We start from the raw sequence: 144,179 nt of genomic DNA, 5'->3' as shown, positions 1-144,179 counted from the left end.
AATGGATATATAACTTTAATTTTAAAAATCATACTACAAAAATTATAAAGGAAACATGTTTAATTAAACATGAAGTAGAGACAATAAAAAAGATAAAAGACATAACTTTGATTACTTGAAACTTAAAAAAAAAAATTCTGTACAGAAATAGTCATTCCCCAATAGATAAGTGGACAAAAGATGTGAATAAATAGCTCTCAAAAGAACTTCAAATTCTTTGCAAGCATATGAAAGAATGCTCCAAATTATAACAATAAGAGAAATATAAACAAAAACAATCCTGTAGTTTTATCTCATACTCTGAAGATTAGCAAAAAAAAAAAAAAAAAGGAAAATGGAAAGATTGATATGAAGTGATGCAGAATAAAGTAAGCAGAATCAAAAAATAATAATATATAGGTCACAACAACAGTAAGAATGGAAAGAACAACTTTACACCAAAATTCCAAAAGCAAATATAACAAAATTATAAAGATCAAGTAGGACTTGAATGAAGAGATATGAGAAGACATCATCAACTTTCTCCTTTTTGGAAGTTGGAAGTTTACAGGTATTACACATTGCACATATTTTTAGACTTTTTTCAATGCATTGATCAATTATGCTGTTTTTTTTTCTCTCTTTTTGTTATTTTTTTGGAGCTAACTACAGCAGTAGATAGGACTCTTGAGAATGACGTCAGGAAATTTGAGTTCAAATATGGCCATGGACTATCTGACTCTGAACATGTCACTTAATCCCCATTTGCCTCAATTTTCTCATCTGTAAAATAGAGATAATAATAGCACTTACTCATGGAATTGTTTTGAGGATCAAATGAAATCATTATAAAGGGCTTTGTAAATATCAGTTCTTATAATAATTATTTTCATTAATTATAATAATTATTTTTCCTAATTGTTGTTATATAAGATGGGTTTTTTGGAAGGGGGAAAGAAAGGTATAATTGAGACAACTTGAGACATTGAGACAACAAATAATTAACTGATATTTAATTAAGTTGATAATGTAAGAAATAGATATTAATATTTTAATATTTACTATGAAGTATTTATTAAACATCATTTAAGTATTTATTATTAATATAAGGCATTTAATATTTTAATAAAACTTTTTTTTAAAAGATTATGCAGGGGCAATTAGATGATGCAGGGGACAGTACACCAGCGCTGAAGTCAGGAGGACCTCAGTTCAAATTTGGCCTCAGACACTTACCACTTTCTAGCTGTGTGACTCTGGGCAAGTCACAACCCCAATTGCCTCTGCAAAAATAAATAAATAAATGAAATAAAAATAAAAAAGGCCATTCAATATAGTGAAATAATACTGGGTATGGAGTTGAGGAGACATGAGTTCATATTCAATTATTGACACTTTCTATGGGATCCCTGGGGGAGTCATTTAACTTTTTTGTTACTCAAGATAATTTTTTAGTATTTATCTTTTAAGTCATATAGATGTTTCTATCTGTTTTGGTAGAAGGAGTTTACCCACTGGAGATGTATTGGGAGGGAGGGAAATAAATCATAGATTTAGAACTTAAAGATATCTTCAGTGTTATCTAGTCAAAATCATTTATTTTATAGAAGAAGAAATTAAGACCCAGAGAGATTAAATAATTTGCTTAAGATCATACAAATATTAAGTGACAGACCCAGGATTTGAACCCAGATCCAATATTCTTTCTACAACATCACTACAGATCATTTGTATATTTACATATTGAACAAAGCAGAAGAATGTTTTTCTGATATTTGATTTCCTGGTGCATGGGACAAGTATTGTTAAATATAAAAGGAAAGCAGAAGGATCATTTAATTATGTTGATGATTATTTCTATATTATATTTATATCTGAATTCTATTAAATATAATAAGAAGGATTTTCTAACTAATACTAACAAAAATAATAACAGACTATTACAACCTGCAAAGACTTAACAAGAACTTTGAAATGCTGATAAATTGAAGTCTACGAATAGTACTTACTAGATTAACATCATAGCCAAGATTTGACTTCTCTAAGAATCAAATAAACAGGTAGGGTAAGCATAAGATTACTGAAACTACAATAATGATCATCTTGCCCTGGAGAAAAATGGAAGGATTGCTGCTTCTTTATGTTGCATGAACACAAGAAAACAAGATGCACTAGAACAAATCACAGATATTAATATCCCATTTGGGAGTTGTAAGCTAGTTCAACCTTTCTGAAAAAATAGTTTAAAAGTAGTTTTTAAGGTTATAAAGGGTTATAAAACTGTGCGTATGCTTTGATCCATATCAAGCTCATGATCATGCTGCTAATTCAATTCTCAACTGATTCCACTTGTCTCAGCCTTTTCTCTCCCGTTTAAAGAGTGAGAGAGTAGAGTATCAAACTCCTCCCAACACCTTCTTTTATAGAGGACAGAAATTGGACTCTTAGATCACTCTGCTTTGTATTTACTTCCTTGCCTGATTTCAACTCCATAGAACAAGATGTTTTGGTCTCTATTCCTCCTGCTCATCCTGCTTTCCTATAAGCTTGTTGTTCTTTTTATTAATTGTATCCCTGACACTTAGTCTGGAACATGAGAGGTGCTTAATAAATGTTTATTGGATTGGATTGATTCAGCAATACCACTACTAGGTCTATACCCCAATAATATCAAATCCTGTTATAAGATTGGGCCTGGTGGTCCTGAGACCACCATGATAATTTCTCCTTAAGGAAGGCTGTTAATTTATCAAACATTCTCATGGAAAAATACTGATAATAACATTTTGAACGTTGTTATAGTTGTACCTTAATATTTTAAATAATACTTAAATAATAATGTTTTATCTACCATCAGAGCACTTTGGAGCATGTCCTTCTTCTGTTAAGGATGCAAGTAGAATGATGAGAGTAAAGGATGTTACACGAAATCAAAGAATTAATTTATCTATGAACCAGCTGTCACTCTAGATCTCAGACCTACTAATCCTGACTCAGACTAGGCTTAACTAATTGAGAATCAATCAGATTCCTATTTCTGCTCTATGTCAATGGTACAGGGAGATCAAGAGACTCATCAATGAAATGTGCACTTCAGAGTACACAGTATATTTATTTCCAGACAATGACACCTTCCTAATAAACAATAGAACAAGAGAACTCATAACACTACAAAGGAAAAACATTACTAAACAGTGTGGTGGCAAAGTTCCTTAGAAAAACTGAATCCTGGAATAAAGTGCCCTCAGGTTTGTAAGTGATGTTATGAATCTCAGAATATTGAGGGTTAAAAACAGAAAATCAATCTTATTGTGTAAGAAAATACTATGCTATGTCCCAGAAAAGCAGGTGCTAAATCAACCCCTTGTAATTACAGACAGCCTTTTCCTTTAAACACTGCACAATTATTCAAGTTTCCCTAAGACCGACTTTGTCAGAACCATGGACAGCGCTCAGCTTTAAAGCTTAGAGGTTCAGGGTTTTCATAATAATAGTAACATTTCTGTTTTCATAGAGACATTTTGCTTAAAACCTGAACAAAGGCCAGGTTTTCCTTGTCTTGAGATCGACTTATATCTTCCTTTTGCATATTTGTGTGTATCTCACATGACTATTTTAGCCCTTAAAAAGTGGTTTTCTGAGGTCAAGATGCAATAAAGCATGGATCTGTTCTCAGATGCTTGTGCTGATTTTGGCTTAACAACAAACACTTAGAAAACACAGGATCTCCACTAGCTACTGCAGCGACCATACCTAGAACATCAATTACGGCAAGAGAAATTTTGAATGCTGTAAGTTCATCTACCTTGGCTAACCTTGACAGTTTACCAACACCATGCTAGGAAACTGAGTCACTTCATATGAATTGTCTTAGGAAGATTTTGAGGCTCACCTGGCAAGATAAGGTACCAGATAGAGTACTTTTCTTGAACTGAATTGCCAAACATTCAAACTGTTGCAGAGTGCATTCCAATGGACTAGCCACATTGTTCAAATGCTAAATGTACATTTGTCTAAAAGACTATTTTATGAGTAATTTTCACAAGGCAAGCCCTCATGTCAGGTTCAGAAGAAGGCATATGAGGACTGTCTCAAAATCTCACTGAAGAACTTTGGAATTGATTGTGAGACATTGGAGACACAGGCAAAGAACTATTGATTATGGTGCTCCCACATCAAAGAAGGTGCTACGCTCTATGAACAAATTGGAATTGCAGTAGTTCAAAAGAATGTGGGATGTGCAAATTTAGAGACATCTCCATTTTAAATATTCATGTGGCTTATTTGTGCCCAACCTGTGGAAGAGCCTTTCTAGCTCATAAAGGGCTGAGCAGCTATAATTGGGCACATTGCAAGCTGACTCCGACATAAGAATGTCATTTTAGTAATTTTCAAGAACAAGGGACAATAACCAACCATGTAACATTCATATATATTGCTTTGTATATTTTTGGTTGCATGTTGTCTCCCCTTTTAGAGTATAAATTTCTGGAAAGTGAAGACTGCATTTTTGCCTCTTTTGTATTCTTCAGTGCTGTGTCTGGCACATCATGTAATAAATATTTTAGATTGATTGATAAATTCTGTTTATTGATTTAATAATCAAGACCTGATTCTTGACTTTAGTCAGACACTGATTCAAGGTCCTATAATTGAATTCTGCTTCTTCCTTACTATCCTTCCTTGCTTGGATCTCTGAATGTTTACTTCCATTCTTTCTATGCTTTTACTTATGCTTGTACCATCTACTCTGCTTTGACCTCTGGACACTAAGCTTAGCATACTTGCTCTGACTCTGGACTTTTAAATCTTTTATTCTAGTAATTCCTGACATTAAAGCGGGATTTCTTAAACTTTTCCTATTTGCAACCCCTTTTTTGCTATGAATTTTTATGTTGCCTTGTAGCTGAACCAAGGTATTTCTGGAAATATTTGTGCAAGCACAATGCAAAGTTCACATGTTGTATGTTCAGAGCCAAGGCTGCAGTGAAAATGTACAGTGCAACACGGGAAAGCACTGCCAGAAACACCTTGAAATCATTATGTTTGATTTTGAATTAATTCTTGGTTATTGTGTTCAGAAACTTTTTACTATTGTCAAATTTTTCATGACCCCCCCATTCAATTATGTGACTCTATATGAGGTCATAACATCCAGTTTAAGAAACTTCATATTATTATCTTTGTTTTGTCTTAGGACTTATGATAAGTATACAACTTTGCTATATAAGTAATTTTTCTGACTTAACTCCTAATTTTGCCTACTTTATCCTAAAATTCTCCATAATCTACTATTAATAATGACTATCAAAGATATTAATTTTAAGTTCAGAAGCATCTCCAACTTTATGGGCAGATTCTGTAGTAGGGAACTGCAACAGTTTCCTGACTTTCTTAAACAAGACTAAAGAAATAATAAATTTGAGTACAATTTTAAAATCCAGAGCTATAAACAGGATGGGATGAGCTGGGCTTTGCCCCCAGGATACTAGAATTTAGAGAGCACTGGTAACATTTACTCTTTTTCAATAGGTAGGAAAAAAGTAGCTCAGTACTTACTTAGCAAGAAAAAAGCTAAGAATTTGTCTTTTTTACTACACTAAGTGATGTCCATAGTAGATATATTTTGGAAAGTAGAATATCTCAATGATTAAGAATGTGGAGGGCAACAATGACCTGACATCTATAGGTTTACATAATTTCTTCCTCCTGAAATTTAAAATAAAAATATAAAAAGGAAGAAACTAAATAAACATGGCAAATAAAATTTTCTTTCTTATTTCATCAGTGGAGATGGTAATGGCTACTGGGGGGGGAGTAGATGTTATGTCTAAGATGGGAATAACTCTGACTAAATACATCATTTATTTTGAATGTATACATAATTCATTCATTAAGTTAAGACTACAAACCTTCAAGCAGTGAAACCTAAAAAGGACCCATCTTTCTGCATCGTTTAGACTAATAAATTCTCAGAGACTAGAATTTAGTAATAGAATATGCACTATTCATTTGTTTTTGGATCAAAGATAGGCAAAAATGTGGGCTAATTAGGTCACATAATCACTAACCTTGGTGTCAGGACTCCCCAGATCTGATGCATAAATAGCAACACAAATTGTTAGTATTTAGTAAAACTGGCAGAGCTCTTAGAGATCATTTAGTTCAACTCCTCATTTTATAGATGAGGAACCTGATACCCAAAAAGGTTAAGTGCACTGAGTCCTTCAGCTGAGGTGGCCTGTGGTAGCATGTACCTGTGAACTTCTTATACAATAAACCATATGAATCAACACAAATGCATCAATCAGATCACACAATAAGGAACAGGATGGTATAGTAGGGATCATGCATTGTGTTATAGTTACATAGTAAAGCCTGATTTAATCATAAAAGAGGAATCAAGTATTTTAACACCTAGGCTGTGTAAATAGAGAGAAAAGCAATCCCAGGAACATAAAATCGGGCAAAGTATAGAATAAAGTAATGCAACAAAGATTTTCTATTATAATTACAAATATTTCACATTGATCTCCAAAGCCTCTGCTCCATCCTTTGGACCACAACACCTTTCTCTTATGGATGAATGTTTTAGAGCCATAGAAATAAACTTATATCAGGTTTTATTATTCTTCTTTTGTAATAGTCTTAGGTGTAGTCTATGTGACACTTTCATTAAACCAACCCAGTTCTAATTGATACACAAAAGTTTGATATGCCCATTGCTGGGACTCAGAAGCACAAATGTTACAAAGTACTTTAAAGCATTTTTTCTTTATCTTTTCTTATAGATCTTAGTTTTGACTTACCATACATCAGAGCAATTACATAATGATTCTTGTGGCTTCATTTTGACTTACTTTTATACTGTTAATACTCATTTTATTGCATTTCTATTTGTTTATTTTATTAAATATTTCCCAATTACATTTTAATCTGATCCCAGCATAAATCAAAGTTGTGGACTACATCTCATCTCTCCCATGGAACTCCCAGGTGGGGAAATTCCTCCTACCCATTCAGGTCAACATCTCTGCAACTTATAATCTTAGTGAATTTCTTAGAACATGGAAAAGTTAAATGTCCAGAGTCAGAAGGCTAATATGTGCCAAAAACAGGACTTGAACCCCTGAGTCTTTTTGGCTTTGAAAACAGCTATTTACTATGTCATTCTGCCCTTCATTTTATAATTAATAATATTTTATAAAAAAAAGTATGATGTTCTATAGTCTTGATGAACATTGTATCTTATTAATATGATATGACTCACTTTCTATTAGAATTATACTGTGCATCAGGATATTTCAGTCAATGAAACAAACTTCCAGCATCAAATCTCTAGTAATTCTTTCAATGGAGGCAGCATATAGTGGAAAGAACACCATATTAAATGATTAGAGACTTAAGTTCTTTTATTGGCTCTGCAACCAACTAGGTATGTGATCTTGGATAAACAATTTCTTGTCTATGGATGCCAATTTTTCATCTTTTAGATGAAGAGCACTCAGTTTTTTTCTTATTTTCCAGGGTTGCTGTGAGACTCAGATGAGATCATGTTTATGAAATTATTTCAGAACTTGAAGGATTTCTGAATTTGTGGTGAGGATACTCTGCTTATACAGATCACAATCTCTCTACAATCTTATAGGAATTCTTTGAGAGTTCATAGGATCATCAATGTGGAAATGGATAGACAAAGCTCATCGTCCTGCCGTCAGTATGGTGATGGGTCTAGACTAACTTAGTTAGGCTGGTCCTTCAACTTTGAATCTATCAATGAATTCTTTGTAGCTTAGTAACATCTATCAGAACATTCATTAGGCTGGAATAAATCTTTGACAACTTAGAGATACGTCCATGTTGCTGCACTGAAATAGATACTTTTAGAAGAGATATGTGAAAATATTTTGTAAAATATAAGAGATTATACATATGTAAAGTACTATTAATGGAAGATATGTTTCTATTACTTTGCTATTCTTAAAGAATTTTGTAAATGTCATCTTTGATTTATTGTAATCAGCTCATCCCTTATATGACATTTAATTCTTTTAGCACAAATAGACTAGTACCTGTTTAAACAGACTGGAGTATGGGATATGTGTGGGACAGAGAAAGTCAGAGATGACTGTATGCCTCACAGTATTGACTAGATGGGAAAAGATAGAAGTAATTGCTTTCATAATTCTTAAGTTAAGAGATCTTGGGTTTTCATGTGATGGCAATGAGTATCAGGTGAAAAAAGGCTTCTGGAAATGTGTTTTGACAATATCATAACTTTAGCAAATTTTAAATATGGATTCCAGTATCTCTTCCTATTCTTCCTTCCTACTTTCTTTGACATTGCCAGCTCAAGAACTATAGAACTCAAGAAAAACTGATTTATCACAAGGCATCAGTAATCTCTTCTGATTTTGTAGTTGCCTTGGCGATTCAACATATAGGGTACCTTCTGTAAATACTTTATCTAATACAAGTAAACTCTGGCATGATTAAAACGAGTTCCTTTCTAAAGGGGGAAAATGATTCTTAATGTTGAAATAAAAAAATTCAATCAAACTGATCAAATATGCAATTATAAAAACTGACATAAAATGTATTTCAGAGATGTAAGGCAATAATACCAAGTCTATTATCAAATAAGAATGTGGATGATTAGAGAAACAACATCCACTAACAACAATAGAAAATATAAGAAGCTGTCATGGAAAGGCACTATGATATAATGAGAAAAGCACTGTCTCTGGAACTAGAAGGTATCAGTTCACAACCTACCTCTGATGTTTATGATCTGTCAGATGATTCATCCATCTTTTATGCCAGGTTGTCAACAATTTTCTGCCCCTCAAATATGAGTGCCCTTAAAAGCTTTGTTCTGGACAATTGTCTCTTATCTCTTTACAGTCTCACTCTTTATCCTACTCTCAACAGCTTCTTTGGGTTCACTTATCAAATCTACACTGATGATTTCATGATTTATCTATAAAACTATCACTGATCCCTTTCCTCTGATTCATTGACTGCTTACTGAATTCCCTACCTGGATCAGCATCAGCTCAAACTTTGACTCTTCAGAGTAGAATCCATTGTCTTCTCCTCTAAACTTGTTTCTTCTCTGTACATTGTTATTTCTATTGAGAGGTACTCCCATACTCCTAGATCTGCAACCTTTGAGTCATCTTTGACCCTTACTTTTCCCTCACCCTAATAGCTAGTTACCAAATCTTGTTGATTCTAAAACCTACATTTTTTCACATCTGTACTATTCTGTCTATTACACTAATTCACATTACTTCTCTTTCTATTCTATTATAATAGATAACCTAATTGGTTATTCAGCTTCTGTTCACTCTTCTCTATTTCCTCCTTCAACCATACAAACATAATTTTCTTAAACTATTCGTCTGATCATGTCATTCCTGTGTTGCTGCTAGAATAAAATATAAATTCATTTTGACATTTAAATCTATCTACAATTTGACTCTGCATTGTCTTTTCAAAATTTCATATTGTTCTCTTTCATTCACTCTGTATTTTGGTAAAATTGGTCTCCTACTTGTTCTTTAAATCCAGCATTCTATCTTTTATTTCTATGTCTTCAGAGAGATGACTGTTCTCCATGCCTAGAATGTTCTCTTTTCACCTCAATCTTTTATAACATTTATCTCCATTCAAGGCTCATCTCTGACACCCCCTTCTCTGTGAAACCTTCCCTAATCTCCTCAATTGCTAATCCATTCTCCCTTCTCAAATTACCTTGACTTTACTTATCTGAATACATGCTGCATTTTTCTAACAGCATGTAAGTTCTTTAAGAAAAAGGAATGCCATTATTCCTAGCACCTCATGTGATAGCTTGCATACTTAATTGGATTGAATTGGTAAATGAAGTTTGTCTCAGAGTTGACAGCACAGGATCACAGATTTAGAACTGAATGGGATCATTGTGTTCATCTAATCTATTTATTTATTTTTTTACAGAAGAAGATGATATCACCTAATGTCCACAAAAAGAAAGAATGTTTTGGTTGTCTCAGAAAAATGTGGTTCAGACATAATATAGAAGCTTAACAGATGAAACTACACATACATACTGGTACACACATATATGGTATACAAAGGGGCTTGCTTCTCTATCTGTGTAGAAAATACCTTGAGAGTTATTAAAGTAATATGCTTTCAAATACTTTTGAAGAGGGTGAGGGTCAGGGTAAAAAGAGAGAGTAGAATAAATGAGGAGAAATATAATTAGCAATACTACTTGGGGAAAGAATTTTGAAGCAAGTTTCTCTGAGGAAGGTCTCAGTTTTCAAATGTTTAGGGAACTGAGTCAAATTAAAAAAAAAAAAAGAGCCATTCCCCAATGGATAAATGGTCAAAAGATATGAACTATGCCCAAAGAGCTATAAAATCATGCATATCCTTTGACCTAACAATACCACTACTAGGCATGAATCCAGAAAACGTTTTAAAAAGTGGAAAAGGATCTATATATACAAAAATATTTATAGCAGCTCTCTTCTCAGGGTAAAGTATTAGAAGTTCAGGGGATGCTCATCAAATGGGGAATGAATGAATTGTGAAATGTGATTATAAAGGAATATTATTGTTCTATGGAAAATGATGAATAGGATGCTCTCAGAAAAACATGGAAAGTCCTCCATGAACTCAAGCAAAGTGAAATGTGCTACATACAAAGTAATAGCAATATTGAGGGGTGATCATCCGTGAATGATTTTGCTATTCTCAGCAATAAAATGATCTATGACAACTCTGAAGGAGTTTTATCATGAAAAATGCTATCCATACCCAAAGAAAGAACTTATTGTGTCTGAATACAGCATACTTTTTAACTTTATTATTATTGAAGGTTTTTTTGGGGGAGAAGATATATGATTCCTTTAACTATGACTTTTATGGAAGTGTTTTGTATAATTTCATAAGTGCCTTGTTAATGGGGGGGTGGGGAAGAAGGGGAAGAATCTGGAATTCAAAGTTTTAAAAACAAATGTAAAAATTGTTTTATATGTAACTAGAGAAAATAAAAATATTAACTGTTTCAAAAATAAGCAAAAATAAAAAACCAAAATAATGTGCCTTTGACCCCAGTTCCATTCTGTTCCTTACTATAGTCCCCTTGGGATATATACAGAGGTAATCTGAATGCAAGGAACATACTTAACACATTAGCTGTGCAAGTGTGTAATTAAGCCCTGCCTTTTCATGCTGAATGACATATTGTTGTATCAGGCTTCAACCTATATATATAGGTTGAACTGAAAATGATCTTTCTGACAACTAAACACTCCTAGAATTTTGTGTATATAAATAATTGTTCCTAATAAAGAAGACCCAAGTTCAAATAATGGGCATCTATATATTTTATGATTCAATGAGTTAATATTATTACAAAGGACTATTTCTCATCTTACTACACTTCTGCCTGGAGCTCATCCAAAAACATAGTATTTAAGGAGAAACTTCAAAAGATACTATATGCTTAAATCAGTTTCAAATAAGTAATAGACCATAAATACTTTTTATAAGATTTTTAAGATTAGTAAAAACCTCTTATATTGAAAAAGCATGTAGCATTTGTTACTTTACGAATAAGTCCTTTCTCTAATATACACTGTCTACTAAATATATGCAATTTTGTCCAAAAGCTTTATTTAAGGTTGTTTGTAAAGCATGAGTCCAAAGTGGGTGCTCTGGGGTATACACAGATGAATGAATCACAATTACAACATCACAGGATTTAAAGGAAGAAGAAATGTTAGAAGTCATCAAGAAGAAGACTTTCCCTTATTTTGTGATCTAGTAGAGCCAGATGAGCCATTGCAAAACAAAAATAATTTCAATACAAAACAATATGTGCTCAGTTCCTCAAAAAAGTAAACAAAATTCTAGGAGTGTTTAGTGGTCAGAGAAATCATTTTCAGTTCATGGAGAAGGAGAATTTGAATTAACTTTTGATAATTGGAGATGAATGGAAGAAGGTAGGAAAGGTAAGGAAAAATGGGCTATTAGATTATAAACGCCTTGAAAGTAGGGACTGATTCTCTTTTCCTATACTTCATATTCCTAGTATGTAGCACAATGCCAGGCATATACTAGGCACTTAATAAATGCTTATTGCCTGAGTGACAGGTGTTTTTATGAATCTATTCAAGAAAATTTTCTGTAGATTTACACTTTTGAGAAGAATGTCTTCATTATGAATAAGAACATGATAATATCAGTGTATTCTATACAATGTGACATAGCATAGTGGAAAGCGTACTGATCAAGAAATCAAGAAGATTTGGGTTCAAATTCTACCTTTAAGATTTATAACCTGTTTTACTTTGGGCAAGTCATATGTGGACTTCAGTTTTATTTTCTATATAATGAATACAACTGGACTAGATGGCTTTGGATGACTCTTATATCTTTAAGCCTATGATCTATACAAGTCTATAATATATTTCCTGAAAATCTAAGCATGTCATCCAAAAAAGGGGGTGGGGGTGGGATGAAGACAGGCAGAAAGAATAAGATTAGTAATCTACTATCTACTCTCATTTATGGGGAGAAAATCTCATTGTCAAGAGTTCCTAATTCAGGCTTTTAAAGGCACTACAATAAAATTGTGGTTTTATGTTTTAGGCAACCAAATGAAGAGATAATCATTTGGAGCTAATCGATAAGTGATTTTTTTCCATGATTTACTAAGGATAGTTTTAGTCAGTTTTTTTAAAAGCTCCTCATCCAATTCCAATAGATTTGTCATGGAAAGAGCCATCTGAGTCTAGAAAGAGAATTGGCAGGATTGAATGTGGATCACAACATAGTATTTTCACCTTTTTTATTGTTGTTTGTTTTGTTTTTTGCTTGCTTTCTCATTTTCTTTCTTTTTGATCTGATTTTTTTTTGTGCTGCAAGATAAATGTGGAAATATATATAGAAGAATTATACATGTTTAACATATATTGGATTACTTGCTGTCTAAGGGAAGGGATGGGAGGGAGGGAGAAAAATTTGAAACAGGAGATTTTGCAAGGGCAAATTTTTTTTCTAAAGTATTTTTGAGTTTTTTCTTTTAATCAACTAGGGATAGTAGAAACACCATATTTTAACTCAAATAATATCATACCAGATGTGCTTTTAGAAAAAGTGGAAATGGCACTGAATAAAGTAAAGATGGGAAAATCAGCTGAAGGAATGTGGTAACCTCAACTACATATGGAAAGGTCTGTTCTGGAGCTAACACAATGTTATGGTATTGAGGGATCTCTATTTTCATGGAATGTAAAGAAGGGAAATATAACAAAAGTTTGAAAAAACTCAGAAGAAAATATTTTCTAAAGTATTTGTTTATCCATGATTCCTCGATCCTGTTCTCTGATATCAAAAAAAAAAAAAAAACTTGTGTAGAATTTTTTAACCTTCCCTGTTGTTTCATCTTTAATATTCAAACTATCTTTCTGGGTTAGTAGGCTGATGTTTTTGAATCCTGATTTTGGGAGTTGTTCAATACTGTATGAGGATGCATTCTGATGGAAGTCCATTTGGATATCTTCGAGAAAGAAAAGATCTAACTCAGTTCCAATTGATCAATGATGGAGAGAAGCAGCTACATACACCAAAAGAAGGAACACTGGGAAATGAGTATAAACTGTTCGCATTATTGTTTTTCTCCTGGGGTTATTTTTACCTTCTGAATCCAATTCTTCCTGTGCAACAAGAGAACTGTTTGGTTCTGCACACATATATTGTATCTAGGATATACTGTGACATATTTAACATGTGTAAGACTGCTTGCCATCTGGGGGAGGGGGTGAAGAGAGGGAAGGGAGAAGTCAGAACAGAAGTGAGTGCAAGGGATAATGTGGTAAAAAAATTACTCAGGCATAGGTTCCGTCAATAAAAAGTTATAATTATGAAAAATAAAAAAAAGTTTTTGCAAAAAGGAAAAAAAAATTAAAGTGGGAGTTGTTACTTTCAGTTTTGTGTAGTTTGTAAATCTGATAAACATGCATTCTTCTTACTTGTTAGTAAACTTTTTAAATGGAACAAAGCCAAGAACATACCCTTGAGGCAATCTCAAAGAAATCTTTCTTCCTTACACGATCATTTTAATGACTACTCCTGGAAATATGGACAATTATTCTTCTTAGATGAATGAGTATAATTCAAAAGAAATATTTTATGTATTATATATTTTATTTTTAGTTCACTAATGATTACATATTCATGTTCAGTAATTTTTCAATTGTGTCTAACTGTTCATGAGCCTTATTTGAGGTTTTCTTGGCAAAGATACTAGAGTGGTTCATTCTCTGTCTCCTTTTACAGATGAAGAACTGAGGCAAACAAGGTTAAGTCACTTGGCTAGGGTTACACAGTAAATATCTGAGACCAGATTTGAATTCAGGAAGATGTGTCCTCAAGTATAGCACTATTAGCCACTGTGCCACCTAACTGCCACTGATTACATACTTTGCCTTTTGCATAATATGTTTTATGTATATATACATATAAAAGTAGTTATGTTTTCATGAAAGCATGTGTGTCTGTATGTATAGAAAGCTGAGATGACATGATAGGTCATAGAACACCACTATTCAGGGTTTATCATATTTTTAAAAAAGAAGTTTAGTTCAATTTTATGGGAACATAGGGACAGGAGTTTGAGATGCAATTTTATTGACACAAGGAACTGTAATATGGGAAAACTCTCTTGATTAATGCAGGTCAGTGCTATATTTGCATTAGTTAGTCTTAGAGAACTATTGATAATTTAAATGACTTGCTCAGGGTCACAGTAACAGTTTATATCAGGGGTGAAACTTAAACCCAGATCTTCCTAACTGGCTCTGTATCCACTACATCAGTGGTTCTCAAGTATGGTCAAGAGAATTATGGGGATCTCTGAAATCCTTTTAAAGGGTCTACAAATTCAAAAATAGTTTTTATTTCCAATATGGTAAATGTCTATAAATATAATCCAGATAAACAAAAATGCTTTGGAGAGATCCTCAATAATTTTTAAAGATACTGAAAGCAAAAGTTTGAGAATCACTGCACTATATCATGTGACTTCTTAGTTGAATTGCATGACAGCTAAAATTGAAGTTAAAGCTAAACACATATGGCACCGTTTTAAATGTGTGCTATGCAGTTTGATAGCAACATAAATAGCACACTTAATTCAAATAATAGTTAAAGATTTTTCATCTACAAATTAACTATTCAAGCTATATTTTACCTCTTAAAAAAGCAGCAAGAAAAGTAAAATGAAAAGCACATGGAATAAAGAATCTTTTGCCACAATTACCTGTAAGAATCCTGTGGATTCAGAACCAAGAATTCAACATAGAATTAAGATTTTATGTTACATTGTTTTTTTTAAAAAAACAAATCATTCCCTTTAAAGGCAATAGTAAGACTGGCTTATTGTAATTCCAAAGAAGAAATTATCCAGATAGAAGTTTGAGGTCAGATGGAGGGACAGAGAAGGAAAGAGAAACATGAAAAGAATGAGAAATCATACTAGTTCCACAAAATATAATTGGCAAATCTAATTGTGCTAGATGATTAAATAGTCTGCTGCTGTGTTAGGGTCTCTTGTAGGCCTGGGAATAGATGTGGAACATGGACCTTTCAGCTCCATTTTCTCTGAGAGCCAAATCTGTTCATTCTTCTAATCTTCCTCCCACCCCTGCCTCATCCTCGATTCTCTGATGCCCTTAAAGGGTTAAGGTTTTTTGTTTGTTTGTTTTTTCCAATAATTCGAACTTTTCCTGGCTGTTCATTTTTAGGAGTGGGTGATTAGGATTTTAAGCAACTTGCTGGCACGTGGATAGAGTGCCAGCCCTGGAATCAAGAGGAACTAAGTTCAAATATGACCTGAGTCACCAGCTCTGTGACCCTAAGCAAATCATTTAACTTTGGCTCAGTTTATTCCTCTGTAAAATGAGCTGGAATAGGAAATGGCAAACCATTCCACTATCTTTGCCAAAACAAAATAAAACAAAACAAAAAAACACATATGGGGTCATGAAGAGTGGGACATAAGTAAAAAATGACTGAATAACAATTAGCATTTCAGTTCTATTTACCTACCTAACATCAAATTAGCTCTTTCAAAGAGATATTAATTTTTTTTTATTATTCCTTTTTATTTACAAGATATATACATGGGTAAATTTTCAATATTGACAGTTGCAAAACCTTTTGTCCCAATTTTTCCCCTTCTTCCCCTTACCCCTTCTCCCAGATGGCAGGTAGACGAAGACATGTTAAATATGTTAAAGTATATGTTAAATACAATATATGTATGTATATCCATACAGTTATTTTGCTGTACAAAAAAAATTGGACTTTGAAATAGTGTACAATTAACCTGCGAAGGAAATAAAAAATGCAGGCGGACAAAAATAAAGGGATTGGGAATTCTATGTAGTGGTTCATACTCATTTCCCTGAGTAGAAATATTAATTTCAAAAGACACAAGAAGAACAGGTTACTAACAGTAATGTTACTGCCCTCCTTTCCCTCATTCTTTAGAGAGCAAAGAAATTTAAAGCTTATAACTTAAATCATGTTTTACACAGCATTAATCCTATGAAGTTCAAGTCTTAAACATTGGTGGGCTAGTTTCCTGAGTCTCACTCTCAGACTCCCTAATGGATTCCTGGTACCCTGTGGCTTGAGCCTAGAGATCCTGTTCTCTGCCCTTATAATTGAAAAGGACAAAGGAATAGGCCAAAAGGCCAGGCCTATTTCTCAGGACCTTATTCATCATTTTGATAATGTTTGAGAGTTTTAATTTTGTTTCTGTTCTTCAATCTTCAGAATTTCTATTTTTTGTGGTTTGGGGAATTATTAATTTTTTTACTTCAGTTTTTTGTTTGATTTTTGTTTGCTTTTAATTGCTGTCTCAACAAGTTCTTAGCTGAAAATAAAAGACAATCAGATCAGGTGCAAAAGTAAATACTTTAAAGTGGGCTTTCCAAGGAGGAATGATTTTAAGACTAATCTAAAAAGAATAAATGTATGAAGATATTAAAAAAAAAACTTTGAGGCATATAGGAGAAGAGTTGAGAGAACCTTTACTGAATCTCTTTTCTCAAAGACGTATGAGGTGAGGTCACCTGCTATCAGAATGTGGGGAAAGTAGAGGTATAGTTGGGGGTTTGAGGAGAAAAATGAAGGTTCGAAATAGTAACTGGGACTAAGAGGATTGGAAATTACTGTCTCATAAATTCAAAGATTGCTGAGCAGTAGTGAGGGTTCTAGGTAGGGTTTTTATCTAAATAATTAGAAAACTGAGGCACAAATATTAAATGGCATAATCAGTTAGTGGCATAACTAGGATTAGAACTCAGTTTTCTTGATTTGCATTCCAATGTTCTTTTTTCTTTTGAGTTTAAAGTATTCAATATATAACATATAAATTGCCAGTAAAAATTATTGTGCACAATTTTAATGGAGAAAAGAAACTGGCCAATATCCTTTTAGTTTAAATGACAGGAAGGGAAGGTAAAGAAGACAAACAAAAAAAGACAAAGATTAAAGTGTTGGAAGATTATCTGAAAACCGATAATGTATTATCTCCTTCTATGAATATAAAAGTTATTGAAAATAAATTTAAATTTTTTTTTCGAGTGATTTGTATGATAGTAATCAACATGGTCACTATAATACTGGAGAAACTGAGGCAAGAGGAGATAAGAATTTTTAATAACTTATTTGAAAGGGAGAAATTGTGCTGGGGGCGTGCTGCCCCCAGGGCTGATGTCCAAAGCATCCAGCAACAAATGTGTGCTTTCCATGAAGTATGTATACACATGTGGCTCAGCTACCAGGGGGTAGACTGAGGCAGAGGCAGAGTGAGGGCACTGAGAGCAGAATGGACTATCAATCCGGTTCTGACAGGGTGGACACTCTGATAAGATGAGATCAAGAAGAACAATGACAGGATAGGAGGTAGGACCATAAATTCTAACAAACTGGGAGTTAAAGAGGAGTCCAGCATAGAGCCAGGAAGTCTGGACTTCTCCTTATCTTGAGTTTACATGTTGACAATTTATAACCTTAGAGTAAGTAGCCCTGAGTTATATCAGTCTTAATGAACCAGAGTGGGGGAGGGGAGGAGTTGGAACTAAGGGGATTGAGGCAGAACAATTAAGGAAACTGAGGCAGAACAATTTAGGGAGACTGAGGATGGACAATTAGGGAAACTGAGGCAGGACAATAAAAGGGAACTGTGACACAACAGTCACAACTCAAACTAAAAAAAATTCAGACAATATCACATCAATATTACTTAAGAATAATCCTGTTTCCATGATAAAACAACCCATTATTTAAAAGATGTTGAACTCAAATGTATTCAATTCATTTGAATTCTAATATGAAAAAGTAGAAAAGACACTAAAGTTTTCTTTTATCAAAGGTAGATCAAGCCAATTATATAAAGAGCTCATTATGGTCAGCAGTATAATATTGAGAGCATTGAAAGATTAATTCTTATGTTATCTGAAAAAGCAAAAAATAGCAAATTCTTCAAAAACATAGATATACATTTATAAAAAGGTGATAAAGCAATCATCAATAACGACTAACCCATATGCCTATTTCTCCACCTTTTCAAAATTATCAACTTCTTACTGATTATCTTGATCTACATGCTCCATATTTATCTAAAAGTCATTATGATTCTACATCCAAACAAATTCATTTCCTTCTTCTCAACCCCAACAAAACAAAACAAAATGATCTACTTCTTCAGACTTCTCTATTTTTGTCAAAAAATACTGTTATCCAGCTTTGAAACTTTTAGGAATCATCTTTGATTTTACCCTCTGTATCCACTCAGTCATCAAAACCTTTTGAATCTATCTATATAACTCTTCTAACCACTGTTTTCTCTCAATTCACTTGAACATCATATTTTCTGTCCAGTTTGATTAACTGGATTCTAAGATAGAAGGAAAGAAAGACACTTGTATTGAGGGGAAATATTGATCATAAGAATTGAGTGGTAAGAGAGCATCATAGAGGGTCTGCAAGGCTCCCTCAGTGGAATTGGGTACTTCAAACCCCAAAAGTCTGGTTAGTCTTTATAGGATTCTTATCCATGTTAATCTAGTGTTAGAAGAAGGGAGACAGGGATAATGGACCAGTGTGGATTCATGCTGGTAGGAGGATGAAACTTTAAGGAAATTGGTAGCTAGATGATTCATAAATTTCTCACTGTCAGGAAAGAGGGCTTTTCCTATTACCATTAAAATAGATCTTATTTTTGAGATTACTCAGGGAATTTGAGCCTCCCTTACAGAGTTTTTGTTTAGCAGGTGGTAAGCTAGTTAATAGCCTATTGATGCTTATACTTCATCCTGCTTAAGGTTCTAATATCTCTTCTCTTGACTATTGAAATAGTCTGCTAATTGGTCTTATGATCAACTTTTTTCAAAAGTTTAAGAGACATAGTTCCTGGGTAATTAATAATTTTATTAACAATCCTAGAATTTTATTAATTAAAGAGATCAGTGTCAATATTGACTGCCAATATCCTTTATAGAAGTGGGCTCACAGTTTATATGCACCTGGAAGAGTGGATGCTCCTGAGAATAGCAATGAACCCTATTTGGTTAACAAGTGTTGTTGTTGTTGTTTGTTCTTCATTCTTAAAGAGAATCGTGACATCAGGGAGGCAATTGACAACCATGACATACAATTGAGTTGGATTTAAGTGAGGGAAAAACTGTGCAAGGTTACCTGTCTCACTTTCCCCTCCAGAGCCATCTAGGTCCAGTAGCCAGATATAGATCGAGACAACTGGAGATGGCCCTGGATAAGGTAGACGTTACAAAGTGAAGAAGGCTCACTCTTACAGGACTGGGAGAGTGACATCATGTCACTCTTGGACAAAGACTCTCTTCTGTACCCAGATCACTACCATTCTTGGACAATCTAGATAAAGAATCTATCTCCACTCAAATTTTCTTGAGGGGAACACAATGGGCAGGAGTTCATCCAGTAAGATGATCTATATGAGGTAAGTTTTTGGCAAAGGCCAGTAATGTCCTTGAAAGACTGGACTTCGAATAATAAAATAAGGACTTTAGAAAAAAGGGGAACTCTGGATCTCCCCAAATCAATGGTTACTAGTAATAATTTCTCTCAGCCTCCACATATCTCATCTTTTCCTCTCTAATCTTCCTCCATACAGTTGAAAAATTAATATTCCTTAAGAACAAGGCCGGCTGTCCCTAGCTCAATATACTTCAGCAGTTCCCGATTCCCTCTAGAATAAATTACAAATTCTGATCTCTAAAATTTAAAGTCTGACACAATCTAACTCCAACCTATCAGACATTTTACTTCTCCTCCTTTAGTCTATATGTCAGCCAATTAAACCTACTTACTATTCTCTTTCTTCAATATTTTTTCTCTCACTTGTGCATGTGTCATTGAAATATGTTTCTACCTTACTTCTGCCTGGTAGTATTCCTAGCATTTTCCAAGTACAGCTTAAATTTCATCTTTTTTAGGAAAGACTTTTCTGAGTCTTCTCTTCCCTTCAAAAGAAATTAACTTATATTTTTCTCTCTGCATGTTTTATATATACTTTTTTGTGATCATGTTTCCTCTCTCACCTCGCCCAACCCCATGAAATATAAATTCCTTGATGATAGGGGCTGTTTTGTTTTTGTCTTTATATCCCCATGATGATTGGTAGGTTTATTTTAGCTATAGTAAGTTGATAGCCAAAATGCTTACTGAGCTGATTTGAAATGAAATTTTTTTATTTTTATTTTTTTTGAAATGAATTTTTATGAGAATAAACTCCATATTGAGGTAATTATAGTCAACCATGTCTTTACAGTTAAATAACTTATTCATTCCCACTATGCTAATTTTTGATTATAAACAGGCACTGGGTACTGGTAGAGCAAAAATTCTATCTTAAGGTTTTTTCTCAAATAAGCTTTCTGTAATTGTACATTAGGCCTGCTGGATGATACAGTGGATAGATCACCAGGCTTGGAGTCAGAATGATCTAAGTTCTAATATCAGACATTTATTTACAAGCTGTATGACCTTGGGCAAGTCTTTTTACTCAATTTGCCTCAATTTCCTCATCTGTCAAATGAGCTTGAGAGGGAAATGGTAAACCACTTCAGTATCTTTGTCTAAATAAACCCTGAACAGGGTCACAAAGAGTCAGACATTACTGAAATGACTGAACAACAAATACATATATTAAAAATCAAATTAAGATTCTTTGAAAGATATGACAACCATGATTACTTTGATGATTCTCTGATAAAGAATATCACGGAGATATATACTCACCAAATATGTGAGTCACTGTCAAAGAAGATGTCCATCTCAGAATCCATATGGAAGAGACATTCCTTATACCTTTTTGATGTACCTGTTTGTGGATGTCCTATCAATGATTTCAACATGTCTGTAAAACATTCCAGAATTTCTTCAGTAAAATCCAGAATCACTCAGGAATTCAATCTATATACCGAAAAAAAAAAAAAAAAACAAGTGGAAGAGTACTTCTTGACCAGAGGGTGATGTATTATAGAATAAAGATTATATTGAATTTATCTATCAATTCATAGACTTTGGACAGATGAACAGTTCAATTTAGTTTGGACTTGAAAAGGAAGAGATAAAGTATTGTTTGAAAAATTGTGTGCTTTTTTTAAAAAGTCCAAACTTTTCAAACAAAAAGACCATATTTTTGACATTAATATTCTTATTTTGAGAAGAATCCCATATGTCCACAAAATATGGAATATAACAATCTCTGAAGAATTAAGCTGTATGTCACCCAACTGGTGATAGATCCATGGCCTGTTTGAACAGTGTGCTGCATATTATTCATAAAGTATTATACAGGAAAAACAACATAACTTGGTAGGAAAACATTCCTAATAATTTAAATCGAATGGGATGTCCTGAGAAATCATGAATTCCCCTTATTTTGAGGTTGTTAAGGAGAAGTTGAATGAATACTTGTCTGGTGTGTTATTGAGGGGACTTTTATTGTGTATGAGCTGGACTAATTGACATTTCAGGTCTTTTCCAATTCTCTGACTCTGTGAAAAGAATAAAAGATGTTTTCAGAAAGTGTTCCTAGATAGGGTAGTGGGCCAATCAAGTATGAAAAAAGAGATAACTGAGAGCCAGCATCCTCAACTGTAACCACAAAATGTCAAATTATACAGATATCTCACAAATTAGGTGGATCTCCTAGGGAAGATTTGGGGAAGGATATGCATGAGAAAATATGAAAGCACTGTGATATCCACTTGTGGAAGGAATACCCAGATCATCATAAAGGAGCAGATTCATAGAAATACTGAAAAAGTAATCAAATTCTTTTTCAAAAACCTAGTCAAACCTGTTAAAAGTCAATTTGCTTTCAATCTTTTTAATGATATAGAAGCAGTATGATTTAGTGGAAAGAAAACTGGCCTCTGAAAAAGGAAGATATGAACTCATGTTCCATTTATGACATATGCTGACATAAACAAATCCCATAACTTCTCAGTTCTTTGAGTAAATCTCCAAGACTATGAATTGCAAAGAAGATAGCAATCTATATTGATAAAGGGAATTTCCTTAATAATGAAATCACAAATCCAGTCCCTAACTCTATTCCCTTATTTTTGTAAGTATAACAAAATCCTCTGTTCTTTCCATTCCACTAAAAGAACAAGCCTTAGTTAAGATCATCAGTAATTATCCAATTCCCCTCCCTGTCTTAGGGAAATTTGAATATCAATGAGTTACAAATTTTCCAGGAAAAACTTCTGCTCTCCCTCTAACTCCAATATAGCACGAATCAACACCAGTTCCCAAGTCCAGAATTCTCCCTTCCTTCCCCTAATGTCTGGTCCTGCTAATCCAAGAGAGCAAACCTATATACATACACCATTTTATTGACTCCATTGTTCCTAGGGTCCAGCAGTATTCATCTAATTCCACCTAAAATTGATCTTTTCACCACTATTTCCCCCAATTATCTTCCATCTTATAAGCATGTCCCCTCAATAAATCTAGTTTACTATGTTAAAGTGTGCTCCACATTTCTTTATATTGTACCCTATACAAGAATTAGAATTAAAAATTTTAGAATCCCAAATCTCCCTCGCTTCATTAAGACCACATGACCTTTAAAAGTCAGTACAAGGAGGCCAGAAGATTCTTGTAGACGATCTTGACTCCTGAATTGTGAAAGATGCTTAAAACTGGAGAGAATTAAATTATGTGGAATTGAGAGAACAGACGCTTCTTCTGAGAAAGAAAGTTGTTTTGAATAAGAGAGGACTTTTGTCAACTAAGGAAAAGAAAATAATGTAGTTGACTATGATGAATATAACATATCAGAGACTGAATTTGGCAAGGAAAAATTTTGTGCATTTTTTTGGGAAATAGGATTCGCAGGCCCAGATTCTGGTCTAGATCTTCAAATTTTAAGAGAAGCAAAATCAAGGACAAATAAGGAGTAAAGAATTTAGGAATGTTAAAAAGAATCATAGAGGATTTGGAAGAAGAACTAGCAGAGCTAGAATCAAAATTGATAAGGAAAAGCTTGTTTGCAAGATAAAACTAGGAAAGGTAAGCATGGAATGGTTAGTATAACATTAATAGATTAAGCAAATTGATAGAGTGAATGGATAGGTAAGCAAATTGATGAAACAGCAAATTGAATGAAGAGTAAAGGGAAAATAGGAAAGGCTGTAGATTTTCAAAGGAAAGAAGTTAAATGAGGTAGCCAAGTTATTAAGGATGTGATAATTGGCTGTAAAAAGTCTTAACTAGCTGCTTAAGGTTGAGAGTAAACATCTACTGCTGTGTGGTTTCAAGAAACAAGGCTATAAATCTCAACAATTATTTGAATGCACCGAGTGTGTGATATTTGTGTTTCTGCAAGATCTTGTTATCTGTGTTCCAAATATAAGCTGATCTCCTGCTTAGAAGACAAAATGGAGAGATTTTAAAAATATCTCTCTATATTCCAAATTGTTAGGAAGAATGGAGTATTCCTAAAGAAAACAGATAAAAGGCTTTAATGGAGGAGTTAAAAGGAATTTTATGTGGAGGAGTAAAGATAACTCTTATTAGGATGATGGAGATTGGAAGAATGTTAAATAAAGAAGAAAGGATGGAAAAGAAGAGATGTGCAATTTGAAATTTGAGACTTTTTCTGAAGTGGAAAGAACTGGATGTTCCTTTTTTTTTTTTTTTAAACCAATAATATTATAAGAAGCTCTCAGGTGAGAGATTATCCACCAAAAGTCAGAGAAAGAAAAGACAGTTATGATTTGTGATTTTCTGTTCAGAGGGTACTGAGTAGCTTTTTGTCAACTTGATAACAACAGGGAAGAGTTCTGTTGTCTTTTTTAGGAGTAATTATGAAAATATAACAGGGAACTTCCCAAGACTTATCAAGACAGATTTCAGCTATCAACTTTTGGTTATGGATGTGGGTATAAATTCTAAAAAATATAGTGTATTATCTTTGGGCAAGAAACTGAAGAAAACAGAATATATTTGTTTTCCTAACCACTGAAGGAAATGGATATTGAAGATAAAAATTAATTTTACAAGTAAACAGTAGGCTAAGAAGATAGTGTCTAAGAATGAGAATTGGATAGTTGAATCATGGCTTGCAGGATATGGTTCTCAGATTTCTGGCCAGAGAAAGAATATACCTAAAAAAGATTGGTAAGAATGTATTTTCCAGTTGTCTTGAAATTCTAATTCAAAGTGTTTTAAGCCAAAAAAATTAAGGAAGGAGATTGCCTTTGTATAAATCCCCAAGGATAAAGACCATAGGGAGTAGCTTTAAAGAAGGAAGAATAGCAGCTGAGACAATGAGAAATTTATGAGGAAACCCAAAAAAGGAGATAATAGTAAAATTTACTGAAAATTTAGGCAGTAAAAAGAGGAACTAAAGGTCCTAATTCAAAGTGTCAAATTTGACTTGAAAAATATAATTGATATTTGGTGGAATGAAACTTTTGATGAGACCAGGGATAAGTACATTTATGATGTGACCAACCTATTGGAGCTGTATTTTCTGTGATAAAATTTGAATATTTGACAGTTCACCTAGAGAAAGGACCTCAGTCTCTGGAACCTTATCTTGCCATGTCGTCTTCGGAATCTTCCTAAAACAATCCAACTGGAAGTGATTCCAAATGGAGTTGTTACACTGTCCAGGTTTCATAGATGTACAATAAGGAGGCTGGCTCTATAGATATTCAGTTTGGTAGGCTGTTTAATACCTCTTCCTCTCCCATACTTTCCTTCAGAACTTCTTTAATGCTTAGCTAGCTCTAGCAATATATGTCAACCTCATCATCTATATGGACATTCCTGAAAAGTATGCTGTCAGAGTGGATAAGTGAACTTATCCATAGCATTCAAAATTTCTCTTACCATAACTGATGTTCTATGTATAGGTGGATGTGTTGCTAGCTGGTGTTTTCTTGGTGTTCATTGTCAAAAATTAGCGTAAACAACAGAGAATATATCCATACTTTATTACATCTCAACTTGGGAAGCTGCAATGAATTTAATTATTGAGAAGGAGACTAAAACAGTATATTTTGTCTCACTAGATTTTGTGAAAGTAGATTTTAGTACATTCGGTAAAAAGATGAGTAAGATTCCATGGACAAAAATGTTTCAGGGAAATAAACCCAGAAGTTATAGGATATACTTTAGAATGAAAATTTCAAGGCACAAAAGAAAACAATTCCAATAAGGAGGAAAAAAGGAAAGAAAAAAAGAATCTACTTAAAAAGGCTGATATGGATGCATAGGGAACTCACTAATTGACTGATTTGAAAAATATATAGAAAACCGAAGCAAGGTCAGTTAATGGAAGATAACCATGACTGTAATAAGGTCCTGAAAAAAATATGTGAGGAATGTTTAAACTTATAAGGAATTGAAGCTGGTGAGGGAAACTAGCTAAGAATTAATGTATTAATCAACAGGTATTTATTAAAGATCTACTATGTGCCAGGTAATGTAAGAGGCACTGGGGATAAAAGTGCAAAGAATTAAACAATTCTTTTTCATTTGGAGCTTACATTCTGAAAGGGGAGACAAGAAGTAGATAAATAGGTAGATGTACAGTTTAAATATAAAATAATTAAATGCAAAAATATAGATACTAATTAGATTAGGTCAGCTAAGAAGAATATTAATAGGGAGAAATTGGAAAAGACTTTATAAAGAAGAGGGTGCTTGAGTTGCATCTTTAAAAAGAGAGGAACTCTAACAGGAGGAAATAAAGGAGAGTACTTTTCATTCAAGGGGGAAAGCCAATGTGCAGTTTTTAGAGATGGGAGATGAGTCTGTTGTATTGAGAAAGAAAGAGAAGACCATTATGGCTGGTTCAAAGAGTGTGGGAAGAATAATTTTCAATGATTTGGAATGATAGTTTAAGGCAAGGACATATTGGGCTTTAAGAGCTAAACAGAAAAGTTTATATTTGATCCTAGAGAGAAGAGGAAGCCACTGGAGTTGTTTGACTCAACTTGACTTGCATATACAAAAACTTTTTTTGTTAGTTGGAGAAGTTATAGCCTGCTGGGTATGGCTCTGCCTTAGGTAAACACACATTGTTTTACAGGCTTGAAAGAAAGTACCATGGCTACTCAGTATTTAATAACTAATTCTTGTATTAAGACCAAAGTTTTTTTCCCCCCATTTTCTACTTCTTCATCCAGAAACCTGTCAAAGTAGGAAATCTCTTAGAGATTTACCCAGACCAAATGTAATCAGACAATAAAAAAAAAAAAATTCTAAGGTTGGACTAATATATGTATTCCTGCTCTATGTGTTTTCCAAGTCTGGAAAAAAATGTTGATTCTTCCTATTATTAAGACAAATGATGTGGAAATCAATGACTCATTGACTATATTTGAATGACGTTAGTGGAGTGCCCCAAGATAGCTTCTCTCTCATTGTGTTAAAAAAAATGATCGGATTATCCAGAAACTATGTTTCTTAAACCTTTTTAATCTTCAAACTGGATATACCTCCTCTGCCATTGGCATAATTATCTTTATCATCATCATTATTAAAAATAATTGTACTTTAAGTTTTCAAGGCATTTTATATTCATTATCTTATTTGATTCTCTTAGTGATCCTTTGACTTACTAAGATATTATTGGTTAACTACTAATTATTGTTAGCATTTTTTTTTTTTAGCATTTTAATCTTCATAAGGAGTTTTACATGTTATCTGATTTTCATAAAAAATCCTGGGAGGGAAATACAACAGAAGCTAAATGACTTACCCAGGATCACACAACTAATTAAATACCTCAGGGAAGATTTGAATTTGGTTTTTCCTAATTCCAAGTGCCCTACTATAATCACTATGCATTTAACTATCAAATAATAACTGTTAGAACTTTTAGGAAATTGTGCTCCTCTGCATAGAGTCCTTCCTTGATATTTACATTATTATTCTGTTTAATTTAATACTTTTTGCTCTGAATAAATTTGTGATCTGAATTGCTCTGGTAAACTGGAACATTGAATGGGAGCTTGTGAGCTGTATCTTTGAGCAGATACTAGTCCAAAGAACACTCTGAACTAGCTTTTTGTAGCCATTATGGACTTTGGTTATATAAGTTTAAGCTATAATTTTTAGCTCAGTGACTGATTTCTGACAAGATGAATGAAACTGGGCACAAGATCATTATCAAAAGAGAAATGGGTACGGGAAGGTAGATGGAAGAATGTCAAAGGTAGATGACAGCTATCTAAAAGATTGCCTAAGGCAAGTGCTGCTTGTTCCCAGGAAGGATGTGGTAACTTCAGTTCTCTTCTGTTCTATACTTCATGAACCATCTGTTCCCAGGTCCCATAAGTAAGGCTAATATTTTTAGTACTATCCTTCAGATATGTAAGAGATTAAATAAATATTTATGGGTTAGCTTTGGAAACTAGAAACCATTTACAATATTTTTTTCATATAGGTTTTGATTTGAAATAAAGTTAGAATGGATAAAAAACTGCAATTGGAACAGAGAACTAAATTGGTATGTTGTCTCCTATACTGACTAGTATGGGATTCTGAGCTAGTGGCTTTATCTCTCTGTGTTCCAGTGTCTCCAAAACTATTCTAAAATAGGATTAATAGTAGAATCTATTTCACCAGGTTGTTTTGAGGGTGTCATAAAAGCTAATACATGTGTAATTAGGACCATTCAAAGTTCTTCCTGATTCTGGATAGCTAAGCCAGAGCTTTAAACCCATCCATGACTCAGAGCTGAAGGACTTGTACTTTCAAATGTTGAACTAGAAGATCTGCTGACTCAGTGGATAATTAAAAGGGAGTGTCCTAATTTTACATTTCTTTTCCTTTTCAGCTAGTAATCACATTAGTGTTGTTTTCAACAGATTTTCATAAGGGTTTGGTGGAAAGTTTGGCATCTAAGGAAGGCACATATCTTGCTTAGGTTAACTTGAATCAGGGTTTGAGCTGCCTTTCCATGTTTGTTCTTTTCTTGATTTTAGACAAATTAATATCTATCCCTGGATGGATGTTTTAAGGTTTGCATAGGCTAGGTTAGAGAGGCTGGAAGTTCCTGAGTGTCATTGGTTTGCTATTGATTGACTGCAAGATTTTCAATTCCCTTCTAGGATTTTTGATAAAACAACTACCAATAAGAAGATTGACCCAAATCTGACTCATTTTACCATAAGAACTGTGGTTTTTTTTTTTTTTTTTTTTTTTGATGGAGCAGAGCTGAGATATAATAGAAAATGCCTAATCAGCAGTCCTGCAAGCTACTTTACATTTTGATGAAGTTTGAGCAGCTCTACTATTACTTTTACTACTACTATTACTAAATTAAATTGTTAACTTTAAATTAAAATTACTAAGTTAAATTGATCCAGTTTTAAGTTGCTTTGTCAAGTTCTATCTTTTGTGTCTATTAGCATTTGTGTCTACTAGCAATGTGTCTATTAGCATAAGCTATACCTGATTTATGCTGCACATTGAGAGTAAAACAATTACCCCAACATAAACTTTAGGTGAATTGTCCCCAGAAAGTAGGGGTTCAAAGCAGAGTCAGTCAGTCAAACTAATAAATATTCATTAAGTGCCTTCTGTGTGCCAGGTATAATGCTAACACTGGGGACACAAAAAGGACAAACTGTGTAGTCCCTGTCCTGTAGAGATTACAATCTGATGGAGGAGATAGTAAATAAACAAATATATATAAACAAACTACATACAAGCATAAATAGGATATAAAAATAGGAAGACTAGAATTAAGAGAGTTTGGGAAAGGCTTTCTGCAGAATATATACTTTTAATTGGGACTTGAAGAAAGTCAGGAAGCAGAGGTGAAGAGGAAGAATATTCCAGGCATGGGGGATAGCCAGGGAACATAGTCAAACGAGAGATGAAATTATTTTGTTCATGAAACAGGAGATAAATGCTACTGAATTGAAGCACAAGTAGGTATAAAATGAAAGAAGACAGGAAAATTTTGAAGGAAGAGTTTATGAAGGACTTTGAAGGCCTGACAGAGGATTTTATGATTTTGTATTCTTTCCTTCCTTCTGATGGAATCTTAGCTGTTGCCCCAATTCAATAATCTTCTCTGTTTCTCTGTCTTTCTCTCTCTCTCCCTCTTTCTTTACTAGAACCAGAGGAATTTTCCCTATGCTTATCAGAGATATATCCTACCACAGGGATTTTCCCCATACTATCAAATCTGAGATTGTCCAAATGTATGCAAAAATCTCATCCGAGATTATCCAATTTTTCAGGCTTGCCCAATGCTTCTGGGTTGTTTTTTTTTTTTTTTTTTCCCTCTTCTCTATATAAATCTTCACTTTATTTTGTTGGGCTGCTGCTCCTTCCCTTAGGATGAGAGCCCACTTAGATGCATTACCCTCAAGAGAGGCAGCACTATGACAAAGGCACAGTATCTCAACATTTTTAGTGTTTTGATTTTTTTTTATTTATGTCAAAATTCTTTTTTTTTTTTTTGATATAACAGGTGTTCTTAAACTATATTATTATATTTGTCCCTTAAAACTTTCAGCATACACATGGCTTGAAAGCTTTTAAGAGTGTATGGCAAAATTCTATAATCAGAGCAAGTGTTCAGCAGAAGACATAAGCACAATGCAAGTATGTAAAATCTGGCTGTTTTCATTGAAAATATGCAATCATAATATTCTAAACAATCAGATTAATGAATATTTGACCTAGTCATCTGCCTGTTACTATATTTCTATCTCTATTAATCTATTTATATGTATGAAATAAGGTCCTTAAGTGGTTTAAAATTATGTAAGAATAATTGGTTATTGATACAACTCTTTATAGGATCTAGCTTTTATTCTATTGTAACTAAATCAGAAATATCTTTAGTGTAGTTAGGAGAAGAGAATTTTAGTGGAATCAATTTTCTTAAAGACGATAACATGGAATATTTTGTGTTACATCAATGGAAAAGTCAGTTTTATTCAAACTTAATACTAATGTAGAAAAACATATTTTTATGTGTCCTGTGGTACAAACATGTTTTCTTATAAACAACTTATTTGATATGCACTACTGGAAATGTATTCTCAGACATCTTCACCTTGATATTGTTGTGCCACAGTTCCCTTTTATTGTCCTGCCTCAGTTTTCCTAATTGTTCTGCCTCATTTTCCCTAATGGTCCTGTTTCAGTTTCCCTAAATTGTTCTGCCTCAATTTCCCTGAATTGTTCTGCCTCAGTTCCTTGAATTGTTCTGTCTCAATCCCCTGGTTGCAATTCCCCTTTCTTGACCATTAGGACTGAGATAATTAGGGCTGTGGAGAACTGACATTCCAAAAAATAAAACTCCAGATGTCTTATCTCAGATACCTAATTGGCATCCTCTATTTCTAAGTTTCAGACTTCCTGGCTCTAGTTGGACACCTTCTAAGTCCTCCCAGTTTGTAAGAATTTATGGTCCTACCTCCAATCTGTCAGAACCAGATTTATGGTCCCTTTTTTGGAAATTCCCACTCACCAGAGTTTGGACTAAACCCCTGCTGCCTTTGTCTACCCAAGCTTAGAGCCACATGTATATATATATATATTTCATGGGAGCCTCACATTGGCTGTTGGATTCTCTGAGACAAAAGTCTGATTCAGTCCCGAAACTAAAAATGGATCCTTTTGGTCCCAGAAAATCTCTCTCTCTCTCAGAAATCCAAATAAAATATTAAAAACTCTCTAATCTCCATCTTGCCTTACTTTCTCTGGCATTACAATATAATTTCTTCTTAACCCTGCTCCCACTTGTGGTTCAAGCAATGACTCTTTGAAAATACCCCACCTTTCCTTAAAGGACTTTCAGTTTTCCTTGCTTCTCTTGTGGCAAGTACTTGCTAATATTAGCCAGATGGTCAAGAATCTGGTCAATGAGACTTCTTTGTCAGTCCTTGAGCTACAGAAATTTTTTAATTTAGGTTTATCTTTTGGCCTCCAAGAAGGGGTCTGTGTTGTCACCAGTACTCTAGTTGCCTATACATTAATAACTCCTCTCAGGTTGAACTCAAGGCTGAATATATTCCTGAGAAAGCAGAGAGAATGAAAGATTTGCATCATGACGTAATGTCCAGTGATAATGCCTGGAGTTCTTGGTAACTTTTTGTTCTAACCCATCCTAACTCCATCCTTTTCATTAGTTTCCTCCTTTTAATATTTTCCCCTTGTCTATTGAATCTCATAACTTGATTTGTCTTTTCTATAATGGCCTATTAAACTCCAGACAACCTTACAGGATGGGTATTAATCAATACCCAGGTCTCTGGGTGTGGCCTTCATTTTTTTTTTTTTTTTATTTTTTATTTTCAATCTGCATCCATCTCCACCCTCTCATGACTAGCCCCAAATGAATTTTGGTCCCAGTTTTTTGAGGGTGGGAATGATGAAATCTTAGCTGTTGCCTCAGCCCTGATAATTCATTCTCTCTCTCTCTCTCTCTCTCTCTCTCTCCTTTTTGGACAAAAGGAACTTTTCCCATGCATATCTTATCTGAGATACCCCCCAAATAAAATGCCTTTGCATGATTTGGAAAAGATCTGAGCCTGAATTCTTTCAGAGAGGACACATATGATACATGCCTAGTACCTCAACACTTCATCTACTGCCTTCCCACCTTCAGTGGAATCCCAGATTAAATCCTTTTTTTTTTTTTTAACTGGAAGTTTTGCCAAAATGTCATCTCTTTATTAATAATGTTCTATTAATCCTAGATATAGCTTGATTTGTTATATATTGATTTGCAGGTTGTCTGAAAGACCCGAGTTCAAGCCTTAAAGACACTTACTAATTGTGTATGATCCAGGGCAAATCACTTAAATTCTCTTTACCTTAATCTACTGCAGAAGAAAATGGCAAACAAAAATTTTAGCTAAGAAAGGAACTGTGGACAGTATGGTCCTAGGAGTCAGGAAGAGTCTGACAAGACTAAACAACAAAAAAGGTTTAAGGGGAAAGATAATTAGTTTGGTTTTGAATATGTTGAGTTTAAGATATCTACTAGATATAGTTTGAGGTGACTGAAAGGCATGTGGAGATTTAAGATTTGCATTAGCAGAGAAGTTAGGGCAAGATATCACCAGCAAGGTGATAGTAAGAACAAATGAAGTAGTATAGAAGGAACCCGTAGAATTAGACGGCATAGATTGATTGAGAATTCATCAAAGGAGACTGAGAAAGAGCAGGCAGTGGAGACCTCTGTGAAATGGCTGAAGGTTAAGTGCCTCAGGAGCACTCACTATGTAATTAATAATAGATTAATAATTAGATATGTAATTGTAGATTAATAATACATATGTAAAAGACTTTGCAGACCTTAAAGAGAATGGGAAGGATGTTTTTAAAAAAGGAATAAGATTAATTTCTTGTTTGCGATTTATTATTCAAACACAAACAGAAATTTTGAACTACATATTATTAATGTTTTTAATTATTAATGGTAATTATCATTAAGATTTCATTTACAATGAAAAGCATACAAGGATACTGTGGTCCGGGGGCTGATCGTCATGTAGATTTTTTATTGCAACAGTTTAGAATAAATTTAACTAGGGCGCTACCACAATCAATTAAAATTATTCCAATCCCAAATTTAGGAAGTTTAAGGAGAGGCAAGGAACGCCCCGGATCTCCTAGGATTAAAAGGAAGAGCACTTTGAGTAGCTGCCTCCTCCCATTTGGGGGTGGGGCGAAAGGGGTCCAAGGACAGGGCTCGTCTTTGGAATTTACAAGAGAACTACAATTCCCAGAAGGCAGTGCGAACACGGGAGGAAGGGAGACAGGAAGCGGCGCCAGACGCGGGCGCTTGTAGCTGACCCAGCCAACTACCCCCTCCGTTGTCAATAATCATAGCCGATCCCGGATCCCGGGTTCCGGCGCTGGCGGAGAGAAGGAGGTAGTTGCGGCCCTCCATGTCCTCGGGAACTCCTAGTCTTTCTGGACCGCCATGGACTTCGCTGGGGATGTAGGGAGCTAGGCTCCGAGGTCGGGCCCTGGCGGCGGAGAGGGAGCGGGGCGCGGCGCCCCGAGGATGGAGAGGGCGATGGAGCAGCTCAACCGCCTGACTCGCTCGCTGCGCCGCGCCCGCACCGTGGAGCTGCCCGAAGGTAGGGAAGAAGGAGAAAGAGGGCGAGGAGGAGGAGGAGACCGGTTCAGGGTTGTTGGAGAACCGATGAAGAACCCCAAAGTTATGCTTCTTCTTATCTAAAAAGTGGCCTTCCGCGCCCCCCTCCCTCCTCCCCGGTCACCTCTCCTTTTGCTCCTCGTGAGCCGTGTGAAGTTGTGAGCTGGGGTGAGGGCCGGGTCAGTGGGACCCCTCCTGGCTCTCCAGCTGCCGGGGTTCCGGAGATGATGAGGGATGTGAAGGGGAGGAGTAAGGGTGAGGTGTGATAGAACCAATTTTCTTTTAAAGTCAGTGTATATTCAGGGATTCTTAGCTCTAGGTCCATGAATTTAAAAAAAAAAAAATACTATTTGGATGTAGTAGAGTTAGTTATTTTAATCCTATGCTTTTTATTTTAGTTATTTATTCTGAGAAGTGATCCATAGGTTGCACCTGACTACCTCAGGGATTCTATGACACATAAAGAGGTTAAGAATCCCCTAAGTAGAAGCTTGATGGAAGATGAAAGGATATGTGTTATTGGGGTCCAAGTCCCTGTTTTGAGCAATGCCTCCCTCCTGTTGCAGTCAAAGGCCCAAGTTGCAGGCGTACCGTTTTTTTTTTTTTTTTTTTTTTTTTTTTTTTTGTGTAGAATTTGATCTGGTTTTACTTCTCCAGTTGCTAGTAGTAGGCGGTTGTTTATTTTAGTTACTTTGCCATTTTGGAAATGCTGAGAGGGTGGTGTTGAGGCTACTGGTGATCCCAAGTCACATTAACTTGAAGAATCAGCTTTTGATGAGTCTTTAACCACCTTAGCTTACGACAGAGTTTGAAGTAGCATTTTTGCTACATAAGAGCAAAAAATATAGGTGTTTGAATTTTTGGATTGTGTTTTGGAATCCATTCTTCTTTGATCTCGCAAAGACCAAAATTATTGTTTCTGGAGGGCAGGATTGTTAAGTTGTCCTTGGCACGAATATCATAAGAACAGCTCTTTGGAAAAAAAAAAAAAAATTCGGGAAAAAAGGAAGAAAAACATTAAAAAAAAATTTATGGAGAACTTTAAAAAAGTACTTCACATTCTTAATTTTTTTTTTTTTTTTTTTTTTTTAGGAAAACAGCCCAGTGACTTGGTTCATTCAAGGATATTGTAGAATTTAAAATTGCTACTAAAATGTTTTAGATGACCATTTATAATACTAGTTTGTAAAAAGTAGAATTGTTTCATTAGCTTATATAAATATAATGCCAAAGGGAATATGTTTGCATAAGGAGGGATTATCTCATTGTTCACTGATGATTTACTATTTGGTTGTCAATGTTTTTGAAATTTTCCCTGGTACACATAACAAAAATTTAAGTAGCTTCTCATAAAAGCAGACACTTTTCTTTTCTCTTACTAGTTTCTCTGTTACTTTTGGAAAAATTGCTCCGAGGATTTAAGAAATCATTTTTAATTATAAAGAAAAGTCAGTCTCTGATCATATCATGATGATTCATCCTCTAAATTTTAAAAATATTTTTCTTAGACACTTTAGCATTTACTCTATAACAGAGGTTTTGATTAGAGCTATAGCAATTATAATGGCCCAGGTCCGGGTTTGCTGTTTTCTTTTTCCTTGTAATTCACTTTGCACAGTACTTGTGCTGTTCTCTGAACACAAAAGACATTCAGTAAATGTTGATTAAATTGCTTTCAGTTCTTTTTAAGTGAGTTTTTGAAAATACCTAGGTATTGCAGTTTCCTTTACACATTTGATCTGAATGAGCACAGATGTCATGAATAAAACATGTTACCACTGGGAACTTTAGTATTCATTTCTCTTTTAGTTAGGGAGAATAGTACTGTATTTATTTCTAATTCTTTAAATCCATAATTTGTGTAGAATGATGGGCATTTTGTTGATATTTGTTTACCAAGATGTGATCTAGTTGAATTGAGAAGAATTTAAAAATTCAACTTTTCTTTTGGAGTATGCAAATGAAACAGAGTACTGTCACAGTATCTTTACATTGAAGATTTTTTTTTTTAAACACCCTATGTTTATTGCACTATTTTGATTAGGCTCATAAATACCAATTATATTTTGACTTTTAAAAGTTTTTTTTTTTTCTTTTATAAGCATTAGGAGACATTTTTTGTTAATACTGAGTTTTTTTTTTTTAAGCTGAAGGCAAAATAAAAATTAATTAGTTATATAACAGGGAGGTTTTTAGAAATGTGTAACCCCTCCCCCCCAATAAAACTTGTTAAATTATACTTACTTTCATACATTTGTGATTTAATTGAAGTACTTCCTCCAGTGATGCAAATGGTAACCCATCCCTAGCTTCCCATATTATCTAATGCTTGTCCATGACTTCCCAAAAATATTTTAGTAGGGTCTTCCTTTAAATCTTTTGACATTGTGTAAAAACCAGTGGATTTTAGATAGCCCTTGCTCATCTTGCCTCTTGACTAACCAGCCTGCATTTCCAATTATGAATCTCTCTGATGATCCCCTTTATTCCATTTCTTGTGAGCTCTTTGTTGGTAATATGCTGTGGCTTGTTTATGCTCACTATACTCCTTTTATGTCCTTTTGGGTAAACTGCAATTCGAATTCTTTGGCAACTCTGGTATCCTAAGATTTGGCTTTACTAGAAGAATATTGCTCTTAAAAGATGTCCATTTGTTTCAGGGGGAAGATATTTTAAAAAAAATACAATTGCATTGTTTATCAAAATAAATTCAGTTTCTTCTCCTAATATTCTATTCTGGGTGTAATTCATTTATTATCCAACTCTGTTCAAGATATATGTGCTGGTGGATAAGTTCTTAAGGAATTGTTTGCCCATTTGCTCAATATAATCTGAATAGTAAATATTCTTTATCCACTTAAATTTTTCAGTGTGTTAAATTTGAATTATCTTGAGTCATTTGTCATTTTGTTTAGGAAATTCTACACTGTTCTAGGATTTGGTACAAAATATTAGTCTGATATTGTTCACAGGCATTATCTTCATTACTTCCTATTTTATGAGTATCCCTCTTTCATTTGCACTTTGGAATGGAGAATCTTAAATGGCAGAAGAATATAGTTAGTATGTACCTCTAATTTTTTTTTCCCCCTTGCTTAATACTTCTCATAAGAGTGTCATAGGACAAAGCTATTCCTATTACTTCTTTCAGGGAATCTTATGTGATTGTGATATTTGCATGAGAGATACCTTTTTGGAGGAGACTCTTCAAAGAGTGTTTTGTGCTACTGGATCCAAAGTTTTTAGCCTAACTATGCTTTCTATACACTTCCCTTGAGGTGGGGAAGGCTCTTTTCTAATCATTTGTCCCATTTCAGCTGAAACACTAGTTTAGCCCTTTACAAAATTTCCTTTTTGACTATTTTTGTAACTCACCCTATTTCTGGGTCACTGATGTATGTAGGTCCTTAGTCCACCAAAATGTAATGTTCTGGTTAGCTTTCTGGATGTCTTGGGACTAGCTTTCGTTTTAGCATATATGTGTGTGTGAGTGTATATATATATATATATATATATATAATTTTCCTCAAGCATGGTATCATCTCAGATATCTTGAGAATCAATTCCTCACTAACTACAAGTTTGTTTTGTTTTAGTTAAAGTTAGGCTTTGAATACCATTTTTGGAAATGTTGCTTTTTGAAGAGAAGTCTAGACTTCATGGTAACTCATGAAACAAAAGAAATACAAAGCTTTGTGGACCTTACTACTTTTACGGTGGTAGAGTATTAGTAAAAGGAGAAAGTGGGCTTTGTGCATTAAAAACATTGTTTTTAGACTATTTCTTGTGGAAAAACTGAATCAATATGAATCTTGATATTCTCAATGTAACTGAAAGCAGAAGACAAAGGTTCATTTAAAAAATAACTAACTCACAAATTTTCCTTGGAAAGGCACAGAAAAAGGCTTGGTCTAATTGATTTTATTATTTGTCCAAAGGCAACAAGAAACATCATTCCATAGAACTTGATCATCTTGTTTGTGTTATGTATGCATTCATGAAAAGACTTCCATGAAAATAATTGGAGCTTATGTGCCAATATCTATTGCAGGATAAGGAGGTTGAAAAATTCTATGAAGAACTTAGTAAGACTCTTCAAATTAAATCGATATATTCTTTAATATCTTATGATTTAAATGTAACTCAGTGGTCATGTAGAGGAGGAGAGTAAACAAAGTTGGAAAAATAACTTAAGAAGGAAACAGGAAACACTGAAGGTTTATAAACTCTTAAGCTTCACGTTTATGTATCATACATACTTTTTTTTTCTGGTAAAGAATTGGGAAGTGTTGGAGATATTGAGCATAAAGTAATATCAGAAAAAATGAAATTGATATTTTAAAAAATCAATTAAAATTATTTTATTTGACAAAACAGAGTTTAAAAAAAAAGAAAAACAAAAAAGAAATACAAAACAAAATAGAACATTGTCACATGCCAGGCAGAACATCAGGGAGGATTCAAAATATATAACAACAAATTATCATATCAAGGAAGCATATATATTAGTAGAAGAAATTATATTTATGAATGTCCATTCCCTCTTTATATATATATGATATATATATATATATATATCTATACTCTTCCTGATAGAAATACATAGATAGAAATTTATAGATATCTCTATCAAGAAGAGTATAGAATCCTCCAAAATTTTATATATAATTTATTTTATTATATATTTACATATATTATTATATTTGTATTTATATATTATATATTTACATATATATAAATACTAAACACATCTATATCTATACATATAAATATAATAAATAAATATATATATAGAGAGAGAGAGAGAGTGTGTGTGTGTGTGTGTGTGTGTATTTGTGTGAGAGTGTGTGAGTGTGTGAGTGTGTAAAAGTATTGCATATTGAAAACATTCCGGATATGAAGTTTTCACAACTACTAGTCCTCCTCCCCGCTGTGATGCCCCAGTGTCTGTTCTGTGCACCTCATTTGTATAACCTGATTAATATTTTTGTCTCGACTGTGTCATTCTTTGGAGCTATCTTATTGTTGATGTGAATCTTAAACATATAATATACATTTTCCCATGTAAAAAAAACCATTAACAATTTGTCCGTATTTAAACTGTTTGTCCATGTTAAGTTCCTTAAAATTAATCTTCCATATTGAATCTTATATGTTACATTTTCCATTAAGTTTGGGTTTGGTTGAATTTTTAAGCAACCAAAAAAAATTTCTTTTCACCCTCCCCCCAAGATTAAAAAGAAAAAAAAAGTTAAAATGTTTTTATAAATGAATTGAAAGTGCTAGGGGGACCATTTGCTGAGGAAGAAAGAAAAAATCTCTGTTGCAAATAGGTATAGTCAAGGAACATAAATATCCTAATTATCCATGTTCAAAAACAAGTCTATTTCATTCTTCAGTGAGACCTATGTACCTTTATCTAGTATGTTTTATTGTGAATCCGTTGGAATTGTCATTGCTTGTTAACTCTGATTAGTTTATAAGTTCTAAAGTTGTTTGTTGTTTATAATGTGAGAAAATTTGTTCTCCTCATTCATTTCATTCTATTAATTCATACAAGTTTCCCAGGTTTTTCTGAAACTATCATCTTTGTTTCCTGTAGCACGATAGTGTTCCATCACATTTACCATAAATTGTTTAGCCATTCCCCAGTTGATGGGTTCCCACTCAGTTTCCAATTCTTTGTATTGACAAAAAGAGCTACAAATATTTTTTGTGAATTTTTAGAGGTTTTTTGCTTAGGATAATCCCATCCTTAATCTATCTTCTCTTTTCCTTTAACTTTTTACTTCCATATCTCTCGAGTGAAATATATTTTTGTACTTGAATCTGCATGTATTTGTTCTTCCTTTGACTGGGTAAGATGAGAGTGAGGAAGTGTTAGCGGCTCCCTCATCCCCATTTCTCCTCTTTTTGTAGATCTCAGGGGAAGTAGTGCTATCATCTCTCCTTATTAAAACATAAATAGTACATACTCTTTTGTACCTTATGCTTGTTTATTTATGTTTATCTTTTTCTTTCTTCTAACTCCTGTGTTTACACTTCAAAGTCTACATAACTCAACCTTTCACCAGGAATGCTTGGAAGTCCTTTATTTCATTAAAATTTTCTTTTGCTCCCATAGAATTATATTCATTTTTTCTGTTTGGGTTATTCTGACTTGTAAGTTTAGATCTTTTTGCCTTCTCGAATATTGTATTCCAAGCTCTCTACTCTGGTAGATCACATGTGAACCTTACTAAGGCTCCTGAATACAACTTCTTTTTTTCTGATTGCTTGTGATATTTCATTTTAGATATGGAAGTTCTAGAATTTGATTATAATATTTTGCAATGTTTTGATTTCATATCTTTTAGGAAGTTAATTTACTCTTTATTTTACTATCTGTTCTTAAGAAATCTGGGCAATTTTCTTTTGTGATTTCTTGAAATATAATTTCATGACTTTTTAGTCATGGTTTTCAGGTAGTCTGATCAATTTTCCTAATCATTTATTTTTGCCATGACATACTTTACATTTTCTCTTTTTTGGTCTTTTGACTTTGTTTTAACATTTCTTATTTTATTATGAAATTATTAGTTTCTATTTCATCCATTTCTAATTTTCAGGGAGTTTGTTGTTTGGCAAGTTGTTAATTCCCATTCCAATTCTTTCTTCCATAGCCTCTATTTCTCTTCCATTTTTTTTTCCCTAGCACTCTTCAATTTCACTTATAGCAGCATTTTTACTCCCCTTTTCCTTCTTGTTTCACCTTTTCTAGGTATTCTAGTTGAATTTATGTCTCAACTGTTTTTCTTTGAGATTTTGCTTATTGATTTGGAGTCATTCTTTTCTTAAGGATTTGTGTCTTGAGGATCCCTAATACCATAATAACTTTTTAATGGTGTTATACCCTTTTTATTTTTCATTTTTGTTCTTCCAGACTACTTTCTGAGTTTAGCTAAGGACATCTAAGTTTTCAGTACTCTAAAAGTAAATGAAGTCAGATCATTGTCTCCAATGCAAATTACTGACCTAGTTTTGATTCTGAGCATTTGAAATATCAGAAGACTGCTCATTTACTTAACTGTTACTGGCTAGCTTCTCTTTAGTCTGGAATTCCTTCCCTGGTTATTCCTTTCCTGTCTTCAGAATCAGAATTGAGTGTACTTTTGGGGTCTGAGCCATAGAGTGCTAATTGCCTCTGAATTTGTTCCTCACTCAGGGCATAGTCTAGGGCCTTCAGCTATTTTTCACCTTGAAATTATACTCAGAGGCACAAGTCTTGTCCTCAGTTCTCCCAGGATCTGTGACTTGGAACTGCCTAGTGAGAAACAGAGATACTATTTGACACCTATTTTTGCATTTTACATAAGTTTAGACTGTTGGCTTTTGTGCATAGTTTCTACCTGCCTGGAATTAGATCTCTCTGTCTTCTTGTTCTAATTGGGTTGAAAAATGGCTTACTTTGATTTTTTTTTTCCTTGAATTTTTCTAACAACAGTTAGTCTGGTATAGTTTCTAATTAATTCTATTTTAACTAGTTACAGAAAGTCTTCGAACTCACTGTTCTTCCTTTTACTCTACTGTGACAACTGTATTAGAACCCAGGATACCTCAGAATCAGTCCGAGTCAGGATAAGCAAAAGTCCTTAATCTTTATTCTTGGTCTTTAGGGGTAGAAGTGAATGGGATGGAAGCAAGATCCCTGCAACCTCCTACTTCCTCATCCACTGCCAAAGTGAGACTGTCTCGTCTTACTTCACCTCCTAGTCCCTCCTACAATTCTCAGTATATACCAATTATCGAGCCAGCACAGGATAGTGGGAAGGGCCATTCCCCAAGCACATGCCCATAGAGTATTGTCCAATCGGTTAGCCTCAAGTGCTTGAACCGACTTCAGTTCAAGGACTCAAGAGTTTCAGCCCTCTGCACTCTACCATCTTGGCTCTTTCCAGGTTGATTGTTTTAAAAAGGAAATGACTAGTTATTAATGTTAGTATCATTTCAGAGTCATCTGTGTTTAGTCCTACCACTAGCTTAGAAGAGCAAAGATCGTATCAGTACCAAATTAGAAAAATACAAATAAGAAGATATCATATACAACTGAGGCATCTCCTACTCTTCTTATTTATACAAGTTGTCAAAATAAATTATTAAAAATGTACAATGACATTGACTGATACCTTTTCTAGGAGAAGTTTACTATATATTAATTTGTCATAATGAAAAGATTAAAAGAATCTAGAAACTATCTCACTCAGAAAACAGTCCATCTCCTTTAGAAGGAGGTAATCATGCATTAGAACAAAATACATCACTGGAAGATAAACTTCAGGATGATGGAAAGTGGAAACGTTTTGGAAAAATTTTTGTTAACACTCTTCACCAACAATAATGCTAAACTATCACTATATTTGGACTCAATACAATTCTTGTGCTGCAGAGAGAAATAAAAAGATAGCCAAAATTATAAGAAAGAAATTTTAGAAAAATATCTGAAGTTCAGTTAGTAATATGGTATGGTATTATATTTCTTTTTTTAAATGTCCTACTATTGTTCTTGTTCACAATTTTTGGTAGCTGATTCTTTTTCAGATAACAGGTGGGGGAAAGTATTTTGACAAATATTGTTACACAGGTATGATTCTTAGTAGTTTTTATAAAGCATTTTAAACTATTTTTATCATAATGTATTCATAAAGAAAATTTACTATGTATTTGTTTTGGATTTTTAAAAACCTTTAATTTCTGTAGTTTTGATACCGTGCATTATAAAAGATAAAACATTAGTGTAGCCAGACTTGTAAAACTATTAACTTTATAAATAAAACTCAATTTTGAAAGTAAAGTTTAAAGTAAATTTATCAGGTTATTTTTCCATCAACTCCCTAAGAAAATCATTTTCAAGATGTTTATTTGAAAACAGATTTAGTGCTGGTATCTTAATCTGACACTTTTCCCTCTCTTCTTATCTTGAGTAGTTAGGATCATGCTAAAGTCATCTTAATTCTTTCCCTTTAGGAGAACTAATTAGTAGATCTAGCAGATGTCCATAGTTACACTGTTACTAGATTATACCTAGCCACAACCTCACATTCCCTTTCTAAAGTCCCTTAGCTGTTCATGCATAGGCAAGGTAAACTAATTTTTTTCTTATTATTTTCTGCCTAGATAATGAAACTGCTGTTTATACATTAATGCCAATGGTTATGGCTGACCAGCATAGGTGAGTATTTTTTTTTAAAGACTTAACAAAAAGACTTAGAATTTTAGAACTATAAGTGAACTTGGAATCAGTCTAATTCAGTGTTTTATTTAACACATATGAAAAATAGCGATAAGGAAGGTTCATACTTGTCCAGGATGAAATTGCTAACATTTGTTAAAGATTTTCTTTCATTATGTATCTTTTTCTTTACAAAACATTCACTGTTAAGTATACCAACTAAGTGGAATGACCTTAGTCAAATCATTTATCCTAATTTTACAGATAAGGGTAATGGCAATAGTAGTTAACATTTATATAGTGGTAATAAGATGTTTTTGTTTAAATTAAAAAATTGTCTGTTTTGTGTAAAACATGATGCTGTATACAAAAATAAAACAATCTGCCCTTAAGAAGCATAGGTCCTACTAGAAGAATGGGAGTGGGAATGCAGTAGATATTTAATTTTCTTTTTTTCTTTCTTTCTTTTTTTTTTTTTTTGCTGAGGCAATTGGGATTAAATGACTTCTCCAGGTCACACAACTAGGAAGTGTTGAGTGTCTGAAGTCAGATTTGAACTCAGATCCTTCTGACTTCAAGGCTGGCCCTCTATCCACTGTGCCACCTGGCTGCCCCCAGATATTTTAATTTTGAAAGAGGAAAAATGTATAGTTCTGAATTTTTTTTTCTGAAAGTATAATGAATTATATAAATGATATCCTAAAAGTCTTTAGTGCAATTTTAAGTTTTAACAGCTTCCAATAGCTTTCATCACTTAAAATTATATCAAGACTTTTGGAACACCCTGTAAATAACTCATTCCTGGAAATAATGATTTGATTTATGGGATCTACAAACATAAGCTTGAGATAGAATGGTCATAGTGGGTGAGTAGATTCAGAATTCATAATTTAGAGAGAGACAGAGAGAGCATGAGAGCATGAAGGAGAGGGAAGGAGAGAGAGAAAAAGAAAGAGGGAAATAGTGAGAGAGAACCTTGAATTTTTCAGTAACTTTAGAACTTATTTAGGCAAAATTTAAATATGGTCTTACAAATCTCAAACCCGTCATGTATTATATGTATGCAGTTTCATCAAAATATATATCTCCCTTTCATCGAAGAATTCATTGGCAATAGAAACCAGTTTATGTGGCATTGAAATAGGGAATATGCCAATGCCTTTATGGTCATGACTGGAACCTCCTGGTCCCTAGTTTAATTGACTTATGTCAGGTACTTTTTGGGCATTAATACTGCTTTGGATAAATTGCTGCACTTCAGAGAATAACTTTTCCCCGGGGTCTATGGCTTATCCCATTTATGAAGATTTGAAAACAAGATTTAATAGGCTGTGCACTGTGCTTTAGTCTTGATTTTGTTTCTGTGTAGATCTGTTTCAGAATTATTATCCAATTCAAAGTTTGATGTCAATTATGCATTTGGACGAGTGAAAAGAAGCTTACTTCACATTGCTGCAAAGTAAGACATATTTGGTTTGGGCAAATACATGTGGCTTCTGTTGTTTCTTTACTTTTTCTTGATTGCCTGCATTCTGGTTTTGCTTTATTTTGCTTTTCTGGATTGTGACTAGTGATATAACCATGAATTACTGCCACGTATTCTAGGTTGGGCCTGAACCAAGACTGGAGTACTGGGTGGAATGAGATTCCTTTTGTGATGGACTAAATAAGAATTGTACAACTGAATTTACTATTTTTCTTTTTGAAAAAGAAACTATTCAGATTATTTAAAACTTAGAATTTGCTTTTAAAAATTAAATAAAAAAAATTTGTTTTTAGTTTTCAGCATTTACTTTTATACGATTTTGATTTCCTTTTTTTTCTCCTTCCCTTCTTTTGTACCCTTTTCCCTAAAACAGCAAGCAGTCTGTTGTGTCATGTTGTTTTTGTACCCTTTTCCCCAAGACAGCAAGCAGTCATGTTGTGAAAGAAGAATAAGAATAAAAGGGAAAAACTATGAGAAAGAAAAAAAAATTACAAAAAAGGAAAATTCAGGCTTCATAGTTATTTCTGGATATAGATAGCATTTTCCAATATGAGTCTTTTGTAATTGTTGTAGATCATTGTGTTGCTGAGAACAGCTAAGTCTATCAAAGTTGATCATCGCACAATGTTTCTTCTATTGTGTACAATGTAAAATTAATTTTAAATTACTTGTCTTCTGGAAATAGGCTAGTTATAATTTGAAGTCATTAGCTTTCATCATCTTTGACTAAGACTTTTCTTAGGCTATATGGAGAATGCTGTTTAGTTAGATTGTCCCATTGCTTATTACTAATAAAAAATTAGACTTTTGAAAAGTATTTTTTGACATTTACAATTCATGAAGTAATAATGAATGTAATTCATGAGGTAATCATTGCAATAGTGTTATGTATGTATTTTCCAGAGTTAAGAACCTTGACTAAAACAAGCTACTACTTAATTGATATCCTAGTAGAAATAAAAAATATTATATTCATGGCATTAAGGTATAGGATGTTTTAATAGTGACTACAGAAATATACTTAATTTTTGACCTTTGCTAATTGAATTAATCAATATATTTCTGATGTAGTTATTGAAAAGAATTTGAACTCTTAATTTTGTTTCAGTTGTGGATCAGTCGAATGCTTGGTTCTGCTGTTAAAAAAAGGAGCAAATCCTAACTATCAAGATATTTCAGGGTGTACACCCCTTCATCTGGCAGCTAGAAATGGGTAAAATGATTTTTCCAAATAACTTTCTTTCCTCATAATGTGTTCAGTGATTTTCATTTATCTTTTATATAGTGATTTTTGATATTTAGCTTGTGGAAGTCATGTAAACATGTAAGTATTACCAGTTTTTATGTAGAAGTTTTCTTAAAGATGTAAGGTAGAATTTTTCATATCAGGGAAGAAAGAAAAAATTATTAATTGCTTATTGTGAACCAGGTACTGTGGTAAGGGCTTTACAAATATTATTTCATTTGCTCCCCACAAATTCTGAGGCCAGACTTAGACTCATGTCTTCCTCACTCCAGCCTTGGAATGAATAGCACTAATTCATATAGTTATTTAGACTTTTTAGTTGTAGGTATGATTAAACGTTACATTTGTTGGTCTTTTTCTGTTGTTTTCCTTTTTATGAGAGACAGTGTGTTGCGATGGAGAGAAAAATGGCCTTAAAACAGGAAAATCTAGGTTGAAATCCTACCTTATGCACATATTAGCTAAATGACTCTGAGCCAGCTGCTTAACCTCTCAGTGTGTTCTAGACAACTCTCCTAATAGTGGAGTTCTTGATTAAAAAAAAAAATCATTTACTTCTTCAGCATCTAGTGAAATCTATGGATCCCTTAACAAAATTATGTTTTTTAAGTGCATAGGATTACAAAGAAAACTGACTAAATTGATAAGTGTACAAGTTCATTGAGGACAGGTGAAGAACCTTTCTCTGCAACTTAGAGCATATGGTTAATAATATAGCAGGTAGATAGCTGTTTTAGGAAAATGTCTGAATATGAACAATTATTTCATTTAACTATTCATAGTCTAATTAGAAGATAAAGAACAGATTGCATCACAGTATGGATAAAAACAAATTCAATCCTTTTGTCACTATAACAGGAGATTCAGACAGGTGAAAAATATGAACATGATCCCAGTTTTGAAAAGCTAGATATTTTCTGAAATTGTCTGCCAGAAAGAATCCTTATAAATTATTCTTTAGAAACAAAAAGCACATAAAAATAAATAATTTTGATCATTAGATCTCTCAATAGTAGACCATCTCTGTTGGAGAAGGTCTTCATTACAATGAAGATTAATTAATTTGGAAGGTAAAGAAATATAGTAGAGAGATTAAATGATTTACCAGCTAGTCAGTGGAAGAAAATGAATTAGAATTGGTTTATGACACTTAGTGTTGTTGTAAGTCTCTTAATATTTAATTAAATTTAAAAATCAATAGATAAAATTTAGGATTTAGAGATTTTGAGAAAATTATTTATAGTTTAGGTTGTGGACAGTATCAGGCCCTTAACGCTAGCAGACAGTTTGAAGAATGGGTATAATAATATTGTTAATACTTAAATTAATTCAGACGACTCATTGGAAGGACAAATACTAAAGCTTAAATACTTGGTCTGGGTATTGAGGATACCAGATTGATTGGAAGAGACCCTATTGGGAAAGATTGAAGGCAAAAAGAAAAGAGGAGGGCAGAGTTTGAGATGGATAGATAGTGTCATGAATGCAATGAACATGACCTTGGATAAACTTGAGACAGCGAAAGACAGAAGGATCTGACTTGCTTTGGTCTATAGGCTTAAGAAGAGTTGGATATGACTAAATAATAACAAATGGTGAAATTGATAAAGTGAAGCACAAGAGGGAAGTTCAGCATTTTCTAGCACCTATCCTTGGTTCTATTTTTAGTGTATTTTGAAGGTGGTACTATTGTGTTGCTTTTTCTCATCCTCCTTTCTTTGTTTTCATACTTATATTTCCTGGATCCACTTAGTTTTGTAAACAGGTAACCAGCTAGCTATCTCTTTGTCAGAGTCTATGTTGATAGTCAGATATTCAGTAAACATTAAGTACCTGTTACATACCAGGCACTGTGCTAAGCCCTAATGATACAAAGAAAGGCAAAAAAAAAAAAAAATTCCCTGCTCCAAAAAAAATTCACGGTCTAGTGAAGGGACACAATATACAGATAACTTTGTACAAATAAGGTATATATAGGTGAAATTGGAGGTAATCGATTGAGGGAAGTCACTAGAATTAAAATACCCAAGGAAAGGTGCTTGGACTTGAGGGAAGCCAGAAAACTAAGGAGGGCAGTCAGTGAAAATAACTTGAAGCCAAGAGTTGTGTCTTATTAGAGGAATAGAAAGGGAGCTAATGTTAAATTGTTGTTTGATTGCTTAGAATGTTGATTTCTGGGTGGGGAGTATAAAGTATAAGTCCAGAAAGGTGGAAATGGGAGAGGGGAACAGGTTATGAATGGCTTCAAAGGCCAAAGAGGCTTTTATCCTTCTTATTTGATCTGGGTGATGATAGGGAACCCCTAGAGTTTATTGAGTAGGGGCCATGACACAGTTAGATATTCAATCTAGGGCAAACCATATGTTAGCTGAATAGAGAATAGACTGGAGATAGTAGACTTATGGCAGGAAGACCAATCAGCAGCCTATTGTAGGCCTCCCAAATTTTGCTTGAGGACAGTATTTCATACCACTACCATGAGGTAGCATGATGTATTGGAAACATGCTGAATTTATTTAGCCAGTTTGACCAAGGTCTAGATTATTGCTCTGATGCCTACTAGCTGAGTTGTATGACCTGTGGCAAGCCATCTAACCTCTTTGAGGCCCACTTCTCTTATTTGTATGAGTTTTGTACTAGATCTCTGCTCTAAATCTATGATTTTTATGTCCTCTTTAATTTTTTTTCTCTCAATTTTCATGGTTATAATCCTAGTTCAAGTTCTTATCACTCTTGCCTGTGCGACTATAATAGTCTCCTAATTGGTTTCTCATTTTCCATTTCCTTAAATCCTACTTTCATATAGTTGCCAAAATAACCTTGCTAAGGCTTTGGGACCTTGTGGTCCTATACCTTTGAGGTAAAACAACTTAGTTTGGCTTTAAAAATCCTCCATAATTTGTCCCTAGACTACATTTCCATACTATTTACTATAAATCACCTTCAGTTTTTCATTGTAGCCCATTTTTGTCTTTTCTTTTGGTCTTCTTGCTCCAAATTATTAGTATTTTCTCCCTCTTTAGATTACCTTGTAAATACAAGGAGTACTTGCGTGCCTTGAAATACAGTCATAGAATGCTGGACTTTGATTCATGATGACCTGTCTTCCATCCCTGATGGCTTGATCCTAGTGACGTCTCTTTACTTCTCAGGGCTTCATTTCACTGATTTGTAAAATGGGGTGCATAGTATTTTGATTTTCTCTTGTCTGAAATTGTTATGTGAGACTGAACAGAGATCCTGTGTGGGATGTGCTTTGCAGGTTTTTAATCACTATATAGATGCCCGTATTTGTTGTATCCTTGAATAAAAGGAAATGGCCTTATTCTTAAATACCTGTCATAATACTTTGTTTATAGAACTAGACATTTAATTACTGTTTGAATTGTAATGATTTATATATTAGATGTAGGAAATGTAGGAAATCTCTGATTTTTCATATCTGTTTTGTGGTAATGCTTTTTGTTTCATCCTAGTCCTGTCTTTTAAATATTTTGCAATTAAGAACATGTTGATGCATTATTGTAATCTTTCAACGAATTGAAATTTGAGTGTATTATTTCAAGGAAGATTTGACTGCCCTTTCCTGAATCAAGTGAAAACTTAATTTTTACCAAGTATATACATGTAGCACATACATCCTGGTTTTGGGGAGATTAAGCCTGGCAGGTTGCTTGAATTTGGGAATTTGTAGAGTCTCTAAAGCAAATTAAGTATTCACACTAAATTTAGACCCTGGTGTGAGGGATGACCATATTGCCTCTGAAGGGGTGAACCTAGTCAGCTTTGAAAAATGGAGCATGTTTAAAGAAAAACACCTGTGCCCTTTAGGAATAGATTAGGACCCATAAGTGGTCACTAATAGCCTGTAATCTAGTGGAGCAATCAGTAGGTAAAGAGCCATCCAATCTCAAAGCAATTTTTTGTTGTATTTTTGCTGAGGTAATTGAGGTTAAGTGACTTGCCCAGGGTTACATAGCTAGGACGTGAACCAGATTTGAACTCAGGTCCTCCTGACTTCAGGGCTGCTGCCTTATCTACTGCGCCACCTAACTGTCCCATCTCAAAGCAATTCTAAACAAACCAAAAAATTTCCAAAACTACATTAAAAACAAACAAAAAAAAAAAACCTGATTACACATTTTCCCCGCAGTTATCTGAGATCAGACCTAATGTTTGATTATGCTCAAATCTTAGAAACATTTTACATTTCATTTTAAATGATATTACTCGAGTTTACTTATCAAGTAGAGTATATATTATTATCAGATATTGGACCTGAATTGATTTCTTTCTAAAATATCTCTCTTATTCTATTCTTATTAGTGTATTTTAATGCCATTGCTTATGATATTTGTTAATGTTTCTTTTCTTTTTTTCAGTCAGAAGAAATGCATGAGTAAATTATTAGAATACAGTGCAGATGTCAACATTTGTAATAATGAAGGACTGACTGCAGTAAGTGTTTTAAATTTTATTGAAGTGACTTGACTTACTTTAAAAAGGATAAAATTTAACATGGCATATGAGTTTTAAAATAGTTATTTTTTGTTTTTGTTTAAATATTTAATAATATCTTTGCAATAACTAAATGGACCACAAATATTTGGAAACATTTTTCTTTTAGATATTTTGATTAATTTTTCCCAGAGAAACTATGAATCTATCACATTTTTTATTTTGTTTGCTTGCTTATTTCTTTTTGATTCTGTCATCCTTTAGTTTCTTTCTTTAGCTTCTGTTTACTGGCCTTCAAGGATGTTTCAAGGCTTTCAGATACATTCTTCATAGGCATTCTGAGAAGTTAGGCTATGGGTGTGGTTTTTTCCTCTTTGTTTCTCACTTTGCTCAGGAGTAGAATATTTTCTTTACTGCTTCTCCTTGCTTTTGCAAAATTAAGTCAGAGTAACATATATTCTTTGTGCTTGTCTTCATTGAAGTCCTACTTTAATAACTTGTGCTATCGAAGTGATCCTATGGTCTTGAAAACTATGCCAGCTTTAGCTTATATTGCCAAACTAGATAGCCTTTGAATATAGATCTGGCATCCTATAGAAACTTAAGTTTAGAAAAGTTTACAATTATTGTGGCTGCATGACTGTAAATTTACATGACTGTTTCAGTAACAGTCTCTTGTAGATATTTGAGTCATTCTCTTCTGCATTTGTATCTTTAATCTCCCTGCCTCCATGATAGAGTTGGGATTGGGTTCTCTTTTTGTTGTTATTTTCCCATTCTTTCAACCTGTTTCTTGATTTCAAACTTGAGGTCTAGACTGGTTCTGTTGTTTCTTTCTTGGGGACATTGAATGTTAGATTATTCCAGGACCTCAGAAACAGGCTGGGCACCAGCAAGATTTCAGTACTCCCAAATTGGTCTGATTCAGGACAGAGTTTAAGCCACATTATTGCTGCTGGCTTCTAGACTTCCTCCTTTTTTTGTAACAGTGCCTAGGTATCCCACTGGGTTTCCTTCTTATGCTACCCTGGATCTTCTTAAGTAGGACTGGGTAATAGATGACAAAGTGACCAGTAGATACCTGCCCTTGTCACAGTATTTGGAATATGACTATTGTGGATGTGAGACCTTCTTTTGCTCTGGTGAACAATTTTCCCCTGGGTGCTGGAGTGTTCTTTGTCTAGTGTGCTTCTGGCTAACTCTTCAGTCCACAGAACTTCTCGTCTCCTTGTCTGTTTACTTATGCCAAGCTGGGTTGGACAAAGGCCTTACTCTGACCTTTCCTGGATTTCTTTATTGGGATTTGTTCTGGTGCATTTTCTAGATTTGTCATTAGGAGTTTGTCCACAGTAGCTTTCAAAGACCATTTTCTTTTCTTTTCTTTTTTCTTTCTTATTTTTTTTTTTTTATTGTAGCTTTTTATTGATAAAACGTATGCATGGGTAATTTTTCAACATTGACCCTTGCAAAAACTTCTATTCCAAGTTTTCCCCTCCTTCTTCTCACCCCCTCCGTAGATGGCAAGAAGTCCCATACATGTTAAATATGTTAAAGTATATGCTAAATACAATATATGTATACATATTTATACAGTTGGCTTGCTACACAAGAAAAATCGGATTTACAATGAAGATAAAAATAACCTGGGAAGAAAACAAAAATGCAAGCAAACAATAACAGAAAGAGTCTAAATGCTATATTCTGGTCCACACTCATTTCCCAGTGTTCTTTCACTCAGTGTAGCTGTTCTGTTCTTAACTGATCAATTGGAACTGATTTGGATCCTCTCATTGTTGGAGAGCCACTTCCATCAGAATTGATCCTTATATAGTATTGTTGTTGAAGTGTATAATGATCTCCTTGTTCTGCTCATTTCACTTAGCATTAGTTTATGTCAGTCTCTCCAAGCCTCTCTGTATTCATCCTGCTGATCATTTCTTACAGAACAATAATATTCCATAACATTCATATACCACAATTTACTCAGTCATTCTCCAGTTGATGGGCACAAAAACCATTTTCTAAGTTTGAATGGCTTGTAGTCTATTTCAGTATAGTGAGTTTCAGTACTGGCGAAATTATAGATCCCTGAAATAAGTATATAAACTGAATGGAATAGATTATAGGAATCTCACTCTAAAGTAGTCACAGTTTTGAAGTATTTTTTTCTAGAAGTAGAGAAACTAATGTCTCTTGAAAGAGATTTTGAAACAGAGAAACAGGCTCTTAAAGTAGTTTAAATGAAATAAATAAGACATGACATTTCATCTAGTTTTGTTGTTTAACTTTTAAATTTTTTTCTCCTGCTTCTAAATAGTATTTTATTTTTCCAATTACAGGTAAAGATAGTTTTCAACATTGATTTTTGTAAGGGTTTGAGTTGCAAATTATTTGTCCTTTCTTCCTTTACCTCCTTCCTCCCTAAGACAGCAGGCAATATGATAGGTTATACATGTAGAAAAATTATAAACATATTTTCAAGTTAGTCATGTTGTGAAAGAAAAATCAGAACAAAAGGGAAAAATCATGAGAAAGAAAAAGCAAACCCAAAAAAAGGTGAAAATAGTTTGCTTTGATCTACCTTCATTTTCCATAGTTTTCTCTCTGGATGCAAATGACATTTTCCATCCAAAGTCTATTAGAATTGTCTTAGATTGCTGAGAAGAACTAAGACTACCATAGTTGATCATCACAAAAATCTTGCTGTTATTGTGTACAATGTATTATGTACAATGTTCCTGATTCTGCTCACTTCAGTAAGTATCAGTTCATCTAAGTCCCATGCTTTTCTGAAATCAGCTTGTTCATTGTTTCTTACAAAACAGTAATATTTTATTACATTCATATAATATAATTTATTCAGCCATTTCCCAGTCAATGAGTTTTCATTCAATTTCCAATTCCTTGCCACCACAAAAAGAGCTATAAATATTTTTGCAAATATTTGCAAATATTTTTGCACAATATTTTTTCCCTTTTTTATGATGTTTTTGGGATACAGACCCAGTAGACACAATGCTGGATCAGAGGGTATAATTTGAAAGTCCTTTGAGGTTAGTTCCAAATTACTTTCCAGAATGTTTGGATCAATTCACAATTTTGCCAACAATGTATTAATGGCTTAGTTTTCCCACATCCCCTTCAACATTTATCATTGACTTCTCCTATCATCTTAGCCAGTCTGATAGGTGTGATGTGGTACCTCAGAGTTGATTTAATTTGCATTTTTCTAAACAATAATTTTTTAGAACTTTTTTCTTCATATGATTATGGATGGCTTTAATTTCTTCATCTGAAAATTGTTCTTATCCTTTGATCATTTATCAATTGGGGAATGACTTATATTCTTATAAATTTGGTTCAGTTCTCTATATATTTTAGAAATGAGGCCTTTGACAGAAACACTGTAAAAATTGTTTCCCAGATTTCTGCTTCTCTGCTAATCTTGGTTGTATTGTTTTTGTTTGTTCAAGATCTTTTTGATTTAATGTAATCAAAACTATCCATTTTTCATTTCATAATACTCTCTATTTCTTGTTTGGTCATAAATTCTCCCCTTTAGAGATTTGGCAAGTAAACTGTCCCTGTGTAGCTCTTCTTTAAATATGGAGAATAATTTTGAGTATTATCTGTTGTATACCTACTTATAAACAAAGGTCTCTGAGATGAATACAGGAAGTGTCAGTTCTTGCTAGGACAAGAAAGACTTTAGAGGAAATAACATTTAATCTCTTTTATGTAGGTTGTACAGAATGTCTACAAGTAAATGTAATAGGGAGAGAATAACACAAACATAACTAGTTAGACCAAAAACATGTTGGAAGATGGACCACAATTTAACTTCATTGACTAGAAGTAAAAAACATAAGCTGAGTTGAAATAAAGTGTGAAATAAAGAAAGATAGGTTGGATCTAAATTGTTAAGAATCTTAAAGCAAGGCTAAAAAATGCCTTTATGTGGTAGCTACTGAGCCCTAGAAGGTTTTTAATCTGAAGAATAATGTCATCCTTTTAGTTGCTCTGGAAAAGACTTAGGAAAAAAAATGACTCAGGGCTCCATGTTAGGAAGTTTCCTTAATATTTGTGGCAAGACTTTTAGAGGGCAGCATGAAGGAGCACTTGACTCTTGAGTTAATCTTTTTGATTTGATTTGATTTGTTATGATACTTAGTAATTCTGTGACTTTGGGGAAGTAATTCATTGAACCTTTCTGGGCCTCACCCTGTAAAATGAGAGGTTTAGATTGAATGGTCCGGAAGATCCTTTCAACTCTAAATTTATGATGATGTTCTTCTTTAATAAGGATGTAAATAATCTGTTGATGATAGGAAGAATGATAAGGGATAAATTTGAGCAATAGTGAGATTGAGCCAATAAGTTTGGCAGTTGATGATGTGGGATAGAAAGAGGAAGAATCAAAGATCATTTTGAGGCTTTGGTCATAAGTGATTGGAGAATAGTGATGCCATTAAAAGAGCTAGAGAAGTTGGGAGTAGATGTATTTAGAGTAAAACTGATGTCTAGTTTTATGTTCAGCTTGAGGTGCCTGTGGGATATCCAACTGGATATATTCAGTAGACAGTAGGAAATATGAGTAAATGTGATATACTTTAGTATTTGAATATCCATAGAATATCTGATAATGTAATCAAGATATTGGTTCATCTTCATGGTATTGCTTATCCAGTATAGGCATATAGATAAATATATTATTTAACGATTTCTCCCACTAATTAATTTTGACAAACTTTGAAAGGATATAAAAAAACATATTTTAGAAACATTTTTATTAGCTTCTTCTGTTTTTTCTTCTTGATTTTGTTTGTATCTACTGGGAATAGCAGCTTCTTCTGTGAAACACATTTCTAATAAAAGTTATTTTTATACTTATTTCCTAACTTTCTTTCTGTTACTTTCCTGTTAATATTACTTGATGTTTAAATTTAATTTAATTTTATTTTGCTAGCAGAGGGAAAGATTGGGTAATGAATGGCAGTGAGGGGAGTATGAATGTACTATGCTAAGAATATTTAGTACCAAGATTTGGAGTTGGGGAAAAAAATTTAGTCCCTCTATTTTCTAAGTCAGAATTACCTTTTGGGAAATATAATTGCATACTTTGAAAGCCCCAGGTTATGTATAAAGGAAGATAATCTTGTACTTGCCTTTTATTTTATGTTAGGAAAAGAAAAGATTAATTTTGAAACATAACTTTGGGGTTGTTCAAATTTTATTAGAAATAGTTGATCATTAAAAACTAAGAAAAACGCATAGGCTTAAAGTGTCACTAGTTGTATATTAGATTTACAATTGAAAAATTACTTTATTATAATGTTCGAATGAAAATTTTTTTTGTAAAACTATTAATTTGCCCAAATTATTCTACAGATTCACTGGTTGGCTGTCAATGGAAGAACAGAATTACTTCATGATCTTGTGCAGCATGTCAGTAACGTGGATGTTGAAGATGCAATGGGACAGACAGCATTGCATGTTGCATGCCAGAATGGTCATAAGACAGTAGGTTAAATTTAGTTGAAATTTCATGTATTTTGTAAATTTTTGTAAACTTAGAATTTATAAAAAAAAGGTTTTCAGTAGGAATATTTGTGAACTTTATCTTGAAAGGTCTTATTTTTAAAGTCTTTTCTACTAATGACTAGATTGCTGATTTATTTTGGTGAAAGGAGAAGAAATAAGTACTTTTTAATACTAAAATATTTCATGTAAGTAACTTCATTTAGATTATAATTGATTTAGACATTGTCCATGAGTCCTTATGACTGAAAAAAAAATATTGTTAGTCAACGTTCTGGTGATTAGCTTAGGTAAACTAGTACTTGGAAAAATAGATATACAGGTTCATACTTGAAACTTTTGTGCTTTGATGGCTTAGCTTTAAGAGTCCAAGACTGTCTCTGATAAGGCATTCCAAGAAATTTAGAATACAGTGTAGGAGTTGCAATATCAGGACTTTTTGAGTTTGGGACTTGAAAGTTGCTCTTCTGGTATCCTTATGTGTTCATTAAATGGGGATGTATTCATTAAATGGGGAAAAAAGATTTCTTTGGATCATAATATCTGCTTAGATTTTATTCCTTTTAAAGTCTAGAAATTACATTAGTTCAGTGTCTTTAAGGAATAGTCAAAATAGCTATTGTTTCTTCAAAGATTACCATCTTTAAGGTTCTGAAAGTGCTTTTTGTTTTAAAGCTTACACTAGAAATATTTTGACATAACTGAGCCCATTCTTCAGTATTTTTGAAAAGCATAATTATGGATGACTTTTCGGAATTCTTTTGTAAAATTATTTTAGTTTTTGATGTGAGTCCTGTTGATAGTATTCCAAGGAAAAAAGTTGTTTGATTTTCAAATTGAAAGACTTCAAGCTGTATCTATATCATGTAATATAATGAAAAAAACATAACAGTTGTTCAACAACTATATCCTCTCTCTGCTTTTATGAAGTTTAGCTAGTAAGTGTATTACAATAGTTAATATCAATTGCTTTCAGTTAGGATATAAGTTAGTAGACCATTAAGAAAGCCTTGGCCCAAACCACATGTGCTTTATAGAATGCACTGTTATTTATATATATATATATATATATAATTATTATTATTAATATGTAATATTATAAAATACATTATGCTCTGAAGTCACATTGCACAAGTATAATGTATTCCAAATGGTATACAATTTAAAGCAGGTGTGGCAAAGCAATGACGTAGACTTTACAGTTGAGAAATTCTGTCTCTGAAGAATTGTCTTCTAAGAAAACTGATACTCTGACTTTACTATGATGATGTTTTCTGTCTCAGATTTTGCAGAGATAGTAGAGCTAGAAGGGAAAAAATAGTGACTTTCCAAATAACATTACACAGAGTTCTGTGTTCCTATGTTGGTTTTGTGTAGGGGAGTAAGACTGCTACTAAATTTCCATCCTGGTCACTGAAATGCCACAGGGATTTTTGAGCATTATACAGAAGAAAAGTCATTTGAAAAGTCATTTAGTCTAAAGATCCTTGTCTTTAGGTAGAATTATATTGATAGCAATCTCTTAGTAGAGTTGTACTTATTCTAATATGTATTAGAATTGATCATTTTCTATGATGTATTAGAATGTTATTAGGCAGGAGTCTGCATTTAACTGGACTGAATTATCTACTGAAGGTAAATTTTTCAAGGGTAGGGATTATCAATTATTATTATTATTATTATTATTATTTTTACTAATTCCCAGTCATCCCTTAATTTACTAATGAAGATAGTCTAAAAGGCTTTATTGTGTGTTAGTGATTTAGTTGGATGTGGAATTAAGAGCCTGTCATATCATTTTACTAGAATTGGATGTTCCTTTTACTCAAGGTAGTTACTTTAATTATATTCATTAAGGAAATGGTAGGGCAACTAGGTGATACATTGTATAGAGTACTAGGCCTGAAGATAGGAAGACTCATCTTCCTGAGCCCTAATCTGGTCTCAGATAACTTACTAGCTGTGTGACCCTGGTCAAGTCACTTAACCCTATAACCCTATATGCCTCAGATTCCTCATCTGTAAAATGAACTGAGGAAGGAAATGGCAAACTTCTCTATTGTATTTGCCAAGAAAATTCCAAATTGGGTCATGAAGAATGAGGTATGACTGAAAAACAACTATATGAAGACATGTTCAGTGTTATTTGTACATTAAAAATTTTTATTAAAATTTTAAAAAAGCTTGAAATTTTATTCCTTTTATAAAAATCAAATGTAAAAATCTTCAGGGGAAAACAAACCTTCAAGCTCTAAAAAAATTAATGTAGAGACATAAGAGGTAAAAGTCTGTGAAGTTTTACTTTTAACCTCAGTTGTAGATAAAATTTCAGGAAGACATGAAAAAAAAGTTTGAATAAATGGGAATGAGAAAGAGGAAATATCATTTCCAAGTATTGGGCAACTCTGTCACATTCCTTATTGCTGTCACATTGTTGTTTGATGATGAGAAATGCTTTAAAGATTGTGAGGATGCTTATTTAATTAATAATTTATTTTGAATTTACATAGAAGATTAAATTTAAATCCACTTTGCAGAGCATATATCTATTCTATCAAAGATAATAAAGATGAAAAAAATCCTGTTACTACTTTGTTGTTCATTGAAAGCTTTGCAACATGGACATTCAAATTTTGTTTGCTGATTCTCTAATGTTGTCTTAATATATTAGGATTTTGAAAGTTGTCTTTTTCTTCTTGAGAGAGAATGTGACACAGTGGAGAGAGAACAGTCTCAAGAATTGGGCCCAAGTCTTGCCTCTCTGACATATACTGGTTATTTGAGTTTAGGTTAAAGACTACTTCTAGGAACTACAACAACTTTTAAAGATGAAAGATTGTATAATACTTAGTATTCTGCTAGGTTGAAGGAATTTCCTTTACCAGTGTTACATAGGCCTGGGCAAAATAAAAGTAATACTTATAATAGATTGAAAAATATGAATATAACTTCTAAATCTTCTGTTTTCCAATGATATTACTAGCAACTTTTATTTGAGCTATACCTTTTGTTTTATGTCACCAGAATCATAATATAGTTTTAGATTATATTATCAAGGGCACATTATAGTCTAGAGAAGGTCTTCTTAAACTTTTTTTTTTACTTTACAAACCCTTTTTGCCTGAGAAATTGTTGTGCGACCTCAGACATACAAGTATGTAAAATAGATATACAAATCAGATATTTTACTGAGTGATAAATGTTAATTTCATGACCCCCACATTCGGTTTTGAGATTCCATATGGGATCATGAATCACTATTTAAGAAGCTGGGGTCTTTGAAAATCTTGGTTCCTCTTGGTCTGGAAGGTACCATAGAGATCAGGCTTAACTCATTCATTGGGTAAATATTTATGCTTAGGATAATATATATTTTTTTATCTCAAACTTACCCTTGTGGTATATGCAGAATATTAGTGACTTAGTGGGTGAAAGTACTCTGAACTCTGAGGGTTTTGAAAAAAACAATACATGTATCTGAGAATATAGTTCTTACTTTTCCAGCAACAGAAAGATACAGAGCAATTTGCAGACCCTATATATTATGATTGGATTTTAAAACACTGTAGCAATTTAGTCAGCAAATTGGATTTTATCTAGCTATCTAAAATGCCGAATTTGAAATTAACCTTTTATAGTTTTTATTCCTGTTGTCATCAATTGTCTAAAAGACTTATGTGAACTCTTGGTGCATATGAATAACTTTCTTAGCTTTCTGGGACAATTTGGAACCATAAACTTAGAGCATCATATTGTTAAATGATTTAACCTAAACTTAAATACTGTGAGTACATTTAGCTAGAAATTAATTCAGAATTAAATTTAAAGAAAGTATCTTATACTTAAGTAATTTGATATCTTAAATTTATGTATCTTAGTTTGAAGCTTCACAAATTTAATATGAAAAAGCAATTGGAATCTTGTTAGTGTAGATGTAAGATATAAAACTTAAAAACAGTTGCTAATTTGACAAATGGCATTATAGATTGTTATTTTCAAGAGAATTATTACTGACTGCGTTTCTCATTGAAATTGCAGGCTTGTTAAGGAACAATAAGGTTATTCCACTACATTCAGTCAGCTATATTGGTATCCATAACCATCCTCCAAACTTTTCATCCAGAGACTTACAGGGCAGTCATGTACACTTATTTGAATGCTTTTTCCAAAGCATTGCTTCGATTCAGCTTTGAGGCATAAAGGTAGGTTTGATTACTATATTTCAGAATTTAATTTTAGGTTTAGAGAAAGTTCAGTATTTCTGATTTTAGACTTCTGTGTTGGCTGGTCTGCAGTGATGGCAGTTTTTCCAGTTACTGTTATTTATTAGGATAAGTGAATACTGCTGTCAGTTGCTGGATAATTAAAGAAATATACATTAGTTTTAGGTAGTTAAGTCTTCCAGCCAATTGAACTTTTTTATGTAGTAGATTGGTTTTAGAGAATATACAAGCATACTGTCAGAAGCTCTGCATCATTATGTCATGCATTATTTTTCTTAAATTATTAGACTAAGTTCTGGGGTCATTATATTTAACTTTGTGTATCCTTCAATGTATAAAATAGTACCTTAAAATTGTTGTATTATACAATAAAAACTTGGTTAAATTGAAATAATGAATTTTTCCTTTTGGATTGTAATAATTTGCTAAAAGGAGTTTACATTTACTTCTTTATTGTTTTAACATGAACCATTAACTTTTTTTCAGTTTTATTACTTTGGATTTGGATGTATGTGTGAAAACTTGTCATTTGTATTTTATTTCTTGGCTAGCCACTGACTTAAGTTAAATGGCTTTGGAAATAGATGCAAGAACATATAATTTTACAAAATTTTTTTACAATGCTATTTTACAAAAGCGTGCTGGAAAGACATGAGACCTTATTGAAGCATTCAGGTAGTTGTGTCTTTCAAGGCAAATTCTGGAATCTAGATGGGCTGTCTTCTATCATTTTTCTGTCCAGATTTCTTTTTATCAGTCACCTAATTTTTAAGATTATAAGAAAGAATTTGTCAATGAGATAGAGCCCTACCTGCTATTTGGAGGACCATGAAACAAATTTTTTTTGGTAATTTTGGAACTGGAAAAAATTTTAAAAATTAAAACATAAAGGAAATAAGAAATTATATAGTACTTAAGTTTTTAATGCTCTTTACCAATTTAATCTTTTCCATTTTTGAATATAAATGTTTTTACATGTATATGCATTTATATACACAAATACATCAATCTTACATATATTACATTTGGTTATTAAATTCAAAAGTATGCTTTTTCAGGTGCTAATTACAATTTTATTCATCTTTTAAAAATTTTGTTATGAGTGCATCTACCAGCTTCTGATCTTTGAATACTTCAGTTTTTATTAATTTGAGAAGCTGGCAAAAGCTTAAAGAATGAAAAAGAGTATTTCTAAGAAGACAGATACAATGTTTGGATCTGTTTATCACTATGTTAAAGAGATCATAGAGAATGTTTGTTTTCAGAAAAAGGATGCAATATACAAAACCCTCATTGAATGAAACTTTTTTTGTCATACTATACTTTATAAAATGGACTCATTGCATAGGCTGTCTATCATGTCTGGAAAATAGTCATTTTTCATCTCTTAACCCTTAGAATCTCTAGTTTCCTTAAAAGTTCTTCTGAAATGTTAATTCTGCTAGAATTTTTTCCCTCATTCCTTATTTTCTAGTGCCTCCCCTTCCAACAATGACTTTATATTTAATTCATGCAATGTAATCTTTTTGAGGGCAAAGATTTTCATTATGGTGCTTAGAAATTTAACAAATTGACAAAATGAAAATGGAAAATTACAAGCAGAATTTTCCTCACAAAGTGGAGAAGTAGTGGATGGTTAAAAACTTTCAAAAATGTCTAGAGTTAGGCTCAGTTATAAGCAAAGTAATGTTTAAGGGTAAATTTGAGAATGTTTAAGGGTAAAAATGGAAGAAAAACAGAAAGAATGTAAGAAACTTTACTATTGAGGATAGCAGAACTATCGCAATTAGGTTCTAATATCACAATTCCAAATATGATTTTACAGATGGTAGAGATGGCATTAAAGAATAAAGATAGGAAAAGCATCTGGATAACACCAAGTATAAAGAAAGGAAGTCATTTTGGTGGTGACACAGTTTTGAGATTTTTGAGGTATTTTTCATAAAAGATGGGGAAGATATTAGGGGTGTAGAAAAAATCTTTACTTAAAAAGTGACTGAGATATTATTGACAATTTGTGTGTATGTGTGTGTTTATATATACACACATGTATGTACATACAAATATATGCCCGTTTTACCATCCGCATTAAATTTTAATGCACATCATCTATGCATTTATTTTGATTATTAATAGGTAATGTTCTTTCTGAGGTCATGTTCCACAGAGACTACATCTTTACTAAATACAACTGATTAAATGATATAATTAAATATTACCTTGTGCTTATTGTTGATTTAAAAAAGAAAAAATTTCTTTTATTCAGATCAAAATGCTTAAGGATGTTTTCCATTCATATGTATCAGAATTATTCATTAATTTTGGAAAAATATAACAGAGAAAACTTAGTAAACAACGTTATGATGCCAGAGGAATGATAAAACTAGGAAAAGCATCACATTGCCAAAGATGTTCATAATTATTATAGGGAAGAACCAGTTTATAGAGAAAATTTTCTTTGGGTGATTAGCTCTTCAAGATAGACTTTCTTTTGTGGATGATAGTCCTGGGTTAGATCAAAGCCTAGAATATTGCAGAACCTCCTAAGAAATCTGTTAACCCCAGTGGAGGCTCATGACCTACAAAGGGAGTAATAATAATCATTTACAAAGTTTGCTTTTAGCATCCTGAGATTATTAATTGTAGTGGCCACTCCCTTTCTGGGGAAACTCTGATTTGTCAGCATGGAAATAGTTGAGAGTAGTTGAAAAAATCATAAAGCAAGAGTGAATGCTTATAAAGGGGAAAGGGACAGTAAGGAAAAGATATATGAGGATTAATTAGTTTTTTTTTTATTAGTGGTTTGTTACTTCTTAGAATTGTTTTGTTGTTGTTTTGCCTTTGTGTTTTATTATAACTGATCCTGTTTCATTCTGGGCTTGAAATATTTGCTATACTCAGACTTATAATGACTGAAATATAGCTTACTAGCTGTGATCTTGGACAAGTCACTTAATCTGTTTGCTTCATCTTCCTTAAATGTAGAATGGGACTCATACTACCACCTCCCTCCCAAGGTTTGATGAGAATCAAATGAAATAAAACTTGTAAAATGCTTAGCACAATGCCTGGCATATAGTGAGTGCTTAATAAAGATTCCCTCTTCCCTTTCATTTTAAAATTATTTTAAACTTATTTTTCAATTAACAAGCATTTTTCTCTCATATATCTGCCCTCAGGAAAAAAAATCAACTATAACTTGTTGCATATATGTAACAAAATATGCAAAAATATTTTTAAGCAAAATAAATTGGTCATGTACAAAAATATGTCTTTTTGTGCATATTTAGACCATCACCACTTTGGTGTATTATTTTCCTTGTTAAATAATGTATCTTGACATATTATTTCTCATTATTTTGTTGTTTCTTATGGCACAATAACAGTCCATTAAATCCAGAGAAACTCTCTTTGTTTAGCTATTCTACTCATGATGAAAGTCATTAAAAAAAGTTTACCTGATTTTTAACAGAGATCCATTATTTCATTGGTGTTGATATTCTTTCCATTATATGAACTATATCTTTTTGTACCTTAAGGTAGATCTTCTTTATGAGTTGTTGTTGCTAAGGAAATTAGTCACTTAGGGGTCAGTATTCTGGTGATAATGTTCAGCAAACTTAACCAAATTGTCTTTTGGATATATTGATCCTTCTTAAGTCAGAAGTCAGAACTTTTCCATCAGAAAGCACATGTCAGAGCTTGCTTACTCTTGTAATCTTTTTCTTAAAAATGTCATTTTTTATATCAAATTTTCCATTATTTCCCCTTGAAGGCATCCTATAGAAGTATGAAAAAGGAAAAAAAAATTTAATCACCATTTTAAAAAAGTCTGATGTTATTATTGTTTTACATTTAGAGTCCCCCACTTAAGTTTGTTAATAAGTTTTGATTTTTTCCTGTTTACATTGTTAAAGTCATAGTAGTTATTATTTTTCTGAGTTTTTTTACTTACTTCACTTTCTAGTTCATATAAAATATCATTTCTTATATTCTCTTTTATTTATGCATTATAATTTGTTTATCTGTTCTCCTGGTCATTGAATATTTACTTTGTTTCTAGTTGTTTGCTAAATATTTTGGGGACTTTTTTTGGAGGGGGGTGGTCATTGGCCTTTGGTGTTGTAGAGGACTAAAAGTAGAATCTCTTCGTTAATGGGAATGTATATATGTTTTACTCATTTTGTTAGTATAACTTCAGATTGTTTTGTAGAATGGACATGCTAATTTATAGCTATACCAGTAGTGTATCAGTGTATCCATTTTCCTGCAACTTTGACATTATTAATTATTCCCATTTTTTTTTTTTTTGCCAATTTACTAGATGTTAGGTGATACCTCAGTATTTTGATTTACATATCTCTTACACTTGATTTGAAGAATTCTTTCATATGGTTACATATCTGTTAAGGTGATGAGAGAAAAAAATGGGAAAACATCATTTTGAGAACCCACTATCTGATGAGAATTTCTGGGAAAATTAGAAAGTAGTCTAATAGATATTAACATGTAAAATGTTTTGAAAACTTTAAAGTGGTATATAAATGCAAGCTATTTTTGTTATTATCATTATTGTTGTTATAGCTAAAGTGTTGTATGACAGGATCCAAAAAGACTTTGACAAGCTAGAACGTTGTGCCAATTCGAAGATAAAATACAAAGATGATAAGTATCAAATTATGTTTTTAAAGTTATGTCATAAGCTGTAAATCAATATTTCAGTGAGATATAGAAAAATAGTAATTTATGTGGAAAATTTCTGAGGGTTTTAATGGATTTTACAAACTTAATTTGATCAATACTAATATGTTCACTAGAAAAGCTAATATGAGGCTTCTTTTATAGAAACCTCATATGTAACCCAAGAGAGACCTACTTTGCTTTGCCCTGATCAGATCCACATCAGGAGTATTTAGTTCTGGATACCACAGAAGGATATTAATAAGACTGGAAAGGATCCAAAAGACAGAGGAAGATAATGAAAGGTCTCAAGATTATACTAAAGATAACTCAATTGAGCAGTGTTCATTCTGAAGAAAATGAGTGAAATCTGAAACTTGATATAAGGAAAAGCTGCCTAATAATCAGAACCATACAAAAATGAAATGGGTTACCCTTCTTCAGTGTCTAAAATAGTGTTTGGATGATAGTAGGTGCTTAATAAATATTTTGAGCTTATGCATTCTCTCTCATTAGAAATCTTCCAAGTAAAGACTGGATGATTTCTTGTTGGGAATAGTGTAGTAAAGATTCCTGTGTAACTATTAATTGATCTAGATGGCCTCTGAGGTCCCTTTCAATGCTGTGACCCTTATATTTCTTATAGGAATTCATGCTTTGGGGATCATGTTATATACGTGCCTTTTGATACATCATGTAGTAAAATGTCATCATGTATCAATTTAGCTAATATAGTATTCTTCATTAGAGTAAATAATGTTATTGGGAGGCTTTGGAATATTATTTTTGAATAGGAAAACATTTAAATATGACTTTTAAAAAACATGTAAATAAACAACTAAGTTTTAGAAATCTTTGAATATGAAAAAGATCTTGCTTATATGTATTGCAGTTGGTGCTATAAGTTGAAACTATTATAATTTCTTCTCTTTTCTCACATGATTTTGACTCTCTTCATTTTTTCCCTTCAGACAGTTCAGTGCTTGCTAGACAGTGGTGCTGATATTAATAGACCAAATGTGTCTGGAGCTACTCCGCTATATTTTGCTTGCAGGTATGGTGTTTTATTTTTTTAAATATTTTGCAAGAATAGTATATAGCAGTAAGAAAAGACATTGGATTTAAAATTTCAAGTCCAATAACTTTTGTTTCATATTAAGTACTTTGTAATTTCTGTGCAATTTATACCTTTTTAGAGACTACAGGTGGTTAGCATGCTTGGCTGAAAGAATATTACATTGCCTTTTTTTATCTTTGCAAAATACCTTAATTAAGTCATCTGCATTTTCTGGAAATCGGCTTTCTTTTTACAGTTCCCCTTTTTTGTTATACCCCCTAGCATTCTTTGGTAAATGAAATAATTATTTGTAATAATCTGAAAACACATTTTTCTCAAAGGATGCTTCTGTAGACAACATTTTTATTATAATTAGTGATTGTTGCAGTCATAATCCAGTTTTTCTTATGTCTTTTTGAAATTTAAACTGTTTTCTTCTTTCCATGCACATATTTAAGTGAAAAATGTTGATGTAGTGGAAGGAACATGAATTAGGAATCAGAAAACTTGAGTTGTAGTTCAGGCTTTGCTTTTATTTAACTTACGTGACTTTGGACAAGTTATTTGGCCCTCTTGGCCTGTTTCTTTAAATTTCATTCCTCAATTATCTCTGTAAAATGAAAGAGCAATGGACCAGATGTTCTCAGTATTTTTGTTTTATAGTGCGATAGTAAGAAGTAATGGATAGAAGCAACACAGTATCTTTCTAGACAGCAATGAAGTAATTCTGTTCAAGGAATTGTATGCTTGAGTGTCACTTACCTAATACTTTTCCTGTCTTTGGACAATTTTGTTCATTCATATTCAAATGACTCTCTTCCCATGGACATGAGTATTTTGTACCAGTGTAGCACAAATTTTTTTTAACACCTTTTCATCTATCCTCTCTGATTCTTGTCTGTTTTTTTCTCAAGTTCTCTGGGAAGGTGCCTTGGAGATATGCCCTGAGTCTTTTTAAGTATTTTGTGGTTACTAGTGCACTGCTTCATCTGTTATTCCTTACTTAATTTCCTTACTTATTCACTATCTAACCCACACATCTCTTTTATTTGACTATTTGATTGTGTATGTTTGTTGATAATATCTTTTATACCATTTTTCACAGACAAGTTTTTTTGTTACTATGCTAGACATTCTTAATTTTTATAAGTTATATGCATGGGTAATTTTACAGCATTGACAATTGCCAAACCTTTTGTTCCAATTTTTCCCCTCTTTCCCCCCACCCTTTACCCCAGATGGCAGGTTGACCAATATATGTTAAATATGTTAAAGTATAAATTAAATACAATATAAGTATACATGTCCAAATACTTATATTGTATTTAATTTATACTTATATATTATATTTATACTTATTATAGTATTATAGTTATAACTGTCCAAACAGTTATTTTGTGGTACAAAAAGAATAGGACTTTAAAATAGTGTACAATTCGCCTGTGTAGGAAATCAAAAATGCAAGCGGACAAAAATAAAGGGATTGGGAATTCTATGTAGTGGTTCATAGTCATCTCCCAGAGTTCTTTTGCTGGATGTAGCTGGTTCAATATTACTGCTCTATTGGAACTGATTTGGTTCATCTCATTGCTGAAGATGGCCACATGCATCAGACTTGATCATCATATAGTACCGTTGTTGAAGTATATAATGGTCTCCCAGTCCTGCTCATTTCACTCAGTATCAGTTCATCTGGGCAGAGTAAGTCTCTTTTTTTTTTTTTCCAGATTTTTTTAAATTTAATAATAACTTTATATTGACAGAATCCATGCCAGGGTAATTTTTTTTTTACAACATTATCCCTTGCACTCATTTCTGTTCTGATTTTTCCCCTCCCTCCCTCCACCCCCTCCCCTAGATGGCAAGCAGTCCTATATATATTAGATATGTTACAGTATATCCTAGATACGATATATGTTTGCAAAACTGAACAGTTCTCTTGTTGCACAGGGAGAATTGGATTCAGAAGGTAAAAATAATCTGGGAAGAAAAACGAAAATGCAGATAGTTCACATTCGTTTCCCAGTGTTCTTTCTTTGGGTGTAGCTGCTTCTGTCCATCATTTATCAATTGAAACTGAGTTAGGTCTCTTTGTCAAAGAAATCCACTTCTATCAGAATACATCCTCATACAATATTGTTGTCGAAGTGTATAATGATCTCCTGGTTCTGCTCATTTCACTTAGCATCAGTTCATGTAAGTCTCTCCAAGACTCTCTGAGCAGAGTAAGTCTCTCCAGGCCTCTCTGAAATCATCCTGTTGGTCATTTCTTACAGAACAATAATATTCCATAATATTCATATACCACAATTTACTCAGCCATTCTCCAATCGATGGGCATCCATTCAGTTTCCAGTTTCTGGCCACTGTAAAGAGGGCTGCCACAAACATTCTTGCACATACAGGTCCCTTTCCCTTCTTTAAGATCACTTTGGGATATAAGCCCAGTATATCCACACTGCTGGATCAAAGGGTATATGCACAGTTTGATAGCTTTTTGAGCATAGTTCCAAATTGCTCTCCAGAATGGCGGGATGTATTCACAATTCCACCAACAATATATCTGTCTCACAGGCAAGTTTTTGATGATACGCCATAGCTTGTTAATACCCACTGTTTATCTTTCCATTGTCTTTTAGATTATCACTCTCACATATCATTCATAGGCAGTCCTCTCTCTCTCTCTCTCTCTCTCTCTCTCTCTCTCTCTCTCTCTCTCTCTCTCTCTCTCTCTCTCTCTCTCTCTCTCTCGATCAAATTGTTGTCTAACTTTGACCAACTGTGGTCTAACTTTTATTCAGCTCTCTCAGGGAAATTATTTATTGTCTTGACCAAAAAAAGACTAATCCTCATTAGGAACACCAGAATACCCAAGTTCTAGAAGGATTCTGTTAATGTTACTTTTTTTCTCTTCTGTCTGTGAAAAAAGAGGGGCCCACTTTTCATAAAATTTGTAGTAATCTAATTCTATAAAGTCACTTTGGTTATTAGAGTGGATCAATTTCTAGTGGCATAAAGTTAAGAGCTTTATTGTAAGTCTTCTTAGCCTCAGTCTTGTCAGAGCCCAAAGTGGCATCTCCTTTTCTAGAAATTGATATACTTAAGAATTTTATTTCTGATTCTTGGCCCGCAGTTATAAATCATTTTATACTTTGTTTCTTTGAACTCAGATATAATTATAAGAGGACTGGACTTTTGGAACTATATAGTATTTTATTGCCCTTTAGAAATAAAATACTGTAATATCAGGCATTGGACAATATTCTGAGGAGCTGTTTTGATGTTAGTGTTATTATGATCAAATCTTTTACTGCTTTCTTATGTTCTTATTCTTTCTTTCTTTTTTTTTTGGCTGAGGCAATTGGGGTTAAGTGACTTGCCCAGGGTCACACAGCTAGGAAGTATTAACTGTCACATTTGAACTCAGGTTCTTCTGACTTCAGGGTCAAGACTCTATTGTGCCATTTAGCTGTCCTTTTATGCTCTTATTCTTGCCTTTAAGTTAAGCACAAATAAACTTTAGACCTTTTGGGGAAATGATTGTGAAATAAACCTGATTAGAATTATACCTAAAGAATAAGTTCATTATTATGGAAAGGAGATAGAAATGGAACAATTTCATTTGTTGTCAATCCTTTTAACTGTGTATAAGGTGTTGGAATTCTCAACAACCCTCATATTTTATTTGATAAGAGAAGGGCAATGTATGGAAAATGGAGTAAGTTAAATGTGCAGACAAATTATAAGAGTTGTAAAATTATAAGACTGGGCTGAAAATAAGTTGAAATTAAGAGGTAGCCCAGAGTCTCACTAGTGGTTATCTAAGTTAGTTTCTTGAATTTTGCGATAACTTTGTATGTTTTTCTCCAGACTCTCACTTTTTAAAAAATTCTTTTTAAATTTTAGATTAATGCTTATTCTCTGTAATAAACAAGCATATAATATTATGCTTGCATAATAATCTTATTAATAGATACTTTTATCTATCTACAGATGTAATGTTGCTAATAGGTCTAGGGATCATCATCTTTTCCTTTATGAGTTGAAGATTCTTGAGGCCTAGATAGGTGAGTTTATTTGTTTAGGTCCCCCAGGTAGAGTAGCAGAGGTACAGTTCCCATCTAAGTCTCTTGAGTCTAAATCCAAAACACTATTACAAGGTTGCTTCATCTTGCTTGCTCTTTTGTCTTCATTCTCAGAAACTTAGATCCCATTTGGAATCATCCTATTAGAAATTATTCTTTTTAGAATTGATTGCTATCTTGTAGATTCTGACTTTTTCTCTGATCATTGTTCATTCAGTCATATCTGACTCTTTATGATACTGTGGACTAACTGTCCGTGGGATTTTCTTAGCAAAGATCCAGTGCTTTGTCGTTTCTTTTTCCATCATACTGCTTGTTTAATGCTGAATTCTGTAATCAGTGCTACTATTAAATGGAATGGTAGCATTTATATTTTGTTTCTATTTCCATTTGTTTCCTAGTGACCTTTCATCTTGTAATACTTTGTATTCTTTACGAAGTTGGCATGCTTTCTGTTCTTTTTTTAATCTTTTAATATTAAGTTTAAATATAAAATAAGAAAAGAAAAAATTGCCATGTGTACAGCAGGACATAAGAGAGGATTCGGAATATAAAGCAAAAAAATCTTCGTTTCAAGAAAGCCTATGTAATAAATACTACACATTGTGTTCAGAACTGTCCAACTTTTCTTTCCTTTCTTGGTTTTCTTTTGTTCTCTGCTGTATACTTTAAACTTTTTTTTTTCCCTTTTTCTTCCCCCCTTCCCCAGGAAGGTTACAATTAAGTGCAAAAACACAACACACACATCTGTAATCATGGGTTTTTTTACATGTATGTAAGGCCATATTATATTTGTTTCCACTTGTATCCTGTTTCTCCAAAGAGATAATGTCTTCCTTCATAAATCCAAGTCTTTCCACATTTTTCCCCTTACCCAGTTCTAATTTTCAAGGAGTCATTTTCTTTCTTAAGATTCTGGATCTCCTTTTCTAATTGTTTTAACTTTCTTTTTCGTAGTCTTGCCTTTTTTGTATTGTTCTTTGTTTTAAAAAAAAAATTTCTCAATCTTTTTTTTGAGTTCTTCTGTGAATTCATTTTGAGCAAGTGAACATTTGACATTACTCTTTAGGATAGGAGAGTCTTTTTTTTTTCTTTAGTATTCTTCTCTGAAGACAATCCCCATTATCCCCTATTCTCATAGAAACTGTCTATGTTTGGGTTCTTTTTCCTTTGTGTACTCTTTAAAAAAAATTTTTTTTAAGAGTAGCTTGTTATTAAAATCAACTCTAGTCCTGGGATGTGGGGGATGGGGCTTCTGGCATCAGGTCCTTCTTATTGTTATTTTTTTCAACTTTTTCCTGGACTTATCCTCTCTACTACTTCTCCCTCTTAAGCCACAAGTAACCACTCTCCTCTCCCCGCCTTGCACCCTATGCTGGAAATATTATTGCTGCTTAAGAACCCTCTAGTTGCTATAATCTTCAGTTTTCCCCTCTGGCCTTGTACCAAAGCCAACAATTCAGCTTTCTTCTAAAGGCCCATACCTAGCAATATTGTGGCTTCATTGCTTCTTTATTCACCATGGTGTGTACTGTTTCCTTCTTAACCCAGGGCCACATCTGACCAGTATAACCTAACATTCTCTGTCAGCAGAGATTCTCTCAATCTTCCCCCTCTTAGATTCCCTCTTCCTCATATTGTCTGTGAGGTGAAAATTCCCGTGGCTGAGACTGAGACTAGCTCCTAACCCAACTACCTCAAGACTTGAGCTAGCTGTTTCAAGTGGAGTTAGCTTGAAGCTATTTACACTTCACTCGGGAGCCAAACTTCCATCCTGGAATCTGTCTTCAGATTTTTTCTGGTTGTCTCAGGAGTTCTGTCTTGCCCCAACTCTTATTTGTTTTTGCTGCTCAGTCTGAGGCATTATTTTGACTTTGTTTATGAAGAAAATCTAGAAACCTTAGAATACCTGACCTCTATCATCTTCCCAGAATCCTCTCTTAAGTTTTCCATTCTAACATTATATTCATTGATTAGCTGACTATTAGATTCTATTCTCTGAAGTTGGAGCCCATTCCATTTTTAAACAAACATTAACTGTAACTCTCCAAAATGACATCTAATCTACTTAGTTAAGCAGTCCATGCAAGACTATAGGGCCTTAAAGATCAATCTGAAATGTTAGATGCTTTAGCTAGTTTCTTGTTTTACTAATTGAAAAGGAAGACTGGGTCATTTAATGGGTGTTGCTTCAGTCAAACTGAAACCTATTAAAAACCTTAATTTAAGAAGACCAAGGTCTATCACTGCATCCACAGCCATCTCTAGTCATCCTGATTTATGTCTTGCCAGTGGACTCAGATGGCACTGGAGGAGAAAGTGTGAGGCTGGTGATTTTGCATGGCTCGCTCTCCTTCTCTTAAATCCAGTTCATTTGTGTGTCATGGTATCACCTCCCTGATGTCATAGTCTAGGAAAATGAAGGACAAACCGCAACAACTAATTGAATAAATGATAGTTGGAAAAAATTACCAGATAACTTCAAGGTACCTTAAAAAAAGACCATGGCATTTATATTAAATGAAATTTGACTTGGAAAGGATATATCTAGAATGAATATTAGAATTATTTCATTCCAAAAAATCTTTAGTATGCATTCTGATAAGCAGAATTAGAAAACTATTACTCCTTTCTATGTAGTTCTTGCTTTTTATTACTTCCAAACTACTCTAACCCTAATTACCATCTTTGTTTTTGTCTATTCACCTACAAGTCATATTTTACTCCATATCATATTTGACATGGTCATTTTCTTCTACTTCCATCTCTTGTAATTATCTTCATAGACTTTAGTATTTACATTAATGCCCTACACTTTTCCCCAACAAAACAAAAGGAAATAAACAAATATTATCCCAACCCCTCCAAAACCACATGATCTTTTTTTTTCAGGTTTCTTAATTAAAATAATCTCATTTTTAATTTTACTTTAGCCACAATGACACATTAGAATTTATCAATTCTCAAAATAACATTTCATCTAAGATCTGGAACTTCGAAATTTTACTCTTTTATCTCAAATATACCCTTTGCTATTATTGCGACTTTTGGTCCATTAATGAATTCTGCCAGTTTATCTTCCTCACTGTAGCTTCACTCATTCCAACTTAACTTCAACTCCATGGTTAACCACTTGACTATTATATTAGTTTATGTCTTTAGATAGTTTGCCTTTTTGATTTTGTATTGTTTCCACCCTATAGTTCATCATTCTTGGCAAATATTTACCATCTGTTTTCTCTAAGTTGGGTATTCCTGAAGAAAAATCATTAAATTGAACTAACTCCACCTATAACAAATTTATTGCAAAACCACAACTGACTTTCTTGCTTCTAAAAATATTTCCATTTCATCCTTATTGTTTCTCTTTCTTAATTTCCCCAAATATCTATGATAGCCTACTTTAGTGAGAAGATGGAGGCCATATGATATATCACTTTTAGATTTTTTTATAGTCTGCATATAGGAATAACTGCTTACCCAAAAGCACAGGAAGGTGGTGGTAGCCACTCCCAAGCTAGCTAGCACTGTCAGTAGATGGTACAGCAGATATCATCAGGTTCCAGTTCTATTAGAAAAAAAAGAGACTGGAACTCAGTTCCTTTTTCCATTTTCTTCTAATCCTTACATAAAAGTGGTGAGGGAAAAAAATGAAGCAATTTAGGGATTTGGTTCCAACAGAGAAGCTAAACGAATAAGTAGATTCTAAGCTGAGTATTTTGGATGTAGTGGGGAGCTAAAAATTAAATGATGGTTTCTGACAGAGGCAGCAGGTTTTGTCAAGGACACTGGGAGTATGGAGGAACAGGTTTGCAAATTTGAACAGGGGGCATATTATCAAAAACAACCCCCTTCTCCCAAATAAAAGCTCCCAAACTCCAACAAAACCAACCAACCAAACCCAAAATATGTACTTCCAACAAGTAGAAGCAGCATCCCTTTTAAGTACTTATTTTAGAAATTATTAAAATCTAATTGTACTCATTTAAGAATTTTTCTTTAGGAGTCATGGAGGAAAAATAGAAAATTTTTCTTGAATTTTTTTTTTTTTTTGGTGGAGATAAAGCTTAGAATAGAATGAAATTAATTTCAATAAATATTTTTAAAGCACTTAGCACTGTATTGGGGAATCTATGAAGCTTAGATAAGAAAAGGTCTCTTTTATAGAATAAAACAGGGACAAAGCAAGTATATAAATAATAATACAGATTAAGTACATTGAGAGGGAGACTGAGACCCAATGGAAAAGCAGTAAAAGCAGTGTGTGGTACCTGGGAAAGAAAAAGTGAGAAATGGGAAGGGCAAAACATAGAATCTTTGAGTTGGGAGGGACCTCTGCAGAGGCCATTTGTACTTGAGACCAACTTGACCTGAACAGTAATTTCTTCTATATCATATTCAAGAAATGATTGTATAATCTTTATTTGAAAACTACTGCTTTGGGAAAGAGGATCAAGATGAGGCTGGTGAGAAAAGAGGAAATTGCCAAAGGAATAGTAGGAAGCATCTACAAACCCATAGTCAAGAGACATTTTTAGTCGTCCATGGAAACTAGTAAACATTTATTAATTGACTACTGTGTGCCAGACACAATGGTAAGTGCTGCAGATCCAAAAAAAAAAAAAAAAAGACAAAAGACAGTTCCTGCCCCCAAAGATCTTCCCAGTCTACTGAGAGAGAAAACAAATAAACAAATATGTATAAACAAGCTACATACAGAATAAATAAGGCATTAACAGAGACAAAGCACTAGAAATGAGAGGGATTTGTCAGATAGAAGGAAAATAAGGAGAAAATGTTTTTCCAAAAACCTAGAAAGAAGAAAGTATAAAGGATAAGAGAGTGATCTATAGTGAAAACTGTGTATAAATTAAATTTTCCATGATAAATGGACTATTTCTGTGTCTTAGTGATGGTATGGCCTAGGTTTAGAAAATCTGGCAACTTTGCAAGAAATAAAGATAGAACTGAGCTTTGGGAGGGAGGGGCTATCAGACATTAATAATTCATAATAAATAAAGACTTTTAAGTCCAAAAGAATACATTTTAGTATTTGTTTTAATGTTTTTACAGTCATGGCCAGAGAGACACAGCACAGATTCTTCTTTTACGAGGAGCAAAATATCTGCCAGATAAAAATGGAGTAACCCCTCTGGATTTATGTGTACAGGTATGATTTTTTTAATTGTCCTTAAACTTCAAAATAAGATGTCAGATAACTACTGTTCACATTTTTCCTTTACAGGGAAGGTCTGTCTAAAATAATTTCATTATGCAGAGCATATATGTTTTAAAAGGAATTTAATAATTAAAGTTTACTTTTAAATATTGTTTTTGTAGGGTGGCTATGGAGAGACTTGTGAAGTATTAATTCAGTATCACCCTAGGCTTTTCCAGACAATTATTCAAATGACACAGAATGAAGACCTTCGAGAAAATATGGTAACAACAAATTTTGTAAATAAGTATATGTATATGCACGTACTTGGTTAAATTTACATTTTAGATTTTATAAATATCTTTCACAGCCTAAAGTCTGTGAAGTTCAAGTATCAAATAACTTGTGCCGTACTGCCAGAATTAGATATTAACTTACGAATTCAAAATGTTTTAAGTCTGTGCTCTCTAAATTTGCACAGTTGATACAAGTTTTCTATTCAAGTTTGTTTCTACTGTCAGGCTTGATGTGCACTGGCTTTGTAATTTCTATCTTTATTTTAACTATATTCTTTGGCAAACAGCAAAATTTAAAATTTCATAAAGTTGTTGCATTTTTCCATGATGAACCCTGATTGTGGTATTGCTAGCTTCCTGTTCTGAATGGTGAGGGCAATTAGGCATAGAGTTTAGCATACATAATATATATACATAGCTTTACTATTTAATTCTTGGCAGAAGAATTATCAAAGTATAAATAACTTACTTCTTGAACTTCTGAAACCGAGAAAGAGAAATTATCTGTGGAAAATTTAATTTGAGAAAACTGTCTTCTAGACTTGTTATGCATATATTTTAAAAGAGTAGGTAATTGATTACCAGAGAAATTGTATGTATTGCTGTAATGCTAATTAGATTTTTGAAATTTCTAAAACATTCAGTTGCGACAAGTTCTGGAGCATTTGTCTCAGCAGAGCGAAAGCCAATACCTAAAGATTCTGACAAGTCTTGCTGAAGTTGCTACAACAAATGGTCATAAACTGCTTAGGTAAGAATTAAAAAATGCAAACAAGTCAATGGGAAACTACTTTTTGGAGTAATCTGTTTTAGTCTTTTTTTCTTAAGAAATATTTAACCTTCTTGGATACTATCTCTTAACAATGAGATGTAAATATTATATACTGACCAAATATTAGTGTTTAGTAAAGTTTAGTAAAGTGTAACAGCACCTCATTTTGTTTAAAAGAATAGTTGGACATTTGATGCCCTGAGACATCTTTGACAAATGCTTTCTACTTGGATATTCCCCGGTATAGTAATTCAGTACCTTGTGACACAATCCTTATCACCTTTGGAAAATCATAATTATTAGTAAGTTTTGACTTATATTGACCCGAAATCTGCTCTTCTGTCACTTTGAACCATTGTTTCTAGTTTTGCCCTTCAGAACCAAATGAAAAAAGTTTTCAAGCTAGGTCTTCAAAAAATTGAAAGATGCTCATATCTTTCCTGAAACTTCTTTAGGTTAAATGTTCCCAATTATGTAATTCAGATTTGGCATGGTTTTGAAGTCTCTCATCCTGATATGATTTTTTCCCCCATCCCCAACCCACCCTATCCCTGAATTGAAAACTATAAAATAGATCTAGAAAGGTAGGTGAAAACCATATTATATCAGGGCCAAAATAAGTATTTTTATTTTATGTTATAGACCAAAAATCTTATTTAAGATTTTTGAGTAGAGGAATCAGAACTATGTCTTAGATTATTTTGGGAGCCATATGAATGATGAATTGAAGAGGAGGGGTAGGACTGGAAGTAGAAAGACCATTTAGGAGGCCATTATAGACTAAATGAGAAAAGATAAAAGCCTGAAGGTGGCTCCTTAAATTTGATTCCATGTCTTTTATTAGATAATTCTAGATCTCTTTCTTCTTTTCTTAACTTCCTCATATTGCCTCTTCTTTGTCAGTAATAAGTAAGCATTTATCAAGTACTTACTATGTACCAGGAACTGTGCTAACCTCTAGGTATACAAAGAAATTTCAAAAAGAAGTTCCTGCTCTCAAGATCACAATTTAATGTGGAAGCGGAGGTAGCAGCCTGCAAACATCCATATAGAAACAGGATATATTCAGGATAAATTAGAGATAATTAAGGAGAGAGCATTAAGGAGGATTGAGAAAGGACTCTTTTCTACCTCTTCAAGTCCCAGATAAAATTTTATCTTCTACAATAAGCCTTTCCCAATCCTCCTTAATGAGGGACAGCCTCTGAAGATGCCTGGAGTCCATGGGTGTGGAGTGTCTGTAAGGACCAGCAAGGAGGCCAGCACTGTTGACTTGCAGAGTATGTAGGGGTAATTAAGGTATAAGAAGCCCAAAAGGTACAAAGGTCCAGGTTTGAAGGGCTTTAAGGGTCATATAAAATTTTATATATAATCTTGGATGTGTTAAGGAGCCACTGGAGTTTTATTCAGTGGAGTAGTTGGGGTTGGGACTGACATAATCAGACCTGGACTTTAAGAAGATCATTTTGACAGCTGAGTAGCGGACAGTTGGAGTGGGTAGAGATTTGAGGTAAGGACCAACAGTTCCTCTTGTGATTTTTAAAGATCAGAGTAGACAAGGGGATATATAGGAGAGGTAGAAATGACAGGACTTGTCAATTGATTGGGTGTGGGGAGTGAGGATGGTGCTGGGCTATGAATGTAGGGTGAGAAGGCTATAAGGATTTATTCGGTGCCTACCAAGGATCAGGCACTATAGTAACCTCCTCCTATATCACTCATTTATTTCTTATAACAACACTGTGAAGTAGTTGCTCTTTTCATCTCCATTTTACAGTCTTAAGGGACTGAGGTAGAGTTGAGTGACTAGCCTGTAGTTACGCAGAATTCAGGTCTTCCTGATTCTAGGACTGGTGCTTCATTCGCTGCTTCTAGCTGCCTGGTTGTGTCCTCAAAAGCGACAGGAATGTTTAGAAAAGAGGAAGGTTTAGGTGGAAAGAAAATGAGCTCAGTTTTAACATGTTTAGTTTAAAATGTCTACAGAACATTGAGCTTGACATGTGCATTTGGCAGCTGGAGCCTAGACTACAGATTAGAAAGGTCAGGGCAAGATAAGTATATTTGAGAATCATTAGCATAGAAGTGATAATTAAATTCAAAAGAACTGATGAAATTATCAAGTGAAAAAGAATAGATGGATATGGTAAGAGGATCCTATACAGGGGCTTTTGGGGACACACATAGTAAGTGTGACCTGGATGAAGTTGTACCAAAGTAAACTGAGAAAGAATGGTCAAATTTGGTTGGACTAGATAGAACTAGGATAGAACAATGTTGTAAAAACATAGATTAGAGAGAAGAGGATATCTAGAAGGGGAGGAGGATGATCAATGTGTCAGAGGCTACAGGGATCAAGATGGATGAGCATTGATAAAAGGCCATTAGACTTGAAATTGAAAAGATTGTTAGTAATCTTGGAAAGAATAATATTGGAAATTGAATGATGAGATGAGAAACTAGACTGTATAGAGTTAAGAAATATGAAAAAATAAAGTGAAGACACTTAGTGTAGATGATCTCATCAAGAATTTTAATCAGAAAAGGGCAGAGAGATATGGGACAGTGCCTAGTGGGGATGGCTAGGTCCAGTGAGGGTTTTTTGAAGATGGAGGATAGACTGTGAGAAATTAGAGACAACAGAGAGCTGAGAATGTTGGAGGAGGTCAATTAGGATGGAATGGGATCACTTGTGTGTGTAGAGGATTTTGTGTTGGCTTGGAAAAAGGCCACTCCCTTTTGTAAAATAGGGGTGAAGATACAGATAGTGGCATAAGGCATTTTGAATGATATGAGATATTTGATTCACTATTCACCAAATAATTTCCTTCCTTTTAGGCCATATGCTTTACCTGAAAGAGCATTTCAGTCTTAGACAGCCAATCCTCTCAGACAGCTCAGAAATTTCTTATCTATGCAGATAATGAAATAAGCATTCTATTTTGCTTGTCTCCTACACACACACACACACATTCTCTCTCTCTTTCTCTCTCTCTCTCTCTCTCTCTCTCTCTCTCTCTCTCTCTCTCTCTCTCACACACATCTTCTGTAACTTATCTGATTCTCCACAACTTTTTTTTTTTTTTTTAACATAATAAAACATACATCTATGCATTTTATTCTTGGTCTCTCTTTGTCCTTTTGTTCATCTTTTCTTTTTAGTTTCGTCCATTTTTGCTTGTAAATTTCTTTGGGAAGATGAGAAAAGCCTTAAAGAGATTGAGTTAGATAAGAATGGTTCCTACCTCAAAGTATTCTTGTCTTCTCTGAAAATCTGTAATCATTGTCTATATGATCAATTGATAATTAATCATGTACTCAATTTGATATCTTTTTCTGTGGCTTAACATTATTTAAGATATTTTAACTTTCTGCATGCTTATGTATTTTTCTCTCTTAATTAAATCAGAAACCCCTTAAGGGCCAGTTATTGAATCTATCTATTCAAAATTTAGAGGGATTTTCTGTTGGAAGAATTACACATACCATTGAAATCAGATCCTTGATGCATTGAAATGTGTTTTGAAACAGAACTAGTATATCTCTAGGAAAATAAATGCTTTATTATGTGGCACCCAGAAAACCAGAAGACATACCAACCTAGTGGGAATCTTATACTACAGTATCAGAAGACATTGAGATATAACAAAAAAAGATTTTACTGAAGAGGCTAAAGTAACTTGGGAATAGGCTGATTTAGCTTCCAATATAATTACATTTTGAGAAAAGTACTTATGCTTCCTAGGAGATGGCACAATTTTGTGTTCTGCCTTTAGGCAAAGAGCCTAAGATGGTTGCTATTAGCGATTTATATGTCGATGACATTGCTTTTAGGGTGCATCATCAGGAATGATTTGGATTGAGTCCATTTCCTGTACCTTTTATAGCTATATATAGACCTTTAGTGATCCTTGATTTGTTCCCTTCATTCATGCAGATCATATTTTTCACTGCTTAGCATATAGTGCTCATGAATATCTTGGCCCTCTAAGTTCAATCACCTTTTGGCTAACTTGGTAATGAGTTTTTTCGAACTTAATAAGGCTGATTCTTAGATAAGTGCTATGAATTCTGTGACTAGGACCTTCCTTGAAGCCTTTCTGTTTTGGGATGACATATCAGAGGTTGTTTGTCATTGGTATAGCTTTAAAAAATTGAGATTTCTCTCTTTTATGACAATTTCATGTTGGAGAAGGACCTTATAATGATTAATATAATTTTAATTCATATGCGCAGTGACCGTTATGAGGGCACTGAAAATCCTACAATGCTATCTGAATTGTCAAAAGTTTGTTGCAGATCTAATAAGATCTTGTGGGTTGAACTAAGAACTTAATTTCCATATATTTCTTTGTTTGTAAATAACTCACAGAAAAGCAAACTTTTAGATTGCAAAAATATACTTAAGTGCTTAAATTACTCTGTAAGAACAAGTGGTTATATATTTCATCCTTTATATTATTTGTTGTAAATAATATAAAGCTTTTTTGAACATTGATAATTTGTGTTTGTATTGAATAATTGTATCAACTAGAACACTCAGTTTCTTCATTATGATAAGAGGTAAGGAAAATTTTGCTCCATTTAGATTTGATGAAATGGGTAGTCAGGCCATAGGATAAATTAAAATCTTTAAAAATAAATCTGGAGCTACAGATTTATTTTAATGCATCTAATGTGTTTTATATTACTTTTCCTTTCAGCCTGTCTAGCAATTATGAAGCACAAATGAAGAGTCTCTTAAGGATTGTGAGGATGTTTTGTCATGTCTTTCGAATTGGCCCATCCTCTCCCAATAATGGAATTGATATGGGCTACAATGGGAATAAAACTCCAAGAAGTCAGGTGTTCAAGGTCAGAAAAGTATATGACGTTGTTAGGAAGATAGACGTTAAAGAGATGAATTTCACAAAGCATGCATTCTTTAATCAGAACCCTCATGAACAGGACGTAAGTTTGGTTCATACCCATATCTGTTTTTAAGTTAGGTATGCCTTTTCCTTTTCATCTTTAACTATTCATCACTCAGACTTTTAATTGGTGAGCTTTCTTTTCTTCTTTCTTAAGAATAAATTTTAAAAATAATTTTTTATTGTATATATAGTGTAATTGTTTTAGTTAATGTTTTACTGTCAGATTAGAAATACGTCAAATTTAAAAATTTGTTTTTTCTGAAATTTTGATTGTTAAAATGAAAATGAATTGTGGTTTGGGCTTTTTTTTTTTGGTCTACTTTTATGTTTTACATTTTTTAGTAAGGAGAAGAAGGAGAATATATTCTTTTCCACTTGATATTTCTATATTAAAGTATATTTCCTATAATCTACTTTTTAGTACATATTTCATACATTAAAAAACCAGCAAGATTTTTTGCTCTCCAGTTTGTTTTTGATTTAGCATTACCTGCTGAATGACTTCAGTGAAAACTATTTGAGTTATTTTCCTAAAAAATTTTGTATCACTTCAGCTTCTTTTCATATACTGGCTTGCATGGGTGGAATCCTTGGCAGAAAGATTCTATGTAAAAATCCAAGGTAGTATTACCCCTTCAGTGCTCACCTTATATTGCAATTAAATTAAGAGGTTACAGAACAAATAATACTTTGAAGTCATGTTAATGCCTCTGTTTTGACTTTCTATTTTTGTATATTAAATATACAAGAATGAAGGAAAGAATTTGTTTTAAATGACTAGAAACATCCATCCATCTCTCTCTTATCAGTCTATCTACCTACCTGTAAGTTGTACACATACCTATATATGTTTTTTTAGAGGTAATTTGTTTAAAGATTATTTTAGAGCACAAATATTACTTTGCCTTATTTTATATTAAGTTTTCAAAATATATCAAGTAAAATAATAAACTATATTTTACATAATTTTGTTATTCACAAAATAGTATGCTATATTATTCATAGGATTCTATTGTTTTATTGGGAGAATTTAGACCTTTATTAAAAATGTTCCAGTAAAATGGTATCATGTATTTAGTAGAAATTAGATCCTTTCATGATTGTTTTGGCTTTTAGGAGTTTTTTTTTTTTTTTTTTTGGGGGGGGGGTGTTCTTTTTCTTGTTGGTTTTCTTGTGGTTTTACTGTGCCCTCTCCTGGAAGAAAGTGGTCAAACATTTCTTAATGCAGATTTTCATATCACATGGTTTTTTTTTGGAAAGAAAATAGCTTTGTTAGTAATAAGTTGATTTCCTTGTCACATCAAAAACCAAATTTTTGATTCCAGAGTTTTGTTGAAATTTGTTAATCACTGTAACATAGCAAGATTCCATTTTGTTCCATGATTTCCCATATGATTACATAAGCTCCATCTTTTAAACACAGTGCCTGGCACATAGTTAGATGCTTAATAAATGCTTATATATTGATTGACCTTTTGTTTCTTAGCTCTCTTGGAAAAGGACTGAGTTATTGTTTTAGTATACCTATTTTTAATGTTCTTCAGTTTTGCCTTAGTAATAAGGTATTTTTAATATTTGATTAAATCTAGGTCCATCATATTCTTAATACTTTTATTAGAAGATCATATAACTATTAAGCAGACTTTGTATTGGCATTTGTCCTTTAGGTTCAATTTTTTTTTTTCTTGAGATATCAAGAAAAGTAGGTCAGCCTTTCTTCCCTCTTTAACTTCCCCCTCTCTTTTCAGGAGCTTTTAAATTATCTTTTACATCTCTTATTTTTCTATGATTTTTGTTCTATTCCATTCATAACATATAGTACTTTTGTACTGTGTATACTTTTGTTTATATATCTTTTTTTTTACACTATGCATAATTATAGTTGCTTCTGAATATATTTTCTATCTTAAATTTTAGATCTCCTTGTTGACAAAGCCACCTTTCAGACCATACTTCTGTCTGTTTTTAATATGAACAGTTAAGGTAAATAAGACTGATTGCCCTTAATGCTTTTAATCTTGTCTCTCAATAAATCTTCAAAGGGCAGCAAATTTGACCTTTTTTATGTGATTTGGAATTAGATATATGACAGGAGGCTAGGAGACTGTTGTGGCTGCTAGGTGAAATGGATTTTTCAGTGACATTGGATTGAAAAACCATACATTTTTATTAGAAGACATTTCTAGTTGTATTTTTTTGTTTTCCACGACTCAAAAAAAGTCCGTTAAATTTCATGTTGTTAAACATTGTTTACCTGTTAACTTAGGATACATTGTAATGATTATACGTGATAGGTGTTAGCAGGGTATAATAAGAAAGAGTTTGAGAATTAGACATTTCAGGTAATGCTGTATCTTTTTTTGTACATTTTAAAAATATGGTTTCCTATTTATGGGATTGTTTACTTTGACACAAAGAAATTTATGAACATGTTTTTAAAATTTTTTCTCACCATGGGTTTGTCAACAGAATTAAAATATGCGATATTATTTGGCTGGGAATATTTAGGGTTTTAAGATCATGTTGATAACACTGTATAATACTAGTAATGAGCTTTTATAATCCTCTCGGATCACTTGATACACTACTTGGTTATATTTTAAACCTGTAGTTTAACCTTGATATGGGCCTGTCTTCCTTCACTTTGCATCATCCAGTTCTACTTTACAATAAACTTGTTAATGTATTAGAAGCAATTCCCACACTAAAGTTGTGAGACTGCTAATAGCATCATTTAGCCAATCATTGGTTTATAACATTATTCTTTTGGAACTATTTATTCCTTATAATAACATTTTGCCCAAATGTTTTTGTATCCCAAATTAGGATCATTAGTAGTGTTATGCCTAGAGTTTGTATATAGTTTTGAAAAGTTATTTAGCTATTCTTATATTTTAAGGATCTGTGTTTGTCTTTTCTTTTTTTTTAATTGGTCTGGCTGCTAATGCTCCATATCATCACAATTTCTGTACAATTTTTTTGATGAACTTTAAGGATTACTGTGATCAAAAAAAAATGCATCAATTTGGCCAATCTGGTGATGCATCTTTGGAACTTTACTAGGCTATTTCTTAGATAATAGGTAATGACTTGGTTGTTGGGACCAGACTTTAGGTTTCTAGCGTCTGTACTACACTAGCACAGCCTTAAAAATTCTTGGTCACCTCCACATTACAGTTATGGAAAACTTAATTACAGGTGTAGTTACATTTTCCTTAGTGTGTATAAATCATTTGTTGTAGATGTAGCATATTTAGTACATACATGTTGATGATCTTTTTAGCTCTTTCAAGTATTGCTTTGTGTATATAATTGGTGCATAATAAATATTGTTGAGTAAATGGACAAATATTGTGATATGTTTGTTGAGCCCAGTTTTTATGTTCAACAAAGTTTTTGCTCGATATGCTGTATTAGAACAGACTAGGGATATGAAGAAGGAAGAATTGTACTCAAGTTTTAGCTTGAAAAATTTAAGTTAGCAGTGAATGCTCTCTCGAGTCTTAGTTTCCTCATTTGTAAAATGAGGAAGTTGAATTAGATGAATTTAGATTATTCTAAATCTTACAATTCTGTGAAATTCTTTCTAGTGTAACTGAGAGTTGTTATGTAGTTTTCTGTGGAAGTTAAACAAAATATATTTTTTTCTGTCTGGGATCCAAAGTCTGATATTGTCCGAAGATAGCCCTAGGTAACCTGTCAATGTCTAATTTTGTTATTCAATAATGATGTAGAACTGTTATATATAATTTTCCATTCTGTCACACTTAAAAGAGTGATATTTTTATTTTAAAAAATAAAATGTTTTTCAATTTACAAGCATTTCTTTTCCCATATATTTCTCTGCACTGTAAAAGTAACAACAAAAAAGAAAAACACAACCTTTGTAATTAATATGCAATGTCAAGAAAAACAAATTTCTAAATTGGCCATGCCAAAAAATATGTCTTATTCCCCATATTTGTTTCATCATCTGTTAAGTGTGTGACATTCTCATTAGTCCTTTGAATCATAATTAACTGTAGATCAGATTTCTTGAAGTCTCTAAAATATAGTCTTCTGTTTCTGTTCACTTCACTCTTACCCTAAGATTTCTTGGGTTTCTCTAAAAACTGTCTCATTCTTATAACACACCAGTATTCTTTTGCATTAATACAGTAGTTTGTTCAGCTGTTTCCTAATTGATAAACATTCCCTTTTCAGTTTTTGGCCATCACAAAAAAACTACTATAAATATTATTGTATATGCAGGATTTTTTCTTCTTTCTTTGATTCTTTGATGTATGAACTTAGTAGTGGTATTGTTAGACAAAAGTATTTGCATCAATTAGTAACTTTGGGGATGATTCTAAAATGCTTTCCAGAATGGCTGCACCAATTTATATGCGTACCAGTGCTTCCTGCTCTCTAGCCCTTATAGAATTTGTCACTTTCATGTTTTTTTTTTTTTTTTTGGTTAGCTTTGCTACTTTGATAGGTAAGAGGTAGAACTTCAGATCTGCTTTAATTTGTGTTTTTCTGTTTAGTAACTTGGATAATTTTTTTCATATGGCTTCTCAATAGTTTATTTCTTTCCCTGGGAACTGCTTATTTATATGCTTTGACTATTTATCAATGAGGAAATTTAGAACTTTGTAGAAATGAGGCAACAATTCAGTTCAACAAATGTTTATTAAGCTCATGCGTTATTCAAGACACTGCTGTAGACACTAGGAATATAAAGACAACTTATTCTTACAGGTTTCTAGGCAGATAGTATATTATATAGAATATAATGGGGTAGAGGAGAGAGCCTAGGAAAGGCTCTAGGAAAAATGGGACAAGGAAAGATTATCTCATCAATTAAAGTCATAATTAATGGCTTTTTTTTTTCTTGTATGGAGGTGAGTTGGGGAATGAATTTTCCAGAAAATCCTTTTTTATGATGGTTTAATCTTTTTCGTTTTTCAAATGACTAATTCTTGGGACAGCTATATGTTTTACTGTGAAATCCACATTATTTTGTGGGTTATCTTTACAAATTGTCTTAATTTGAAGAGTTCTTTATAAGGAACACAGTAAGCTAATTGCATATTACAAGAAAGTTTATTTTTGAGAATCTTTTAAAATGTAAGTTTATATTTTGAATTTCTTGAAAAGCATGAAGTAGTTGACATTGTGTAAGTCAATGTTCTATATAGCAACAACCTCCTTGGGATTACATTAGCAACAGATATGTGTTTTGAAAAGAATAAATTTCATAAGATTTGTAGAATATTAGAGGTGGATTGTCTTAAGAATCATCTAATTAAATCCCCTTATTATAGAGATGAGCGAAGCCAGTCTCAGAATAGGGAAAATTACTTGCTCAGGGATATATAGCTGGCAAGTAATAGAGCTGATATCTTTTAACTTTGAATGCAGTATTCTCTGTTTCATTTGTATCACTATATTGAACAACTTTTTTAAAAAAAGCAACTGGATGGACAGATTAACTTTTCTATTATTTCTGAATTTAATTTTTTCATTTTTAAATTTTCTTGCATTTATGCTTTATAAGCAAGTTAATTTTCCTTCCTTTTGTTGGAAAAAAAACCTTGTATTTTATTTAAAACCTGGTAACTTAAGTTTATTTTCTAAAATTATCACCTCATTTTGAAAAATGATTGACTTTTTATTATAGTTATTTAGAAATGCATTCTGTATATTTAAGGAATTATATTAATAAGTTTATGAGGTTTTTTCCTTAAAATTTATTTAAAATTTTTCATATTTCTTTTTTCACAGCCTTTGGAGTTGCTCTGGCACTCATTAGATGAATGGCTAGTGTTAATAGCCACAGAGTTGATGAAAAACAAAAAGGACTCGACCAATATTACTTCTATTTTATTGAAGCAAAAGGGGCCAGATCAACAAGATACTACTTCTATCCCTTCATTTGGTGGTCCAGGAACTGGAAGCAGAGAAAATATATCCATTGACACAGGGGAATCTAAACCAGATGATGCAGGGAAACAGGAAGCTAGTGTGGATTGTCAGGATGTTATCTCCATGACAGCTAACCGGCTAAGTGCTGTTATTCAGGCTTTTTATATGTGCTGCTCTTGTCAGATGCCTCCAGGGTAAGAAGCTTTTTTCTTATTACTTTCATCTCAACTAAATAATATAGTAAAAGAATCTTTATAATTTTAGTAATAAGATACTATATTTGTTAAATTTTTTTGAGAGGTCTTATATGTTCTTTTTATTACACAATCCTTTGGTCTCCAATTTTAAAGAAACTTCCTTTGATATGTATAGTAGAATTTTAAGAATTAGAATTGTAAGATGAGGAAAAGTAAATTTAAATATTTGTATTGTACATAAAGATGAGATAGATATTATGAAGAACTATTTTAAAAATTCAGAAACATTTTTACTTGGACAAATAATTTAAGTTTTAAGGTTTTTAAAAGAAAAAAATTAATATTTTTAAAAATTAAAAAAGATATTTAAAATATATTTTAAAAATTGTTTGAATACCTTTTACTCATTTTTCTAAAGCTTATGAAAATTGAATGAAGTGGATGAATTCTTGTTAGTCTTATTGGTTAAGTCATAAACTCCAGTGGTTTAACTATCATCTGTATACAAATGATTCAGAGAGATATTTATATCTGTCTCTCTAAACAGTCCTAGGTTCTCCCCTGAACTATATTATCAATGACCTAATAGATGCTTCAAATTAGATGCCCTGAAGATAACTCAAGTTCAAAATGGCCAAAGTTGAATTATTTTTCCACTTAACCCTTCTTCCCCACTGCTGTCTTTGCTTCTAAATTTCCTTAAATTCTTCTAAATTCTCTTAAGTTTCTGCTACAGAAACTTCTACTTTGTCAAATTACTAATCTCTCAGATATATTTGACCCCTTCTCTCCACTCATAGCTTAACTTAGGCTGTCATCACTTTTCCTTCTAGATTATTTCAGGTGTCCCAATTTGTCTCCCTTCCTCAAATTTTTTCCCCATTTCAGTCTATTGTATGTACTGTTGCTAATGTGATTTTCCTTAAGTCTGCTTCTGACAATGGGACTCCACTATTGTGTCAACTCCAGTAGTTTTTTCTTGTTTTTAGAGTCAAATATAACTCCTCTTTTATCTTCAAATCTTTTCAGACTTAACTCCAATTTAACTTTCTAGCTTCACTTGACATTATTCAACCTCTTGCATTGTTCTATCCAATCAAGTAAACCTTTCTTGACATGTAAAGAATCCCTCTTCTTTAAGAAACAGCTCAAGTACCATCTTCTAGATGAGACTTATTCTGATTCCCTCTCTCCAATTCATAGGGCTTATGAACCTAAATTACCTCATATTCTCTTTATTTGATATATACTTATTTATATACTTCTCTCTCTTAATTGAATGTAAGCTGCTTTCAAATGAGATTATCTTCGAGGTGTCTAGCATGTTCCCTGGAACATGGTAAATATTCAATAAATGCTTACTTATGTCTTATAATCATAATGTATGTTATTTTATTAAGTTGTAGTTTTTGTGTATTCTGAGACTAATGAATTTTGTTTCCTTTCCTACAGAATGACTTCACCCCGTTTCATAGAATTTGTATGCAAACATGATGAAGTTCTTAAATGCTTTGTTAATCGGTAAGACTTTTAAATATCTCCTAATGGTTAACTTAAGGTAGCTTAAATAAAATTTTCTATTACATCTTCATTATGAAACTTCAGGATAGATACATTTTAATTTATGACTTTGTGTGCACATTTTTCTATGAATTTGCATTTCAATAGATTCTGTTCATTTCTGCTAAGTAAACTGCCTTTTTTTTTTTTTTTTTCCAGAAACCCCAAAATAATTTTTGACCATTTTCATTTCCTCCTTGAGTGTCCTGAACTGATGTCAAGGTTCATGCATATCATAAAAGCACAGGTAGAGCCTTCTCTCACTTTGGGTTTTTCTCTAATGAAAACAAAGGTGTACTGGTTTTTGAAATGTGAACACACATATTTGAACATACATTTTTTAACCCAGATTTCTAATGGGAGGTCTATCAGTTCTGTGTCTCCAATTCTACTTTAGAGGAATAGAATTATATTGAACTTCTTTGTGTAGTAAAATATAGAAGCTTTTCTCATTTGCTTAGTGTAAGAAGCTTGTCATCTTGAGGAGAGAATGAAGGTAGTAAGCATCAAAGGGTAAAACTATACCAGTAAGTAGTAACGGATACCATTGATATTTTATATTTCTTCCAATTTCTTAAAATGTTAAGTTGGAATAATAACATTTTTATTTGTTTCTTTATTGTCATCAAAATACACTAATTGAGTTTCTATTATTTTGCAGCATTTATCTTGGGGAGAAGGGGAGATTTACAATCTGGCTCCTGAACCTCCATTAAAAGCTTAAAATATAGTTGGAGACATTCAATAAACATTAATTAATCACTTTCTGTATAAGGCACTATACAAGGCTCCTGGGATACAAAGATTAATGTAACATAAGATCCTCAAGGACTTCACAGACTGATAGTTTATTCAGAATAGTATAAAGGTAAATGAGGGAATGAGGGACTTGCAGGTTATCTTTGGTTGGCTAACACAGAAAAGCCACTGATACTTTGTGGGAACAGCCCTGAGGCATTTTCATTTTACAAGCCTTTAATGTTGAATACAAATCACATGCAAGGACTTTTGACTCCAAGCTAAGTTCTCAGGGTGAGTTAGAATGAAATTTTATAATCAATATCCAGGCGTAAGACTCAATTAGATTAGATAGTGGTGGATAAGTTAATGATTAGTGAGAACTATATTGATTTGTATTTAGATTTCTTTTAAAAGCTTGTCTATAAGTACTACTTTTGAGTAGAAAGTCTTAATGTTTTATAGTTAGTTGTGGGAATATTATATTTTAATTTAAAAACATCAATTAAACATTATTGTGCTCTAGAGTACAAATGAAATGCCATTTGAATCATATATAGTAGACCAGGATCACCCACTATCATGTGGCAGCATTTTACCTGATATTGTAGAAAAATTAGCTACACACAAAATAAATTTTCAAAAATAACTCCAGTTAGATCTTGAAAATAATTTTTTTATTGATATAATTTTCATATTGCTTTAATTCCTGGATTAATCCTTCCCACTGATCTCTTTTGTTATCTCTTGAAAGGAAAATTTTTAAAGGGGGGAAAAAAAGTTCTGTAAAATCATCCAACATACTGTCTTACAATATTGTGCAGTGATGCCTTTTATCAACTTTTTTTTGAAGTTCTTGATTATTATGATTATGCATTATTCAGTTTTTTCCTCCATTTACTTTGTATTCATTGTATACATTGTTTTCCTATCTCTGTTTAATTTATATTTTATATCTTTAAAAAATTCAAAACAATCCTCAGGTAATTTAAATGCTATTCTAGATATTAAAAAAAAAAAACAACTCGCTGTCATGAAAAGCAGTTGATGTAAGTATCAAATGAGTGATGTGAAGAAGTAGGAATTTAGAGGAGGAAACATACTTCTTTCTGATTTGATTCGTCAAAATAGAACATTTAGGAGGAGGTGATATGCAATTTGAACCTTGTAAAATGAGTAAGATTTTGAAATAAAGAATCATTTTGCTTAGAGACCAGTATGTTCCAATAGCTTTTCTTGACTTTTGCTTCTAAAACTATATGCTTTTTGCTTTCTAAAAATATACTTGATCTCACTAATTTCTTTTTCTATCCAATCTTCCTTCACATTTTCTTATTTCTATTAAAAGAAACTATTATCCATTCTCCCAGATCTATGTCTCATTTTCTTTGACTTTACCTATCTTTTCATCTCCTAGGTCTAATTTATCATCAAACCCTAGTTTTTCTTTCAAATGTTTTAGATCCATTCTCTCATCTCCATTGTCATTGCTTAGTCAAATGCCTTTAGTCTCATGTTTGGTACTGTAATTTCCTTCTTGCTGAGATGAGGTTTTTTTTTTTGTTTGTTTGTTTTTTTTTTTTTTTGAGGAGTGAGAGGTAGAAGATTTTTTATATCTCCCAGCCCATCTTATATATTTTTCTTAGTTAATAAACATTTATTAAGTATCTATTATGTGCTCCCCATTATGATACGTGCTGAAGATAACAAATAAAAATAAAAACAAAGAAGTCCTCTGCTCTTAAAAGAGTTTTTTAAGAAGGAGAAGAGAAGATGGGATGAGAGAATGTATTAGATCCAGAAAGTTACCCACTATATGATCCACAAACAGTGTATAGCTTGCCAGAATTATGTCACTTCCTTGATTAAAAAAAAAGTAAATCAAAATAAAATTGCTGCTTCTTCTTTTACTATAGCAGAGATAAAGTGCTTTGCTTTGAATACCAAATACAGACATTCATTCACTCTTTCTGTTTGTTTAAAGTTATTTTCCAACATTTACTTAAATAGCAAATCAGTATCCTCTTCCTCTACTTTTGTCATACTAATTCATAGTGCCCACTCTGAGCAAGAAATCTTTGTATCCTTCTAATGTTACTACTTTAGACTGGAATGTTCTCTTTCTCGTCATTCAAACAGATCCTGCCTTTACTTTAGTACCTAACAGATAGCAAGGAGTTGAAAGAATATAAGATTTAAGAGATGAGAAATTTGTGTTTGGGTTTCCTCTCTGTCATTGTCTTTATAATCTTGGGCCTCTGTGAATTGATTAGATCAGATAATTTGCAATCTACTTGTAGCCTTAAATCTATGAATCTTTGGATATCATATCTCTTTTTGATATCTTAATCAACTGCTTTGGCTTCCACTTACTTTACCAGTTCTGAACTCCTGTCTAATATGTAGTCTGTCAGGGCTTCTTAAACTTTTTCTATGTGACTCTTTTTTGCCTAAGAAATTTCACATACTCAAATATTTACTTGTAACAAATCATAAAGAAATTTATTTAAAAACAATTCTTTGGCATATATATATAATTTTACTATTTATTAGAGATGAAAGCATATTTGCATAGTAATAAGGTGAAACTCTGGTTTCTATCACATAGTTCAAACACCTAAATATCTACTTCTTTGTGGTGTTCTTTGATTGTCCCATGTATTAAGCATGATTATATCTTAAACTGGATTATAGATTGCTTGAGGGTAGAGATTTTGCTTTGTGCTTCTTTTTCATTTCCTACAGTACTGGCCAAATATAAGTGCTCAGTAAATACTTTCTAATGGATTTCAAAGTTACTCATTATTACCATTTTGTTTGCTTAGTAACTAATCCAAGTATCTACATCTGTCTTCAGACTTTTTTTTATTAGCTGCAGAGCTTTTTGGAGAGAGAAAAGAGTACCAGATTCTTCTTAATTGCTAATCAAAAGACCATCTCTCTTTCCAAAAGACAAAAATAAAGGCTACACATGGGACTGTTTTAATTGAAAATTAAATGAAACATGTATCATGATGTTTTCTGTGCTTGAGAATTAATTTTTGAAAGCCTTGTTGGGCTTGAAAAGACACTAATTTGTCATAGTTATGTTCAATTACATATCTGATGTTAAATGGCTGTTTGTAAATTTCTAAATTATTAAGGATATCCTGTTGAAAATGGTAGCAAGTTCTAGAAAATATGTAGGTTGTGCATAGTTCTGTTTTTATTTTGTGAACAATTGCTGAAATGCCCGAGCATTATCAACTAATTACTTATGAGAGTCTTAGAATGGTACTTTATAATCAGAGTATTTTGCATAATGCTTTAAGCAAAGATGATAATTATAGAATTGTAATATTTAACACCTCTCTTTTTTTTTTTTGGTAGCCTTTTAAAGATCGTTGTGAATGGTTCTATGAACATTTGCATTCAGGACAATCAGATTCTGACATGGTACACAGGCCAGTGAATGAAAATGATATCTTGCTGGTTCACAGAGGTATAGTTGACAAAGAAGCTAACGCATATGCGATTCACAAAACATTTTTTGATAATGTATTTTAAGATATAAAACTAATCACTGCTACATATGTAGATTCTATTTTTAGGAGTAGCTGTGAAGTTGTGTCTAAAGCAAATTGTGCCAAGCTAAAACAGGGGATTGCTGTACGTTTCCATGGAGAAGAAGGCATGGTGGGTTTAAAAATAAGTGAAATATACATCTCTATGTAAAATAAGACTGAAATATACCTAAATAGAACTATACAGTAAATAGAAATAGAAGAATTTTAATTAAAATTTTATTTTTCTCATACTTTAAAATATTAGAACATATTTTAAAATCTACATACATATCTATTATTTTTTCCTATTTTTTATTTTATTTTCTTAAACCCAGGGACAAGGGGTTGTACGCGAGTGGTTTGATATTTTATCCAATGAGATAATTAACCCTGATTATGCACTGTTCACTCAATCAGCTGATGGTAAGTATATAATTTCTTTTATCTTGACAATTATTAATATCTCACAATTGTATAATATGTTAAAGTATTCAAAATATAGTATTTACATGATTTCATTTGCTAAAATTGTCAGCTCAAATATTATTTTCATTATATTATAGATAAGGAAACTAAAGCTTAGAGTGAGTAGTGCCCAAAGAAAGTACAGAGCAAAGACTAGAATTCAAATTTTTTGAACTAAATTTTGCGTTATTTTTGTCATAACTATGTTGTGTATTTAATGTTTAAACTCTTATACTTGTCTCCCTTTTCCCTGTTTATAGTTATAATAGCATTTAAAAAAAAAAAAACAACTTTGAAAAAACATTTAATTTCACAAGATTTTACTCTGACTCTTAATTCATTGAAATTGTTTCAAGATCAGAATTACTTGGTTTCTTAGTAATAACTCTTTGAAATTAAATGATTTTCAGTCAATAATCAGCTAATTTTAAATAATTGACCACTATGTATAAAGTGCTAGTTATACAAAAAAAGGCAAAAAGCAGTCTTTGCTGTCAAGGAGTTTATAGTTTAATGGGGGATACAACATTCAAACAACTGTGTGTGTGTGTGTGTGTGTATAATTTATAAATAAATAAACAAACAAACAAACAAGATATATACGAGATAAATTGTGGGTAATCTCAGAAGGAAGGAAAGAAGGCTGAAAGTTAGATTTTAATCGGAGCTTGAAGGAAGCTAGAAGATGGAGATGACAAAAGAAGAGAATTCCTGATGTATGGTGTGGCCAAAGAAAAACCTGGAATTGGGCAATGGAATGTTTTGTGTAAGGAACCTCAAAAAGGTCATTCTCATGGATTGCAGAATCCATGGAAGAGAGTAAGATGTGAGAAAACTGGAAATATAAGCGTGACCTAGATTATGATCAAATAGGAAGTCACAGGAGTTGATCAAATGAACAGTTGTGGGAAGGAGGAAAATGATGTAGTCAAACTTGTACTTTAGAAAGATCATTTTGACTGCTGAGTATAGGATGGATTGGAGTAAGTAGAGCCTTAAGGCAGGAAGGCCAACCAAAAGCAGTCAAAGTGAGAGTTACAGAGTTGAGTTTGTCACCTGATTATAAGCCATGACTGGGAGTATAGTCATACTTTGGATAGTTTAAGAATATTTGAAAGAAGGGAGGGTTTTGGGGAAAAGATGCTAAAGTTCAGTCAAGATATTCACTTCCAGACTATAGTTCATCAGAAATTTCAGGGATGGACAAATAGATTTGGGAATTATCAGCATTTAGATGAAAATTGAATTAATGGAAGCTGATGAGAACACCAGGTGAAATAGAATATAGGGAGAAGAAAGGACAGTCCAGGCTAGGGTTTAGGGAGATACTCATGATTGGTAGATATGACTTGGATGCAAATCTAGTAGGAAAAGCAGTGTCACAGAAACCTTAAGAGAAGGACTGCTCAAGAAAAGAATGATTGATAATATCAAAAGCTGCAGGGAGGTTGAAAAAAAAGATTAGATTTGTCAAGTAAGAGATTACTGCTAACTTTGGACAGGAGTTGGATTGCAAAGGCTTAAAGCTAATAACTAACTATATTATTGAGATCCATGAAGTTTACTTAAAACTACCACTCTTTTATTCTACCTTAATTGGCATTATGCTGGAAAATAGTGTTTTTATTCATTATCACCATAGAGAAATTTAAAATTGCAGATGTACAAAATAATTGCTATTAGATTCTATTGTAGTTTAAAGTTCAATATTTAAATTCCTCAAAATTTGAACACATAAATTTTATCTCTTCTTGATATCTGTTTTGCCTCATGTAATTTTATAAGCACACTGAAAAAGTGAAATGGAAGGGGGAAAGACTTAAAAATCTTTATTTTTAAGTTGAGGGACATTGACATTAGGTTTTATATTGTGCTGTGTTCTAATAACAATCGGTTTAATACCCTGTTGCTTATTAGTAACATTGTGATGCTTGCTTTAATATCTAGCATTTAAATCTCTCTTCTTCAGTCCATTCTCTAAGTTTGCAGGTTTGTGGCTAGATAATGGAAGTGACTTTTGATGTCATCTATTCTAAACCCCTCATTTTACAAATAGGGAAATGGAAGCCCAGAGAGATGAGATGACTTGCCCAAAATTGCACAGAGATGAAGTGGCAGAACTGGCATTTGAACTCATTTCCTTTCATGCTAAATCCATTATTCTTTCTATGTTATTCTACACAATTGTTCATAAATCTGTTTCAAGTACATCTGACCATGTTACTCCCCTGTTCAAAAAATCTACATTGTTTCCTTTTTGCTTTTAACATAAAATACAAACTTAGTTGAAAATTTAAAGATTAACCATCTTTGATTTACTTTCCCCACCTTATAGTAGTTTACTTTTTCTTAGCAAGTTCTGAGTTCTCCCCAAATTGACTTTCTTGTGATTTGCAGAATCTGGTACAGTATTTGTTCTGGAATGGAATACTTTTCCTCCTCATTTGTACCTTAGAATCTTTAATTTCCTTCAGTGTTTAAGTTGTGTCCTTTCCTATACTTTTCCTGATTGCCTCTGTTAGTGGGCTTCCTTCCTTTTTATATATTTATTATAAGATATATTCCTTTAATAGAATATAAGCTTAAGTCCAAAGGCTGCTCTTAATTTTGTCTTTGCATTTCCAGCATCTAGCATATTACTGCTCACAGTCTTTAATAAATGCAAATTGAATTGTGATAAGGGATTTTTTGATGGTTATACTTTGATTTCTTTCCTCTCCTGTCCCCCCCCTCCTGTCCTGTCCTGTCTTTCCCTTCGAAGCTTCCTCTCCCCTTCTCCCTTTTCTCCCCCTTGTCCTTTCCTTTCCTTTTTTTTTTTAAACATGTACCACCTGTCATAAAGTTTGAGAATTGACTTTTATTGTTTTAAAAAAGTTCTTAGTACTTATAAGTTACTATTTGCTTGCATTCCATATTTTAATATCTCCTTATTCCTTATTTATCCCACTACATGCTTTTCCATTTATCTAAATTACATTCTATTATATTCCTCACGGTGTATAGAATGGGCTCTTATTCCTTTTACAGACATTTTCTTTTTTCGTTGAAGTTCAATGAAAATTTATTTCCTGCACAAATACTTTCCTTGATAAATGGAGGTGAATTAATGATTTTTTCCTCTCCCCCTTTCCCTTGAATAATTTATACATTCTACAGACATTATTACTTTTGAAGCTTATATACAACATCAATATTTATTAACTCAACTTTGGCCAAAGTGTAGTCTGTTTGTATTATAGGACTCTATGAATTATTAGGTCAGCAATGAAATAATGTTTATATAGAATGTAAACTAATCTGGGATAGGAATCTATCCTTTAACCATTTTGCATGTTGGTTATTTGAGTGTACTGTTTATATATTGTAAGTTTAATCTTGATATTGTATCTTATATTCATGTTGCTGTCCAGAAAATTGGAATAATTTAAATTAAATTTTAAAAATCTATTCTTTTTGATTATTAAAACTGAAATGTTTTGCTACTTTTCCTTAAAATGTGAATTCCTTCTAAATGGAGAGTAAAACTTTTTTTTTTTTTTTTTTAATTTCAAAAGGAACAACTTTTCAACCTAATAGCAACTCATATGTCAATCCTGATCACTTGAACTATTTCCGGTTTGCTGGACAGATCTTGGGTTTAGCTTTGAACCACAGGCAACTGGTCAACATTTATTTTACAAGATCATTCTACAAGCACATTCTTGGTATGATTCTACTGTCAGTCTACTAAATCCTCATTTAAACAATGTTTCTCCTCAGCTTTTGTGAAATTGTTATTCTTGTATTGGTGGACATGAAACAGATTTGGTAACTTCACCTAATGCTTATCTTTTTTCTATTTCTTTTAAAACTTATCTTTACCATAGTCATAAATCCTGGCAGTGTATATGCAGTGTTGTCAGCTAATGGGAAAGTGATAGAGCAGCATAACAGAATGGATCTCTGAAGGTATTTATTTTGAAGTTATTGAAGAGTAAGGTGCAAGTTGTGCTAGAGAGCCTTTTATTTCAGTTGAGGGCCTTATTTTAATTTAAATTTCATGCACCATTTCAGCAAACATTTACTAAGCATCTATTGACCCTATAGATACAAATAAAAATATGAAACAAGCCCTTTACTCAAGGAGTTTTAAACTTATTAATTGATCAAAGGGTACTGATATAAGTGGACAGACAAGACCTAGATAATATGCCATAAGAAATTTGGAGAGAGAGACAGATAATTTTTATTTGAATGGAATGAATCAGGTGATAGAGAAGGTGCTTAAGAACTATGTAAAATTGATGAAATTTGAGTTAGACCTTAAAGGAAAAAAAATCTATAGAGATTGAGAAGACAAGCTATAGGGATGAAAGCATGAGCATGAGAAAGGGCAGGATGGGGACAGGAAAGAAAACAGCTCAGTGTGTTTTTTTTAGAACACAGAATACATACCAAGGAATACTGTAAGATAGGCAACTACCACATCATGGAAGACTTTTGAGTATGAACATCAGGAATTTATACTTTATTCAGAAATGGGAAACTACTGAAGGTTTTTGAGTAGCACAATTACATTATTAGTGTGTTAGGTTGGCCCAAGTCTCTGTCTTCAACTTTCTCCATCATTCCCCTTTTCTCTTTTTAAAATATAACTCACCTTACTCTTCTTAACTTAAAATAATTCACTGCCCTTTTCCTCAGCCTTTGCCCAAAGAACATTACACCCTTACCTCCAGGTCTTAGAATGTCTTCTGCCCTTCTACATTCATCTCAAATGCCCTTAAACGTGTGTGTGTGTGTGTGTGTGTGTGTGTGTGTGTGTGTGTGTTTGTGCGTGTGTGCGCCTGTCTTCCTGTGCCTGTACCTATGCCTGTGATCTCCTTCAAAAGAATTCAAGCTTATCAAGGGCAGAGATTTTGTTTTTGTATCCCTGGAATTAAGCACAGCACCTGGCATACAGCAACCACTTAATAAATACTTATAAGAAGACACAGGTAGAGATAAAATGATGAATTGAATTAGGAATTGGTTGGAGGCAAAAAGAGCAGTCAAGATGCTATTACAACAGGATAAATGAAAAGGAAGGAAAGGAACAAACATTTATTAAGTGCCTAGCATGTGCCAGGCACTATACTAATCATTTTACAAATATTTTCTCACTTGATCCTCATAGCAACTCTAAAAGGTAGGTGCCATTTTGCATTTTCCTCAGGAAATTGAGGAAGACTCAGTGAAGTGCCCAGTCACAGAGCTAATGAGGCTGCATTTGAAGCATGGTCTACCTTATTGGGCCCAGCACTCCATCTACTGTGTCACTTAGCTTCCTTAATTAAATTTGTTGCAGTAGGTGATGTGTGCTGCTAGAGATTATCCAGATGTAAAAATAAAAGGATTTGACAACTCATTAGATGTGCTGGGTGGGAGGTATTAGATGCAAGGCCCAGGAAAGACTCAAAGATAACTTGGAGATTAGGCTTCTGGTCATCTTTAAAACAGAAATGAAGAAATTAGGAAAAGAAACAAATATGAAGGGAAAGAAGAGACAATGAGTTCAGTTTTTAGATCTGTTGAGTTTAAGGACATCTGCTGCTGTAGTTCTGAGAAGAGTTCTATATTTGGGAGTCTTGTAGAACCTCCAATACCAACATATGGGAGACACAAAGAGAATGAGTAAAAAAAAGAATATATGATCCTATGAACCCTCTATTGTAGTCTAGTACCTTGAGATTTTGAATGTCAAAAAAGGCCTTTGATTTTTGTTTGTTCATTTCAGTGGAACATTGAAAACATATTAACTATATAACAATTATAAATAAGTTGGTATAAGTTCTTTCAGTTTAGATTATTGTTTTCTTTGTATACAGCTCTGAAATGGCATGAATTATTAAAATTCTATTTTCTGTATTAGAATATTTATGTTTAGATTGAATCTTAAAAAATGAGTCATCTTTACTGTTAGAAAATTAAAAGACTATTTTTTCAAGGGCCAGAGAAACTTTGTTCCAGTTCTTTGTAATTTTTCATTGACTATTCATATTACTTAGTTGTTTTGCAGCAGATTAATTTTTAAGAAAATGGATCTTAATTCATACCCCATCCCCCCCCCAAAAAAAAGATTTAACTAAAATGATACAGAACACAGACTAATTTGAATCTAACCAAGTTTTTTTTAGAAAAGACCACAACTGATCTTTTACTTGAAAGAACAAAAATGTGATTTAATTGCCAATATATGTTTAAAAGATATTATGTAACATAATTTACAATTAATAGAATGGTCAATTAAAGATCTTAGATAGATCTTTAACAAAACTATAATAGCTTGGAAAATAGCATAGAGACAGAGCCAGGAAGAAATAGAGTCATATCCCACCTTTGATATATGCTTGCTGTGTGACAAAAGACATCACCTTTCAGTGTGCTAGGAAATTTTCTAACACTTTCAGTTGCAGAAGTGCTGATTTATTGGAGTTTCCTCACTTGTGAGTACTCTATAGCAATGAAATCAGATTGCTTTTGGTTTTGAAATTTTCATGGTTTTTTTTTTTTTTTTTTTTTTTTTTTTTTTTTTTTTTTTTTTGTGGTAAAGAATCAGGAAAGCAATTGAACTTAAACATAATACTTCCTAAATTCTTTTCCAGTTATAGGAGTAATATTAAAATCTTTGTGAATTTTGTTTTATTTTGCAGTTTTACCATAGATCAGTAGAGGGCAATGTTCTACCATAAAATAGATAGAAGGTAGAAGGAGTTTAGCATCTGACAATTGCATATGTGTGTATTTTTCAGGTATTCCTGTAAATTACCAGGATGTGGCATCTATTGATCCAGAATATGCAAAAAATTTGCAGTGGATACTGGATAATGATATTAGTGATCTTGGTCTAGAATTAACCTTTTCTGTTGAGACAGATGTGTTTGGAGCAATGGAAGAAGTGCCTTTGAAACCTGGAGGTGCAAGCATTCTTGTGACACAAGACAACAAAGTGAGTATTCTAATTTTCATCTTAGTCATGATTAGCTTGATAATTTTTCCTAGTCACTTGTTAAGAAAATTTTACTCACTTTAGTACTTCTGTTGAGTATTTTTATGGAATCCATTTTCTGGACCCTGAATTGTCACAGAAGGATTCAGTATTGTGCAATCATGTATTGAGAAGTTATCTTGTTTTTCTTTTTTTGAAGGGTAAAGTACCAAGAATTTAATTTTGGCCATAACTTATTTGTGAATGTTATTAATGTTTCCCTAAATCATTAGTTATCTTTGCTGTGAAAAATGAGAGTAGAATCAGCAAACTAAAGAGCATTTTGTGTGTGTATGTGTGTGTGTGTGTGTGTGTGTGTGTGTGTGTGTGTGTGTGTGTGTGTGTGCGCGCACTCTCACAAAGATATGCGTATACATAAAATATTAAAATTAGGGATTTTTAAGTAAAATGGATAAAATTAAACATTTTATTGTATAAGTTTTGGAACAATACATCTTTCAATATGAAATAAATCTGTGGCATACTACCTTTTTTTCATTACCTTTAAAACTTATGCACCTCCAAGCTATGAACAGTATGTTTTCTAAAAGTTATTTAGTAAGCTTGATTTTTTTTTTTTTTGAGGTCAGTCTATGTTTTCCCATAGAATTATTGTTACAAATGATGTTTAAGTTTTTAGACAGACCCGTAAAAAGTCTGTTTTCACCTATAATTAATGCAATAGTATGTCCCAGATTTTCCAAGGGGCAGTCCTGTTTTATGAAAAGTGTACTTAAAGAAACTTTTAAAAAAGAAGAAAGAAGTCATAGATTGGAAGGAAATTTTTTAGCAACTATAACTCTCACATTTTAAAGATGCTACTCTTTTGTTAGGCCATATGTTGACAAGAATTGTCCTAGGCTGAAATGCTGAGGACCTTGGCATTGCAAGGAAATCAGATTCTGTCTTTCTGGAGTTGACTTGGCTCTTGGAGTTTAGAGAGCTGCTTCAATTGAACTTTGATTACTTGTTTTTCCTGCATAAGACTTTGTGCCACTTACTCAAAGAGCAGATTGGGGTCTTTGTAGGGAATGGTTATTAGGTCAAGGTACAGTAAAAAAAAAAAGAAACTTTTTACTAATCAACATATTTATTCAGTACCTGCTATATGGAATTCTTTGGAAGGCTTTTGGGAGAAAGATTTTTGAAGTTTCCTTCTCAGTGGGAGTTCCTTAAATCAATGAAATTTTTGAGTCCAGTAAAAAATTAATAATCCCTTAACATTTATATGATACTTTAAGGTTTGTAGAACACTTTACATACATTCTTATTTGAGCCTCACAACAACTCTATGAGGTAGGTACTACAATTGCTACCTTCATGTGAGGAAAATGAGGCTGAGAGATTAAGGGACTTATACATAGTTATGCATGTGGAGTTTGAACCAGTGTCTTCTAGATTCTAAAATCAACACTTTATGATGCTGTGTTGTAAGTGTGGGAATGCCAGTGAGCTCAGTGAGTAGTAATTTTTGTGTTGAGAGAAATCTGGAAAAGTAGGGAAGTCAGATTTTGGAGTTCCTTGAATGGAAATGAAAGAATTTAACCTTTGCAAATTGAATAAAGACATCCTCTAGATCCTAGCCCAAGCAGAGTTCTAATCAGGTGGCATTAGAAAGGAAAAGGGGATTTCATTTGTCTGCTAGACTTTTTGGATAGCTTTTTGTGTAAATAAGGTCTCTGTGTAAGTTGAATGGATATGAGCTCATAGATTTAGAAATGGAAGGGAATCACAGGTTCTCATAGTTAGTAGAGACTCAGAGGCCATCTAGTGAAATCATACCCTCTACTGTGGTGTTCTCTTCTTTTGTATAATATATAATGGTTTTCTGTGAGCAGGTTTCTTGGGGAGGTTTTCTGGAGGCAGCCTTAGTTTCAGTTCAGAGTAATAATCACCTCAAATACAGCCAGCTGATAAAATCCAAACGTTTATTTTCTCCTTCCTTGATTTCAAGAGCTCTTTCAGCTTGTCCTTTGCTTCTGCCTGTGCCTAAACTCCGACTCGTGGCTTTCGATCTTCCAAAGTGACTTCTGGCTCTAGCTCAACTCCCATTCGTGGCTTCTTCTGAACTGACTCTGACTGGCTCACTGAAGCTCTTTTTATGCTTGGTGTAAAGGGTTGACTCTTCCTCTGAGAGAGTGGGATTGTGGGTTTCTGACTTGTGAATCTCATACTGAGTACTGACTTGTGAATCTCCCAGAAGTGTGAATTGCAATGAGTACTTAAATACATTATAGTGAGTTAGAGAATTTGCTAAGTACCATGCTAAATTAGGCAACTGGCATCACTTTGTAAGGATTCTATCACTCTACAACAAATCTGATGGTCAGTCATCCATCTTTTGCTTGAAGACTCCTAGTAAAGGAGAACCCAATGCTTAGTGAGGTATATGTTGTAATTTGGAGTATCTTACTGAGTTTTTTATAGCATTTTTCTACCTCATTTTCTGCAACAAATATTGACATGTAGGCTGCAATTTTATTGTATTTTTTCAAATATTCATCTTGAGAATGGCCAAGTGTATCCCATAAAGTGATGTTGCTTTTGATACATTTGAACATATGATAAAATCCACTATTGCCATCTTCTTTTTTTAACCTCTAAAAGGAGAACCTATGAGCCATTCTTCCATTTAACTGAAACTTGGTTTTGTTTTATGATTTCATTTATAGCAAAACTATCAAGATCAGTAAGTTGTTTTTATTCTGGTAATATGTTCATTTGTTGTTCACTGGGCAAGAATCTTATATTTAGAGAAATGACAGCTAAGTTAAAGTTTATAGATACTTTAAATCCTGTACCTGTACCCCCTTTTCTCTTGTCAGCTCCATTGACAGGAATAGAAAAGGGATCACATGGAACGGGGCTGGTAGCTGGTTTTCTTTGTTACATGAATTGTCTTGGTCAGTCATCAAATGATTAGCCTATTGGGGATGAATGTCTCTATTCTTAGCTAGTCTGTTCTTCACTGGGACACACTTGAGGAATCAAGTGAGTTAATAAATATAAAGTACTTTGCAAAACTAAAAGTACTATATAAACATACTTTTTATAGTTGGTTATAATTAATTAGTGTATAGTTAAATCTTGAACTCTGAAATTAAATTTTTTGAAAACAAGAATTCACTTGTAAAAATGATTTCAAGATTAATGAGCACTAACTTCTTAGATGTTCTCAGGCTACATATACAAAAAGAATAAAATTTATATATAAACTTTGTGTATATTATTAAGATATTTTATGTTATTTTTTTTCCTAGTAAATTTATTTTTAATACACATTGAATTATGTTGGGAGAGAAAAATCAGAGCAAAAGGGAAAAACCATGGGAGAGTTAAAAAAAAAAAAAACCAGAAAAAAAGAAATGAACATAGCATGTGTTGATTTACCTTTGTTCTTCTTAGTTCTTTTTCTGGATGCAGATGGCATTTTCTTTCCAAAGTCTCTTGAAATTCCTTTGGACCACTGAGAACTAAGTCTCTCATAGTTGACCCTCACACATTCTTGCTGTATTCCTGGTACTTGATAACATTTTTACAATATCTTTATCATCTGCTACAAGTCTCTTCTCACTCCAGTCTGCTCTCCATTAAGCCATTAAAGTGATTTTGTTACAGCATAGGTCTGATCATTTTATCCCATTAAATGTTGTATGAAATAAAAAATCCTGGTTTGCATTCAGTGTTCTTCATATTCAAATTCTTTACTCTATATTTCTTTCCTCCTCTCCCCCCAATCATCTTAAAAATTATAACCTCCCATGTTGTTTTTGACTCATTGACAATGGCCTTCTTGTTTTTCCATGGACAAGATCCCATCTCTCAACTCTGGACATTTTTTCTGTTTGCCTCCAATGTTTGGAATAATCTTACTCTTCATCTCTGTCTCCTGGCTTTCCTTGGCTTCCTTCAAGTCCCAACTAAAAATCCCACTTCCTGTTGGGTGCCTACCCTCTGACAATTGTTTCCTGTTTATTCTATAACTTATTTGTATATATTTGTTTCCTGTCTCATCCATTAGATCCACCCATTATCAACCATTTGATAGCAGGGGTTGTCTTTTGCTTTTCTTTGTTTCCTCAGTGTTTAGTACAATTAGTAAACAGTAGACATTTAATAAATGCTTTCTGGCTGGCGTTTAATCCTGATTTTATTCCTCTCTTTCCTTTCTTGCCCATCCTTTTTTTAAAAAAAGAAGTAAAGTGCTTTAGCATAAAATAGATTAATAATACACCTATGGAGTCTGACATATATGTTAACATTCCTTATCTATACTGCCCTATGCAAAGAAAGGGGATGTAATATATATCCTTGAAAAGGAAACTTTTTAACAAAAGGTTTGGCAATTGTCAGTGCTGTAAAATTACCCATGCATATAGCTTGAAAATAAAAAGCTATAATTTAAAAAAAAAAAAAAAGGAAACTTTTTTTTTTTTTAGTTTTAACTCTCATCTGTCATCATTAGTTTCATACAATTAACCAGATTTTTAAATCTTGATTCTTTCTAAAATTTGAGAATTCATTTAGGATTTAAGCTCATTCAGATCAAATCATTGCATCAACATTTAACAGCATTTTGAAAATTTTACTAAGGTAAATATCAGATTTCTCAAGCATATTTAGCAAAAAAAAATACTTTTTATGACAGTGAATATTTTTATAATGTAATTTACCCTTATTTGGAGAGGAGCTTGGTATGGTGAAAAAGGCACTAGACTTAAAATTAGAAGGACTAGCTTTGAATTCTGGTTTTGCCATTGTTAAGCTGGATAATTTTTCTATAAGCAAAAGAACTTAACCTCTGAACATTTCAGTTTCCCTCACCTATAAAATTGTGATAACCAAAACCTTAAACCTTAGAGGGTTGAAATAGTGTGTGGAATTATTGTTTTTATTCATAAGCTAAGATTTAGGTGTTTTTATGTAATTTTTCTGAAAGGAGGAATATATTCAGTGATTCATTTTAAGAACATTTATAGATATCCAGATTTATAGATACCTAAGTATAAATATTTATATGCATAATGATTCTTTTTAACATCATCAAAAAAACTTAGGGAGGGTTTGAACATCCTTCTGGCTCTTATGAGAAGTTTCAGTTAGTGTTTTAGAGTAAAATTTTTTAAATTTAAGTATGTCCTGACATACACGCAATGCCTCTTAAATCATTAGCCAGTGGAGTTATTTATTGCTATGTTTTTTTTAATATTTTATTTTATTTTATAATAACTTTATATTGACAGAATCCATGCCAGGGTAATTTTTTTACAACATTATCCCTTGCACTCGCTTCTGTTCCAGTTTTTCCCCTCCTTCCCTCCACCCCTTCCCCTAGATGGCAAGCAGTCCTATATATGTTAGATATGTTGCAGTATATATCCTAGCTACAATATATATTTGTAGAACCGAACAGTTCTCTTGTTGCACAGGGAGAATTGGATTCAGAAGATAAAAATAACCCAGGAATATTGCTATGTTTTCTTGAAAGATGTGGGTAACTTTTTCAAATAAAGTGTGCTAGGCCAAAACACCTTTGGGATTTAAAATATGCATAATAAACATTACTAATAAATATTGTTTAGGTAAAACTATTTTGTAAAGTCTCGTAATTTAAATGTCAATATTTTTGTTTCATAAAGTTTAGGGATTAAAAAAAAATTCCATGGGATTAACATTGAAACTTCCTTTTACTTAGAACTGAAAAGTTAACATTTGATCAATTTTCATTTCTTTAATTCAAATTTCACTATTAATTCTTAAAGACAGAACCCATGCCAGGGTAATTTTTTTTACAACATTATCCCTTGCACTCGTTTCTGTTCCGATTTTTCCCCTCCCTCCCTCCACCCCCTCCCCCAGATGGCAAGCAGTCCTTTACATGTTGAATAGGTTACAGTATATCCTAGATACAATATATGTGTGCAGAACCAAACAGTTCTCTTGTTGCACAGGGAGAATTGGATTCAGAAGGTATAAATAACCCGGGAAGAAAAACAAAAATGCAATCAGTTTATATTCATTTCCCAGTGTTCTTTCTTTGGGTGTAGCTGCTTCTGTCCATCCTTGATCAATTGGAACTGAATTAGTTCTCTTTATCGAAGAGATCCACTTCCATCAGAATACATCCTCAAACAGTATCATTGTTGAGGTATATAATGATCTCCTGGTTCTGCTCATTTCACTTAGCATCAGTTCATGTAAGTCTCGCCAGTCCTCTCTGTATTCATCCTGCTGGTCATTCCTTACAGAATAATAATATTCCATAACGTTCATATACCACAATTTACTCAACCATCCTCCAATTGATGGGCATCCATTCATTTTCCAGCTTCTAGCCACTACAAAGAGACTTGTTACAAACATTCTTGCACATACAGGTCCCTTTCCCTTCCTTAGTATCTCTTTGGGGTATAAGCCCAGTAGAAACACTGCTGGATCAAAGGATATGCACAGTTTGATAACTTTTGGAGCATAGTTCCAAATTGCTCTCCAGAATGGCTGGATGTGTTCACAATTCCACCAACAATGTATCAGTGTCCCTGTTTTCCCACATCCCCTCCAACATTCCACATTATCTTTCCCTGTCACTCTAGCCAATCCGACAGGTGTGTTCACTATTAATTCTTGACTTCGATGATATATTATCTTTCTCATAGCATAATTATCTTTACTCTTATTTTAGAAAATTATTTTGCACAGTATATATTATATATTCTCAAAACTATAATTTTATGAATGATAATGAGGTAATTTTAAAGGGGGGGAAAGAAACAACCTCCCCTCCCCCGGGCAATTGGGGTTAAGTGACTTGTCCAGGGTCACACAGCCAGGAAAGTGTTAAATGCCTGAGACCAGGTTTGAACTCGGGTCATCCTGACTTCAGGGTTGGTGCATAATTTGGAATTTATTGGAAGTTACTTATCGTAAGGATTGTCTTTTAATTTCTTTATATTCTCAGCTGTTTATATATGTGTATGTATGTGTATGAAACAAATATTTCATTAGGAGAACTTGAGTTACTTTTCACTCGTATATAATTCTTTGTCATCCTATTTGGGGTTTTGTTGGCAAAGGTATTGGAGTAGTTTACCATTTTGTTCTCTAGCTCATTTTACAGATAAGGAAACTTAATAAGATTAAGAGATTTTTTAAAGCTCATACCACTAGTAAGCATCTGAAGCCAGGTTGGAACTCAGGAAGATCAGTGTTCCTGACTCCATCCAGGCCCAGTATTCTATCCACTGTGCCACCTTGTTTTCCAATTAGGAGAATGCCAGTATTAATACTTTTTATCATTGGAATTCAAGTGACATTTGCATGTGATAGTAGTTCTCCGTAAATTAATAGTTCTACAAAGTCTAGTGCATAAAGTTCAAGGCATTTTTATTGATGTCTAATTTTGGCATGAACTAACACAAAGTTCTTAGAGGCTTTGTATGTGAAGTGCATGTTCTGGTAAGTATTTCCAGGCTAAAAGAAGTTTGAATATGGGTCCAGCTCAAGATGTAAGGAAGACTAGATTTAAGATCTATCACCAGAATGATAACTGTCAGATAACCGTTGGGAGACCATAACAGAACTGGAAGACCATCTTCTAAGTCATTTCTTCTGATGTCAAATTGTAAGTCTTTTGCAGTGAAATTTAAAAGAAATTTCAGTCTAAAATTTCTGTATGTGTGTATTCTAGAGTGAGGAAGGTAGCTAGAAAACATGAGAAAAACAAAAGATATCACAGATTTAGTCAATCAAAATTAATTTCCACATTAATCATATCAAAGACATTTTTAAAATTGTTTAATTTTGCATATCGAATCTTTTACCTTTCAGTCAGTGTGTGTGTGTTTCATCAATAGTCTTTTGTAACCCTGGCTGGTCATTGCTGATGACTTCAGCACATTGTTGTTCTACCACACAATACAATAACTTATTCAACCATTCCCCAGTTTAGATTCACTCCTTCAGATTCCCATATTTTGCCACCTCAAAAAATACCTGTAAACATTTTTGTATTTCCTTACAGTTTCTTTTACTTAGATCTCATCCTTTCCTTAATCTGCCCTTCCTCTTTCTTTCTTCTCTCTTCTCCTCTTTTTTCCTATTTTCCTATTGAATAAAATGGAATTTTACTTTTAAGTAAATTTAATTCTGTGTCTTTTTATACATGTATTCTTTTGACCAGTTTAGATGAGAATGAGATTCAAGTGTCAGTCATTTCCTCTTCACCCTCTCCTTGTTTGCATAGATACTTGCGCACCTTGATTATATGGGATAATTTTTCCTAACTTTTCTTTCTCTTCCTTTTCATTCTTAAGAGCTTCAGTACAAAACATAACTGCTCTCAGGTTTTGTCTAATTGTATTTCATGAATCCTGATGATGATAGGAGTGTATCCCTGTTTAGTCCTTTATCATTGTTCATTCATGGTTATCTTTTTATGTCTCTTGGTTTCTGTTTGAAATTCAAAATTTTTCTGTAGCTCTGCTCTTTTCATCAAGAATGCTTGAAAAAGAGCTCTATTTTACTAACTTCCATTTTCCTGTCTGTAGTTATTCTCAGGTTTGCTAGATAAATAATTATTTTTGGATCTAAGCCCTTATTTTTTGCTTTTTAGAATATTGTACTTTTAATTTCTCCTTCTCTTTATAATAGTGGCTATTAAATTATATATGATCATGAACAGACAATTTTCAGAGGATGAAATTGAAACTATTACATATTACACTCATATGAAAGAGTGTTCCAAATCATTATTGATCAGAGAAATGCAAATTAAGACAACTCTGAGATACCATTACACACCTGTCAGATTGGCTAAGATGACAGGAAAAAATAATGATGAATGTTGGAGGGGATGCGGGAAAACTGGGACACTAATGCATTGTTGGTGGAGTTGTGAACGAATCCAACCATTCTGGAGAGCAATCTGGAATTATGCCCAAAAAAATTATCAAATTGTGCATACCCTTTGATCCAGCAGTATTTCTATTGGGCTTATATCCCAAAGAAATACTAAAGAAGGGAAAGGAACCTGTATGTGTCAAAATGTTTGTAGCAGCCCTATTTGTAGTGGCTAGAAACTGGAAAATGAATGGATGCCCATCAATTGGAGAATGGCTGGGTAAATTGTGGTATATGAATGTTATGGAATATTATTGTTCTGTAAGAAATGACCAGCAGGATGAATACAGAGAGGATTGGAGAGACCTACATGGACTGATGTTAAGTGAGATGAGCAGAACCAGGAGATCATTATACACTTCGACAACGATATTGTATGAGGACATATTTTGATGGAAGTGGATTTCTTTGACAAAGAGACCTGAGTTTCAATTGATAAATGACGGACAAAAGCAGCTACACCCAAAGAAAGAACACTGGGAAACGAATGTGAACTATCTGCATTTTTGTTTTTCTTCCCGGGTTATTTATACCTTCTGAATCCAATTCTCCCTATGCAACAAGAGAACTGTTCGGTTCTGCAAACATATATTGTATCTAGGATATACTGCAACATATCCAACATATAAAGGACTGCTTGCCATCTAGGGGAGGGGGAAAAAAATCGGAACAGAAACGAGTGCAAGGGATAATGTTGTAAAAAAAAATTATCCTGGCATGGATTCTGTCAATATAAAGTAATTATTAAATAAAAATTAAAAAAGAAAAAAAGAAAAAAAATAAATTATATATGATCCTGAGTTTGGCTTCTTAGTATACAAATTCATTTTTTTTCTGGCCACTTGTAGTATTTTTGTCTTTGACCTGGAAGCTCTGAAGTTTGGATATTATATTCTTGGGAGTTTTTTCATTTTGGGGGGTTCTTTTAGGAAGTGACTAGTGGAGTCTTTCTATTTCCACTTTGTCTTCTGGTTCTAAGAGATCTGGGCAGTTTACCTTTAAGCTTTCTTGAAGTAGGATGTCTAGGCTAAGACATTTTTTTTTTTGGTCTGAGTGTTCAGATAGTCTAGTGATTTAAAATTTTTTTCCCTTTAATATATTTTTTAGGTCAGTTTTTTTTTTTTTTTTTGAGGTACTTTATATTTTTTCTTCCCTTTTTTTTCAGCTTTTTGACTTTGCTTTAATGTTTCTTGTTGCCTTGTGAAAATATTGAGCTGTTTAATCCGTTTGAAATTTTTTTGGGGAGGATGTTGCTTGGGCAAGGTTTTGTGTATCCAGTGCCAAGCTATTAATTCCCTTTCCAATTTTTTTTTCTTTTGATTCAGTGACAGAATTGTATGCTGTAACTTTGATCTTGGTTTCTGTTTTGACTATTCATCTCCAGAGTCGGTTAGATACCCGATTTGAAATCCTTCTATGAGCTTGAGGTTTGAACCGCACGCTGCTTGCTGTTATTGCAAACTTCTGAACACTGCCCAGGGCCTCCTTTCCTGGGAATGGTAGTGCCTGTCAGTACTGGGCCCTGCATAAGTTCTCAGATTCCCACTTGAAATATATCTCAGTTGCAGTGCTTCAGTATGAGTCTGGGGGTGGCCCTGTATGTATCTGAGGTCTCTTTCTGTTTTAGTATGCAGCCTCTCCCCTCCATTGGAGTGTTTGTTCTCACCCTCACTCTGTACCTTGTATCTGTAGACATTTTTTTCTCTGACTCTCTATGTTGAAGTGGGCTTGTGACTTTTTTTGGATTCCTTCATTGAGATTTGGTGTGGTATATTTTATTGATCTGTTGGGAGGAGTTGTGTTTGGGATGTCATTTGCATCGTTTTCATTTATTCTGGCCATTTTGACTCAATCCCAAGCTTTCATTCTTTTTCTCCTTTAATGCTTTTGAAGTTTTGTAAGAAAAAATGTTCTGAAACTAGACATGCAAATTATTACTGATACTAATATAAATAGTTATTTTTCCTTAATCTTTTTGTTTTCATTTTCCATATTGAAACTTACTTTATTTAGTTAAATCAGCTGCCAGAGCTAAAGGTTAAGATGGTTAAATTTGTAGAAACTCATCATTCTTTTGCCTTTACACTAAGAAAGTTCTATGTTTTCATTTACTTTGATTTTTTTTTAATTACACCAGTCAAAAATATCTTATAGGCTTAAAGGATCTCTAATTTTATAATGTGTTGTCTGATTTTATAGAATGTCCTTGGAATCTTGCCATCAATGTAGATTGTTCATTTGACATATGCCACCTGTCTTAGAGGTAATGATCACCCACATTTGATCCATATTATTCTAATGCCAGAGAAACTGAGACAAGATAGAGATTTAGAGAGTTTTAATATTTTATTTGAAAGGGAGAGATTGTGCTGGGGGCATGGCCCCCAAGACTGATGTCCATAGCATCCAGCAGCTAATGTATGCTTTCCATGAAGTATATATACATGTGGCTCCAAGCCAAGCTACCAGGGAGTAGACAGAGGCAGGGGCAGAGTCAGAGCACTGAGAGTGGGAACAGACTATCAATCTAATCTGAGAGGGTTGTGGGAGGCACCAGACATTTTGATAAGTAGGGAGGGTCTTGGGGTCATGATGTCTAAGAAAAAAGATCTTTATCCTTATCAAACATCCTGATGATTAAGAGAGAAGGGTGGTATTGCAACCTGGGGATTAGGGCAGAATAACTGAGGTAGGACAATTCAAGGAGACTGTGGCATAACATTATCACCTGTTTAGGTTAGGGGAAATGTTTCCATTTTTTTATTTCTAGCATTCCTTCTGATAATCTACAATCTTGGATCAGGTGAGAATTTAGCTTTAATTCTTATTTAATATTATTTCAGAATTTCTTTATGTAGCTACTTTGACTCTTGTAAATGTACCACAATATATAGATTGAATGCATTTCAAAAACTGCTTATTTATAGAATTAAAATTTGGACTAGAGGGTTCAAAGTTTTCTGTAATTATTTTTCTATAGATAAAGTGAGCCTATAAAATAAATAAAATTTGGAGAATTGAAAAACTTGGGTAGTTTGAAAGACCCTTACCTTGTTTTATGGCCTTCATAAATTGCCCTAAGTGTAGGGTAAATTGCAATGGAGGCTTGTTGGAATTAATTCTGAGATTCAGAACTGACTGATCAATAGATCATGTTTGATCCCTTTGTAATAAGTTCACAAAAGGTTATCTAGCTTGATGTGTAGTAGAAGTTACTACAGTTTATTTGGAATGGGGAAGACCTGTACCTGTGTGGAGACTAGATTAGGGAAGAGAAACTTGAGGCTGACTAGAGATTCGAATACAGTTAGGAAGCTTTTGCAGTCTTTCAGCTGAGAGGGAAGAGGAAGAGTAATCAGGATTTGAATTAAGCTGTTGTGTGAGTAAAAAGGAATTGGAGAAATTTTTGGAAATAGAAGGAAAAAGATTTGGCTAATATTGATTGGCTGTGTAGGTTGAATAAGAGTGAGGCATTTTAAATATTGAGTAGTATTTGAAAAGGAGTACTGATCCTTAGTGCAAAGCATAGAGTGATGAATTTGGAGTTCAAATTTGGCCTCCCACACTTACTAGCTGTTTGACCCCTGGTAAGTAACTTAACCCTTTCCGCCTCTATTTCCTCATCTGCAGAATGAGCTGGAAAAGGAAATAGTAAATCATTCCAGTATCTTTGCCAAGAAAATCCCCAAAGGGGCAAGAAGTATAAGACACCACTGACAATGATGAAACAACACAACTGAAAATAAGACAGAAACATTTCTTGATAAAAAAAAAAATTTTTTTTAATACTTAATATTTCAGAATGTATAAAGACCACAATATTAATTTGAATGGATAGCAATGATTACATGATGTTCTAATTCTGTAACTTATATTATGCAGAAATGAAGCTACATGTTCATTGCAAGTCAGGTTGAAGAATAAACTTTTAGAGCAGTCTCAGTGGGAGTATTTTCATTTCAGTTTTTCTTCTCTTACCAGAAACCACCACTAAATAAGTTGTAGCAAATGATTCTTCCTGTTGAAGATTGGACTCGAATGAACTTTGATGTTTATACATACTGTGTTGTAGGGAGAATAGCACAGGTGGTAACAGTAGCTGGCATTTGATATATTTACTCATGAAGAGACAGACTGGTTCAGTTTATGTGCCAGGGGAATAAAGTATTCCATTTGCATTATTGAGAATACATTGATGGCTGTAAGTTACCTACAATTCTAAGTGTTTCAGAAAAACCATAGCCAGTAAGCAGCTAGGTATCACTTGCTGATTTAGGGTATGTGATACTTCTCTTGAAACAGTAACAAGTGTTCTGTTCCTTCAAAAGAAGGAATAAATGAAGAGAGATTGGGTAAATGTTTTTTTTTTTTTTTTTTTTGTCTAGGGAATATGCATTCCCTGGAGGAGAAGAATCAATTGATAATTGCTGTGAAGATTCAAACTTTAGTAATCTGTGTAGTGTCTGTGTAGAAAATATAAAGTTGACAAGACATAGCTGTATATTTTATTAGCAGTTCTCATACAGATAGTATTCTTATTGATGCCAAAATACTTGATAACAAATTGAATCATCCAAACATTATTTTTCAATATAAGCATCCATTTTATAATGAATTATTTGTTAAAAAGACTTCTTTGAACAATAGGCAGTTAGCTTGCCTTAACTGAGATTTTTCATCATATCATTTACTTTGTAAATTATCTTCATATAACAGAATTTTAATCAATTCATGTGAATTTATACTAGTATGGACAGATTTTAACCTTTTGAACTGAGGAAATGTTTTATATTGTTAATGATTTTTTTTTTATTACCACATTAAGATTTTTTTTTCTTTATCCCATTTTTAATTACAGGCGGAATACGTCCAGCTTGTTACTGAGCTCCGAATGACAAGAGCCATTCAGCCTCAGATCAATGCTTTCTTACAGGGTTTCCATATGTTCATTCCACCTTCCCTTATACAACTTTTTGATGAATATGAATTGGTAAGTGGAAGTACCTAGTCTTTTACCAACATTGACAATTCTTAAAGTTCTGGTTAGAAATTAGATTTAGATTTTTGGAAATATGCAGATATATATATGTGTATATATACTGGATATACTGTGCTTGAATGATCAAGGTCAAATCAACTTTATAAGTACAAGATATGGGAATTTTGACTACACAATGGCTAGATATACCTAGGAGTTTTAGTGAATTAAAAGTTGAATATTAGTTTATAGTATGGTATAACTGCTAAAAACGTAATGCAATCTCAGATTGCATTAAATAAAATGACATATCCAGGTTGAGGGAGGAGTTTGTAACTTTTTATTGTTCCTTGACCTGGAGTATTGTATTGAATTTTGGGTACCACATTTTAGTAAGAAAGTTGATAAGCCACAAAAGGTATCTAGAGAACAGCTAAGATGGTGAAAGATCTTAACCAAGATGATCAGTTAAAGGAACACAGTTAATCTAAAAAAGCCTGATTCTGCTTGTTCTCATTTGGCAGAAGTAAGAGCAATTTTTTGGAAATTTCAGAGTGGCAAAATTTACCCTTGGTGGAAAGAAAATCTTCCTAACATTTAGAGCAATCCAGAAGTGGAATAGATTACTTTGGGAGGTAGTAGATTCCTCTTGCTAAAGGTGCTTAGAAAAATATGACTAATCATTTGTCAGCTAAGGACATAGAGCCAGGGGTGTGGAACCTTTTTTCTGCCAGTGGTCATTTGGCTATCTATTAACATCATTTGTGGGGCATATAAAATTATCAACTTATAGAACTCAAGCAGTAAAAGGTTGTTGTACCTAACTTTCAGCTCATCATTACCTGTGGTTGCCTTAAATAATTTCACATCCCACAGGCCAGATATTCCCTATCGTTGATGTAATTTGACTCTTTGGTTTCTGAGGTTCCTTCTCATTATGTGATCCTACCTTATTCAATTTTTCTTTCCTTTTCATAAACTCTGTGAAGTTAAATATCATTCCTAATTATTTGCTGTAGCATCATTTTTCCAAATAGGCACTTTCCTCATAGTATACTTTCTCTTGTCATATTATTAATATAAATATACCATTGTCTATACATAATCTAAACCATTCTGCTATATATCAGGCTTTTAGTTTAAGAGATCTTAAGGGATCTATTTTTTTTTTTTAGAATGAATTAATTTTATAATATAACAAAGAGCAAAATATACTGCCTGTTTGAAGAAAAAATATATTCTGTAATACTTGCACATGCCTTCTAGAGATTATTAATTTTAGATTATTTTAAATCTCAACTTTTTTTTTTTTGGTTTAGAAATGCCCAGATTGATAATTTACTCAAATCCCTCTAATTCAAGTGATTTTAAAGGCCAGATTTATATTATTGTTTACAAATATATTTCATAGATAAGATTAAGGGTGTTGAATTTAGGTAACAGTTCAGTGACAGTTTACTTCATTAAACAAAAATAGTCACTTAACTTTGTGTATCCTGAGAGACTCATTTTCCTAAAGCCATTTAATTCATCTTTGAACACTTTCTTCAATTTCTCCATTTCAGTTGTTCTTTACTGCCCTGGGCTGGGCTCCTTGTTCGAATGCCAAATATATGCTTACCAAAAAGACTATTTTATGCAGAAATCATGCAGGACAAGTGCTCATATGGTGGTCAGAAAACGTGACATAATAATACTTTTAAGATCTTTCTTAAGAACTTTAGAATAGATTGTATGAAATGGGAGACACTAGCACAGGACTACTCAGCATAGTGTGTTCTTATCAGGGAAACACATACTCTGTGAGCAAAGCAGATTTGAATTAATCAGAAGAAATACAAGATGTGCAAAGTTAGAGAATCTACCCCAAATGTTCCTACGAACTGTTTGTGCCTGACCTGTGGCAGAACATTCCAAGCTTGTGTTGGTTTGATCAGCTATAGTTGGATACGCTGTTACTTGACTCTGACATAGGAATAACTTTTTGGTGTTCTTCAAGAATGAAAGACAACTGACTCCCCCAATTCACTGTAGTAATCGAATGGAACAGAAGTGGTAACCACTATGTTTTACACATTGTGGAAATGTAGGTAATAACAAATCAAATTGGGAAATATTTAACCAAATAAATAAAAATATAATAAAACATAGATATTATTACATTTTTGAAACCAAGTCAACATGGGGCCCACAGAGATACTTATGTACATATTAGTTGTCTCTAGATTCTATTTGAGCTTGATGCAGTTGAAATAGATTAGTCTCTAAGGTGGTTATTACCACAATCTCCTCAAGGACTGGAGAAAAATATTGCCACTTTTAGGTAGGTCATTTTAGAGAGTTCTTTGCCTTTTTCCATCTAATTACTTCAAGAGAAGAGTCCTTTCTGGATTAATCAGAGAGGATAGCAAGATATTACTTTGGAATTTATCATCAAAGAAAGATAAGATTTCTTTTCTCTTTTCGGTTTAGCCCATAGGCTTCAGACTAAGATAATTATCAAGTGGTTTCTTATTATTTCTAAAATAAGAAACAGAGTGGTTTGCTTCCACAGAATTTAAAGCTACTATAAATCTCATCTGGCATCATAACTACATGTCAGCAGCAGCCAAAAGAAGTTTCAGCACAGTTAAAATTGCCCTTGTACAAGTCTCTGGTGACAGCATAAAACACAGTAGCTTTCTTATCATACCAAAAAAAAAAAAAATCGCCATAGCAGCATGAGTTTTTTCTCTCAACTTCTGTATGTGTGAATCATTAAGCTATTGAAACTGATAAACTTGCTCAACAGTTAGCTAAAAAAATAGACAATGGGTTTTAATAAAAATTAAGATCTCATTCAGATAATTCAGTTTTTTTGAAATTTGAATCTATTAAGGGGAAAGAACTAAATTTTAAAGCTCTCTACTTCTTTTTAATGAAAGAGAAGAAACTTCTTTTTTTCCTTCTGGAGTATGAGAAGATTATGTGTTTGAAAAATAGATATTAGCATTCTAAGGTAATCAAGTATCTAAATATAGAACTCACTGAACTCTGACACTGTTTAGGTTGGAGAATCTGCCTCTTAGTTCTCATTAAAAGTAAAACAAAAATGTCTTAAAGTGATTGATGAGGGGCAGCTAGGTGGTGTAATGGATAGAGCACCAGCCCTGAAGTCAGGAGGACCTGAGTTCAAATCTGACCTCAGACACTTAACCACTTCATAGCTGTGTGACCCTGGGCAAGTCACTTAACTCCAGTTGTCTCAGCCAAAAAAAAGAAAGAAAAGAAGCAGTTTAAGCGAAGTCAATATAAAATACATCCTGAGTGAAATTCTCAAATATCACAAGTTTTGGTTTTCTGTGATAGTCCATCACATTGCTTATTGGGCACATGTAATTAAACTGATAGACAAATTTTTCAGTACTCTAAGAAGAACCAATTTAGAGTCTCTAATTCAGCTACTTAATGAATAAGTGACCTATGTCATATTACTTTAATTTCTGTGTACCTTAATTTCCTTGTCTGCAAAATGAGTTATATTTAAATGATCTCTGAAATCTCCCAGAGATCTAAATCTCTGATATGAAATCTACAATCCTATGAATCTTGTTTCTTTAGAAGGTAGTAAACAAAAAAAAAAAATGCCACCAAGACTTCAGAGATATTTTTCTCTGTATTTATTATATACTTCTTTCCCTCCAGATGTTTGGAGTCTGTTGATTTGACTAGAATTATTTTAAGTTTTTCTGTCTCCTTCATTTTTAGAATAATTTCCTATTACAATGTTTAAGTTTTTATAGAGTAATCTAGAATGAAAATATGAAGGGAAAAATTATAATCCAGTATGCTGTTATTCAAATTGTCATAAAAATACTGCCTCTTTATATTTACTGAAATGAAAAAATGTATAGCAGTCTGTTAAATATTTGATATGCATAAAGATTTTGTCCTAATTTAAGAGTTGTATTGTTTGATTTCCTAAAAGCCATTAAAAAAAGAATTTCAACTTTATATGCAATAAATTTCTAAAAAAATAAATTTATTATTTAAATGTAATCTTTTTCTTCTGGAGATTAATCAGGTTTTTTTCCCCCTCCTCCTTTAAGGAGTTACTGCTTTCTGGTATGCCAGAAATTGATGTGAATGATTGGATAAAAAATACTGAATACACAAGTGGTTATGAAAGAGATGATCCAGTTGTTCAGGTAAAATCTCTTTAAGTGATTGGAATAAAATGGTATTTTACATTTTAATTCTATATGCTTTTCAGGCTTATTAGATCAACCCTATACAACTTAATGAGAGCAAAATATTTCTAAAATTCTTCTTATAGAAATATGTATTTGCACGAGGAACTTAGAACAATATAAAAATCCCTTTTCATTCATGTTTTCCATTACATGAAAAATGAATGAAATATCTTTTCTTCTGTTAGTGGTTCTGGGAAGTTGTGGAAAGCATAACTCAGGAAGAACGAGTGCTTCTGTTGCAGTTTGTTACTGGAAGGTAAGAACTATTTTTATAAATATATATTAGATATTGGGAAAAAGTGTTATTTATATTAGAGACTCAGGAAAGATTGGTTTGTGAGGAGCAGCAAGAGTTCCTCAAAGATAGAGCTCCAGGCCTGGAACAACAACAACAAAACCCCAACAACAACAACTAAATTTAAATCTGGTGTCAAACACTTAGTAGCTATGTTACCCTGAGTTAGTCACTAGCTTGTCTTAATTTCCTTATCTGTAAAATGGGGGTAATAATAGCATCTACGTCTTAGATTGTTGTGAGGATCAAATGAGATGATATTTATCAAGTACTTAGCACAGTACCTGGCATATTCTTTGTCCTCTTTTAATTTGCTTATGATATGATCCTTTCTGTTTAGATTATGTAGACCTTCTCTTGGTATAAGTTAATGTGATGTCAATATGTGCCTAGTTTCTACTATGCAGTTTTCCAGTTTTCCCAGCAATTTTTGTCAGATAGTGAGTTCTTATTCCAGAAACTGGAATCTTTGGGTTTATCTAACAGAAGATTACTGTAGTCATTTACTATTATCTATTGTGTACCTAAACTATTTCACTGATCCACCACTCTTATTTCTTAGCCAGTCTCGAGTAATTTTGATGATACCCTGTGTAAGAATAATTTTAGATCTGTTATATATAGGCTACCTTCCTTTGCATTTTATTTCATTAATTCCCTTAAATATGCTTGATCTTTTGTTCTTCCAGAAGAATTTTATTATTTTTTCTAACTATAATTTTTTGGTAGTTTGATTGATTTGGCACTGAATAAGTAAATTAATTTAGATAGAATTATCATTTTTATTGTAAAGGCTTAGCCTACTCATGAACAATTGATATTTTCCTCACTTATTAGATCGGATGTTATTTGTGTGAATAGTGTTTTGTAATTCATATAGTTCCTGGGTTTGTCTTAGCAGGTAGACTCCTACGTATTTTATATTGTCTGAAGTTATTTTAAAGGAATTTTTCTGATGATTTATGTAAGTTTATTTTATATTCTGCAACTTTGCTTAAAGTTATTATTTGAATTAGTTTTTTAGTTTATTCTCTAGGATTCTTTATATCATCTGCAAATAGTGGTAGTTTTGTTTTCTCAGTGTCTATTCTAATTCCTCCAATTTTTTTCTTCTCTTATTGCTAAAACTAACATTTCTAGTACAATATTGATTAATAGTGATAATTGACATACTTGTTTCACCTCAATCTTTTTGGGAAGGCTTCTAGTTTATCTTCATTACATATAGTGCTTACTGACGATTTTAGATAGATACTACTTATTATTTTAAGGAAAACTTCATTTATTCCTATGTTCTCTAGTGTCTTAAAGAGGAATATTTTGTCAAAAGCTTTTTCTGCATGTATTGGGATAATCATTATGACTTACGTATATAGTCATTGATGTTAATAATATGCAACTCTGCATTCTTGGTATAAATCTCACCTGGTCATTGTGTATTATCCTGATAATAAGTTGTTGTAATCTGTTTGCTAATATTAAAAAAAAGTTTTGCACCAGGATTCATTAGGGAAATTCATCTATAATATTCTTTCTTGGTTTTGGCCATTTCTGGTTTAGTTGTCAGCAACATATTTGTGTCATAAATTTGGTAGGCTTCTTCTTTGCCTAGCTTTCCATATAGTTTACATATATTGAAATTAATTACTCTTTAAATATTTAATAAAATTCACTTATATATCCAACTGGCTCTGGAGATGTTTTTCTTAGAGAGTTCTTGTTGAACAAGAACTTGTTTCAACAAGATGGCTTGTTGAATTTCTTTTTCTAAAATGAGATTAAGTATTTTATTTCTTCTCGTAATCAGGGCTACTTATATTTTTATAAATATTCATTCATTTCACTTAAATTATTAATTTATTGTCATAAAGTTGGGCAAAACAGCTCCTAATTATTGCTTTAATTTCTTCTTCATAAGTGATGAATTTACCCCTTTTATTTTTGATTGTGGTAATTTTTTATGTCAAATTAATCAAAGGCTTGTCCATATTATTGGTTTTTTCATAAAACCAGTTCTGAGTTTTATTAGTTAGTTTTAGTTTTCTTACTTTCAATTTTATTAATCTCTCCTTTAATTTTCAAAATTTCTAATTTCTTATCTAATGAGGGATTTTTAATTTGTTCCTTTTCTAGCTTTTTTAGTTCCATACCCAAATTATGCATCTGTTCTTTCTCTGTTTTATTCTAGACATTTAGAGATAGCATTGCTTTGACTGCATTCCATAAATTTAGTTGTATCATCTCATTATTGTCATTCTCATTGATGAAATTATTGATTGTTTTTATGATTTGTTGCTTCCCTTATTCTTTAGGATTAGATTATTTAGTTTTCAAATAATTTTTAATTTATCTTTTCATAGTCATTTATTACATGATTGCATCATGATCTAAAAAAAGATACATTTAATATTTTTGCCTTTTCACATTTGATTGTGAGGTTTTTATGCCTCAATACAGTTAATTTTTGTGTAGGTATGATGTACTGCTGCAAAAAAAGACATATTCCTTTCTATTCTCATTCAGTTTTCTCCAAAGGTTTATCATGTCTAACTTTTCTAAAATTCTAATTTACCTCCTTAACCAGTCTTTCTTGTTTATTTTGTGGTTGGATTTATGTAGCTTTGAGAAGGGGAGGTTGAGGGCCCCACAAGTATAGTTTTACTATTTGTTTCCTGTAATTTACTTAACTTCTAAGAATTTGAATACTGTACAACTTGGTACATATATATTTAGTATAGATAGTACTTACTAGCTGTGGTATCTTTTAGGAAAAAATTATTTTCCATCCTTAGCTCTTTTAATTAGATTGACTTTTGCTTTGTCTGAAAGATACCCTACCTTGTTACTTCAGCTGAAGCATAAAATATTTTGATCTAGCCTTTTACCTTTACTCTGTATGTATCTCTGTTTTTCTTATAAACAATATATTGTAGGATTCTGGTTTTTGACCTATCTTATCTGCTTCTATTTTTTGGGAAAGTTCATTCTATTCACCTTCACAGTTGTCACTACTAATTGTATATTTTCCCTGTTCATACTTGTCTCTTTCATCCTGGCCTTTCTCACTGCTTACCTGGTATTATAGTAGCTTTCTGTGATCAGGGCTCTTTTCTTTCTTTTGCTTATTTTTAAAGTTGAACTCCACTTGGGACACGGAGAGTACTATTCTAAGCTTTTTGCGCTGGGAGCTGCTCAGGGCCTGAGGTCCTGGTGGCTTACTCCTTGTCCTGGATGACCTGGTCTGCTTGTACTTTTTGTGTCCTGGGTTCCAGAGCTGGGAGTAAGCCTTTTGTGTTGGTGCTGCAGGCTTTCCAGGCATCCTGCTGCGCCACCCACCAGTGAGCCAAGACCACAGTACACTGGCTGCTGATCTGTGCTTATGGCTCCAAGAGCCTCCTGCTGCCTTGGCTGGACACTGTCAGTACTGTGCTGCACTCCCCTTTTATCCAAGTGAGACAGACATTTTCTTCAATTTCTTTTAAGTTCTCTTATAAGGGCTGGGAAACTTTTTTGTCTTTGTCTCTGTCTTTTTTGTGGGTTCTGTTATTCCAGAATGATTTAAGAGTTTTGATTTAGTGTTATTTCTTAGGGAAACTGGGGAAAGCTCATGCAGCTTCCTAGTTTCCACCACCTTAACTCTGTCTCCTCTTCATGATTCAAAAAGGGAATGTCACTGAACAGGTAGGCCCTGTCGATTAAAACAGCTTCAGGTCTTGATGTCCTTAGATGGAGCATACTCAAAAGGATTTGGGACTTTATTGATTTGAATTTTGTTTCTATTGATGTGAATCCCACCCTGTCCAGACCCACGTACCAGTTGACTCTTTTATGCATCATCCTATAAGTTTTGCCTCAAGGCTCCTGGTCCACTCAACATGGTAGTGCTCTTTATTACTTTTTTCTGAAGACAAAAGAAAAAAAAATTAATAATGAAAAATATTGTTTAATATAGATTTTAAAAGTTTCTCCTAAAATTACTGTTTGGTAACATCCTGTGTTTTAGTTCCAGGGTCCCACATGGTGGCTTTGCTAATATAATGGGTGGAAGTGGATTGCAAAATTTTACAATAGCTGCTGTACCCTATACTCCAAATCTGCTGCCAACATCAAGTACATGGTATGTTAAATAGCCTCAGAGGCTTTTGCAAACTTAAAGAATAATAAAAATATAAATCACTCTTGTTAATTAAATGTATTCATCTTTATTGTGAGGCTTCTTGGCCTGATAGTCATCCTTGGAGATTTGGAAATTTGTGTTCAGGATCCATGCTTCACCCAGTGCTAAGTGACCCCGGGCAAGTTGCCAAACCTCCCAGTACCTTGGGCAGTTTTTCAAGATTGTTTCAAAGTAGATGCAGTTCTGAAATAGTAAAAGGATTTCCTCCCTCCCCTCCCCAGTATTGGTAAAATTAATGGTTTGGTTCCAAAAGAGGGCCAGCTTTCAGTATGCAATTTTTAAAAATTAAATTCTTTTGAATGACAAAAGTGGGATTTTTGTTAATACATTGAAAGGAAAACATGGTCACTTAATTGTGTACTTTATTTAAACTCTTTGAAAGAATTGAGAAGTTGTGGGCAATAAAAGAACAGAGCACCAGCCTTCCAAATGTCCAAATCAAGCACTAGGCAATTAAGTTTCAGAGAAGGTGCTGTAAAGGGAGTTTTATTAGTGAATTCATAGATTCAGTTTTGATCCTAAACATATGTGCATCTTAATATATATTTATGGGAGTAATCTTAGGATGAATCCCTTCCTGATACGTAATAGAATAGAATACAATATATTTATTCACCAAGGGTCACCGTGGGAGTTAATTTGTTTAGTTTCTTCAACCTAAATTGTTCTGTTGCTTTTTATTTTAAACCAGAAAGAACTTATTCTCCTACAATCTTTGTGAATGCTAAGGGGTACTGCAATGCAGTAGTAAAGCTTTGTTTTCTGCATAAATACATCTTCAGGGTTTTCCAATTTGAATGCAAATTTGAAAGGACAGTTTTATGTTAATTATCTAGTACTGTTTTCAGTGCCAAAAAAAAAAAAATCTAAAATTTCATATTTAATAGAGGTGTGCGTGTTTTTTGTTTTTTCTTTTTAAGCATCAACATGCTCAAGTTACCTGAATACCCAAGTAAAGAAATCCTTAAGGACAGGCTGCTTGTGGCATTACACTGTGGAAGCTATGGTTATACGATGGCATAATGAAGTCTAGAAAACTCATCTGACTACTGAGGCATGATGCAGAGTGGCAGAAGTCATTTAGGAAACCATCAACAGAAAAGCAGCCTAAATTCAGCCTAGGGGCAGAATGGATTTTAAAATTCCTAAAGGATCCTTTTTTTCCTCCTTTCTTTCATTGTATATTTGTTGATGTTTGTGATAAAAGTACAGAAGATTTTAAATAGCGATAGATTTCATTTGTAAATATATGTTTACATGTATATACATATACATGTATATAGTTTTGTATTTGTATACTACATACTTGTATATGTATATACATGTATATAGTTTTGTATTTGAAATGGCTCCTTTCCTTGTTCATGTTGCCTTAATCTGCACCAAATGTGTTGAATCTAAGACCTGTTGTTTGTTGTACATTCTACTTCTGCCATTTAACTGTTAGGCTTCAGAGAATGGTTTGTTTGTTTTTGTTTATTTTTCCCTTTTTGCTCTCCATTTGAATCATAAACAGACTCTCCCAGTCTTGTATATTTTGTTGCATGCAAAGTGCCGTTTATTTTTTTGAGAAAAAAAAATATAAAATGGGTTGAATTTGATTGTCTATAAAGCCACAAATATGTATTTTCTCACATTGTATCTATATTGCAATGATGTTTTTTAAGCTTTTTAATATTTTAATATATAAAGTTAAGACCAATGTCATTGATAAATAAGTGATGAAATGGCATCAGATTTACATATTAAAGTTTACACTATATTGGACTAATGATTTGTGTCTTAATTGATAAATTTCTCACTTGTGTTTTTCATTTATGTGCTTGCATTTATATTCACATATGTTCTCAAGTCTCTTATACATGGATTTAGCTTTCAGTTGTATTTGAGGTAAAATTTAAATGTAATATTTTATCATAATTCTTTAATCAGTTAGTTTTGTTTTTATTTACAAGTTCTGAAGACATGCCTATAGAATGAATTATCCTAGTACATATAATTTAAAATGTGCTTTTCTTTTTTGCATAAAAGTATCTTTTTAGAATAGCATGCTCAGTATATTTATTTTGCCCTTAAACTGTGAAATTAAAATATAAGCTTTTATGTTTTTAAAAATCTTAATCTCTTTGATTTTAAGGAAAAAATTAATTAGGATTGTGACAAAACTTGTCTTTTTTGTAGGGTTTAACTAAGGAAATGTTCTGGTATTATTTAGATCTTTTATTTCTGGATGTTAGTAACAATAATATTTTTAGAGTACTTTCAGATATAAGATAAATGATTTATATGCAAATTTTGTTACCTATGAAGAATTGAAATATTTGTTGATACCTGTGTGATATTCTTTAACTATTACTGGAAAAAAAGATTAAATACTATGATAAAAATAAGCTAGAAACCTTCCTAAATTTTTAAAGTCATTTGGAACTACATTTTTTTCTTGTGGATTTTTTGAGAACACATTAAATTGAGAAAAATGTTGTGTTTTCAGTACCATAGATATTGAGAATTACTTTTAAAATATCTGCAGTATGAACAATTTTAAAAACTAGATTGTAGTAGTTGCTTTATATAAAATAGTGTAATTACTCCAGATTTTCACATTTAGTGATTTTATTTCAGAAGAATTTATTGTCTTTCCTGCATTTCCTAATGCCTTTTTATTTAAAAAAAACAAAAAAGATCAACATTACTTATATTTTACAAATGCAAAAATATTTATTATTTTAATGAGTTAATTTTGAAAAATGTAGGTTTAAAAAAAAACATAATGAAACTAAACTAAAAATCTTATGGTCTCAAAAGGCCTTGGAACATTGCATTTTTATTTTTAACTTTAAGATGCCTACTATGATCCAAATACTCTGCTAGTCATTGAAAGAGATGGAAATAACTAAAATTCTTTTGGGTTTTATTCTTTCATGTGTTTGTTTTTTAAATTTTTATTGCAGAAACTTGGAGTACATCCTTTGGACAATCTAATTTTCAGGAGGAATAAATAACTATCCTTTAAAATAGAGACTGAAAGCATTTCTTAAAATTATTGACTTTGTGCATTATGTTGAGTGCAGATTTTTCATCAAAAAGGACAGTCTCTGTAGTATGTGGAGACCTGGAGAGGTCTTTTTTCCCCCTCTTTGAGGAAATGAAGGTTAATGCGTTAGCAGAAAAAAGTAAGTCCATGAAGTTGACTGCTGGTATTCTAGAAAAAAGCATAATTTAAAAATAATAATAAGAGAAATATGATTTGAGCCAAATTCTTAAGAGCAAGAACTGTATAGAAACTTTAGAAGTAGAGTGACATAGGGCTTGTTCAATCCCTTGTAAAGTGTCATGTCTGAGATAGCATGCCATAATTACAGATTTTCATTTTCTGTTTTGAAGGAGAATGATTAATATAAAATGAAGTGATAGTCATGGTCCATAGTGAATGGAGAGTGTGACATGGGTTGGCGAAGGTTGGAGAACCTGCTCACATGACAACCCCAAAGGATTCCCTAGTTCTGTCATCTTTGTTTATTTTTCCATTTCATTCAGTGTGTAGCTGTCATTGACCTGCCCCCCCTCCTGACAGCCATCCTGGCCGCCTTTTCTGAACTCTGCACTTTGATTTTTTCCTTACTGACTCACTGGTAGGGTAGGGCAGTTGGAATTTCTCTAGTTCCCCATTGTCACTTCCAGATTTTTCCCTCTAGCATACTTAACTTTTCCTCCATTGAGTTTCATTCAGTTTATATCTATCATTCAATTAAAAGTTTAGTAGTTGTTGTCTAGTGATCCCTAAGATGCTCCCTTTCTTTCCTCAGTAAGTTTAGTTTCTACTTCACAATCTTCCTTCCTTCCTTCCTTCCTTCCTTCCTTCCTTCCTTCCTTCCTTCCTTCCGTCCTTCCTTCACAATCTTCCTTCCTTCTTCCTTCCTTCCTTCCTTCACAATCTTCCTTCCTTCTTTCTTCCTTCACAATCTTCCTTCTTTCACAATCTTCCTTCCTTCCTTCCTTCCTTCCTTCCTTCCTTCCTTCACAATCTTCTTCCTTCCTTCCTTCCTTCCTTCCTTCCTTCCTTCCTTCCTTCCTTTCTTCACAATCTTCCTTCCTTCACAATCTTCCTTCCTTCCTTCCTTCCTTCCTTCCTTCCTTCCTTCCTTCCTTCCTTCCTTCTTTCTTCCTTCCTTCCTTCACAATCTTCCTTCCTTCCTTCCTTCCTTCCTTCCTTCCTTCCTTCCTTCCTTCCTTCCTTCACAATCTTCCTTCTTTCTTCCTTCCTTCCTTCCTTCCTTCCTTCCTTCCTTCTTCCTTCCTTCCTTCTTCCTTCCTTCCTTCCTTCCTTCCTTCCTTCTTCCTTCCTTCCTTCCTTCCTTCCTTCCTTCTTCCCTCCCTCCTTCCCTCCTCTCTCCCTCCCTCCCTCCCTTCCTCCTTCCCTCCCTTTCTTCCTTTTCTTTCTTTTCTTTCTTTTTCTCTATAGGTCTTATCTTCATATTAAGGGACTTTAGCTTACATATTGATACTCTCAAATACCCTAACCTCACAGTTGTCCTTTTATATGACTGTTCCTCTTACTGTATAATGTGATGATCACAATCTTGATCTCTCAAAAATGCTCCAATTCCATGATCATGAATTCTGAAATTCCTTTAATCACAGTCTGTTAACATTGCATTTTTCCTTCTGCCTTGCAATCCTAAATCCTCTTTTTCATCCACACAATGACTTCCAATCCATTTATATCCCTTTAATTTTTTCCCAGTTCATTACTCCAAGCTACATTCTCTTCCTTCCTCATTTTGACCTTTGATGAACTATTTATTTCTTGAGTACTTTGCCTCCTCATTGTATCACCAACATTGGCCTTCCAAATCTCAGCTTTGGATGATTCCCACTATCCACTGTCTTTGCTCCAATGTAAATGTTGCTGACAAAGCTAGAGAAAAATCACAAAACTCTGCTGATTGGTATTCTACAAATTTATATTTCTAAACAAGTATATGTTAATGTTATAAATAACTTGAACTGGCCCCTTCCTGCTGCAGCAAGGCAATCTTTTTACATCTCCAAACTTACTTTCTTTCACCACTATTTCTTCATTCACCTGTCTCACATAATAAAGTTGTTTTTCTTGCCAAGACAAATCCCTTTGCATGCACATTTTGGTTTGGCTAACATTTCCCCTTCTTATCCCTTCTGAATAACTTAATCTGCAGTCTTCCCTTGACTACTAACTTTCCCTACTGTCTACAAATATATCCTTATATTCCTCATCCTCAAATTTTTTATTATTGCACATCATCTTCATCTTGGGGCTAACCACCTGGAGTTGAAGTATTTTTATGTCCAGGGACATATCTAGAATAACAGGACTTATAAGAAAACCAAATAAACAAGTGGACAAATAATAACTGGACTTGTGATTTTATTGATATAGAGCAGGGCTTAAAAATTTTCCATTCTTGACCTCTTTTTTGCCTGAGAAATTTTTAAACAACCTCTTTTATATGGGTATATAAAATAGGTTAACAAACATTTACTGATAATAAATCAATTTCATGACTCCCAAATTCATTATGCAAGACCATATGGGGTTGTAACCCACAGTTAAAGAAGCTTCAATGTAGAGAACTCCGAAGTGAAGAAAGTTCTCTCACAGAGAAAGTGTAAGCTAGCACCTTCATTGTAGCTTTTGGTCTGAGACTTGTTCAGAGTCACCTCCCCTGATTCAAAGGCAGGAAAGGGACACTAACAAGTGGAGGAATCAGGAAGAGCTTCCTAGAAGATGGCCCGTGATGTGAGCTATGGCATGATATGAATCCATGACAGATTCTATGGATTCACTTTGGAAATCTGGTAAAACAAATGGTCCCCTTCTTAAAAGAATTTTTTCTTTCTAAATTCATAGTTGAAGAAAATGCTACATCTGAGATAGTAGTTTGTAAAAATAAAAATATATATATTTTTTTGCCAGCAAAATCAACATCCCTTGAAATCTATCCCTGGATCCCAGTCTAGGAACTATTCATCTAGGGATTTTAAAAGGCAGCAGTGAGCAAGAGTACATTCCAGACACAATATTATCTAAGTGTTTATGTGGTTTCCTTATTTATGATTTTATTAATGAAGTGATTTATAAACTGACCACGTGATTGAGGCAGGATGTCATAATTACAGTAAAAGGACAATTTTACAAGAGCACCTGCAGCGTATTAACAGCCATATAAGATGAGCCTGTTGAGAAACTATAACTGAATATAGTTTATAGTTTAGAGTGATTAATTAGATTATATCTGTTCTCTCCCACTGTGTCACAACAAGTCAGTGGGCATTTTATCATTTATAAAAGAAAAGAACAGATGTCTTGTCAGATCATAGATTATGAGCTCTCATTAACTTTTATTATCTCTGTAAAATGTTCAATCCCATGCATACTTGATGTTTGGAAATGTATGGTGTGTCCAGTGTTGCAAAACTATAAACTGAGAACTGAAAAACTTCTATTGTATATTGGGTGAGTGACACAAGACCAGAGATATAAGTGGCAAGAAGGGCTCCTCAGTGAGGGTTTGGGAGTTAGTCATGCTTAACAAGATTAGACTCTCAAATCAGTTCAGTAAGTATTTGCTCCATACTGTTTAGCTTAGGTGAGTTTGTTACAAAAGAAGCATAAGGCAGTCATTGCTCATAAGCACTTTGTAGTTGACAGGAAGATATTCACTATAAGGTGTATAGTTGATTAACAATGCAGAGTATGATAGGGTTGAGTGCCAGAATGAGTATAAGCATTATAACAATGTATTCAATTCATGCATTCATTACAAACATTTTATAAGTACCTACTATATGAAAGACATGCTGGAAGGTTTGCACAAAGATAAATAATACTGATCAAGGAGCTTAAAATCAATTATTGGGAGATAACACCTGTACCTATATCATCATAATACAAAATTAAAAGTGCACAGAGATGAATAAAGTGCTATAAAATTAGAGGAGGAAGATATCACTTCTAATTGGAGGAATCAGAATTATTAAATCTTAGAGCTGAAAGTGACCCCAGAGGCCATTGTATTCAGTTGCTGAAAAAGAATTCTTTCTTAAGCAAAGGACCATTCAACTTTTGCATGAGGAACTCAAAATCAGAAAGATTCTACTGTTTACTGGGGCAGCCTACTTCACTTTTGGCTAGTTTTATTGTTAAGGCTTTAAAAAATAATAGTGCTCAAACTTTCCTCCTGTTTCTACCCAATATTTCCAGTTCAACTATCTAAGATGAATAACAATTTCAATACTTTACCCACAAAACTGCCCTTCAAAAATTTGAACATAGCAATAATCTCTTTAGCAGGAGATTTCATGAACAGGTGTCTGGGATGGATCATGAAGGGTACTTCCAATTTAGATAAGCAGAGATGAGAAAGAGAGGACTTTGTAGTCAGAAAGAAGAGCATGGAGACAAAGAAAGCTGGGCATAGATTATATGAGAAGAAGTAGTGTGAGACAAGATTTGGAACATAGATTTCATTTAGCTTTTGAGGTGTTGTAATGGTGTTGAAGAGTTCATTTTATTTGGTAGTCAAGCTGATGATTTGGAGTAATAAAGTGACACAATCAGATATGTTCCTGTGCTTTTATAGAAGAGACAAAAATAGGATAATACTGATATTAGTAATCACTAAGGTATTTCCCGTGGATGGGATGGATGAGACACACTGAAGAGTGGAATAAATGATTTAATGTTTGGGGTGGGCTCTGGAAAGAGGTAAATGACTCAGCTTTTAAGTAATAGTCACACAATTGTCACAAGGATACAGAATGCCATTGATAGAATCAGGAAATTTATGAAAAGGAGTAGTTTAAAGCAAAACTTTTAAAACACGGGTTGAGACCTCATATGAAGTCATGTAACTGAATGTGGGATCATGAAATTAGGATTTATCAGAAATTGTTTTATTTGTATACTTATTTAATACATATACCCAGGGTTATGTAAAAATTTCTTGGGTGATAAAAGGTCATGAGTGGAAAAAGGTTTAAGAAGCCCTGATTTAGAGGAAGGATGATGAATTTAATTTTGAATATATGAAATTTGAGATGTCAGCTAAGTTTTTAAGTAGATGCGCCCATCAATCGAGTAGCAATTTAAATATGGAGCTTTAGACATAAGGATAGTAGATAATGTATTTGGAAACCATCCGTAAAGAAGTAATAGCTTAAAGAATCACAAAATATTCAAACTGAAAAGAACTTAAAGAATCATTAGTCCAACACCATTCCTGAAAGAAATCATCACTATAACAAGTGAATAACTATTCAGCCTCTGATTGAAAACTCCCAATATGGGGGATACTCACTGCTTCCTAAGGAGACCAATTTACTTTTTTTTTTAATTAAAGCTTTTTATTTTTCAAAATGTGTGTGGACAATTTTTCAACATTAGCCTTTGTAAAACCTTGTGTTCCAATTTTCCCTCCCTTCCTGCACACCCTCCCCTAGATGGCAAGTAGTCCAGTATATGTTAAACATGAAAGAAATATGTTAAATCTAACGTATGCATACATATTTATACAATTGTTATGCTATACAAGAAAAATCAAAGCAACCAGTAAAAAAAAACAAAAAGCAAAATAAAATGCAAGCAACCAACAATAAAAGGTATGAAGATGCTATATTGTAAACCAACTCAGTTCCCTCAATCCTCTCCCTGGGTGTAGATGGCTCTCTTCATCACAAGATCATTGGAACTAGTTTGAATCATCTCATTGCTGAAAAGAGCTATGTCCTTCAGAATTGATCATTATATAATTGTATTGCTGTGTACAATGATCTCTTGGTTCTGTTCATTTCACTTATCATCAGTTCATGAAGGTCTCTCCAGGCCTTTCTGAAATCATCCTTCTGCTCCTTTCTTACAGAACAATAATATTCCATAACATTCATATACCATAACTTAATCAGCCATTTTCCAATTGATGAGCATACATTCAGTTTCCAGTTTCTAGTTTCTAGCCACTACAAAGGGCTGTCACAAACACTTTTGCACATGTAGGTCCCTTTCCCTTCTTTAAAATCTTTTTTGGGATATAATCCCAGTAACACTGCTGGATCAAAGCCCACTAGTAACACCGGGTATGCACAGTTTGATAACTTTTTGAGCATAGTTCCAAACTGCTCTCCAGAATGCTTGGATCCGTTCACAACTCCACCAACAATGTATCAGTGTCCCAGTTTTCCCACATTCCCTCCAACATCATTATCTTTTCCTGTTATCTTAGACAATCTGAGAGGTATGTAGTGGTATCTCAGAGTTGTCTTAATTTGCATTTCTCTGATCAATAGTGATTTGGAGCACCTTTTCATGTGACTAGAAATAGTTATAATTTCTTCATCTGAAAATTGTCTGTTCATATCCTTTGACCATTTATTGGAGAATGGCTTGAACTCTTATAAATTTGAGTCAGTTCTCTATATATTTTAGAAATGATGCCTTTATCAGAACCTTTGAATGTAAAAATGTTTTTCCAGTTTATTGCTTCCTTTCTAATCTTGTCTGCATTACTTTTGTTTGTACAAAACCTTTTTAACTTAATATAATCAAAAATTATCTATTTTGTGATCAATAATGATCTCTAGTTCTTCTGACCAATTCACTTCCCCCACCCCCCTGAAAACAAGCTTAAACTTCCCTATTTCTGGTGCTCCCTAGTTTTGTCCTTAGTCCAAGTAATTAAGTTTAATCTTTCTTCCAAGTGACAGCCCTTCAAATACTTGAAGACATTATATTTTTCCCACTTTCCAAGGAATTTCTCCAACTGATTCTCACATAGGATTTAAGACTCTTACTTCATTGATTTTTCTCTGGATGCTTTCTGGACCACTTGAAATTATGGAAGTGAATGCGTTCACTAAAGAAGAGATCCTTGGATGAATCTTTACATTTTTAAGAGTTTTAAAATAAAAGTTCTAAGCATGTGTGGAAATAGAATGGTATTGTGATATAGGATATTGCCAAACATTTGTAAGTGTCAATTATTTCCCTATGCTTCCATAATACCAGCTGAGATTGCTGTAAATAAGGAATTTGTAGCATATATCTGGGACAGTTTGATTTAATATATTGATCCCATGTGTATTGGTCTGGGACCCTGCTGTGGATCCTTTGGCAAAATGAAGGTAAATCTAGTTTTTAGGCTTTTAGTAAGGTTCTTCTGAGATATAAGGAACCTCCTTCCTGACCACTTCTTATCAGGATTTTATATTTTTTGTTCATCTTCCCAAACTCCATCTTTTTTTTTTTTCCTAGCTTTTTCTTACATGCTGCTGCTCTTTTCTCCAGAGAGGTATTTTCTGCAGCCATTCTTCTTCTTTTTTTTAATTTTAGTATAGTTTTTTATTTACAAGATATATACACAGGTAATTTTTCAGCATTGACAGTTGCAAATCCTTTTGTTCCAACTTTTTCCCCCCTTCTCCCAGATGGCAGGTTGACCAATACATGTTAAATATGCCAAACTCCATCTTAACTGCCATGACTACTGCTTCAACCTGGGGATATTGTAAGATGATTTTAGCAAAAGGAATATTTTAATCCTCAGACTCTGACTTTGATTGTACTAGATGTGGAATAGACACCTGGACAAGAAGGAAAGGAGAGAAGTTATTTAATCATTCAGTCATCTCTGACTGCATGATTGTTGGATCAAATTTCTGGTGAATGCAGGAGGGGATGAAGTGAAGAACCCAAGTGGAGGAAACTTGGCCAGAAGACTTTTGAGATAGAAATGAAAGAGTATAGGACAGGAGAAGACAGAAATTTTGAGACTTTCCAGTTCCTGAGGTTGCTGGAAGTCTTTTTAAGCTACACTGTGAGACTACATGGCAAACTAACTTAAATTTATAATGGACAAAAATAGTTCATATTAAACATTTTTTTTCCCAAGCAGTGCTTGGTAACTGGGCAAATGGGACAAGAAAAAGGAAAATGGGTGCTACAAAAACAATGAAAAGAAAAAGAATTATCAGGAGAGAAGATTACAATAAGGAATGTTGTTCAGAGAAGAGTGGAATACCAAGGAAGTGAGATTTTTAGAATGATGGCTTATGGTTGAAAAGGCTATGGGCCTAGGCTAGATAGAGACCAAAAAAAAAAAAAGGCAGAATGTATCTGTAAGAGGAGGAAAACAATGAACCCAAAGGCTTAATAAGCATGAAGGTTAGGATCAATAGGAGGAAAATGTGGGAGGAAACTGTAGTTAGATCAGAGAATGTTTGAAGTCAAAATTTTTGGGGACAGAGTAATAATGAAGTGATGGTGAGAGGTAAATTGTAATCATGTTGTCGTGTCATTGGAGTGAAGCTAAGATAAAGGTCATTTAAATTGTAGAACTGTGAATCTAGATTGTTAAAGAGCAATAGCATAAATATTGTTGCTGTGGATAATACTGAAAGATGAGTTGGAGAAAGATTGAAATAGAAGTTAAAATTATTGAGAAAGGAAGGGGAATAATCTAAATATTAGTAATTAATTATAACAAAGATCTATAGAGAAGAGGTCTAGTCTAATTCTGTTGAAAGATATTAAGTTATCCAGTGTCAGGGAAATGAATTATAAGCAACAATAAAGAGCTAAGAGTATAAATAACAATTCCTTTGGAAGAAGAGGTGGATGAAGAGATGGCCTCCATTAGTTAGAATCGGTAATTATGTGGTGTTCTCAAAGGGTAGCTAGGTTGAATTTAGTGCTGTAATATGGAATGACAAGTTGAGGAAAAGGAATTATGAAGTTACTGCCATATGGCAGAATGGGTAAATTAGGTTTGGGATGGGCTAGGTCTGAGCCAAAAGAAATGAATCTAGTGCGAGGAGGTAGCAGGAAAAGGGGTCATGCATAGGATAAAGGAGCAAATTGTGTTTTCAATCCCTAGTCATTTCATAAATGTTTCCTGAATTGAATTGATCTAAGAATATTACAGATTTAGAAATAGGTCATCAAAATATATGAATCTAAGTATCTAGTATTCTGTAAGCACTCTTCTAGGCACTGCTTAAAAGCATAAAAATGAGGCAATCCCTACCCTCAAGGAATTTGTGTTTTACTAGAATTTATGTTCTATAGACAACACACAGAGACACGTGTGTATATATATGTATATATACATACATGCATATGTATGCATACATATCACACACACATGTGAAGGAAGCCCTAGGGTATTTGATTTATCATGTTTGTCCCAGAGCAATGGCAGTATTGATTTGGTTAATTTCCACACCTAGAGGAAGAAAGAGGAAGGAGAGATTGGCAGGTGTCTGGAGGTCCTGTTTGGAGAATGCTGCAGGGAAGGAATGGAGAAGGCAGGTAGGGCAGATGCCCAGGGTGGATGGCTGCATGGAGCATCTTTTCCTTCTGAGTAACTGCATCACATGAAAATGTGTGTGCATGTGCATATGCACAGAAATATGACAATTACTTATAAAACAATATATCTGTGTAGCAAATCCAGAATTGTTCCTCATTTTTCTTCAAGAGGTTTATCTAATTTATCACAAGTTAAGAGGGAGGATTATTATTAGTACTTCTGGAGATTTGGTGTGGGAACAGATGATCCTATCTCTTTTGATATAATCTAAAGCTCACAGCCAATGCATAACCTGACTTAAGGCTTTCATTTTATTATTTTGAATCAAAATATGTAATCATTTCTGTGGCCATGTATCTGGTGGAGCAGCTGTTTCCAGAGTGAATAATTTGTACCTTAGCTTTATAATGATTATCCTTGTAAGCAAATCTATTTCATTTTAGCAAGAGTAAAGAAGAGGTATCATAGCTATCTTCTATGAAATGACATATTTTGGAAATGACTGAGATTAAAATGAGATGCTCAGTATCATATAATGCACAATGGGAAAAGGCTTGTTGTGCTTTAGTGTCAGGGAATGAAAGATGTTAAAGAATTTTAGGTAAGGGAAAACAAATCATGCATCTTAATTTTGTTTTAGTTTATGCTAGATATCTTTTTCTTTTTCTCCATTTTATATTAAGTTTGGGAAACAATATAGCAAAATAATTAGAAGAGGGCCTTGTTTTCAGGACTTTTAAGGCTCTGTCCAAATCTGAGTAAATTACATATCCTCACAATGCCCATAGCAATTCTCTAATATCATAAGTTGTTTGGTCATTTTCAATCACGTTTGACTCTTTATGGTCTCATCCGAGTTATTTTTGGCAAAGATTCTAGAGTTTATAATTTCTTTCTCTAGCTCATTTTACAGAGGAGAAAACTGAGGAAAACAGGGTTTAATGACTTGTCTAGGGTCGCATAGCTAGTGTCTAAAGCCAAATTTAAACTTTGGAAGATGAGTCTTCCTGCTTCCAAATCTGGCACTATCCACTGTGCCTTCTAGCTGCTCTTATTACTATAAAATTACAGACAATTTAACTGTTGATGTTGATGAAAGAAGTTTCTACACTAGCAGTTCTCCCACACATATGAATTCCCAAATCTAGATAAAAATGAAACTTTAGATTTCTGGCAAGCTAAGGAACTTGAGGCAAATTTTGTCCAGAAAACAACTCTGGCTATTGATTTTATCCTTATGTCTGTTTGAAATGGTGTTGCTTTCGTATATACATTAAAAAAAACCTTTTAGCAAATATATTATAAATATAATTTCTTAAAGCTGGATGGGACAGTGAACTTTGGGGTATATTTTTAGCCTGGTCATTTGACCTATTCTTAGAAGTGACCAGGAGCTTTGAAGAAGTTTTCATGGCAAATGAATTAAACATCTGAGAGATTATCAGTTTGAAAACAAATCACTTAAGACAGTTTATGCACACAGCTTTTGAAAGGAATCCAAAATTTATTATTTTATTCCTCTTAATTTTATTCCTTCTCTCCCAGAAAATTACCTTGGCACTTATTTCACCATTATTATTATAACTTTCATTATTGCTGGGCCAACTTCATTCTATTCAAATTAAAGAGCACTTAATGAATATTATGTGCCCAGCTCTCATAAGTGCTACAAATGCTACAGGAGAAGAATATAACTCAGGGATATTCCTGGGCTAAAAGAGGTTTCTTAAAATATCAAGTCAACATATAAAAAGAGGCAGCAAAAAATATTATATAGAACTCAGGTAGTAGAGCTCAAATGCTACTTCCAGATGAGCTCTTTCCAATTCTCCCGATTTCTAGTGATCCCTCTTCCCCAAATACTTTGTATTTGATTTGTATTTACTTGTATGTAATTATGCACACATAATTTCCCCCTAGTACGATGTAGTATAAGTTCCTTGAGGGCAAGTAGTGTTTAGTTTTTTTTTCTTTTTATTCCTAGTGTACCTGATACATAATAAGACTCAATAAATGATTGTCAAATGAATGAATGAATGATTAACTTGTATACAAAAAGGCTAGAATTTGTGTGTGTAAACTGCATGCAGTTCTGTATAATAACCTTCCTAAATGTTTGTGACATTCTATACCTAAGGTTCATACTGTGGAGTTGCCTAGAGGGCAGTGGGATTCGCCAGGATTATTAGAATTCTCATGGGAGAGAGTCACTCAACTGATTGCCTTTGACATATCGTTTTGCTTAGATTAAAAAGCAATTGCTACTGTCTAGTCAAATTTAAACACTGGCAAGAAGATGCTGAACTCTAACATTGTCCAGTCTATAAAAATACCTCAATGGGAAAATTACATTGATGGTTGAAAGAAGAGTACACTGGAAAAAGCCAGGTGTTTTTGTAATAGTTGTAGTGAATAGAAACACCAAACGGCTCTGGATAAGTGTGTAAATGTAATACATAAAGTACAATACATTTAGTTGCAGCTTCACCTGAACTTTATATACCTTCACCTGAACTTTATATACTTCAATGTTTCTAATGCTGTTTTCTTATCAGTCTCTTAAAAATATTGTTATAATAAATTTAAAAAACACCAAAAATGAGATAATTTCCAGATGTAAAGTAGAACACAAAAAAGGATTGTATATGAAACTACAAATCTCAATAAATGCACATAAATAATCAGCATTTCTATGTATCACCAACAAAGTCCAGCAGCAAAAGATAGAAAGAAAATTTTCTTTGAAAATAACTGTAGACAACATAAAATACTTACGAGTCTATTTGTCAAGACAAATCCAGGAATTATACAAACACAATTACAAAACACTTTTTACACAAATAAAGTTGGATCTAAACAATTAGAAAAATATTAATTGCTCTTGGTTAGGCTGAGCCAATATAACAAAAATATAAAAAAATTAATAAAAATTAATTTACTTATTCAGTGCTATACTAATCAAACTACCAAAGTTCATTTTATAGAGCTAGAAAAAAATTGTTTAAAAAATCATTCTGGAAGAAGAAAAGGTCAAGAAAATCAAGGGAATTAATAAAAAAAAAAGTGAAGAAAAGCAGCCTAACTGTACCAGATCTCAAATTGTATTATAAAACAGTAGTCTTTAAAACTATCTGGTAATATCTCAAAATATAGTAGTGGATGAGTGGAAAAGATAAAGTAATAAATGACCATATAAATCTAGTATTGATAAACCTAAAGAGTCTAGCTTTGGGGACAAGATTTCTTTTTTAATAAAAATCATTGGGAAAACTGGAAAATGACATCTCACATCAGGAAAAGGTCAAAATGTGTACATGATTTAAACATAAAAAGTGATAATATAAGCAAATTACCTGTCAGAGAGCTTGGACAGACAATGAGGATATCAAGGTCATCCACTGCATCATGGGTCATCACTAATTGCCTTGACAAGTCATCAAAACAACATCCTGTGATGTCATTGGTCCTCTTTGAAATGGAAGGACAAATAACAACAATACAGAATTAAACTGAACATTTACTACTTTGGGGGAACTTTATTTCAATAATTTTGTTGATTTAGCAAAATAGTTTCTATGATAATTTTAGCATAAAAAGTTTCAAAAATCCATAGGAAAACATCAAATGAATGAAGAATACTCTTTGTCTTGATTATGATATGTGATTCGATATATAACTTTAGAGTGATGGCTCTTAAATTTTTTGAGTGTCATGAGCTCCTTGAACAGTCTGGTGGGAAAAAGTGAGAATTTCAGAATCCATGGACTAGAAGAATCTTTAGCTTATCACAAATGCAAGGGCTTTGGTAGTAGGGAATGTGGGGTGATCAGGGCTTGCTGGATCTCTGTGAAACCATTATGTCTGAAAGGAGAGAGAACATGCATTGAATCTGTATTTCCTGAGTAAAAGGTCAAAGAGTGAGGGGAAGTCTATGCTTATTCTAGTTTTAACTCCATCTTCAATTCTGACCTATACATGCCAAAAGTCACATCCCTCTGTTCCAATCTCTAGCCTAGCATTTCTGTTTTGTTATATATTCTGTCTATAAAAGTCAGCATAGCTACTATTTCTGGAAGGAAGATTATACAATGTTTTCTCCACTTGTGAACACCCTCTATTTTTTGTTTCCATGGCTGCCTGGTTTTCAGTTTCTCTTTGATATCAGTAGTAAAAATGCCATTTCCTAATATTTAAGACAGGATTATTGTCCATTTTCAGTATCATGTGTGGATACATTTTCAGACTAGATAGAATCAGAAAAAGACTACCTTGATTCACATAGAAAAAACATTTCTTTCAATCCAATTTTGCACTGTCTAGAAACTTAAATCTCTAGATTTATACTTTGCCTGAGACTATTCCTATGGATACTCCATTAAGTAGTTGGGATGCAGCCACACATTAATTTTTGCAACCATTGATATGATTTCCTAGTAATAACACTTCTGACTAGTAATTTCATTCTTGCATAATTGCCAGTGATTAAGACATTTTTTCCTCTATGGAATGCCTACTACCTATCATTCCAGGTGACTTCCTTTTTTTTTTTTTTTTTTTAAATCACCTCAAAGCTCATCACAGCTAGAAAGCATCTCTTGGTGGATTTTATTTTATTATTATCTCTTCTTTTCATCAGTCCTGCACTATGGTAATTTGCACTTTACTCAATACTAGATAATAAATGTAGTTAAACCTTTCAAGTTTGTCATATACCCTATATCTACACACACACATGTGGTATATCCTTAACTTGAATGTATGCTCCTGGAGGCCAGGGATCTAATTCTCTTTTACTTTGTTAGTCTGCTTTGTGCTTTTTGGGATTCTCTGAAAGTGTTGTTAGGCTGAAGCAACCTTAGAAGGTTGCAGATCTTGTTACTTCTTCAGGCTGACTTGTGCAGGAAGAAAGTTCATTAGCTTCAGCCTATTACCTTTTAATGGAAGTGTTGGTATTTAAATCCAGATGGGGATGAGAAATTCATGTCAGTCAGCCTCCTCTTCTCACACTGCTTTTCAGCTTGATTAACCGGCCATTTATAAAGTCAGGTCTTTGAATACACTTTATGTTTGCTCTGGGAGATGCTTTTGCTACTCAGCCAGAGATTCTGGGGGGTGAGTGTGTGGAGCTTAGGGGGACTGATAAGTAAAAAACAATTATTTGTCCTTGTATTCAGTACAAGCATAATGGATTGATGTTTTCTAGAATTAGGATTTTAGTGAGGGAGCATATACAATTTTGGATTCAAGGAGAAAGAACAGGGAAATGAGCCTATGTAGAATGGGACATCTAATTCCTTATTTTAAAGCTCCCAAACATTAAAATCAATCTTGAGAAGGACTGAAAATATGCTTGTGTTTTTATTTGGATTAGGAATTTTGTTTGTTTCAGAAAGAGAACAAGAAAGAATCTTCTTTCTTGCTATCCTTGAATGACCTCAAGAATGGATTTGTCAGCTTAAGATAGAGCTAATGCTGGTCTTTGGACCATTCAGCGCTCTCCACTGGATGACTGACAGCATCCTTTAGGTGATTTAGAAGCATAATTATTTTATTCAGATTTTATTTCATGGGGCATGCTTTTTTAGTCAGTTGGTGGAGGCAACAGTTTCCATTTTTCTCAATGAAGTTTTTGGGCCTCATCCTGGCCCTATAATTTTTTTTTTGAAGTGAAAATAAATCTACACATTGAGTTATTGTTGTTGTTTTGGAAGTTTTGTTAATTTATGTAAGCACTTTTTTTTTCATTCTATAAAATTTTCTATTCATCCTTGGGGGGGGGGGAGTAAGCATGTCTATGACAAAGCTGTGCTTTTGGTATGTGGCTTTGGAGAATAGCTCTTTCTTAGATTTCCAGGGGAAACAATACAAAGGCGGCCAGCTTTTATTCAATTTTCACCTTTGTCTTGCAGGATTATCAATGATTTCTGGGCTATCCAACATTATAGGCCAATATTTTGATCTGGGTTTATTTTTATTTGTGTTTGTTCTGTCTACAACCTTCATTTTTGTTTTTGTTTTTATTTCCCTTTTCTTTTGACCTTAAACATCAAATAAAGTGGACATTTTCCATATACAGTAGAAGAATAAAGATGATGTACATAAATGTCTATTATGAAGAATTTACTCTTTTAAAAATTCAGTATATAATTTTCAAAGCTATTTTCTGCTTGCTAGTGATTCTTTCCAGCCTTCCTTCTGTTTAGAGATGTTTCTTTCCTTCCTTACTTCCTCCCTCCTCCTTCCCAGTTCCTTTTCTCCTTTTTTCTTTCCTCCTTCCTTCCCTCCCTTCTTCTCTTTTCTTCCCTCCTTTCTTCCTCCTTCCTCTTTTTATCTCTTCATCTCTCCACCCTTTATTTCCTTCTCTTCTTTTCTTCCATCCATCCTTTCTTTCTTCCTTCTTTCCTTCCTCTTTCTCTTGTTCTTTCCTTCCTTCTTCCCTTTTTTCTTCCTTTTTTTCTTCTTCCCTCCCCTCTCTCTCTCCTTCTTTCCTTCCATTCTTCCCTTCTTTGTCCTTCCTTTGTTCATTCATTCCTTCTTTCTTTCCCCTTGTCTCCTCCCTTCTTTTTATTTTGCTTCCCTTTTCCTTTTTTCCCTCTTATTGTTTTGACAGAAATAAGAAAAAGAAAAACAAAGCAGGGATTAGTTTTAATTGTTGAGTAATTTTTAAACTGATCCAAAGCAATCTGCTTGGAAGAATAACTGATAATAGAAATACTTATAAGTGACACATGTTACTCTTTTTACTAAAGGATTTGAACATGTTCATTATTTGGGCTCCATTGATTTCATTTCAATATCTGGCAATTCAGATGATTTTTTTTCTTATAAGGATCATTTGAGATGAATATTTTTATATCAATAGGAGAGTGAATAATACCTGGGAAAATTAAACATTTCATATTAAATTTCACATTTATGAAATTAATGTGAATTTCAACACTATGGTAAATGGCCTCATCTTACATTTTAGAATATTCTAACCTGGCACTTGGAATCACAAATTAATTCCACATGGAATTCCACCAAACCTCTGGGCAACAACTAAATATATCACAAATGTCTGAAATGTATAGAGCACTAGATTAGATGGCTGGTCTTCCCAATAAAAAAAAATAAGTCCAGAGGCTAGACATCTGGCAGTGTCATTTATGCAAAATGCAATGTCAAAACATAGGCATGGACAGGAGTAATTATCTTGATTCTCATTTGCTGACATTTATCCCAGGAGCATTTATTTTTCTGCTCTGATGTCAAAATTATGTTCAAATAGAAAACTTAATAAAGGCTTCTTATTAGTTTTCTAAATTCTGCATTCATTCAGAGCTCATTTTTTGAGAAATGTGGCTTACAAGCTTTATTTTTAAGATACTACTTTCTCATACTAGTCTGTATCAATCTTCAAAAAGGGAAGTAAGGAGAAGATGAATCTTATGGTTCATGGGAATCCCAGGAAAAAAACGAACAGCATAGAACAGAAAATAACATGTCAAAAATTTCTAGAATTACTGAATATAGAAGACAAAGAACTCATTGTAAGAATCCCCAGAATCTAAACAAAAACAAAACAAAACAAAATCCCAAACCACCAACTATACTTCAAACTTCAAAGCGACTAGTAGTTAAATTAGTAGTTTACAATTCCAGTGACAAAAACTGAATTTTTCAATGGCTAAGTAAAGAGCCTTCAAATATAAATCACTGGAAATTCAAATAACATAAGATTATTTTGTACTCAATCAAAACTGCAGATGGGAATTAAATAATATATTCTGAAGATCAAAGGAGTTCATAATATAAAATCATGTGCCTAAAAAAACTGTATCTAATCCTCAATAAAAAGATTGTGTTTCAATAAAAGTGGGGTATTTGAGTCATTTCAAGAAAAATAGGCAAACAAATGTTTGACTTTAAAATCCTCTAAAATAAAGAAACAGAATACAAATGAATATAATTATCAAGGAAAAAATTAATAATGAAATAAATTACCTTATCTCTAAAGATTATTTTTTAAAAGAAAGTCTGAAATATAATTTTTTTTAAAAAAGAGATATTTTAAAATAAAAACTTAAAAAAAGTTTGAAGGGAAGAAAACTGAACTTAGAATAAAAAAAAAATAGAAGTGATGATAGAGAAGTAGACCTAAAACAACACAGACTAAATTCCCTTACATATAAATTGCCATATTGTTTAGAACAAAATTGCTAAATGAGGTTAGTAAATAAAGAAGCAAAGGAGGAGGTCAGAAAGGAATTTATGATTAAATCCATGGTTGAACAACAAAGATTCAATATAAGTTCTATAGATTCTCAACCAGAAGAAGGACTATAGGAGAATAAGAGAAAAGAAGAGAAAGATTGAAACATGGGGAATAAAAAGGAGATATTTTATTCAATCATGGGATGTGGCTTCCCCCATGAGGGAAGATGTATATGTGCATATTTAAGATTATGATTTTATAATGTGTCTGATTGGAGGGAGTTATTGCTCAGGAAAGTAATTTCCTTTGAGAGAGAGTTGTTGTTTGGATAAGGAGAAGGGAAATCAAATCTTCTGGAGGCATCTGGCACTCAGAAGGGTAGCAAGACTAATGAAAGATAAGGTTGCATAGCAAAAGAGAATAATCACGAGTAAGATAGGGAGTATAAGTGAAACACAATTTGGGACACAGATATTTCTGTCATAGGTGATATTTCTAACTTTATTACTTCCTTCATAAATGGATGTTGCCAGGAGTTAGGCACAGGAAAAAAGAAATGATGGAGTAATATGTACTTACAAAGTCAATGACATTGAAATAAGTTACAAGAAGAAAGTGAAAGTTGATATTTTAGACATTTTAATTCCATGAGCATTACAATGATCAACTATATGTTAGTCAGACCAGAGGAAGAGAATGAATGAAGAGAATAAGGTAAAGAAATTATTCCAAGCAAGAAGAGCAGAAAAAGAAAAAAAAATCCTAGCAAATAAAAGATGATGAAGGGGAGAAAAGGAGGGGAAATTTTGAATTAATCAATGAATTGAGAGAG

The 144,179-nt window shown here is 33.1% G+C and overlaps 1 protein-coding gene across 4 annotated transcripts; it reads left to right on the top strand.

Moving 5' to 3' along the window:
* Positions 1-33,110: 33,110 nt before the first annotated feature.
* On the top strand, positions 33,111-124,573 carry HACE1 (HECT domain and ankyrin repeat containing E3 ubiquitin protein ligase 1). 4 transcript variants are annotated; one of them, XR_007953594.1, is made up of 24 exons: positions 33,111-33,674; positions 42,845-42,899; positions 44,269-44,358; positions 45,494-45,598; positions 50,014-50,089; positions 55,478-55,609; positions 65,502-65,584; positions 74,746-74,842; positions 75,013-75,114; positions 75,771-75,877; positions 80,599-80,845; positions 86,575-86,909; positions 88,365-88,433; positions 88,632-88,719; positions 92,580-92,691; positions 92,788-92,885; positions 93,091-93,178; positions 96,775-96,924; positions 99,991-100,187; positions 113,983-114,114; positions 118,191-118,289; positions 118,520-118,590; positions 121,936-122,079; positions 122,633-122,728. XR_007953594.1 is itself a non-coding variant. In XM_051997452.1 (24 exons), exons 1-24 carry the CDS (start codon positions 33,599-33,601, stop codon positions 123,827-123,829), a joined length of 2,826 nt encoding a protein of 941 aa, XP_051853412.1. In that variant the 5' UTR covers positions 33,115-33,598; the 3' UTR covers positions 123,830-124,573. The 4 variants fall into 4 exon arrangements, 3 of the variants coding, with proteins under 3 accessions (XP_051853412.1, XP_051853413.1, XP_051853414.1); XM_051997452.1 differs by lacking the exon at positions 121,936-122,079 and adding an exon at positions 123,727-124,573 and having other exon boundaries at positions 33,115-33,674; positions 122,633-122,746; XM_051997453.1 differs by lacking the exon at positions 121,936-122,079 and adding an exon at positions 123,727-124,573 and having other exon boundaries at positions 33,117-33,674; positions 80,599-80,749; positions 122,633-122,746.
* The last annotated feature ends 19,606 nt before the right edge of the window (positions 124,574-144,179 follow it).

The sequence above is a fragment of the Antechinus flavipes genome, chromosome 4 (genome assembly GCF_016432865.1).
Source record: "Antechinus flavipes isolate AdamAnt ecotype Samford, QLD, Australia chromosome 4, AdamAnt_v2, whole genome shotgun sequence".
NCBI lineage: Eukaryota > Metazoa > Chordata > Mammalia > Dasyuromorphia > Dasyuridae > Antechinus > Antechinus flavipes.
The sequence above is the reverse complement of the archived record's forward strand: the minus strand, read 5'-3'. Positions and strand labels throughout refer to the sequence as shown.

Bases quoted from the DNA above. Each gene is read 5' to 3' on its own strand.
- HACE1 (XM_051997452.1), top strand. From the start codon at position 33,599: ATGGAGAGGGCGATGGAGCAGCTCAACCGCCTGACTCGCTCGCTGCGC. The intron at 80,846-86,574 runs GTAAGTTTGGTT...CTTTTTTCACAG, and splicing joins AGAACCCTCATGAACAGGAC to CCTTTGGAGTTGCTCTGGCA. The intron at 118,591-122,632 runs GTAAGAACTATT...CCTGTGTTTTAG, and splicing joins TTGCAGTTTGTTACTGGAAG to TTCCAGGGTCCCACATGGTG.